Consider the following 144179-nt stretch of genomic DNA (forward strand, 5'->3'; position numbering starts at 1 on the left):
AGAGGGGTCCCCTGAGTTTAGGCTCTCAAAAATTCAACCATTTCATACCAAAATCTCAGTTCCTTGGGTTTTGTGATAGCTTTTTGTACTCTGATTCTTAATCACACAATCTGCAGTCCTTTATTTCCATCATTTTTCAAAAAGGAATAGTGTGATACAATATTTTCTGCAAACAAGTGGAAAAACGTATCAGAAATGTGCTGAAGAAGGACAGACAGCCTCTTTTCAGAAGATTTCATCTCAGAGGTGAAGTCTGTCTCCTTGCCCATGCTATCTTCATTGCCACATGCAGCAGTTACATATTTAGCCCCCATGACTGTCACTCTGGTGCCACTGCCTGAAATGGCAATTCCCTTTCAGTGAGCGATCACAGTCCTACACCCAGCAGCACTGGCACAGACAAGCCACACAGACAGCTGATCGCTGTGCTTGAGCAGTGTGTGTGATGAAAGAAACAAAACAAAATAACATGGGAAAGGGTGTCTGAAGTTTAGCTTTTCATTGTTCATTTATAAGAGTTTTGGAAATAAATCTGCTTGCGGATGTTGGGATTTGTGTGTACAAAAGCACCATCTGCAGCTGTCATGTGTGCGTCACAATAAAAGTTTTAAGAAACAGCTCAGCATTGGTCCATGAGGCCAGTGAGACTTGATGCTTGTCTTGCACACACACATCCACAGTGCTGGCAGCACTCTGCAGTGAACTGTTGGAGTAATGCTCCACTTCTTGTCTCACATCACTGAAACAACAATTTATCATATTTCCACAAATCTAGGCAATAACACTTTTTAAATAACATACTGTTTTATGTACAATTATTTCTAGTCAGATTTAAGCTACTCATTTCAAATGAACCTCAGTATATGATACTGCATTAAAGTAGGCTTTTAGCAGTTAGAAATCTGGGTTTGAGGGACCAGTTTTCAGTGCTCACACTTTCTTCCCTTCTTCTTCCTTTGATAAAAGTTAGAAAACTCATTCTTCTCTTACCAGGAACATATTTCGTTTGTATATTTAAATGGTACTGTCAAATTTGTTGGCTAGAGAACCATTAAACATTGAATAGTGTCCTAGGCATGTAACTAGAATTAATTTCTCTGATGGAGAAATGTCTTTGTAATTTTAAAGTATAGGAACAGCAGTTCCTTAATTAACATTAATATGGATTTCTATAAAATGGTATATTATTGCTTTAACTTTCAAAGTGTTGCATGCCTAATAGTCAAGGAAATAGATGGTCAGTAACAGAAAGAAAATCTGTTCTTTTCTTTTTTTCTTTTATAGGCATACAAGCAAGGGAGCCAATAGCTGTGTTGATAATGCAAAGAGTCTCTCTCCAAAACTGCAAAACAAAAGATAAGTCAGTGTTATAAGTGCTGTAATTTTGAAAAGGAAACAATAGAGAATGTTAGAAAAAATCAGCTCTCCTAAAATTCCTAAAAAATTTAAGCCTTCCAGGAATTCTACCCATCAATAAAAAGGGGGAAAGATAAGCAAACAGAACCAGCATCCTGAAGGACAGCCATTCCTTTGGCTTACATGAATTCTGTAACCTTTCACATGAAAGCCATTTGTTTGAATCTTTCCTTGCTCAATATTAATGATTTAAGTCTACAATCATCTGATATCTGTTTACAGGTTTTTATGTAATTAACAGCAGTTCATCTGATGGTAGAGTTCACAGCTGACAGGTATCCATCACCCAAAACCTCTATCTGGTTTTCCAGCTGGTGAGCAACATTTCAGAGACATGAGATAAAGTCCATTTATCTATTCAGCTTCATTTTTGCTTATTGTTTGAAAGAGAGGTGGCACGGGGAGGTGTTACTCCTCTGACTCTGGGGACATGTCACAGTGTCGCGCAGCCTGAATATCAAAGGTGCAGAGGAAACACCTATTTGTGCAGGCTCAGGCAACAGGTGTTATAGCTACTGAGCCAGCACTACACTGAAACACCTATTTTTTGTTCATTTCTCTGATGATTTGTTTTATAAACATTGCTTTAGGAAGAGAATGGCCCCTGACATGGCTCTCTTCTTTAATATATTTTTGAGTCATTAGTATATTTTTGCATATTCAGCATGCATTATGTCAAAAATGTCTTTTGCTGTTGTTGTTTGTGCAGGGCTTTTGAGGTGAGGTTTTTTGGTGGTTCAGAATTACCCTAAGAAAATAGACACTGGAATTTGCCTGCCTTGATAGTTTTGCTGCGTGAAGAACTCATGAAGCTCACAGTTAGATGGATTTCTGTATACTTTACTTTAGGAACAAAGTCATTCCTTCATAAAGCATTGGGTTGTTTTGGGTTTTTTTACCCACAGGGATCATGATCCTTTAAAGGCTCATATATTAAACCCCCTACATTTGAAAGTGGCTGTGCTTCTGCTCCTGTGGTCGTCACCTCAGTGTACATGTTGATGTTATCTTGCTTAGGTGACAGAAGTAACACCACAGAGAAGGGGAGGCTGAAAAATGGGTACCAGAAACTGGCAATTAGCCGCAGCAGTTCATTAATGTTTATGTAACTATCTCTGAACTGCCTTAGCCATTCGGTGTGTGGTTTTATTAGATTCACCCGCAGTACATACAGAGTAGAATAACTCCACCTCTTCAGCATATGAGTTTGTACCAATAACACAGGGGAATAACATTCAGAAAAAACAACAATTGCTGTGTAAATATGTGGGTCCATGTGATTTCAGTCTTTACCATTTTGGCAGCCTGCTTTTTCTGTCACCAAAAGCAAAAATGAACCTATCATTAAGAATGTCTCACATACCCGAAGAGATAAAAAGATTGACCACTTAGGATATTTTTTAGTTTAATGAACTATCTAGAAAGATGCTTTGTTACTGAAGAAAAGTTAGAACAGTAAAGACCACCTCTCCTTCAGAATCACTCTCAAGAACAACTTTTATTTCTCCTCATGTGTTTTATTACCTCTTGAATTGACCAAAGATTGAATTGACCCCAAATACCTTCACGTCTGAATAAAATGTGACAAGTCCTACAAAACTTATTCATTTCTTATATTTAAAGAACAAGTAATAGACAATGACAGACAATAGAAGTAACCTAAGCAGCACACATAATGACAAGGCATTTGCATTTTTAATGCAAACAGAAACAGAGAAATACTGAAGCAACCTTTTCACTATATCCCCAGGTTCCCATATTCAGCTTCAAAAGTCCTTGAGCCCTAACCAACTTCCAACAGCATGGCTGCAAGTGGAATCTCTGATTAAAATCTGACTTTACTCCTCAAGGGAAGTTACAGGATAAATTAAGGAAGCAGATGCAAAGTCTTACTGGTCTTGACAATGTCTTGAAACACCAGCATTTAAAAAGAGAAAACAAAATTTCCAGTACCTATGTGCAAACCTAATGAGGTGCGAGGAGGAGGAGGTGGCAGGGTGGAAAGGATACCTGCTGTGGGGAAACTTTTCACTTTTGGGGCAGGATGAGTCCAGAATCTCTGCTCTCTCTGTCTCTGCAAGAGCATGGGGTCTCTCTGAAAGGAGGCTGCTGCTCTGTTACCAGACACACGTGCCAGCAACACAAGTTCCTCGTGCCAGGCGTTACTGTGGCTGCATCTGGGAGAGCAGGACAGTTTTCTGTGCAAGGTGCACAGCCCTCCACAGGGCAGATCCAAGCTGACCAAGTACCTTACCAGCAGCACTTGTCACTCTTCTGAGTTGCACCAGCAGACAATAACATGGTTTCTCTACTTTGTTATTGCTTTCTCCCTGTTTCCTAAGGGAAGTCAAGTTTCCATAGGAAATTCAGCTATGGAAAGCTGATTCTGCCAGAGGTCTAACAGCAGACCCCCTCAGGCAGGAAGGCAGCCCAGTGGGGCCAGTGGGAAGAAGTAGATGGATAGAAAGCCAACCTGTTTTCCAAAACTATTTAAATCTAAATTCTCCTTTGCTGTGGCTTTGTAAAGGCCATATAAAATCACGGAACATTTAATCAAAAAGAGGGGTCACAATGAAGGGCGAAAAGTAATGCCAAAAAGTGAAAACAGATAGTCCTTTGTAAATGAAAATATAAGCCTGATCAAACTAATAATCACACCTTGTTAAAGGCTGTCAGAAAATAAATCCAATGAGTTTAAATGCCAGCAATAGCACTGAAGTCTCCATTATGCACATGCTTGTTTGAACAACAAAGACTCCTGCAGCAACAAAGTAAACTGCATTTCCTGGATCTGGCAATTTTTCATGCCACCAAACTAGTGATTCGCATCTGCATGGTTTCAGTCTTCATTACCTGCTTCAAGATATCCATGAGAGATGCAAAAACCTGCAATTCTTTCTCTCCATTCCTGACTTAACTGTTCCTATCATGTTTTGCTATATTTCTAGGGGTTTTTTTAGGGCCTGGACCGTGGCAGGTATTTTTAAAGAGGAAAGTGTCCTGTAGCTCTGTGGTAGAGCTCTGCAGTTACCTGAGTCCCAAAACAGCAAAGCCAATACGATAGGAACAAGTATTCTAGTGTTCCCTCTCTGACCTTTCTTGTTTTGACTTGAAAGGGAGGAAAGTTGGGATGCAACTGAGCAGGTTCCAGAATTGAGAGAGAATAGATAGCGGTTAGATGAGCACCAATAAATAGAGGACCCAGTACCCCCATCCTAAAATTAAAGAGTAATTGTAGAAGACATGATAAAAATGTTATGGTATTTTATGGCACAGTTTCCTATGGGATAGGGTTAATTATAGTTAATTTCAGAATCCCATTTAAGTCAAATATCAAATGTCTGAGGAAGAAGTGTTGAAAAATTATTTTTATAAAAATGTGATTACATGATGAAAGTGAGTGAGCATATGCAGCCTTATACATGAAAATCAAGGCAAACAGAGCTCATGCTAGACACAATATTCAGTTGGGGACCTTAAGGGAAAGAAATATTTCCACGCACGTTATTTTCTTGTCAGAATAGGCAACTTGCCTTTTCAATATTTCTGTTCATGTGTTGGTTTTAGGTTGGAGTGATGGGTTATGTTTGTCTTTGAATACTAGAAAACATATCTGCAATGTCCAGAGGTGAAAGTGCCTAAAGCATGAGAAACTGTGAGTAAGCAAAGTTGACTGTGGATAACAACTGAGATGCAGGTCTATATCAACAGGCAACAAAACACCACAGGAGAAGGAAGGCATAGGTATCCCAGTGTTAGAGACGTCTGCAAGCTACTCTAAGTTTGTGGTAAGAGCACAAAGGATAAAATAGAAATGTAAAATTAGTATAATTTAAGAAAATCTTATATGTGTCTTGACCTGCAACTGACACCAGCTTTAAGTTCTGCCAAAGAATCAGTTCTGACTCTTATGCTACCAAAATACTTTTTCCTCCAAACAATGGAATTATCTCCTCCCACACATACCAAAATTCTCTAGAAGTTCAATGTAACTCAGTACATGCAAGGATTTGGGCAACATTCATTTCATATTTTTAAGCTGAAGTAATAACAAGGGAAAGAGCTCTCTTGAGGAAAGATATTAAATGTTTCCACCAGAAAAAGGAAAGAAAAAACTTAAAGATAACAACAAAAAATAGTACAAAATGTGTCAAAAGTGTTAAAGGAAAAGTGTACCCTGCAAAATCCTCTGCTCAGTTTCTTGCCTGTGCTTGCTTGGGTACCTTACCCACGAGGGAGGATTACTCACTTTTTAAGTGTTTTAAATGCAAGCCTCCTTGGCTTGTGGGTTTCTACACTGGCTTTATGTACTAGTTTGAAAGAAAACCAGTGAGAGACTCGAAATCAGAACTACAATTTAATAGGAAAATTAAGATAAAGGCAATAATACAGAAAAACTGTCTTAAACTGACAGAGTCAGAATACAACCTGACACCCTGCCAGGCAGGGTGGTGGTAACAGTCTGATTGAGTGGTGGCTGCAGTCCTCCTGAAGTGATAAATGTGGTTCTGTTGAAGCGGTGATCATGTAGAAGGATCTGGTCTTCCTCTGAAGGTCCAGCAGTGGTCATGTAGCTCTTGTCCTCTGGGAATCCAGTCGATAGGGCTCCTTGTGGTGTTCCAAACCTCAGATTATATCCAGGTAGGAATGCTTGGTTCCTCCCCCTGGGTGGAGCATCCCACAATGGGACGGTGTAATTTTTTGAGTCATGCAGTGAGGCTTGATAGCCCATTAACAGAAAAATATCTTTCCGGAGGGAGTTATCAGGGATGTGTCATGGAAGAGATAAAGAATGCTGCCTCACCTGGTTTTAGCAGATGGTGATAGAATACATACTTTTGGCTACATCTTACATTGAAACCTATGACACTTTAGTCCTGTGCAGTTCTTATTTTAAACCCTGACTGAGATCACAGCTGTCACTGGGAGGTTTGTTCCCAAGGAACATTCCTGACTCAGGTCATTTGGCAGCCTGAATATACCAAGCACCAGAATGCCCTGGTGTTACCAAGTAGGAGATTGTAAAAGTGAAATGAAGCTTCTCAAAGTCAAGGTAATGCCTGTAATTTTTTTGCTCTACTGCTTATCTTGACATTAAGGCAGCATGTCTTTCTAGGAGGTGTGTCACAGCTCCATAGGAAACTTCCCACCAGTGACATACTAGTGATAAAGACCCTATGCGCAACATTAAGCAAAGGCACAGACTAGATGTCATCCAGTTTTCTTTCTGACTTCAGAACCAGTGAAAATAGGACTGCTGTAACAAGGAAGACCAAAACTGAACTTCTGAATGGATTTTATAGAATTTCATATAGATATATATAGAAGATATTCTGTATAATTACTAATATTCTCATAGTAACTGAAATTTTAATAATAAGGCATGTAATCATTTAAAAAAGTATGTGTTCTGCTGTGACTTTGATGCTTAATTTACCAATTTGATTTTTTCATGTCACATGCTTTCTAATGGCTTCATAGGAGTTCAAATCCATTTAGAATATGCTTTGGAACTTGAAAATAAAAAATCCTACTATAAATTAATTAAGAGAAAAGTAAATGTTCACCCAGAGCATTGTGTTAAGCATATAGATGAGTCATTAAAACAAAAAAGGAGAAAATAATTGAGTGGGGTTTTATTTTTTATTAATTGCTCACCCATGGATCTACATGTATCTACCAGGCATCAGAATTCATGGTGTTAATGTGATCATAAGTGGTGATTTAAAGCACAACAACTATTTTTATTCCCTACTCTGCATTCCAAGATGGGGATTTTCCATCACTAAGCCTCAGCTGAAGGAACCACCAGGTAACATTTCTCAGCCTTCAGAAATACCACCATTTCACACATTTGTTTGAAATAGGTAATGCTCGCTTCATCCTCTAACTCCTTTTCTACAAAGCACTACTCTTCTCAATATTTCTAATCTACTGCGTCAGAGTTTCATGCATCTGCAAGCCTCCACACAAGAGGAGGCACTCAAAATAAAACCCCTAATTCTGAGAATATTCTTTATCAGTCACTATGTTTTTCTGCTCAAAATAAAAGAACAAACCTTCCAGTTCAGACATCTGTATGTCAGCCTAAAAACAGTGAAAACTTTTTTTCCTCTCTCACCCACATTTAATGAATTTAAAACTGACTGTTCTGTTGGCAAGTGAGAGGAAGGGGGATGGGTGTTCCTCCAGCTGTTTGCAGCAATCTTGGCACAGAGAGAGGCTCATATCCAACTGTTGCAAACTGGAGCAGTCAGACTGAGGGCAGTGAAGTAATCCCACAGCAGGTCTAGCTCCCAATTGTCCCTGATTCTTTTCATCAATAATCTTCATTTTTTGTCCTCTGTTTTGGGGTTTCCCTTCAGGAAATAGGCAAGTTTGGAAAGAGCGAAAAAATTTCAATTTTAAAAGCAATAGCTGAATTCTTCTGTGCCTCCTTCAACTCCTTCCCTCATTCACAATCCCCTGCTCATATGTTTACAGCTTTTGCATATATTCCAGCTCTTTTCCAGTTTCATTCTTTGTCCTGTCATTTCCACGTATTTTAATTTCACTTCCCAGTTTCCTATTGTGATACGCATTTGAGAAGGTTAGGAGGCAAGCAAGTCTTAAAAAAAAATAGATCAATGACTGGCAGGATGTATTGATTTCTCTAGATTTACATTTCCCTCAGCATTCACAGGAGTCTAATTGATTTGTGGACCTTGTGAACTTTCTCCCTCCAAATAAATAATTGTGCATGCAGTCCAATTATATCAGGGCAATTAAGAATTACAATTTGAGTTAGGAATAATAACATAATTCAAGACAGAAAACAATCACCTTTTTCTGGTCTGTTTCTTTTCTAAAAGAGGTTAGAGCCAACACTTCCACCAAATTCAAGAGGAAGCCTTTTCTGCCTTTATTGTCAAGTAAACACAGCTAAAATACATAAACCAGACACATACAGTCAAAATACATGGGCTATGTTTAAGGCCAAATTTGGTAACTGATCACAATGAATTCACTGTTTCTAAATGAGGGCAGAGGTTGTCCCTACAGCCTCTTCCTTTTACTTGAAATTTCAGTAAGCGTTGCTGAGTTTATCAAGACCTACTTTCTTGTTTTGTGTACAGAGTACCTCATGCAGTGGACTACTGCTCCACATCTGAGACTTACAATAGGTCTGCAGCACAAAGACAAAACAAAACCAAAAAAAATCCACTTTGATTAAATCCTTTAATCTGGCATCTTTCTCCAGAGTATTGCTATTGTTTAGCCAAAGATTGTCATTTTGGGACAAAAGTAAGGCTGTCTTTCTAAATTCTTAATGTTGAAATATTTTAGAACACCTGCACACAGCTGGTGGCATAGTCCTGAAAATTAGAAGGTAGAAAAACAAAACAAACAAAAAAAAATCCAAAAAAAATACTGAGCTGGATTTCAGTTTAGTTGAAAAAACCTTCAGGCTTTGGAAGCATCCTCTGCAGAGAAGTGCAGAGAACCTAAAGCTTGAATATGTTTCCAAGCAAAAAGAAAGAGCCCAGTTGTTGGGGTCCCTCCCCTGCCATGGAGCCCTGGGAGAGGGGCCCTGAGGGCACAGACACGGGGTTTCCCTGCCCCTGCTCAGCCTCGTTCCCATTGGTTGGTTTGTGTTCCCTGCGCGGGCAGAAGGACCCTTGGTCCCGTGACTGGAACAGTTCCTCGGCAGAGCCCCGGCCATGCGGCTGGAGAAATAAACATCTCTGAAACAGCTAGCAAGAATCTGTCTGTCCATATATATTTCCTTTCCACGGGACTCCTGGTTTGATATATGCGTGTTGCAGGATCCCCACTGCAACACCCAGTTTGGGCTAGTATGCCATGAGCTGAGGGATGCCTAGGGTTGGGAACATAGTTCAGTCCCTCGGAAGAGACAGCCCAAGAGTGGCCACACAAGAGCCAACTGCACAGTCACACTCCAGCACACCTGACAAACAAGGCAGGGGAAGACAGCAATGGGATCAGACCCAGGTCTAGCTGTAGCTGTAACTACTGGAAACACTGTACTCCAAAGCAGACCTGCAGTAAATGATCAGCAGGGGACTGACTACACCCAGAATGATTAATATTTTAATGTGTAAGGTGCCCAAGGAATGTTCTCTAATTCTCCTAACCTCAGCCACTTCTTATGACTGATAATATCAGGGACACAAAGGGCAGGAAAGTAATTAAGGAATTGCTCCCATGAGGCCAAATCCACACACCTTTTCCCTCTTCATTTGTATGAAAATTGCGAAGGAGCTGCTGTTACTTCAAGGTAAAAGTTCTCCCAAGGCAACTCTGTCATTCTGTTGGTAGATCCCACATAACCACAGACTTGATTCTCTCTAGGGGAGATTTTGTGAGGTGCAAAGAGGAGTTACATGCCCAATTCCTATTATCTCTCAAAGACAATTACATGCTTAACTGCCCTCTGTGCCTTTTATAACCTTCCCTTTTAGAGTCAGATATTCCTGATTACATAGATTATCTACAAAAGGTTTCACAACAGCAGTACTTTGAGGTACTTCTTTAAAATGCTATCGGAAGATTTGACAGCATACACAAAATATAGAGTAATAATCATGTAGTCTATGGATTGTTTGTTTTAAGAAGCTGGCATTTACATGCTAAAATAGAATACATTTTTAAGGAACCATACCCTCAGTCTAAAATATATGCAATTGTGGTTTATTCTGTTGCTCCAGTGAATTAAAACATTCATTTTACAAAACACAGATGAGATATAATCTGAGGGGTTGATGACTTTTTACAACATCACAGAAGACTAAGGGGGAGACTGTGCTGTAAACTAGTTTGGAGGAAACTGAGTTTGCAGTAGAAAATTATGTCCACTATGAGGTAAAGGGTTACTGTCACTCTCAGCTCTGATCTTGCTTTATTTTTCCTAGTCTAGCTGGCTGTAAATCTTTGAAACTGCATAATGCCAATTAAGAAAAATAAAGAGCAAATTGAGATACCAGTATTCATACAGGAATGCTGTTGGCTGAGGCTCCAGATACTTTTTATGTCTCCAGTGACTTGCCTGTAACCGTTCCAGGAAGTTGGGGAAGAGCTTTGCATTGACATCGTGCTGCAAGTGCTGGGAAAGACTTGAAGCTAAGTTCAATGTCCTGGGTAACCTATCCTATGACTTCTACAGACATTCTCAATGTTAATGAATTTAGCAGAACTCCAACCAATCTCCCCACATACACTTTTCAGAGCAGTTTTACTGAAGGGAAAGTTAACAAATTGTTTACTTTTAGTGTTATTTTTCTCCTCATTTCTCTCTTTCCAAAGTCTTGGAATTTTATTTTGTATTTAGGTTTTCTTTTCCTCTCAGTGCTGCTATGAACTACTTGAAGGGAAAGAACTTAATATTACCTTGACTAAAAAAAAAAAAAAAGAAAAAGAAAAAAAACCACACAAAAAACCCCAAACAAACAAACAAAAAAAAAAAAAAAAACAAAAAAAATTTTAATTCCCACAGTAGTTTATTCTCACTACCAAAGTCAGAAGATTAAGGATGACCCTCCTCTTCCTAATTCATGGGCTTGAGACTTGTTTCTTTCTTTTTACAAATGAAAAACAATAAACAAAAACACAAAAATAAATAGCAATTCTGTAGAACAGCAAAGACAGTGGACCATTTAAGATTTGGTTCAGGATGATGGCCACTGTGGAAGGATAAGTCATCCTAAGTGTTATCTTCTGAGGAGGGGAGAAAGTATTCAATGTATGTTAGGTTCAGTGCTCAAATCCATCAGTAGAGGATTCAGTGGAATTACTCTTTTGAGTGGGGTTTTGTTTCCTTGGAATTCTTGCATTTACTTTCCATTGTCAGAGAGTGGTTGGGGTCTTCTGACCTAGACAGACTCAGAAGCTGGGTGACCCAGTCTCCACACAGTTATCAAAGACCTGGAAGCTCACTGTTCTTCTCTAGATGCCTGTCTCTGTCTATGAGAGGAACCTGATGACTAGTTTGAACCAAAAGCCTTATCTTTAGATTTCTAAAATTAGTTAAGAAAAAGGTCAGCTAAATAAATTCTAATAATTTTATGGCTCTTCATTTCCAAGTTAAATCTGGCAATGTGAAAGGTGTGTAAAAGCAGTAAAAAAATTGTGGGAAGCAGCAATCCCTTTTCTAATAAAGGCTGGGAACAAAAACAAGAAATGTAATGACCTCGAAGGTTCACAAGAAATGAACGTCCACGACACTTGTTTCTATATATGACAGTTTTTCAGACTTCTTATTCTTGACGTTCATCTTCCTCATAAATATGTTGTATAGGAAAACTGTTTTTATAACTTCTCACATTTGGCAAATTGAAACCCCAACATCTCATTTTGCTTTGCAGATATTTTACAGACAAGGGTAAGTAACATCATAGAAACAATGCTGACTGTGTGTACTTGTTGCTTTTAATAAAACTGTCAAGTACTAAAACCCTGCAAGTGCACAGGCATATTTATAGATTGTTTCTCTCCAAATGGATAGAAAGAATTATTTTTAAAGCCACATTCCCAAGTGTAAACCTCAGGGGAAAAAAATCAACTCATTATAAAAAATATTATAGAAAAATTAAGACAAGACTTAGACAAAGAAAAGGACAAACTATTAGGTAGATCCCAGAAAAATTATCCATTCAAAAATTTATTTAAAGTAAATCTTTAAAGTGTATTCTAAAAATAATATGATTCTAAGCAAGAAAAGCAAAAAATGAGCTACTAGAGACTATTTTGTTTCCTTTTGGTTGTGGTGTAGCTTCCTACTCTTGTATCAACATTATTCAATGTATCTATTATTAATATTTCAGACTGCAACTAACTCACTGGACTGCAAAAATACAGGTAAACTTTTTTTTTAAATATACAGGTAAATATAAAAACCCAGATATTGACAGGTTATGTCCAATATATTAAGTTCAAATACTTGGATCTAGCACACAAGTACTTAAAATCACTTTCAGAGGTACTGACTACAAAAATCTCAAGGAATTTAGCCAGGAAGACAATCCAGAGGTTAGATCTGCAAAAGTATTTAGCCCACCTAACCACAACATCCATTTTTGTGGAAATTGGATGCTTAAATACATTTAAGGATATGGCTATAAAACTGCAAGAGCAGATTAAGTACTCCAGTGCTTAAACTTGCAAAAATAGCTGGTCCTAATTAGTTAGTCAGATTTAGTATATAAGCCTGCAATAGTAGCAATACTTTTGGGCACTTATTAGTGGATGTGCAGAAGGCATCATGTTAAGCAATCATTACCTGAAGCTCAAAGTGCCAAAGAAAGGGCCTGTCAGTCCCACCCTTCTAATGTAATTTAGTCTATAGACTCAGATAAGATTTTAAGTTTTGTGTAACATCTTAGAGTGAGAAACCCAAGTGAAATTAGCTTCTTGCCTTCACATAGAGTTATTTTCTGCATTTATCAAATCTGAAGGCCACATCTACAGTACTATCCTTTTATACAGCTAGTAAACCAAAGCATCAGAACCTTAAGACATGGGTTTTTTGCTCTGTATCTTCTCCACAAATGCTAAGAGACAGGGTTTAAACCATATGCTTCACTGGGGTTCTTCAACAAGGACAATTAATTCCTCTAGGAGTCCTTCATTTTGATATTGCTTACAATGGGAAGCTTAAAATGCTCTCCTCCTCAAGGCTGAAAATTCTCATAGACTTTAAGGACACTTCAGCTTTAAGAGTAGAAATAATCTGGCTCAGTTTAGAAGTCAACACAATTAATCATTCTGGGTTCCCTTGACAGTCAATAGAGATCTATTCAGTGTAGACAGTGGAGTTCAGGTTGTGATTCATTTCATCCTGAAGTACACACTTAAAATAGGTCAGTGAAACCATGCCCTAATAAGGCCTGTTTCTCTTCATAGACTACAGATGGAGCCTAAGATGATGAACTCAACTGGAGATAGCTGAAGATAGAATTAATGCCTGTACTATACAGTACAACCCTTGTGGATGTAGTCTATCATACCCAGTATCCTCTTTTCCACAGAACAGGATGAGAAAATGAATTTTCAAATATAAATATTTTTAAACTGAGAGTCTTGCAGATTTACCTGTAAAATAAATCCCAGGACTTCAATATATCTATTTTAAGGCTATGGTAAAAATTAGTGTAAACAGAATCTAAAGAATCAAGGTCTTCAAAAAAAAAATTAAGTAAAAATTAGACATGAGATTTCAAAGGCAAAGGGATTTGACTGTCTAATGAAACTTAGTAAGCATATCCCTTGGGTTTCTTTGGAAGCCAAAATATTAGTAAAGGGAAAATGAGATCAAGAAAATGTTGCTATTTCTTACCATTTCTATATTGAAGAGGGAATGCAGAAAAAATAGCAAGTTCTCTTTTAGGAAATATGTTAATGTAGAGTCGTTATTCATTCATTCCATCATATTTTATGACTGGAGAAAGAAGAACATTCCAGTAGTCACATTCTATTCACTTTAGCTTTTTTCAGAGCATATGAATCCACATTTATGCAACCTCTGACCACTGATTCTGAAAAATAAAACTCACAGGAATCCTGTGAGCATAGATCTTTTTCAAAAGGACCATTTAAAACCTTAAAAATAATTGCTTGTGTTACACTCCAAATGCACAATATTAAGCTCTGTCCATTAAGACGTTTCTGAAGAGATTTTGAGAAGAAGACTTATAATGAATACCTTGACTATTAAAAAAACCAAAAACGTATGTATTTATCTTTACATTACCCCGTCTCTTTCAGCAGGAAACATTATAGATCTATGATTACCAGGTACTGAGGGGTTTTTTAACATGTAAAATAAAGAAGAGAGGGGATAAACTGTGGTGAGGAAAATGCAAACATTGTACAACTCACCAGACCTCCTGTCCCAGAGAGATTTATTTATTGGAAATTATGGCAAGAGGAAAAAGACTAAATAACTTTAAGTCCCTAGTTATTATGTCATATGTAGCCCCACAGTACAATATAGTCACAATCTGCTGTTTTGTAAACGGAGCTGTCAAACACTTGTTATTTTAAAGCTGCAGCTTTTCAAGGTTCTCTGACAGCCAGTGGTCTCAGCTCTCAGCCTGATTCATGGCTGGCTCTGAGACAGAGGAAGTTCGCGTCTGCTATAATCTAAACACTTTGCAAATGGAGCAGTGGAACAGTGGTGAAAGAAGAAAATAACCTAAACCCTATAACCCAGACAAGAATCCTGCAAAGCTTCTGGGGAGAAGAGAAAGGAAATAAGTACAACATCATAGTCTGCAAGTTCAGCAAATGTATTCACATGATTTTATTTCAAAAACTCTCAGAGTTTCAGGCAGGGGGAAGAAGTTGATTTTAAGCCACTTAGCTGAAAAGCAGTGAGAATTAGTCTCTGTCAAAAATATGGAAACAATGTCCCAGACGTGTACTTCTGCAACATCTGTATTTTCCATTTTAAGAGTAAATACAAAAAGGTTGGTTGTAGGAGGATTTATCCTTCTCCTCCTCTCCCTCTCACCCCTGAGAGTTGTGTCTCACCCTTAAATTCAGAGCAGTGAAGGATTATAAAGCATAAAGAGATGTGGATAATTTCCACTGCACTGAACTTGAGATCTACTGTTTCAGAGGTACCATGCAGACAGGAAAGGGAAGATGTATTCCTGGGCTGTGGTAAAACACCTCTATAATACTGAGATAATGAAATCAAGACATATCTACTGCTTATTCTTTCTTAAAGGAAACAAAAGTTCAAATCCAGGGGAAAATATTTTAAAAGCTCCCTAATGAATTAACCAAAAGCATATTTATTATATAATATTAGCCTAGAATTAATTTCCCATTTTGCCCTTATACACTTCTCCCACATTTGCAGTCTTCCTTGTTTCCAGTGCACATCTGCTTGTTACAAGTCTAAGCCTCATTCCCTGCTCCCCTCCTACAAATTTTCATAGAGCAACCCACATCAAAATGCTCTGCTAGAATATAAAAGAGGCCTTCCATCTGTCCCTTTACAGCCTGGTCCAACCAAGTGTAAAAGTTTCTTATTTTGATTATTTATATGGACATATAGGGAACCTCAGGATAGCATTCTACCTGCAAGGTTCTCTCAACTGTCAGGAAAAAATATGTTTCTGGATGAAAACTTGGTAATTCTGTCCTACTAGTCCTCATTGCAACGTAAATCAAATGCATTTTTGCAGTTCGTGTCTGGTGAGTTACAGCTCACTTTTTAGCATTCATTTTGTATACAGTAACACAATACAGCAGGAATTGTTGGAAAAGGGAAGAATTTGTGAGAAGAAGTATAATTGTATACATTCTGTGCAGAAAGACACCATGTTGAAGATTTTGGCAACTTACTTGAAATGTTTATAGTAGCCATAATACTTGCCTTTCAAAAAAATGATTTATGGACAGCTGGAATTTACACACATTGCTTGGAATCTGTGGAAGAATCTATAGGATGGTTCATGTCCTTCAGAAAGCTGGATGCCTAAGAGCAGAGCTATGGAAACTGTAGAAAGCACACTCACAGAGCATCTGCAAACTTGTGCCAGCATTCTTGCCTTTGTCATCAAGTAATGGAAAGGCTTTTTTAGTTAAACTGAAGTAATCAAATCTCCCAGCTTTCATTAAAAAATAGAACTGTCTGCTGCTGGTCTGAAGAAGTGCACCAAGGGAACCACCAAAGTTCATGGTGCAAGTGTTAAATTATTGCCTTCTAAGCTGCCTGCCTATACTACATGAAATGCCACCACATTCTAATAATTGTCCTTTTGTTTTAGGTGGAAATACCACATGTGTTGTGATTTGGAAGTTTTATGTGCAATTAGAGCCCTGAGAACTATAGCAACATAACCACATTCAGTTCACCTAACTGGACTGAGAGGAAACTGTAATTTCTGAAATGGTTTGTGTCCTTTTGTGTGTCTGTGTCTGTGCATGTGTGCGTAAATAATGAAACTTATTTATTCCCTCATCCTGTTTTAAAATATGAGAAGTTCCTTGCAGTTCAAATTGAAGATACAGCTGGATGTTCTAAATTATTCTCAAAACAATTGTTGGAATGCATGTAAATACAAACCTGCCCTTCTGAATTCCAGAATGCTTTAATTGTATTTTCTTTTTTATGTCTTATGCTGTTAACATGGATTTGTTATCAATTACCTGTCTTTACAGTGCACTGGATGACACTTCTCAAATTCTCAAACTGTCAGTGATTGAATCTCGGACCCAGACCGGCAGGGAATCTGAATCCTTTATTCAAAGGAGTGAGTTGGTTTTATACACCTTTCTAAGGCACAGTATTTCTTTATATGGTGTGACCTATCCCGTGTTGCCACCTCAGCAACACACTTTCTCAATGTCCTTCTATGGGGTGGTCACTCGCTGGTCACCCATCCGTCAGCTCCCGGCAGGCTCCTCTCTGCAGGGAACTGCTGTGGAGATGAGCCTCTGTGTGCCTCCATGTGCTCCTTTGTGCTGCCATGTGCCTCTGCAGGCAGCTTTTACAGCTCGCAACCCAATTCTCTCTTGTAATTCCGCATATCAAACTATACAAATCAGAGCCATTCTCATCACTGTAGAAAGAAATACTAACTTTTCTTTCAGAAGAGCAGAATTTATGACAAATTTGACAGTATTCATAAAATTACATTGTTGTAAGTGGGATTAACAAAGAAAAACAAATGGGGATGTTTTCACTACAAATAGTTTTGAAGGTTTTTATAAACTTATAGAGAAAAAAATGGAAAAAGCTGGAAAAAGCAATAAGATAATCTCAAATACTTATGAAACAATCAAGTTCTGCTTGGGCATTTTCATGGTGTGTTGTGAGGCCTTCTATAAAGGCTTTTTATGTAATACTGCACTGACACTTCTACATGGGCAGCGTCTCACTGGCTCTGCAAGGTCCCTCACCTTTTCAAGATGCTAGTTGGTGGTTTTGTGTCATATGTTCCTGAATAAGCAGGTTCACTATTCTCTCTGGCCCCACAAAATTAACACTGGCACAAGTGCCAATGAGGCAAAATCTAGAAAGACAGAGAAATGGCACTAACCCTGCTCTTCCCTGACTTTAGGATTTCTGTCCAAAAATTAAGCTAAGAATTGCAAATCCAACCAAGGCTATGTTCCCAAGTCCTGTTTCAGTACCTAAGCTTCCGTTAGAACACATAGTTGGGCACATGGATTTAAGAGCTCATCTACCCTTATGAGCCTGACTTCTCTTCAAGTAGAAGTGGAATTTTTGAGCTTTTCCTTTCCTTTTCTCCCCTCTTAGTGAATAGAAAATTGCCCAGGCTTGAGCAAAGTAGAGTTCAAAGGAGTTTTTAGTCCCACCTTCTATGCTAATAATATACCTTAAATCATCTGGCATCAAAAGATCACCAATGGCAGCATTCCCTCCTGCTAGAATTATTCCATTTTTCAGAATTCCAACCTTATTGAAGGGGGAGGGAGGAGGGGTGGTTGCTTCTGAGAAAAGCCTGAGACTCATGTCTTTAATAAGTGCACCTGATTCTGGGAGAATATCCCCTTTATTTCCCTTTGCAGATTTAACTATACAGTGAGATACCAATAGCAGCTGAAATACTGAGATTTAGAGAGTCCTCTCACAGCACAGATGAGATTATGTCATTGCAAAGCTATTGGAAAAACGTTGAGGTACCGCAGTCCTGTCTTACAAACAGGCTGCAGACATGGACAGTTCTGTGCATGCCTAGAATATCACTTTTGGAGAAATTTAATGACAGAAAATTAAACTCCGATGGGATCAGATAGAAACTAGGGAGGAATCCTGAAGATCAGGAAGACTCCAAAAAAGTTCTATCTGTGTGACTGAGACCTCTGAGATGTTTACAAATATCCAAGATTGATGTCTTTAACCAAAATTGTCTTACTAAGACAACATTTTCCCAATCCCTGCATTTGCTGAGGTGACTACACCTGTTATCTCCTGCCTTATCTTTCTCGAGGATTCTGCGGATCACAGAGATGCCCACTCTGTGGCAAGCCAGACATTTCTCTACACTCTTGTTAAGTATCATGTTGATACTTGTTTAAATTTATATTTCTAGTGCCATTTGAAGCACACATAAAGCTGGCAGAGCACAGGACTCTCTAAAACTGACAGTCCCAGGTGTGACAGATGAAGGAAAATCAGGTGTTCTACGACATTTCATGGTGTTGTGTTTCACCAATCCATCTGAACCCCGGATGGGAACAAATGCATTCATAGATGCCATAGAGGCATACACCTATGTTTTGGGTTCAATCAGTGGCAATGAATCCTCTACAATCTGTGGCAATGAGTCCTGCCCAAGACTAAGAGGCTCTCAAAGTAGGACATAACCCAGTGGGATCTGCCCAAGACTTCTTTCTTCATTTGCAGTATTCTGTGCTGCTTGTGATTCAGTAACTGCAGGTAGAAGAGAATAAAATCTCAAGACAAGATACTTGTTAGCTTATTCTTTTCCAAGAATTCAAGAACAAAGTGACAATGGTATTGGTTCTTAAGGTTTTATATCAAATAAATCATCTTTTTAGGTTTGAATGTTTTGGAACCAGCATTGACTATGATTTCACGTGTAGCCTGAAAATATGTGTAATTATCATGTGTATTCCATCAAGGTTTACTGGTGAAGATCTAACCTTGTAAACAACCCTTGTTTACACAAAAAGACAATTGGATCCTCTTTTGTTTCAGAGTTTACATGGTTAGAGGCTGAGATCATTATTTTTCAAATCTGATGATAGGAAGACACACCAAGTACCCTTGTGAAGTTTTTACAATGAATTCTGTAAATAAAGCCCACAACACAAATACCTAGTGTCTCCAAAGAAACAATTATCATGTACTGTGTTTGAATAATGACTCACAATATTTTATCATCATCTGTTTACATAATAAGTCATAATGACATTTCAAAATATGGTGTATGTATTTTTGTGATTGTCTTAATTGTGCAGAAGGGAATTGCCACAGCCTAGCATCATAAACTTTGTAAACCTTTCTTGGAGACTGCTTTTTTATCCCCATTCTCTTCTGCTCAAATAAAAGCATGAAGGAAACAGAGCACACAAGTAAAACTGCTTTAAAATAGTCCCATGTGTCTGGCTAAAACAAAAGACAGGAAATTCTTAATAGTATGGTTATAAACTGAAAAATGCCTATAAACATGGCTTCCTAATGTCCTGGGTTTATGTATCCATAATTATTTCACTATCAATATTTTCTTTGTTTATATATGTACAAATGGCCCTGGTAAAAGTGCCAAGACCACATTCTTAGTCTGAGATCTGGAGCACAAGTCCTGCTGCTGTTGGCTTCTACTTCAGCCTTAAAGATGGAACTGAATGAAGCCCCTAGATTTCAGCTTCTGAAAGTTTTATGTGACATGGCATTTCTAATCTTTAACCATCGTCCACTGTGGACACTAAGGTCTTGATTCAGCTTGTAAGAATTATGTGGTAAATCTCAATTAACTCCCAAAATGTCAGGAGGACAAAATGCACCACAGTTCCAGCAAAAGTGCTCAGCACTGTCCAAGGGCTTAGACAAGAGACCTTGCTGCTCACAGGAAGATCTAGAAAGGGGCCATGGGGCTCACAGACCCAAACAATGCAACATCTGCCTAGACTTCAGGCATTTTAGCCTGAAATCCAAACACAAGATTAAATATTTTTTACAGGAAACATGAGGCAGCTTAAGTATCTGAGGACACTAATGCAAAGAAAATGCAATAGAACTATCTAAATCTAACTCACAACACTGAAACTCAAATGATGTCACCATCCTATGAAGTTTAGGCACCCAGTGCCACAGCTGTAAGTTGTTCCATCCAGGTAGGACCCACAGATCATGAGGGCTATTCAGCTGTTCTTCAAAAGTTCAAACTTTCTTTAAAACTGACAAAAATGAGATGGTAACAACACTTCATAGGATAATTCCTAATTCTACTATTTAATGAAAAATAAAAGTTTTGTGGAGAAAGGACAGCTTGCTCTAAATAGTTTCTCTCTTCTCATCTATCTCCATGACTCTTAGTCACTTGCAGCTGGAGTGAACACCACCTGCCCAGCTATGTAGGTGAGGCCAGGATGCTGTGGGTAAGGCCTGCTTCCTCAGAAATGAGATGTTTAAATAAGACGTTTAAATTCTGAAACATTCACATTTTTATTGGAGCATATTCATACAATGACTTGGGTTGGAAGGGCCCTTCAAAGATCATCTACTCCAACCCACCTGGTTGCTCAAAGCCCCATCCAACCTGACTTGAAGCACTTTCAGTGATGAAGCATCCACAAAATCTAAATTCTCTGAACAACCTTTCCAAAGTCTCATCACATCTATTGTATGAAATTTCTTCCTGATATCTACTCTAAATATATCCTCTTCCACTTTAAAACTGTTGCACCTGTCTTGTCACTGTAGGCCCTGGTAAAAATTCTTTCTTCATCTTTTTTTTATGAGCCCCTTTTTATATTGAAAGGCAACAACAAGGTCTCCCCAGAGACTTCTGTTCCCCAGGCTACACAACCCCAACTCTCCCAGCCTATTTAATTATATGTGTTTTAGCACACTTCCCAGGTCTCAGCTACAAGAAAGCCACCTCACTTCTCTTCAGGATTCCAAGAGTGCTTAAATTAGATGGCATTACCTGTCTGGTTATTTTTTCTGAGAACAACCAAAACTAGACTATTGCATGACCTGAAAAGTTTCAAAGAAAGCAGAAGAGACAAGTCAGGCAACCAATGAATGCAACGATTTGAAGTAACAATTTCAATGTGGCAACTTAAAACTCACTGTGTTCTATTTTAGTTAAGTAATTTTATTGACCCTAACCAGTTGCAGGCTTGTGAAATGTAAAAGCATGCAGATAGTTTTCTCACCTCTGATGTTGCTTATGCATTGCTTATGAAGAAGTAAGCAATTACAATTAAATTCTCCACATAAATGCACCCAGCAACAGCTCAAAATCTGTTCCACTTCCAAAAAGGCATTCTTTCTTTTTTTTTTTTTAACATGGAACACTTCTGAATTCTTCAGGTTTTTTTTAGAAGGACTTTCTGACATGTATCCTTTGCTTTAAAGTTTATTTATGTATTTGTCATGCATTGCATTCTTAAGGCAAAAAGATCAAAAGGATAGATAGGTTCAGAGCACAAGCTGTAAGCTAGTTAGATTTCAAGATGATTGACAATATTTGAATCCTGTTCTGACAAACTATCCAAATGACTAAAGAAGAAGGATTCTTCAGCTGACTCTTTTAAACAAATTTCTCCCTCTCGACTAGGTATAACCAATGGCAAAGGGAGGGCTTTGGGCTCTGTACAGCTATGCAGCCACTGTTGCAGCTTACAAAGCAAAAGCACATACACCACCAAGGACAAAGCTTTTCTTTCCTCCTGTAAATCCAGGTGCGTGGTCCTACAGTTCCTACTCCCAGCTCAATTTCTATCTATCTGAGCTCTGTGGGGATCATTTTCTCAAGCCATGTAGTCTCCTGATATTTCATCCGACCAATTAATTTGGTCGGCAGAAGTACTACTCATGGCCGTATCAGTGGAGGCTATGCACCATGTTGGAACAAGTAATTTATGTTTCCTATATGATGGCAACTGTCTTGATATAGAACCTGCTTTTGCTTAAATATTAAAAGCTGTATAATGTGTCAAGTGTTGCAGCAGTTCATGAGTAAGCCATTTTTTCTGTGGTCAGCGTCTGCTGGCCAACTTGGATGCTTGAAGAGCATCCAACTTATCCATGAAAAGGAACTAGTTTGTCTTCTTGGGTCACTGAGTTGTCCACTTCCCCAGCCAAGATTTCCATGGTATATTTTATTTTCTTGTGGAAAAAGAAAAAAATTCACAAAAACTAGAATCCATTGTCAATTTGTACCAATTGTTGTATCATTCTGTTATGGTTGAAAAGCTTTTATAATTCAGTATGAAAACCAAAAGTGTTTTTAAATAATTTCTGTTAGACATTTTTGGCTTCACACCTCTTAGAAATTATAAATCTTACCTTTCAGCTTTAGTTCTCTTGCAGCACATAGGTTTTCCTGGCAACACTGAAGCAAAACACATCTAACTTCAATGTCAGAAAATATTTCCTATTGAAATTAACCCAAATATTAATTTCCTCTCTATTCTTAGTGTTTAAGTGCATCACTTATATGCAGATAGTTATCATGTTCCTTTTTATGCCTCAGTTAACTTACAGTATATATTTTTTGCTCCTTTAATCCTTCTTCATAAATCAATTTTTCTATACCCCTTAATCATGCATATTTATAATTTCTGAACTCTCTCCAGTATGAAAGCTTTTTGTTTATTCTTTTAGATCCCTTGCTTTAAAAAGTTCATAATTTTAAATTTATTTAGGATCACAAGGGAAATTCCAAATATTATATAAAATGTTTGATACAAATAAATAATAATACATAATACTAACATTTCCTATAGGTTTTAGCATATAGCAAACACACCCAAATAAATCTAATGGATATTAAAACTTATTCCCCCTTTTCTTTTGCAATTTGTGTTGGATTTTCATAGTAAAACACAGTGTAAATTTATTGCACTAAAAGTCATTATGTCATTTATTTTACCTAACTCTTTGATTCTTCAATTTTTTATCTCAATACTTAAAACCCAACTGGCCTATTTTAGGTTGCTTCCTCTGAATGAGATGAAGCACTGCATTGACTACAACGACTGTGAACAAAGTCGAAGACAATCAGAACCCAATCCAACATGAAGCTACTGTACCAGAGCTCTACATATATAGACTTTTGTATTCAGTCAAATGAATTCCACCCTCATGTCATCTTTGTATTACACTGTTTGAAAAAAATGTGCTTGAAAGCCAAAGGAAGTTCACTACTGTGTAGCAGAAAATTGTTCTTCCTGCAAATCAGGCTAGTCAAAGTATTGTGTTTATCGGGGGATCTCACAGGTTTTTGGTGTAAGATACAACCGAAGTCTAGACAATGCAGAGATGGGAAAGTTCTCAGTAATTAGATAGCAAGACCCCCAAGGCATTATGTCGTTCTCTCAAGCAAGAGAGTACTTGGGAAGTTGGCATCAGAGTCAAAATTTACACAGAGACACATACACACCATATAATTAGAAGATTAAGGTAAAATTATGACACTGCCTTTGGGAAAGTCTATCTCTTAATTGTCAGAACAACGATTAAACCTGCCACGTCAGATACTTTTGCTAAATTGAACATGTTGAGAGAATGAGAATTATAAATCAGAGTTTGTTTTCTTAACTCCTAAAGATGAGCCAGTAAATTGGTACATTTCTTGTCAAAAACATCATGATCAAAAAACTGCTCCTTTTAATCAATCCCTCCAAAAAACTTCATGTAGGTTCTCATTCTTCAGATAACCCATTGCTTCTTAGGGAAACATTTGCTTCCTAGGGAGCTTCTGTCAAAGAATTTTTTCCCAACCAATGAACATGAGAATTCTGATCATAAGTGAACTAATAAGCATATACAGGTGTCCTGTAATGAGTGAATGTCCATTTTCTGCAATTAGCCATCTCCTTCCAACCTTAGCAGTTTGGAACAGTTGCTTATGGAAGGGCAGGGAGACTGGAGAAGTCACCAAAGGGCCACAAGTCTCAAGCAGTAATGCTACCATTTGTGTGGAGCTCAGGGTCAATACAGCACTTGCTTGGAAGAACTTTTGAAATATCAGTGTGAGCATCCAAGGGAAGTGCAGCAACACAGTGAAAGATGCACACGTCATTCCTGTGAACAGCAGGGAGTAAGCTCAACAAGGAGTGGTAGGCCTTATTTCCTGATAAAATATCTTCCTATAGGGAAACTAAAAGGTTTTTTCCCTCAACAGTGTAAGACTATAATTTCTGCACCTGATAAAGAAATTGGTAATGCAACATTTTTCTGGTCATATCAGATATTTGTACACCTGATATGTAGATTTCCATTTTATTTCATTTGTTGGATTTAAAATGAGTCTATTATTCTAACAGTAGTGACAATAAACAATCAGACTCCATGTGTAAGAGATGCCCTTTTTCTTCTTTTTTTCCGCTATAGCCTGTGAAGCTGTTTATTTATATAATAAATAACAACATGATAGACCATTTAATTAAAATTAATTTCCAGTAACAAAATATATTTTTTGGTGTGTTTTAAAGAATTTCATAGATATAAATATACGTAATATTTTGATATATGGGCATGTGTTTCTTTTTCCATTTCTGTTTTAAGACTTAAAGTAAAACATGCACAAAAATGGAGAGACAAAGTAAAAACGGCAACTCTCAAATACTTATAAAACCCTGAAAGTTTTTCAAAACTCTCACGACAACATTCCAATACCTATAAAGTCTAGTAGAAAAAAATTTGTTAGAGAAACACAATTAATCTGCTAGAGAAATTTCTCTTTTTATTTTACAATTTTCCATCATAAAATCAGAATCTTCAAATTGTTCCCAATGAGTTAGCTTTGCAATATACATTCTCCCACAGTTTCAGAACTGAAAAATTTTTCATCATATCATTTTCAGGAGACCCCTCAGTTTCAAATACTGTAAAGACACTTTCCAGACTGCTTTCTTTCACTTGCAGTTTTGTCCTTCATTCTCGTGTCCCAGTGAGAGTTTTGCTCTGTGCCAGTGCTCGCGCCATCTTAAAGGACGCACCTGTAACGAAATTTGAAGTTTCCTTACTGCCAGCACACAAAACATACTACTCTGGGACACTGCACCCTGCAGTGAATCTGGGTTTGTATAGAGCCACTGAATAACTTGATTCCATCTGCTGCTCTTGAAACCAAAGACCCATTTTGATTCTAGTTATGGTTGGGACAAGGTGATAACAGCATCGGCTGTAGTTGGTAAATATTAGAATGCATAAACACAGCTTGGAAAAAAAATTTTTTCCCACCATCGCTGCAGTGGCAACACACAAGAACTCAAAAAACACAAGTATGACATTGAAGCAGAGGTTTAATAAAGTAAATAAACCAACCCTCTCTGTCAGGAATTTCTTTCATTTGATTTTTCAAGGACATATATAATAAACAAATCTTTTAAGGAGTTTTTAATTATCTTAAAGATTTATCATAAAAATTAAAGTAGGCATTGTGTTTGAACAGGGCACAGCTAGCAGTTTACAACTGGAGCTATGTTGTAGCATAGCACAACAATTTATTCTAGAGTATTAAATTAAGTCAAAATACATGAGCATGCATCAAGTACACTCAGAACTTCATTACACCTAATTCTAAGTGTTCAAAAATAGTAAATGTTTAATAGTGATACAGAAGGAAACAGACAAGTAATCAAAAAGGACCCTTAAAAGATTAAAAAACCCCACTAAAATTAATATATAAATCAGAGAGTTGAAAAATAGATAAGAGAAGCAAAATGAAGATTTTACAGAAGACTACAAAACTACAAAAAATGCTATTAAATATGTAAGAACAGAAGGTCACTGAAGAATACAGTAATGCCTAAAGAGGATAATTTTTTAAGGGATGAGGCAGAAAGTACTGAGAAATTTAAATAAATTCTTCACATAGCTTATCAGAAATAAAAATTATAGGCAGATGGCAGACCTGTACACACACAGGTATACCTTTCCAGAGGCAGAGAGAAGTAAAGACTGCAGCAAATACAAAATCCATCTGAAAAATTACCAGGTGACAATCTTAGCATGTATCAGAGGAACTAGTTTCTCAGAGCTAAGACATATCCACTTCAGAATTCACAGAAAGGGACAAAACTGGGACCACTTCACAAGAGTAATTTAAATCACTTCACTGTTCAAATAACTAATTCCTTATGCAAGACATTACTTTGAAATCAATGGGCTTGTTCACATAAGTGACAGCAGTGGGACCATGGAGAGGAGGAAGATTTAGGAGACTTAAAGAAAAAAGTTTGAAGCTGTTCAAGAATGGACCTGGTGCCACCCTTCTCACAGCTAACCATTAACAAAATAAGCACTGTATTCAAGTCAGAGAAATACTGTCTCTTTCAGGCATATTTTAGAGATATCCTTTTGAGACCTTTTTTTCAAGTCCAAACACAGAAATACATGCTTATGGGAACCATGTAATACAAAAGCTATAGAACATAAGTTAAGCAAACTGTGGATCAATGGCTATTGCAGTGAGAGGATCTACCAATGAAAACCAGAAGTTTTAACTCTGAACAGAAGTGATGAATTCTGATCGTCCAGATTCAAGTTTAAACTGCTAAAACTAACCACTATTGTACACTGAAGATAGGTATCTACCATATTTTTAGCTACATCCATGAAAGAGCTCAGTAACTTCAGAACAAAAAATTCAAAACACAGACACAGGTTTTCAGCCAAAAAAATGTCAGAGCCAGCAGTAATTTTAGTTGTCTTCACTAAATATTTTTGACCATGAGAGTATGTGCAAAATGGTTGCAGTAGTAGTCACAATAGCACAGGGGTATATAGGCTTTCTAGGGTGCACAACTTGCTGAGGAAGAATTTGCATGCCTTAAAGATTGTACTTTCTTCCAGCTGTAGTGGTTCCTGTAGCAATTTTCTCTCCAATCTTACTCTTTCCTAAAAATCTTTGTTTTAGAAGCAACAAGACAGCTCAGGACTTTTGCTTGGGGTCCTTGAGAACAAACCAAGACTTTCAGAAATGCGTCCATGCTCTGTCCATCTGCAGGAGCCCTGCTCTCTCCCAGCCTGCTCAGGAGACTCAACTCTGTCTTTGGGCTGAAGATAGACTGGGAGAGACACGTGGATGTTTGCTTTCTTCTTTTCCTCCTCTGGGGAGAGGACAGTCATATTGGCTGGGATGTACCTCCCTGAACCTTTGGAGAGATACTTTGGACAGCATTGTCTGGAAAATACCTGCATGCAGGGAGGTGGGAAACTGGACTGGGCTATTTGATTTCCCTTTTGTTCAAAGAAATAGGGCTTTCAAGAGGCGCTTCAAAGGGAGACAACTTCACCCTCAGTCTTTCCACAGAGAAATAACCCTAACTTCCAAACTTTTAACCAGACAACAATATCAAAAGCAGGCCAGAAACAAAGGGTGAGGCAGTGATTGCAAACAACTGCTAAGATATTAACTGTACACAAGGTCTGCCAGGCTACAGGTCAGCTTTAACTGGACACTTGTTAAATACTTGGTATTGATCAAAATAACTTGCAAACACAGTAGCTGCAAAGCGTATAGATACTTAAGCATTACTCTGTGTCTTCTTTCACTCATACAAAAATTATGTTTCCAGTCTTTGAATTAAACAGAAATAAATGCAAACTGTGTGTCTACAAACAGGCAAGCAGAGGAAGCATTGCTAAAGCAGTCAGTAGGATAATTAAAAGCCATTCCTCATTAAAAATAAAATAAAATAAAATAAAATAAAGAGCTCTGTCTCCAAAGCCAGCTGAAGATAGCAAAATACTAAAAGACCAAACAAAACTAGTGTTTCCCTTTCCAGCCTATTAGCAAGTTAGTTAATCTGTAAAAGATGACCATGTCTCTAAAAAATATAACAACAAGAACAAGACAAAGCTCTATCATGAGCCTGAGCTAAAAAAATTCAAGTGAGGCATGACCCAATGTTAAGTGCCTAAAACAAAACAAAACTAAAAGCTGAAGCTATCAAACAACTCATTTTGGTATTTCCAATCTACCTTCTTTCTGATAGAGTTTTTCAGGACAAATTAAAAGGGGTCTAAAATATCATACAGAAAATTAAGAGAAGACAGTTACCTCCTTTTACTCAGTATATTGCAGAAGCTACACACTTAGTTCACCAAACCCTCATGTACTGCAATAGGTCGATCCTTGAAGTTAGCTTCACCTCCCTCATCCAAATACTACCTTGTTTGCAGGAGTAAACTTCTCCATATCTTACCAGGTGCAACTGACTCATTTAATACAGATAACCAATGGATCAGAAAAAGAATATACATATAATAGCTTGAAAATTCACCTGACCAAGAGACTGCTTGGCTTTATTTGCTGGTACAGTTGGCATTTCTGTTTCTGTAAAAGGTTACAGCTTCCACAAGGGATTGAAAGGTATCCTCAGCACTCACAGTTTTAGTGAGGGTGAGAAGGAAATATTTGAGTATAGTTCTCCCAAACTGTACATGAACACCCCCATTACTGGACTATTAGCTCTTTCTCCTCCTCCAGTTGGAGAAATTTGCTTCACCCACCCCAAGATGGCTTTTCTTTCTTTTGAATACAGTAGTTTGTGTTAGAATTTCACTTACAGTTTGGGCTTGCTTTTTTAATTTTCAGAAAAAGTGAGAAAATATCTTTTGGGTTAATTTGTAAATAGTTTATGCAACTGTCAATGAACCAAAAAAAACCAGATACTTTATAGACAACTGACCTTTTCTGTATCAGGTCCCTTTCTTCACCTTAATTGTTATCCCTGTTCTATTGCAAGATTTTAGTGAAAACACTACTAAAATGAGTACATCCGTACAACTGTAGCTTTACATGGACTCTTCATCCTGTGCTGAAAGTTAAGGCTGAAACCGGGAGGTTGTTAATGGGCGCTTGTTAATGGGCATTTCTGGTGTTTCTATTACTTTAAAAGTTCTCTATCTGCCTAATTGTAGCTAATTATTACCATTTGAGGGACACAGCACAGAAGCCATGGTTTTCTTCCTCACTCAATGGTCACAGAGCATGTGGGATAGACCAAAGTCTAGAAGGATATCTGAAATTGTGACCCTTTTTCATTATCTGTTTCTATTCTAAGTTATATCAGTACAGAGTTTTATAAAATGGGAATGATTATTTAAAGTGAATTTATAGCTTTCATGGCAATTTACAACTAGATGTGACCAAGAAAGGATTAAGCCCATCATTTTGCTTAAGAGCTCAGATGGTTGGAGTAATTGGATGATAGCTCTAGGGCATCTTTTTAGTCTATAATTAGGTCATTTCTTTCTCATCCCCTCATGGTGTGTATAATTACAAATTAATTTGAAATCCCACTGTGAGTAAAGAAAATCAGTTTAATATAATGGAAGTGCAAAAGCCACAGGATATTATTTTTTAAAAGATTTTTAGTGTTTATGCTGAAATATTCTGGCCCAAAGTCATGTCCCTACGGACTGCAGGGCTCACATATGTGTCTGTCTTGAATTTTATGTGGACACAGATAAACTTTGTCTACAAAATAGATGACATTTCATAACCACACCAGTCATAAGAGTTCTGATGGGCAACAGTACTGCCAGAGGACTCCCAGGCAGCTCTAAATGAGGTGATCTAGTCAACCATTTTACTCTTGCCATTTGAAATGCATTTTTCTGCTTTTCCCCTGAAAGTGTTAAGTGTTGCCCAGCCCTAGCCAGCATACTTGCTCCTGTGTGCTGCAGGAGCTCACCTGTTTCATCTCCTGGCTGAGCAGTGCTGCTGGCAAGTTCCGCTTCCCTCCCTTTATCACCCCTCCGCGGTCGGATGCATTGGACCTCCTGCCTGCCTGAATGCCGGCACAGGTAAAAACACGCACTCCTGACAAATGGATAACCCCAACCAGAGACAATGTTTTGACTTGCTGAACTTCCTGTTTCACTCAAAGTGTTTTCATCTCTCCCCAGAAATCTTGAAAGGGGTTGGTGAGAGGGTCCCAGGTGTGATCTGAGCACCAGGAATGTCGACAGCGAGCCGGGGGCTGCGTGGGGTGTGCACTCAGAGGCAAGAGGAGAAAAAAAGACTGTCAGTGCAGAGAACAAGGGTATCAAGATTTGATCGCATTTGTAGGTGTCTTGTAAAAACTGTAGAACATCCCATGCCTTTAGCATGATAAGATTAGACTTCTTGCAGAAAAAGTTAAAAAATAAAGAAACAAAAGAAAAGAGAAGGAGGAGGGAAAAAAAGAAAAAAAGAAAGGGAACTGCTTAGATATAAGATCCAAAGTTCATTAGGAGTGTTCTTTATTGCATAGCTCCAAAGCCAAGATGTGCTGGGGCATGTGGAAAAATAAGGAGGTGTTAAAAAGGTACTGAGCTTCTTAGTTTTCAAAACCAGTTCAAAGTCCCAGTCTTGGATTATTCACACTGTGACCTTGAGGCTTATTTGGGATGCCATAAAAACATTTCTCAGGAAGGAAGGAAGAGATTATTAAAAAGGAAAGAACTCCTTTTCATTCTAATAATGTCTTTAGAGCAACAATCTTTTTCTTTTACATAAAACCTTTCATTTCACTATATCAACATGTTTGTTAGATTAAAAAAAAAAAAATAAAATCTCAGCAGCACAAGGAAAACCTGGGGCAACCAATTAGGAAGAAGAGCTAGAGAAAGAGATTTGAATGTACTTATACCTCACAGGAGAGATATGTAAGAATAAGGTAACCTAGTCTTCTCCTCCTAGAAATAAAATAGTCATGCTAATAGGATATATCCATCACAATGTTTCTCTAGTGTAATGTCACTCTGCAATTTTTGAAACCAGAAGTATTTTTAAATTTCCACATTAAACTGAACCAGCTAAACATTTATTTTTATATTTTCATTAGAAATTTTTAAATTCCAAGAAAAAAGAAATAAAATTCTACTTTTTTCAACTAAATCTCATTTCCTACTTGGAAAATTTTCCACCTCCTCCATGTAGCTTCTAGGGGAGAAGATACACATGAAGGTTATATGGAAAGCAAATAAATATGTAGATGAAAGAATTAGCTGCTCTAATTGTAATTTGGCTTGCTGCTATATTTACAACACTATATTAATTAAAAATAGATTTTGTGTCTGAAATACAAATAATATACCTGGGTGGGTAGTCTTCTACAGGGAAAAATCTACCATAGAGATGTATTACTTATAGGTATTTACTTACCCTGCTATGATTTTTTAAAGTAAATTATTTTGAATAGCTGGCAGCTATCAGTGAGAGTTCTTATATAAAAATAAATAGAAGAGCCAAACCAGAATAATTACTGGGTTGCTTAAATTCAATTTCTTAAGATTTTTTTAATCTCTCTAAACCACAATTTAAAAAAATGGGTGGTCTCAAATTAGCTACTATATAATAGAGCTTAAATTATGTGAGTGGTGAATTAACTCATTTCCCTCTAAGCCTTTACAACTCTTTGTTTGCTATGTAAATAATTCATGACATTTTATTTATAACAGATCAGTGGGAAATAGAAACCCATAATGTAATATTGTCCTTTTATTCTTATTATTCTCTATATCTTAATGCTAGCAACAACAAATACACCATTGACATATGCATTTAAAAGACAGAAAAACATTTATTCTTACTGTAAAGTTGCCCTACAATCATTCCCCTGTTCAGGAGTGTACTAATGTACTTAGAGCAAATAAATCCTGCTCACAGTTTGCCCACACTCCAGCCCTCAGGATGCTACCAGAGCAGCACAACACTCACCTCAAACCTCAAAACCACTGGAATAAAACCTTGGTTTGATGTGTTCCTGACCCTCAGGCAATGCTTACAACAGTTCATGAATGCAACTTGAGGTTTTATATGCATCTGGGAAGTCTGTGGTCTCTCAACCCTTAAAGTTTCCCAGGTGGTATTCTTCCCACTTCCTTCCACCTTTGCTTGGTTCAGATGCCTGGGGAAAATGGATGAAGATGGTAATTTAGAAATATAGCTCTGAAAAATGTTCTGATGTGGTAAGGAGAGAGAGGACATTTAAAAAAAAAAGCTGAATGGACAATGTCAGTTCCACTCACAGCAAATATGAAACTTGTCAAATTCTTTTTGTTCCACATTAATGGTTTTGTTTAGAAGGCACCTTAAAGATTATCCAGTTCCAAACCTCCTGCCGTAGGCAGAGACACATTAGAGTTTAAAAATATCATGAACATTTTCCTAATATATGGGATTGTGGTAGATATGTGTTTTCTTTTAGACACCTGATATAAGTGAAAGAAGGAGGTCTAAAAGGCCAAGCTAGAGATCCCCAATCTGCTTGATATGAATGGTTACCTTCAGTGTGTATCTGTCTGAACCAGGACTTTTTCAGTTCATGTCACTGCCTTAACCACCCACCCTGAATCCTAGGCAGTCATCCTTCCTTCAGTGGAATTTCCTTCTCAGAACTATTTTACTTTTGATATGTGTTATTTCCCCAGACACTCTCTCTCTGTGCTGTTCTGCAGCAAATTTTCTACAGTATTGCTAGGTGGAATCATTTCAGGAAGCAACTCAAAGATTTAAACCAGATTTTAAAAGAGTGAAACAGATTTTCCAGCTTAAAAGTCACAATAGTCACCTCTGTGATGATATGCTGAAGCCACAGTAAAAGTTTGATTCCTTCATCAGGAGTGGAACAGAATTTACTGGTCTTGCAAATCTTACCAAAGATGCTAGAAGTCATAACACTTTCCTAGGAGGTGTTAGTTTAAACAGTCTTGGCTGGCATCCCGCTACTAATCCAACCCTGCTTCACTGGGTAAAGGAGGAGGTTTTCCTCCAATTTGAGTTCTGATGGAGTTTCCCCCCTGCTTTTCCTTCCAGTGCTTTTACTTCCTTCCTTAAATATTTCTCACTGGGCTATGTGGTCAGTTCCTCTTAGAGTATTTTACATCCAGCTTTACCTTTCACTTCAGGAACATTACCCTTTTTCAGTAACATGCCATTTATTATTGCCATGGGCCCCTAAACCCATTATTCCATACTAGCAACACATAGGAAGATACCCGTCCCTTGTCTCATCTTCTTGCAGGTGGCAATATGGTACAATGTATGAGATACCTCACTGCACCTCACAGGAAGAGGGGTCTGCCTGTGCCTGAACTGTTCCTGAGGACACTGGGAGTGGATAACAAAGATTTGCAAGTGTGTGTGACTGCAGTGTAGTCTCAAGACCAATGCATATTTGGTAAGGCTAATGTCAGATTAAATAAATCTAATCTCAGATAAAGCTACTATTCTTGACACTGTACCATAAGATTAGAGTCCAATATTTGGTCTGATGTAAAATTTTAGGCATACTGCACTATGATGTGGTAGCCTATAATTATTTTTAAAAATCTAGTTTAAAATTGAAGCCCAGATCACCTCTGCCACTTCCTCCAAGCTTAGATCTATCAAAGCAGCTTTTCATAAGCACAAAAACGGTATGCTGGTGTTTGCCAACAGGAACACTTCCCTGCATTGTATGTAGAATATTCTATATAGACACAAGAGCTTCTCTGTTCTTTCTTTCATTGTATAAAGGATTATTAGACTACCTAGACATTCTTGCCTTTCAGCTGTAGTAATAGGGTTTTGACTTCCAGCAGGACTAACTTTAGTTTCCAGATCTTGTGGTTGCAAATGAACGTCAGCTGTGATCTTGGGATTATGCAAGGTATGGGATGCAGCTAAAACTTAATTAAAAGTTTTCATAAGCATTTTCTTAAGCTCCAAAGAGAAGAGAAAGGAAAAAAGAGCCTACATGAAAAAGCAGGCTGGATTGAGTTGACCACTACTTTTTAATGAAGTTCCACTTGTAGGTTTAAACTCAGAAGTGACCATCCTGTCTGACCCCAAGTATAACAAAGGCCATAGATTTTCACCCAGGAATTTCACCCTTCCACTTAGTAACTCAGAGTTGATTTGATCTTTTACAAAAACATGCAGCCTCTATTGAAAGTCATGAGGAGTTTATCCCTCCTCACCAGCAGACTTACAGGTAATATTGCATACTAACAGTTGTCGCACTTCTCAGGTTACTCAGTCACTGACAGGAAAATCCATTTAAGAAACAAATCTATCCTGAGCAAACAGGCCTTTAATCTCTTGCATTATCTCCATTGAAGGTGATTTTATTCAAGGAAGCTCAGGAAAAAAGGCTTTTATAATGGCACTGCCTGCATGTGAATGTGTTTAATGACTTTTTAACCCATTAGCCATCCATGGGATAACAATCTCAAATAAATGTGTTTCCCGGAAACAGGTAGCTAGACAAAAAAAGTCTACTAGTGGCATATTGGATTTTAGTATTAGACACTGGAAAATCTTTATAGGAAAAAGAGTCTGTAAATGTTCAAACTACAGAAAAGCTCCATGTGAAACTACAGTTTCATAGGCAACACAGAATTGCTCACCCACAAGATCTGTCAATGGGAGTATATGACCATTCCTCTGAAGGACCTTGGAAATGTGGACCACCATCACACAATTCTGAGGAACCCAACTCACCTTGGCTGAGTCCTTCTGTCACAGAGCTTTTAGTCAGATTTCCTTTGCTTTGCTTCCAGTTCTGTGAATGTCCTTTTTCTTTTATTTTTTTTCTATTTCTTTTATTTTTCCTCCAATTCACTAAGAAACACTTCCCAACACTTCCCAATTCAATAAACTGAAGAATAAGGTGAACAAAAGAAAAAAGTTCTGCATTTTTGCAGAAAAAATAATTAACACCCCTATGCTTGATTTAATTTCAACTCCTTTTTGTCTTTATGTCTCAACTGCTGGCCCACCACCAATCCCTTGTAGCATGCCTGTATCTCAGTGAAGGCTCATTCTCACTTCCCCTGTGAAGCAGGATACTGAACTAGTGCCAGAGAGGGACAACCCCTGCCTGACAGGACTGCAGATTACATGAAAAATTTAAACATGCATGTAAAAGGGAAGTAAAATGGTGTATTAAAAGCCACTTACAGGAGAACAGGAGCAAGGAGAGGAACTTCTAAGTCCACCCACATCTAATCCCCCTGTGACTTGCATGATTCTCAGTAGTACACTTGGTTTTTTTCTACAAGGGTTTATTTCAGCTAAACCAGACAACACTTGGCTCTAAATGGCATAGTTCATCCTGCAACAGCAGGAATCCTTTCGGAAAATGTGAGGCGAAATGCTCTAACATCAGTTGTGTGGAAATCAAACAGTAGGGGAAACTGTGCTGTCCATAAAGAAGAACTGTATACTGAACTATAGAGAATTATAAGCAGGAAAATAACAATCAAAAGGATCTGAGTAAATAAAAGTGATTCAGGAAAGACTCTTCCCCATTTATTCATTCCTAATGAAAAGAACCAAACCTACTAAGGATGGAGTCACTATCATGGATCTTCCCCTCCCCACTCCATGCCAAACCAATATCCGCAAATACAAAGGAAATTGAAAATAGTACTCTCTTCACGTGAGGTGATCCATTTTGTAGGCCTGTATCAAAGGTCTGAGATTTTAATGGGTAATCAGCCATCTGGAGACATTCCCTCGAGGTGCCTGCATATTTTGATTACAGAAGAATTCAACACTACAGCTCTGCTGCTCAGGATGAGCTTTTTGTGTCTAGTACCTTATATTATTAGACATATATTTTGTATTAATTTATACCTTGGGGAATTATGGCACATTAGTTTGCAACTTGCAGAAATCACCTGTCTCTTTAAATTGACATCAGGTGAAGCTCCTACAGCCACAGAGTAAAACCTTCCTCACATGTAAAAAGAGGCCTCTCCCAGGGACCAAATGGTGATGAAAATGGCCACTTAGAAGCCTTCCACACCTGCAATAGTGCCAGCTCTTGACATTCAGGTCTCATGATTAAAACTTTAAAAGAGATCATGAAAATAGACTTTATGCTTTATGCTATACATTTTCTTTCTCTTTTTCTCTCTTTCTCTTTCTATCTTTCTCACTCTTTTTCTTTCCTTCTTTCTCTCTCTCCCTTTCCTTCTTTCCTTTTTTCTTGCCTTCTTGCCTTCTTTCCACTTTTTTCTGTCACTGTGAGGCCTTGGAAATTTCACATCTTTTAAAAAAGGGAACACAGTGATTTTCACTCAATCACATTAGTATACGATGCTTTAAGAAAATCATCAAATATTGCAAGGCTCGCTAATAAAAACATTGTAGATGGCAACATGGTTGAATGAATCATTCTCCCTAGGATTTATGTATAGACCAAATATGCTGGCATGTGCAACTATTCTCTTCAAATAGAAGTGATGGAGCCAGAAGGAATGGTGGCAGCACAAAAGCTGTGACCTGTCCTGACTAAGCTCCTTTTTATATCTGGCTTTGTTGATATCTCTTTGTTTATTCTTCTGTGAGCATAGTCAGAGTATGTATGATCTTTTGCAAACAGTCTTCCATCTGTCTTACAAATCTTCACAGACAGACAGATAGTCAAACACAAACCAGCTGCAAAACAAGCAGGTACTGCAATATTATGCTCAAGATTGTAAGTCTGGCTGAGAAGAGGATAAGAACCTAGGCTCAGTGCCTGGTTTACATGTCTGTTTTTTCATCTTACTCACTTAAAAACCAAAAACAGCCTCATGTGTCCATCCATGAATAATCACAGATGTGTAGCCCAGCGTTACCTCTCACCACCCCGCCTACTTTCACAATCTCACAGCTGATTTGTTGACTTTTTTTTTTTGTGTACTTGTTCCTCCTGGCCTGTGAGCCTGCCCTCCTTTCTCCTCAGTAATGGAGTCCAGCTTTGTGTCTAGTCCCGACTCCACCATTCACTTGACAGAGTTAAAATTATCTATTTTAACACAAATCAGTCATAGTTCAAATGTTCTGGCACTAAGGAAGGTGTGTGTACTGCAGAAAAAACCTCACATACTGTTCGAGATCTCATTCACTCTGTGACTGGAATTGAAATAAGGGGTTAGAGCAGGGCTCCCATGAAATTCTAAATGCTATGTCCAACACTGAAGTTGTCACAGGTCCTAGATGCTTGTTGTACTTAAATCAGGAGGCATGCAGGCATTTACCATAAAAATTCCCCAAGGGCCTTGAATTCTGCGTCTCTATGTGCATACAACCTCCTGAGGTCTCTCAGCCAAAGACACCAAGGTCAAAGTCCCACCAAATCTCTAAATCCACAAATGAGGACCTCCTCTTCACAGGACCTAAAAGATACAGGAACATATTTTGAAAACAATTCCACAAATATCCATCCCTTTTTTTTTTAAACATGAGCAGAGTAGGACCTTATACCCACCTCTCTTATTCACTATTTTGAGGGTAAGAGCTTATGGAAAACCTGAGGATACTCAGCTCTACGTAACATCTTTTCTACATGCTCTCCTAACTTTTAAGCTATCCAGGTAGAGAAGAACACACTTAAAGCCCTCCCACCAAAGGTTTTCCATTTTCTGTAAAAGTATTAAAGAACTTCTAGTGAAAGAGGAAAATATAGAATAGGATGACCCTAAGCCTGTGGTTACAGTGCTCAGCTTGCAAAAGGGCATAAAAAGTCATGATTGTTGAGTTCTTAAGACCTTTTCCGAACTAAACTTCCATGGGATGAAATAGAAGGGACTGGACAGACTCATTTGCTCTCCGAAGTGAACTCTCTAACTGCCTGGAGAATGGGCGCTCCCTTTCCCAGTAGGCAACAGATCATTTACCATGATCTGACCTGTCACCCTGGGAAAATGGAGTCTCCATTTATTGACCCCCAGTGAGCTGAGATACGCAAAGAGGCTGAGCCTCCTGCTGTTTAACTACAGGACTAATGGCTGAATTGCTCTCCCTGCACCCTCTATGCTGTTATTAGAAAGAAAAAAGCATGATCCTGGTTGCACTTTCAAAGGAAAATTTACAGATGCTGACATGCAGAAGAAGCTTCCTTGCTGAGAATTGCTCATGAGTGACAACACTACTTCAGAGTTCTCAGCAAAAGTCCTAAAATTCAGGGAGAGGGAACACTGGTATGTAAAACACTTCACTCATTAGGGCTTCTTTGTGATTAAATTAAGAGTTTGTGCTCACAGCCCTGTTTTAGGTATAGAGTCCAAGTATTGCATATCCTCAGCAATATAACCAGGACGTTTTTGGAAGAGCCTAGATGCAGATGCTAGGTTATGCAATAGTCAGCATTTTGGTGTTCACCTCTCTGGTCAGAGGCTATAAACTAAACATTCAGAAGTGAAATGACTCTCAAAAACAAATGTTCAGCCCTTAAATTTCAGTCACCTTACTGAAATCTGAAAGGATACTTAAATATAAACCTGAAAAGGTGTATAAAGGCCTTATGTTCATGGATATTCTTGTAACATTTGTTTGACCCTGATAAATAAGGGTCCTTATTAATTTTGGAGAATTGGTCCAAAAATTTGATATCTTTATTTGGTAAAAGGAAAAATTAATTTTAAATCAAACAGGTATCCTTTTATTAGTGAAATACCTAGAAGTAGATTGTATCTGCATTTGCTAAATATTATAGGTAGATTCCTGATAAGAATTAAAAGTATCATGGAAGATATTGCATCTAAATACTAGGAAAATATCTTACTCATAACTGTAGTAGATAGTTAATCTGATAAATTGGGAAAAAATATAAGCCTTAACTATTTCAAATGAAATTTTTAATTAATTACTAAACATCTCATGACTGTTTTGTGTCACCACCTCTAGAAAATTCATTCCAAACTTATGAAAATACAAGTGAAGATTTAAAATTCTAGACCACTGAATTGTGGAAAATGTTAAGCATACTGGGTCCTGAAGACAGTTTTTTCCTACAAGAAAAGCAAAAGCAAGCCAGAGGTGAAAACAAGTTATGACAGGCTGTGCATGGACATTGCTAATGGTCTGTACCTTCGACTCGGCATTTTCTGAAATTAGTTTAGCCTTCATTTGCTAACTTTCTTTTGTTGTTTATTCAAGTGGTATATTCTTCCTCTCAGTTACTAAAATCTTCCAGAATTATCTAATACCTGACTTTTTAAAAATGTTTTCTGTGCAGCTGCTAACAGCTACATGGAAGCCCTATCCAAAAGGTGCCAGTGTCTCTACAGACACGCCTGCCAAGGGCTGCAGCCCTTGAAGCACACAGCCTGCTGCTGGTTTGAGAAAGCAGGAGCACTCAGGTGTAGCTGTTTTCCATTACTCCTGGGTAGGTACAGGCACAGTCCACGTCCCTCATCCTACAAGTCCATGTCCCATGTGGTCACGGGGCCCTGTAGGCTGAGCTGTGGTTACTGGTGGTGGGTGGTGCACATGGATGTGGGGTTCAAACTGCAGCTCAGTCACTCAGAGAGGTTACTGCAGCTTCACTGCTCTTTCCCAACACACTAAGGGAAGCCAAACCTCTCTGTGAAGTCACTTCCTAACCTGCCAAAATGATCTAGCTTAGCCTAACCACGTTTATAAGCAGTGGTGCTATTTACAGAACCAGCTCTTTAGAGAGCAAACATCTGGCAGAGCAGGAGGGACAGGAGAACTGGGTATGAGGATGGTGAAGCTCTGGAGATATGGAGACTTCAATGCCAAAAAGCAGCTGAGCTGTGATTGGAACAGCATGTTGGACTGCAGCTGGAGGGGTCTGCAAACACACCGCTAAAGAGCAGTACATCTCTATGGAAATATTTAAAACCACTCAGTTTCAAAATAGTCATAATGACCTGTCATTCCTCCTGGGGACTTCTGTGCAATTTAGCTGTGGTTACAGGGGACTGGCACTGACTAGGGATTGCTGGTGAGTGGTAATACCTGTTTGTTTGTGGTGGGTGGTGGTGGTGATTCAGCCTGATGTCGAGGATACGCCAAATAGCACTAATCCCACAAATACAGAAGGAGATCAACATTTGGAGAATAGGTTTAAAAAAGACAGAGTAACAGTTTTCTGCAGGGAGTGTGGTAAAAAGAAAATCTGAAGAATGGAGTATGAGAAAAGGTATTTCGGTGAAACCATTTGATTAATAGCAGAATATTCAGCTGACAGAGATGTATGAGAGATGGGAGCAAACATGGCAGACTGAGGAAGAAAGTAAAGGGAAGCAGGTAACAAAAATCCCATGGAAAGACTGCTGATCAGAGAGGCTACTGTCTCCAGTTCCACCCTACAATGGCTCTCAGCACCACAGACTTCTCGCTGAAATGACTGATTACACTGTTATGACCATACTAACCTATCTCAGTCAAAATGAATAAAATCAGCCCAAATAAAAGATTTTTTTTTTCACTCATTGTGACTGAAATGAGAATAGAAATCTCCAGGGAAACCTTATAGCAGCCTTCCAGTACCTAAAGGGAGACCACAAGAAAGCCAGAGGAGAGTTTTTTACAAAGGCATGTAGTGATAATATAAGGGGGGATGGATTTTAACTTAAAAAGGGTAGATTTAGTTTAGATATAAGAAAGAAATTTTTCAGTCTGAGGGTGTGAGACACTGGAAGATGTTGCCCAGAGAACCTGTGGATGCCCCATCCCTGGAAAAGTTCAAGGCCAGTGGATGGGGCTTTGAGCAACCTGGTCTAGCAGAAGGTGTCCTGGCCCATGGCAGGAGGGTTGGAACTAAATGATTTTTAAGGTCCCTTCCAACCAAAACCATTCTATGATTCCATGATTCTCTTTCATAACTGTTCACAAAAGGCTAATTTATTGCAGAAATAATAAGATAAGGAGGAAACTAATGTTATTATTTGATATAAATGCAACCACACAATGGTGTGTGTCTAAGAACAGCTGCCATCATTCAGCAGATATCCAGCTATGGCTACTTAGAGAGGTGTGGCTGCACAGTGTTGCTCAGAAGCACAGCCAGGTGGCTACACCAGACTGGCCAAAGACACAGCTTTTCATGGCATTGTTTAAAGCAGAAGCACATGAGCTTGAAATATAAACATAAGTAGCTGGTATGGGCATAGAGCATCAAAGTCTTAGCTACCTTCTTTCTAAAACAAGTACTTAATAGATTTAAGGGGGAATTTCTGCCTCTGCAAATTATGAAACACAGTCGTCCATCTACTTTTTCACACATCATCCATATTGTGGTTGAGGTCTACCTAAGTTCTTACATCTAAATACATTTCAGCTCTTTGGGGAACACAGAGAATTTATATAAACAAGCAAACACTCAGTTTCTGTCCAATGTGTTATTTTCACTGACATTATAAAGCAATGAAAGAACAGCAGTGAGAAACTGCAAACATAAGAACTATTAAGTCAGCAGAAATCACTGCAGGGAGGGACTATGACTACTGCCTATAAACACATCAGAGGGTAAAACTGCAGGAAGGGAGGCCAATACCAGGTCTTTCCAAGTGCTGACAGACCCCAACTGGTGGGTTGTGCTGGGATGTGACCCTGCCTGTGGCAAATGAGATCCGTCCTTCACCCTAGCACTAGTATACTTCCAGCATGCACTGTGCACTGTGCACCAAACTGAGCACTAGGGAGGCCAAAGGGTGCTTGCTGCAGTGTAGGATGTGTGGACCGGACTCATTGGTGAAAGGTGACGCTCCTCACTGAGAAGTATTATCAGACAAAAGGTAACAAAATGCAGCCTGTACACTAAAGAATGTAAAACTAGGTCCTTAGGTTCATTGAGTCTAACTATATAGATGTTGAAGGGATAATAAAACTTCAGCTAATAAATGCTAGTAACCTCTAAACGTGACAATAGCTTCAATTTAATGATTTGGAGCTATATCCATAACAGAGTCCTAAATATTTTAGATGACTGGTCTCTGTGGTGGCCAGTGAACCTACTTTACAAGGAACAGATAGGTCTCAGTAAGACAATAACCATTTTATGTTAGGGTGACCAAAAAGGCTTCTCCCGGGAAGCATTGTTCTCTTATGGTAATCTACCCCAGCTTGGCTTCCCTGGTTGGCTGTTAGCCTCTACCCCCTCATCACTCCCCCAGACCTTCCCCATTGGTCCCCATTCCCCAGTCCCACCTTTTCCCCGCCCCCAGATAAAACCTCTGAGCTCAGCATTGTTCTGGCCTTTGCCTCTGTAACCTTCGACAGTGCAGAAGCAATAAATGCCCCTGTTGGAATACGCGCAAAGACCCTTCCCATCTCTTTGTCTTAATACTGAAGCTAGCCATGTGTTTGTGCATGCACACAGGTGAGCCACAGAGCCAAACAGAGACAGTAACAGGTCTCCATCATGGAACTTGATTTAGGTGCCAAAATTCCTTAAAGGGAGGGCTAGAACCTCAAAATGGGACCCAAAACAGAGAGCTTAGTGAGGAGCAGCCTGGAGCTGCACAGCCCACCACCCCTTTCTAAATTAGTATTTTTTTCTTTGAAGGAACACCATGAGTTTTTCAGAATTGTAGAGGAAACAAAAAAGGCTCAAAGTCTACTGATTGCCATCTTCGTGTAAGAGGTGGGGTTGACGTCCTTTACAGCAATGGATTAGAGCACACACACACACACACCAGAAGAATACCAGAAACTCAAGGCAGTGGAAGTAGATGGAAACGTTTTTCTTAAACAATGGGATTTTCTATTTTTTTAATAATAGTGCATGCAAGAAGACACTAAATATCTGACTGCTAAATGATTGGTTCTGGTAGAGACAAACTAGTGAGAAAGTGCAATTCAGGCAGTCAGAGGTGAATGACATGGCTCTGCAATATATTACATGGCTCTCATCACTTCATGTGATATATGTGTGAATAATTAAAAACTTGAAGCTGCAGTGTTTAGGTTAGAAATGAGGAATTTGATTCCTGATACATAATATCTAAAAGCAGATACTTATCAGTCACACTAAATACTACTGGTGTTGAATCTATGTAAAACAAAAAAAAAAAAAAAAAAACCAAACCAAAAATTACGACATGTAGTTCCCAAAACTGAAAGGCAAGCAGGTTCAAGTCAGCCCTTGTATTTCCTCTCTTCACAATTGTAGTTGAGAACAGTTAACTCAGTCAAGAATCTTCTTTTTTTTTTTTTGATCCTTTTTATTTTGACAGGGGCTTTCACTGCCCCCACTGAAGGAAAGGAAACTTAGAGAACTTTACAGGCATTTCTATTGACTCTGTGAATAATCTTGACTCTATGGATTATCCTCAAGCAGCTGTGGAGAACACAAAAGATTTCCCCAAACATAAGAAAAAGAATACTGATGCAGCCTGGGGCAGGTTTTTTTTTTTCCTCAGCTCTCAAGTGATTTTTAAGAGCCAGCCGGTCTGGAAAACGATGAATTTGTTTGTAGGAAAGGTAAACACTGCCAAAATCAACAAGTTCCTTCCTTAGGGGCCTGTAGAGCAAATTGGTTCACAGATTAAGACAGTTCAGTTAAGTCATGCTGGGCTTGACATGAACCCTTCAGGCTCCTTCACTTTTACCCCAGAAAATACAAAGAGAAGTGATAAGACTCTTATGAAGAAATTATACATAGTAGGGTCTGAGAAATTAAATAAATTAAAATTGATCTCCTCTGTAAATTTTCTGGCACAGGATTTGAGGGGCTTAACTGAGAGGGCTGGTAGGTTTACCAGCAGTCTCCTTTGCACAATTTTGAGTCAAATAGGCTCTGTCTTGACTCTCTAGATTGGTGTTGGTGAAGGATTTAACAGTGATATTAGACCTGTGTAAAATGATCTCATATGTTGTCACCTGCCAAAAGAAATGGCAGTGGGTGAAGTCTAACCCTATTCACAAGCCATTTTTCCAACTCAAGCCAGGAAATGTGCTAAACAAGCAGAGCCACCATGTATTACAGAGGTGGATTTCATCTTCATGAATGCACAGGATGTGTGTGAAAGACAAAATGAGATGGGAAAAGCAACATTTTATAATCTGCTTTGCACTTTCCCAACACTTTTTATTTCAAAAGCATTAAAGAATTAAGACAAACTATTTTTAATCCTGATAAGACACAACACCATTCATCTTTCTTATTTCAAAAATCAAGAAAGAGAGCGAAATAGAAACTCAATTCTCATGCCAATTCTGGTGCCATAAATCATAAGAAAATTTTATCAGAAACAGTGTAATAGGAAGGTAAGGCAAATTTTTCAGATTATTCTACTAAGGAAAGGTGCCTAAAACTTTAGCAAGCAGTTCTGAATACTTTGGCTGGCTGTAGCTGACATGGCCAGGTCATGCATAGTTCAGTTGGACTTTATTGGCATGACAACATCTTCACACACAGCTACAGGAAATCAGCAATGCAGCTGGGAGGGAACACAGGTCTCCTGACTAGAAATTCTGTGTATTAATGACAATACTCTGCTTCCTAGTCCCTTACATCCTCACAGCATTTTTCAACCATTAACTAATGCATCAGTGAGGTTTGTTTAAGATGGAGATGCAACAACCAAGCTCAAAATGAGGAGCATGTAGCGCCACTATTTCAGTGGGAAAAGGTTAACTCACTCTAATTAAATCCCACAGAGCCTCTCTGTTCAGAAACCACCACATTTTAAAACCGATGAGAGTTAACATCTTGTTAACAGGGAGGTTAGTTGCTATAAGTCTGCTGTATAAAGATTTTTAAAGCCTATTTCTGCTGGAAAACATTGTAGGGGAATATCATATTCAAAAGTCATTGTCAAAAAGGCTAAAGAACTTATAATCACTGCAGTTACACTCTCATTCTGACCTAAACTAACACAGCTCTGCAGACTTTTCCTGCACAGCCATAAGCAAGACCCTCAGTGTTGTGTAGCACAATCAGAGGGAGCACACACATGCATCAGGTCACACGACAGACACCTCTGTCTCGGGACAGAGCTTCTGCACTTGCTGTCACCAAGAGGGAAATATCAAACCTGCTCACGGGGATGGTGATGTCCTTTGCTATTCAGAACTCTTCTGGACCCACTCTCTGTCCTACTCCAGGACTTCAGGCACGTATGCTGAGCACCATTAGGGATAAATCTCACTGGAATTCCTCAGCTCCATGAGACACAGGTACCACAGCACCAGCACAGCCTGAGCCTTGTTTGGAAGTGGTGCCAAGTGGAGAGCTGGCATATAGCACTGATCTCTGCCTTTTCCTGAACACAGACCTCTTCTTATTGGTCCTATCATCATATGACCTCTCCTGACTATGTTTTCTATTTATTACTGCCACAGAGAAAAACGTTTTCACATCCTTTGTATATATGCAGACACTAAAACTTTGCCTACTCTTAGAAAGATGTTTGATTTATATTAATGAAGTGCTATTTTGGAAGTGAGTGACTGACTAAGAAATTTTAATCAGTTAAATAGAGACCCAAGGAAATATACACCTCATTTATGACTCATAGTCAAGAAAGAGGAAGAACTTATGCCAGCTAGAAGAAAGTAGCAAACAAACAGCGTATGTGTTGATAGAAATTCACAGATACAATCCACAGCTTTACTCATTGAAGCACAAATTTACAATGTCGCTCCTGTTTATATGAGAGAAGGGCTTATTTCCAACACAGTCCTAGGTTAATAACTTCAGTTAGTTTGTAACAACTAAAAAGTAGCAACAGGCATCATCACTATTATTACAGCCACAGGGTGGTAACAGAATTCAATGAATTGTAGAGAAAAATACTTAAAATGTCAAAACATAAGCTTAACTGAAAAAAAGGCTTAAGTGTAAGTCCAATCCAGAGAATGGAAAAGTACTGGATAAAACACTGGAAAATGTACTGCAGGGAACAATCCCACTTTGGCAGTGGGATAGACTAAATGACCTAATACAACTTTTCCATCTCTAATTTATATGATTCTATGATTCAACAAAAACAAACTGTGAAATTAAAAACTGAAGCAAGTCTATAACCTGACTACCACATTTTATAAATGTATATATACACACTTCTATAGGTCTTTAAAATAGTGACTGTCTTGGCACCAGTACTACAGGAGATATATGCAGACTGTCAGATTTCCTCTTCAAACATTCATCTGGCTGCCAGGCTGAACAGATGCCAGCAGCCTCAGAGATAGACCTAAGAATAACCCTTAAGACACTCTGGAAAGAAATAATCACTAAAACTGAAAAAGTCAATTATGGTGACTGCTACGAGCTAAAATTCTGTTTCCATTGTGACAATCAAGACAAAGAACAAAAAACAGAAAACAAAAAAAAAAGAAAACCAAAAAAAAAGAAAACCAAACCAAACAAAAAGAAACAGGAACAGAAGGAAAGTTGGGTCCTCAATGTCATCAGCTATGTTGGAGAATTTTTACTCTTAGGCACCTACTCTTCTTTAAAATATTGTGCTTCTCCTCTGTCGGGACACTTACAAATAAAGTTGAACAACTGAATTTACAATTAATGAGTAGACTGATCAGAAGATATAGCATTAAATTCCTTTCCTTACTGGATACATGCACATCATAAAAAACTTCATAAAATATGTAATACATCCGGGCCCCTTCATACCTTTTTTTTCTTATAATTACCTTCTTTTAAAGGAAATCGCTACTTTTAAATGACTGCAAAGAGTGAGATATAAATGTAGGTTCTCTTAGCTTAGTTTAAAAGTATTCCAAATGAGAATATATACTAACAAAGACTGTCCTGTTTTCTGAGAAGGAAATACTGACTTTCAAATGTGCTTCCCCATGCAGATAATCCTGTGACCACAGAGGTTCCTGCAGTTGTAAATAATTTGAGACCACCTGGACATGTCTAATGTAGACAGCCTGGGGAAATAAGTCATTCAAAAGAAAAACGAAGTCCTCTTATTTGAGTCCCTGGGTACAGATCTGTAGCTCTAAGGCTAATCAATTAGCTCCCAGAAGAAGAATGGGTGGCTCTGTTCTGCAGTACCAGCTTCAGTGCCTTTCTAAACAGTGGAAGAGCCCTGTCATCCTGTTTTAAATAAGGAACAAGCTTCACCACTAAGGAGGACAAGTATATGATTTAAACAAATAGTTTATTAAAGGAGCAATTGTAAAAGAAAAGATTCATCCCTTTTTTTTAAAGGAGTATTTTGTACCATCTGAGAAAAATAGCTACTCTGAATTGCTTTTCCACAACAGTGAGCTTCCAATTATTAAAGAATTTTTTTCCCTCAAAGGAAAAAAGAACACTAGAAGTGTTGAAAAAAGCAAATGCTGGACAGACCATAATCAAGATGATTACCACTGGAGTTGAATCAAACAAATCTGCTTGGGAAGGTGACACAGCAGTTTCCTGATGGTAAAATAGAAATAGGAGATGCATAAAACCACAGGCTCCTTCAGCTGCTTTTAAACCCTTTTAAAATTGCTTTATTCATTACTATCCCACTTTTCACATCTGCTTCAGCCCTTATTCTACAGCAGATGTCAACACAGCCATCAAATCCTTAAAGAATCTCACATCTCATGACTTAAGGATATTTTAAACAAACTCTGAGGTATTTAGGAACCAATACTACTGATTTGCAGTGAGCTTTGGGCTCCTGTGACAAGATTCACAAGGGAATTTTATTCAGAGGCTCAGAGTACCTTCTGCACTGTCCCAGCTCTCAGTAGCACAGGAAGCACAGAAGCACTGGCTGGACAAGACCTGCAGAAACCCCAAGAAGGAGCTGGATGCTAAAGATGGAAATGCTGTGCCTTGTCCCCTCATTAGGATTAGTTTAGTTTGTCTCTCTTCAGCTGCTGCATTTGTTTGGCTACTATATTTGGCTGCAGAGATGTCAAAACTGTAAGTTAGACCCAGCTTTAAAAGTTCAAGCTTGACTTTCTCAGATCTAACATAGCTGCTTGGCTTGTGCAATTCCTTTGTACAATTCATGGAACAGTGCATAACATGAACACCCCACCCAGTAAATCAGCAGACACATAGAAGAGAAATTATCCACCAAGCTGAGCCAGAGGATATTTTGTGAGTTTAACTTCAACTCACAACCTGAGCAAAGCTCCTGGCTCCACTTGTGTTTCACAGCCATGAACTCTGCAGAACCAGGAGCCTTCCACAGAAAAATGGAGGGAAAGAAGGGAAAGGTAGAAGCCAAAAAACTCCCTTATAGTGTTATGATTGGGACATTTATTTCAAAGATCCACATTCATATTCCTCTTTGGGTAATTGAATCTGAGCCCAAGCTTCTCTATGCATTTGCTTTTGGGTGTCTGGGGACAATGTTTCTCAATTCCTCAGATCTTTCCCTTTCCATTAATTAAGTAGGCTGCTCTTTAGGGTGGAGAGAGGAAAGCAAGAAATTAAATAAAGGAAAAGGCTGAAGGAAAAAACACCCCCTAACTTGCCAAATAGAACATTTTCCTGAGAAGTAGGACACCTGGAGCTGAAACGAAGTTGGATGAACCCTGTTTTCCAGGGCTACATTTTCAAGCCAGGCCATTCTCCTGTAGCTGAGAGATGCTAGAGAATATGTAAGAAATTTGAGTCTGGACTAAGTACATCTACCCAGCAGGAAAAACAAGATACATTTAAGGATGTGCTACGTGGACCAAAGTACTACTACTGCAATTATTTTTAATAGATCTGTACACCAAACAGAAGGAAAACCAGAGGGCATTTTGATAATGATGCACAGGCAGCTAGGATGGTACTTAGTCTTTGGATTTAGAAGAAACAGGCTGGTGATGTGGATCTGGAGTTTAATCACAAGGGTTTAACAGGGCCTCTTTGGAAAATGAGCCTACGAGTATCCACATTGCTTTTGAAGTGGGACATGGGTGCTTCTGAAGGTGCCTTCATTGTGCAGTGAAGTGTTGTGCAGAGACACCTGAGGAGTGCTACAAGTGCTATAGCTGTGCTGAGTAGGTCCAAGGGTCTTTGGTTATGAGACCACTGCACTTCATGGATGTCCCAACTCGGGCCAACATGGCTCAAATTCTGTTTTCCATTTATGATAATTAGCTACTACTTTTTATGCTCATATCTATATTCTTGCCCCAAGGAATCTCTTAATTATGCTTAACATTAGTACAGTGTGTACACCCCCATTGAAAATATTAATGACAGTCCTTCATTAGTCTTTCATACCCATCTTCCCTATAAATTGGGTCATATGGTGCAGTACACATAGTCTGAGTAACTAGAGTAGGAAATTTGACAGAAAATGTAATTCGCTTGCAAATAAAATAAGGTGTTTCAATATCTTATTTCAAACAATGTATATTTTCATTATTTTTTTATTTGAATAGTTAAAAACATAGTAATATTAAACACCAATGCTGAACTGATTTCTTTGCCCTCAGAAAACTGTAAAACTTTGAGAATTTGGCTCCACTTAGAACAATGACAGATTTTTGAAAGCTTGAAATATATTATGGAACGGAATGTCAGCTTTCCTCATACTTACAGATATGTGCAATTTAGGCCCCTAGCTGCAGTGAACTATCTGGTTTTATGGGGTCTGTCCAGATAGTCTGGATTCTTTGGTCTGAATCTGCAAATGTTTTTTCCCATGCTTAACTTTCCTACTGTGTGTGGTCCCACAGAAATCAATACAGCTCCTCACAGTAGTTAAACTAAACATGAGCGTGATTTTTTGAGTGTGTCTCATGGCCTGAGACTGCATATTCCCATGGAAAAGCAAGTGTTATCTGGGCAGAGGGAAGGTCTTCTCTGAATTACCTTACACAACTATTATTCCCTGTAAAAAAATGCAAATAAAATTATGTCACATTTTCAAGCTGAAACTATCTGGAGGCTATCCTTATAAATGATCCTTATACAATGCCAAGAATCATAAGTTAAAAACTTTAGAATAGGCAATGAGTGTTTCAAATCATTCCCTTATTTTCTCAAGTTGCCTGGGTAAGGGTATTTTACATGGCTCTTAATTTATTATCTTTCATAATAAGGAATGTTTTGCAGGAATATAGCATTATGGAATATTGCTGAGCATATTATTAAATATAATCACAGTAAATGGGTTTTCTTTTCATGATTGTATGGTCCTTTCCATCTTCGTCCAAGATATTTGGATAACTGGCAGTTTCATTCTTCGTACATTACAAGCTCTATTTATGTTGTTAAAAGACCTTAACAAAATGGGTGCTCTGGTAGGTTAGCACTGCTTTTCCTTAGTGGAGGGCAACAAGTGCTGAGTCAGAGGGACCATGCAGAAATTCCAATGGACCAGGCCATTATATTCATCTCAAATGAGACAAAAAGTCTACATTTTAAATAATTCTTAGTATCAAGAATACTGTTCCTTTTTATTAGTGTTTGGGTTTCACATAGCACCAATTTTAAAACAGTCATTCTTTTTATTTTACGCCTGGGGAGGAAAAAAATCACACAGAATCACATAAAATCAAGTTTAGTATGAAGCAATGGCTGATCCCAAACCTTGCATTATACAGAGGCAAATTGTGTAGCGAAATAACAGCTGCCAGCTGTGATTTTGAGCCAGAACAACAGCTTTTCTCAGCAGTGTGCTAGGAGACATCTCCAGAGTGTGTGGGATGGTTTACAGTGCTCAAGGGGAATGGGCTCTGTCACTTCTGTGAGGTGCAGAGCACAGTGAGGGAAGGCGGAAGCAGAAAGACGGGGACAAAAATAAGTACCTGTGCCCTGACTTGCCTCAATGTAATCCAGAGAATGTTAATCATCTGCATTGCAGACATTTTTAGGATTTTTGCCTTCCTCCCACTGCTAGGCTGGAGCAGCAGCTTATGCAAGTGTATCTTAGGTCTGAAAGGAGAGAGGAGGAAGAGCAGGGGCAGCCATACAGGCCAGTTACTAACAAAAGTGCTTCCAAAAGTCCCCATGAAATATTATCTCTCACAGGCAGCTGTTCAATACCTCATGATGTGTGTTAGGCACTGCTTTCCTGCCAGCCTACTGGACTGCACAGCACATTCACCCCAGCTTACTTCTCTTTATTAGATTGTGAATCCAAAAGCATTATTCTTGTTGCTGCAGAGAAAGCTTCCCTCCCCAGTGACTCAGTGCTGCTCTCGTAACCCTCATGTACCCCCAGCACCATCCAGGCCAGGTTCATCTCGATAGATCAAGCAGTTGAGTGCCTAGGAAAGCACTCTGATCCACTACATGCAAGTACAACAAAGGTTTGTCTTATGCACATACGTGTGCCAAACAAAGAGTAGGTCACTTCTGCAGGTGGCAAAGTTAAATTAGTTAAATTTGTCTCCATTTTGCTTGGAAATTTTTTTTGTCTGCCTGCATGGAAATTTTCTGTTTGGTGACATTGTAACTTCCAGGGATTTAAAGCCAAATGAAAAGTAAATAATCCTGGATGTCCCTGCTCAATGAGAGCAAGTCCCTTGTACCCCACCACAGCCCCAGCCTGACTGTGAGCTGGTTCAAGAACAAAACATGCTGAAGAGTGCAAGCCCAGAAGGATCCAAGAGGCATCAATGTTTGTTAATCTGGTGGGGTTTTAACAAAATAATGAAAAAGAAACAAATCTTCTGTGTGAGCAAGATGAAAATACAAATAATTCCATGAGGAATAATTCAGAGGAAGTTTGCGGTGATTTTCTCCTGTTTAGATTAGCTGGCAGAAATAAAAATATATTTAGTCACAGTCTTAAATCCAGGCCAGGACTAAGGGCCTGTTCCACAAGGCTCAATCTGCCATATAACTGGAGTTTAGAGCAAGGCTTCAACAGATCGCAGAGAATATTTTACTGCTCACCCCTTAGTTCTGCAAACTCTCCTGTAAGTAGCCTCTTCTTTTACTGATATAAATGCAGATTGTTTTCCCTCAGAGAACTGAAAATAGAAGGCAATAATTCCTTGGTGAGTCAAGCTGAAACTTTCTGAATTATTAAACAGTCATTTAGCCAAGGTCCAAGACCACATATGAGTCTAGCAGAAGCTCACAGGTAACACAGAGGAAGGGCTTAGTATTGGAGATCTGTGACCTCCTCTAATTTTTATCTGTATGGTGAAAAAAAAGTTACACTTACTGGTAATGGGAAAAATTAGTGTCCTGGAAAACATGGGCAGCAACAGCTTCTCTTGCTTGGGCTGCAGCCTGTTCACCACCTTGGGGGGCCAGAGAGGAGTCCCTATTTCTGCCAGAGCCATGAAGAACAGGGGAAAAGCATACCAGTCTCACCACACAAGCCAAAGCATTAACAAAAAGATTACTATACTGAATGTCAGGAAGATCAAATTTGGGTCAGGATAGCTTGGTGTCCTGTTTGCTTGCTCCTTACTCAGAAATAATTTCCTCTTTATGTGAGTTATTTGTTCAAATGAGGTTTGTGAGAGCCCTTATCTGACTCAGCCTCCAGGCAACAATGTTTGCCTCGCTGGGTCAAACCATGCAGCAGCTGATAGCAATGGGAATATTCCTTAGGATTTCAAATGGGGACAAAGCCTGAGTTAACATACACTATAGTACATATTTCTTTAAACTCCCCACAAATGAAAAAAACCTGTCCATTAATAAAAATTAAAATCAACCAGATTTATAAATGTTGCAACAGCTATTTTCTTCATGAAATTATCTTTTTTTTCTCCTGAAGAGAAGTCTACCCATGCAGCTAATTTCATCTATCCTTTTAAGCTAAAAGTCACTGTATTTCCCCATTAAGTTGAGGACAAATATTGCACTAACTCCTAAGAAAACTATGTCAAGAACTTGATGATTTCATATATTAAGCAGATTGAGTCATGTTTCCAAAGAGTTTCTGGTCAGTTTTCAAGCCCTTTTAGGCTTGTATTTTCCTACCAGTTCACCGTTTTCCTGACTGAATTTTGAGCCACTTGCAGAAAGACAGAAAGAATTCTGTATTTTCCCTGATACATGAGATATAAATATACTTTCATTTGTAAATGAATGTCATATTGTCCAACTTTTCCATCATCCTCAGAGTCTCCTAGATTCATTTGTTTATAAATGTCTTTCTCTTTTTTGCTTTACTTTCTCCATTTCATTGCTTTTTGGTTCTCCGTTGGCGTTCAGATAGTGTCTTACCTAATTTTGTGAGACTATAGAATAAGCATCATATGAACTTTTGATTTCACACTGTTCTCTTCCTCCATCTTTGCAATCCATATTTTGCTATTTCATGATTTAAAAGTGCCTTGCTTTTACAGTAGTCATGAAAGATGGAATCCTTCCCTGTGAGAGACTGTAACGCTGGACTGCTGACAGCACAGCAGCAGAAAGGAAATGTACAAAGTGTAACCTAAACAAGAATTCTTTTCTGGCAGAGCTTTGCATTTCTGCCAATGCAAAGGCAGCAGCACCAGCCCAGTTCCCCTGGTCCAACCAACCTGCTGTGCCTGGTTTGGTGCAGTGCAATCCATATCTAAACATATCTATAGATACAGTTCCTTAGCAGCTGTTTCTTTACCCAGAGATATAAATAGTGACCTCCTATTAGAACCTAAGTCCCTAAAGTATTTATATAGAACAGATACCATAGAAATCTGTCTTTATGTTTGGGTTTGTTGGGGATTTTTTCACTCAATGATTAGTTATCACTCCAGGAAGGCATCAATTTTTTTAGCATCAGAATTTAATTCTTTATTCACCCTATGTTCCTCAATAAAGATGTTCACTTGGAGAGCTAGTTTTATCCAGCTAATACCCAACTGCTGCTGAGTTAATCAAACAGAAGCAGCAAGGAGGCAAAAACAGAGAACAGACCTGCCATTTACACACTTTGCAGCCAGTGATGGGCAGGCACCCAACCTTGCTGGAGATAAACAGCTCAAAAATTAGATCCTTATCCAGAATATCTCACTCTGCCTGTAAAAAAAAAAAAACCAAAAAAAAACAAAAACCCCAAACCAAAACAAACAAATAAAACAAAACAAACAAATAAAAAAACCCCATAAATTAAAAGGACTGCAAAAACTTCAGAAATGAGATTTTAAAGCAGCATTTTGCAAATCTATTAGAAAAAGAAAAGAAAGCAAACACAAAACAAACCTATCAATCCCCAACGAGGGATGCAGTGATGCAAGACACATTTTCATAAGATTCTGCTTTGCCTCTCCTCACCTTCCAGTCATTTCTACCCAACTCCCAAGAGATTTTGTTAGAGGTAAAACAAGGGAAAATGAATTTTCCATAGAAATGGAATTTCTTAGGGAAGTGATTACTCACTGACCCAAAACACGTCACAGAAGGACCTTTCTGTCCATGACATTCAGTTTGACCATGAGCACACTTACGTAAGACTTGAGGCTTCCTGAAGCTCTGCTGAGACTTGCAGGTTACAGTGTTCAAAAAGCCCAATTCAAACTCAAGACAGAGCTTTTGCATTCCTTGGCCATCTTATTGGTCATCTTCCTCAACTTATAGCACTCTTTAGAGGAGAAATTAAAAGGGCAACACTTCATTCAACAATTGCTACAATCAGTTGCTGCTTAAAGAGTTAACATCAAATGATGTTGCTGTTATGATGCTGTTGAAAGTGCCTTCTTCACAAGAATCCTGTTTGTAACTGTCTTCCAAATAAGCCTGGAGTAAGATATCCAAACACTGAGGTTTCCCCTGAAGCACAGACTAACTTTTAGTCATCTCTGGGTAAAACTAATTCACAGTCTAGTGCAAAATCCATCTGGTCTAATTAGGTGACAGAGTCTGACTCTCCCTTTTTCTCACCCTTTTCTATTCATTCCTGTACAAGATGGAACAGAAAACTTAATTCTAGATGTTGGAGACCAGCAAATTGAAGAGCTGTTAAAGAAATCAAGCAGGCCTCTTAAAGCAACTGATTTTCCTTCCATCACACAAAAGCCTGCAATGGAGACCCATTAAATGAATGCTTGAGGAAGCCAGTCTGTAGTGCATCCAGCACAATGGCTAAAAGAACACTGTTAAATTTATCTATCCAACCCAAAATATATTTCCTATAATGTGATAGAGTGCTTAAACAAGCATCTCTCACTCAGGGGAACTGCTAAAGTATTTTGGTGCAATGTGGATATGTATTTAACAGATTTATACTAAAGATGGAATAACCCTTTAGAGGTTTGCCATACTTTCAGCTTCAAAATCAGGATATAAGACTACTGACTACTAATAGGCACTTTATTGATGCCTTTTCCAGTGCAGAAGAAAAACTGTGTAGTACACTGGTATTGACTTTCACATTTCCTGACTATTCTTTGTACATGTTCCTTCTTGTTTTGAGGGGACTTCTGACTTCGTTGTATTTCTTATGCAAAGCCAGTAAAGCTGTCACTAAAGGCACTTTGGGTGCTGAAAAGGTTATTTGAAAAAGAAACTAAAGTTCTATTCAAAAAAATTCATTTTTCCTCTTTTTTGCTCTCTGAAAAATTGTTTAGGATTAAAACATGATTCTAGTGTCACTGGAACCTCTGGAACATTATTGATTTAAACAAATTTTATAAAATTTTTAAATTACAAGTTCCCTAACCATCAGTCAGTAATCAATATCTTTGTTAAAATTCCATTCTCTACAAATTATGTGCATATTTTCTCTGAAGAAAATTCTTGGAAATAGAGGTTCCCTGAACAGGAGCTATCTCAGACTTTCAGGAGGACAAAATTCAGATCCTTTCCCGGAAAACCCCCACTGCAGTCATTCATAAAGCAAACTACTCAAAGAATATAATGTCAAGTCAGCTGATCTCTACTGTCAAACAAATGAAAAAGAAAAGCAGCATCTTAATTAGGAAGGTTCCAAATCATATATAAATTCATAAATCAATGGCAATCACTCAGAAGCTGATAGGGAACCAGACACTTAATCAGTGAATTAAAGTAACATGCTTCATTCAGCTGCCACTCTTAAACAATTTCTGTCACATATTTTGCCCCAACGTTGAGGTATAAAGTATATTTCATGATGTAGTTTGGAAATCCCAAGGGTATGGATAACTGTAGCATTCTTAGAAATTGCAGATGCATTTCATATTCGCATTAATAATTCTTTCTCCAAAGCTTAGCACAACGAAAAGATCCAGCAGTCTTCAAAATGTCCATTTCACCCACAAAAATCTTCATATTCTGAAAAAATTAAAAACCTGATTTAGAACAGAATTAAAATTTTCTCATGAAGAAATTTCCTGGAAAAAAGAAATAAGGAATTAATGTGTTTCTGTTTCCTGGTTAATAAATGTTTTCCACAGCAAATGAAAATGGCAAAGCCTGTTCATATGGGAAACCAGAGAATTTTGACAGGTTTTTTTTCTCTGAAAAATTATTGATTTTGAAATAGCAGAATTCTCTTTCAGACAGTCACTTCCACAGAAAATCTCTGCTCAGCCCATTAAGCACAAGAAGTTATCCAGATTCTCCAAAAAGTTGACATATATCACACGAAAAGGCGCCATGCAGTATTTGGTCTACATCATTGTAACACAAAATGTGTTACTATCCCCTTGCAGTGGCTAGCAGTACCTTCTTGTCTTAGAGGGGAAATACAATGGAAAAGAGAATTCCCGGTATAACAACTTCAGAAACTACTGATACGAGGCAACATTTCCTAGATGTACTGACGTAAAATATAGCAGAAGGGTCAAACTTCCAATTTCAGCAATGTCAGGACTTCTTCCCCTCATAAAATGCTGACATTTCAGCAAAAATACGTATGATTTCATAGTGTGTTTGCATTTCACTCGAAAAATAAAATGGGTAGGATGAGTGTTTCCAGACAAGTTCTCTTAAGGAGTGAAAATGGTTGGCAGAAGTTCAGTTCTAAGACCGTTGCTTGTTGCTTTGGGACGCACATCTACCACTACAGAAGCAGACATTCTCCAGATCTGGTCTGAGAGAGCAGTAAAAGCTCATCACAGTGAAAACAATCTGACTTTGCTCCTAAAGAGAGAAAGCAGAGATTCACCAAGCTATATACCACCTGGAATGGCTTTGCAGGTCAAACTTCAAATGTATTCTATGAGAGAAGAGTTTATTTTCTTTTTGCTTCCAAGAAGCTCCTTATTAAAACAAGTCAGTTTGTGGGATTTATGGCACCTGTACCCATTGACAGAGTCTACACAAGGCTACCTGTGTGTTGTCAGGCCCTTAGATATGCTGCTAGGTGAAGGTACGAAGGAGACATCACCTGTGCAAGAGATTTCTTCACCCGATGACAGCATTTCATTTTTCCCTATCTGGAGACAAAATTAATACACCAAGGATCTTAGGAAACAACTCTGTGAGATAAGATATAAGGGAGCTTTTGCCAGCTTAAGCCAGTACAAGGTCCAGTGAGATTTTCCAGCTGGAATTTGCTTTTTCTGCCTCTTACATGTGCACTCACAGCCAACGTGTGAATTTGTCATCAGGCTCTAACAAATTGCTGTTTGTTTTGCAGACTGCCTATGTCATCCCCAGCAGGAGAGAGCAGAGTGCAGAGCGAGACGTCTTACAGCTGGTGCAGCAGCCCCCACTGACAGACACAAGCCAACTGCTGGGATTTAGCGTGTCCCTGCTCCCCACACAGGCTGATCCTGCAGCACAAACTTGCAGCCGGGTCTCTTCCCGCTGTTTTGCCATACCTGTGCTCTCTAACCCCAGCTTCAGGAGAGATTCCCCTTTTATGGCCACAATTGCTCAGCTCTAGCAGAGAGTCAGGCAGCAGACCCAGAAGTAACCCAAGGCTGCCAAAACTCTCTCAGGTAAAATCATCCTGCATGTGACAAAACTGTGTTCTGTCCCCACACACACGTAATCAATGCCAATTATTCATTTCTTTATAAGGCAGTATTAAGAGATTCTGTTACACATGTTGCAAGGACATCATCATTCTTTCAATTTCTCAGTCTACAATGGGAGTAATCTCCATAGAGCAGCAAATGATGATAGATGAGTAACCTAAACCAGGAGACTTCTATGTTGTTTCAAGAATATCAGTGGAAGGGCTTTCCCTAGCTTCCAGAGCATAGTTGTTGAGGTTTTGGTGGGTTTTTTGGGTTGTTGGTTTTGTTGGGTTTTTTTTCAAAAAATTCATATGTATTTGTCACTTTACACATTTCAAGAGCACCACCACAAAGAACTCTTTTTGTCCTCTCATGTTTGACACTCATGTGGCAGTAGTCAGCAGTTCTCTCCTCTCCTCTCCTCTCGCTCAGTATACATATTTACAACAATCCTACCCATTTTTTTAGCTGAAGAAAAACTTTATCATGGAGGAGTAGAGCTAAAAAAACTCATAAATAAGCTATTCCTCTCTGCTTTTTTAAATCTCTCTGCTTCTATTTAACTTTGGTGAGCTGTGATGATGTCCCCAACCAGTGCGTAACAGCCAGACCTCAATGTCTCATATGGTCTAAACATCACCAGATTGTATCTGATGCACCAGGAATGAAGAAAGTGGTGCTTTACCATCTCTTTCCCCATCAGAACTGCAGACAAAGCACTTACATGACAAGGCCATTTGAGGAAACACTCTGAAGGCATCCTCCTGAAAAAAAAAAATTTAAAAAAAAAAAATACATATATATGGAGTTTTTTTCTATTGCTGAGTTCAATGGGGAAAGAAAAAAAACAATTAAAAATTCTACTTCCTGGTGCTCCCTATAAGCTGAAATTAGAGGATGACCCACAAGCACAAACATAGCAAATATATTTTTACCAACTCTATCAATTAAAAAGTGGAAAAAGAAATCATTTTCTGCTGCAAAATAAAATGTCCCATACATTGCCTTTGACATTAACCTTTTACCAAACACAATTATGTGGCAGATTGTTGCAGTGACTTCTGTAGTGATCACAAAAGAAGAGTTAGATCTGTATAATGTAAAATGAAATTGAAATCTTGCATAGATCCCTGAGAACAGCCCTCTTTCTCTCAAGGCACCTCTCTGCCTTCTTTCTCCAGCCCTCAGGGCAGAGAGGAAGCTTCACCTCAGGTTTGTGTTGCCAGGCAATGAAGCTGTACCACCGAGATAGGAATTCTGAATCTCAGCTCTCTAACTTCCTGCAAAATGTATTCTGAGAAAATTCTTCATGGCAGTCTTTGTCCTGAAATCTTTGTCTTGAAATCTTACCTGAGCATCCAAAATTACGTTCAAGAAAGTACAAGGTACATAAGTACCTTTCTTCTGGCTGTCCTCAGGCACCTGTGACTCCCTTGAGCTGCTGCTGGAGACCTGAGCAGCAACTGGACCCAGCTGGGTAAATGCCCTGTGTAGGAGCAGCCTGCTTTGCATGATCAAAGGGGGGACAAAACATGATGGATATCCTGTCCACTTCTCAGTGAATTCACACTGTAGCCATCAGTTTTACTCTCCAGGGGAGATCCCACTCTAGAGGAAGGGAGAAAGAAGGCATCAGGCTGCCAGACAAACATCTCATATTTCTCTTGAGAAGAAACTAACTCCTGAAATTCAAAGAGATGTAACCAAGTATGTCACTTGCCTTTAATGTGGCTGTTTTTCTCTCTTAATCTTCATCTTTTGGGGTTTTTTATCATTGCACGCAGTCGGAACTTATCTCAGGACATGATCAATTCCAAGTCTCTGGGCTTTGTGGGATAAGGAGCAGAGAGGCAGAATTTGGGTCACTGGCTAAGTTGGCTAAGTCTTCCCACTGAAAGCCAGAAGGCTTTGCCTAGACATAGGACTGAAGGTGAGGGGGAATAAAAGGTACATCTGAATTTATACTATGTGGGTTAAGATGAAAGTTTGCATATGGACCAGCTGCCCTGGCAGCCAGCAGCATGAATCCCTTTGTATGCAGGGGAGAGAGGAGGGCTTCAAATTAACTTCCTTTAAAGCCAGAGCAACCTTTACCTTGGTCAGGATAGCAAGGATCTGGATGATCTTGCTCTACCCATTAGATTTTTTTCCATCTTGCATTTTACAGATGGTCCAAATGAAGGAGAAAGATTTCTGCTGTTAAGGCTCCTTCCTGAGTTATACAAAATAAATCATGACTTTATGCAAGAAAATAAAGTTATCTCTTGACAGGAAAAAAGAGACAGGGAGTGTCAGAGATTCTGCAGCCTATGGACTTACAACTCTTGAAATAAAATAAAAATCCAAACAGCACATTTTGTCTTGGGTCATTTAAAATCAGTGCCATTTTTGTTCTCAGCTGAGTACTCTGCCCTGAATTCAGAGCTGTCATGGCTCTTTGTTCTTAAATCTCTGTGAAGCATTGCAAAGATGGAAGCTGTTCTACTTCTCCACCCTCACTGCCTTCAGGTTTGTTCTCCTTCCCCCTCTGTTACTTCTCTTTGGTTTTTTTTTAATCCACTCATGTTTGCTCTCCCCTTCAGCTGCCAGCTCCTCCCCAGTCACTTTCAGCCCTGTCCACTGGTCTCTGTTCCCCTCAGCTCTTCATATTTATATCAGTTTTCTTTCCCCTTTCCTGTCTTATGCTTCATGCATCTCACCTGTGCTTTCTTGGTCCACAACAGCAGTTTTACCTGCTGCATTTGAGCTTTAGCTAACACTGAATTGCATTTCACATTGAGAGTAGCACAATGTTATATCTCACAGGATCCAGGATCTCTGCTATATATACAGCTTGAACTGTCCAGGCACACTGTTCTTCTAGTGTACTGCACATGGAAAATAAGCTGAAAAGGCATAATTTTAACCTATTCATTGAATTCAGATGTTCTGAATTCATTCACACTTACTACTACATGAACCAGACTGGACCCTAAAAGAAAGTACTGCTGGTTGTGTATTTTGCAGGGAAACTGATTTTCCAAAGAATGGTCATTCATCAGAATTTTTCTGTATCTACACTGAATATTGAAAATATTGAAAAGAGGGAATTTCTGAGATGAAAAAGAGAAAAATCTTCATAGATTGTTGGTTAAGACAATTGTCCTGTAATTTCCCTCATCCAGACTCAGCTCCTGTCTGGCTCCTTCAAATGAGTCATTTGCATCCTCATACCATATCAGGAGGAGCTTGAACCTATTCAGACAAGCTTTTAGTTGTTGGTTTGCTGTCCCTGCTTGAGTGCTGTGCTGGTTTTGGCTGGGCTAAACTTAATTTCCTTCACAGTGGCTAGTATGAGGCTATGCTTTAGATGTGTTGTGGAGTTTGGAAGGTGTGTTGTGAAGTCAAGTTCAGCAGTGTCCAGCAAATATTGTCCTTTCCTATTCTCATAATAAAAATCTGCATACAACATTCTAGGCATTAGCTGGGGCAGGCTATGATCATTTTTTAACGACTTACATTTGACCAATATTTTCATTTTGCCAATCCTGCTTCTCCTTATTCAGCAATAAAATACACTCAGCATCTTCATTTAGCAGGAATACATTCTGGAAAATTCTTGTGAAATTTTACAAAACAATTGTCAAAAAATGCCATATCTTCCCTTTATTTTTTTCAAAAAAAATCACAGGGAAATGATGACATTTCCTTTGCCACTGCCCTTGATTCATGCACTATGGTTCAAATTTTGCACTACTAGACATAAATGCTATTGTGCTAACTTCATTGTGTAGTAGCAAAGATTTTGGCCAAATATGTAAGAAATTCTTATAGTTCTGCTCAAACTTACTTCTGCTGCTAGAGAAAAGACAGGCGCCAGACTCTTTCTGGGGGTGCTCAGTGACAGGACAAGGAGCAATGTCTACAAAGTAAAACACAAGAAGTTTCACCTCAGCATGAGGCAGCACTTCTTTACATTGAGGGTGGGAGAGCACTGGAACAGGCTGCTCAGGTAGGTCATGGGTTCTGCCTCTCTGGAAACATTCAAAACCCACCTGGACGCATTCCTGTGTAACCTGCTCAAGGTGACCCTGCACTGCCAGATGGGTTGGACTGGATGATCTCCAGAGGTCCCTTCCAAACCTACCAATTCCATGATTCTGTGAAATATATTTTTCCTGAAAATGTACATGTATTATGCTATGCAAAAATAGCCTTGCTCGTTATTCAGTACAGAAGCAGTTAAACCAGGACAAAAATGTACTCTCTGAAACTGAGAAGTATTTTTGGAGACACTGCTTTGGAAAAGCGAAAGCTTGCTTGGTTTTTTTTTAAACTAAAACCAGTATTGTACTGACTGGATTAGGTTTTCAGTGCATTTTCCAACCTGTTGGACCCCTTCCACAAATATAAAAAGACACCACAGATTGAAGTGAAGAGAAAGAGAATGTTACTTTTGTGCAGAAATTCCTCCCCAGGGGTTTATAGAGAAGGTCTGTACACATTTTTGTGTAAAGATACAGAACAAATTTACTACAACAGAGAGGAGCAGTAAAAGCAAATTTATTATCATTTTTATCATTCCTGACAGTATTTCCAGCAGACAGCCCAGGTCCATGAACTCCTCAGAGTTTCCACACCCGAGAAAATTTGGGAACTGAAATACACTGCTCCTGTCAAAGTGGTCTAAAAGAATGGGCCACCTCTTCTAGTACACACTGTGTTCCTGCACACAAAGTCATAGAAAGAGAGGATCTGGCAGAGGAATGCTTTTTCCAGAAGCAAAATAAATTTCTTTTCCTGACGAGTTTAACTGAAAAACTAGATAGTTTAACATGGTGTGTTGTTTTGTCGGGTTTGGGGTTTTTAAATTGCTAGTTGCCCCTTTTTTTCAGATTGAAGATTCTTTTCCTAGCTGAACTCTGGATCATTTTTATTCAGTGCCACTGACATAACAGCTCAATGTGTGAGGACAGGGGATGGGAGATAACAGCAGTTTCACAAAAAACAGAATCCTCTGAGTCAAATATTGTTCCAGAAGCAACAAGCCCAGTGATTCACACTGTTGCAACACAGTATTCCTGCAGTATCTCCTTCACCCTTGAAATAAGCCTGTCACCCACTCTCTAAGAACTGAAGAAATATTCTGTATGTGGAATGAGAAAAACTCGGACAAAAAATAACATTTTTCCATTGCAATTATTGCTACTCATCTGATCTGCACGCATTTCTGATATATTCCTGGTGGCCCTAATGGAAAGCCTGTATAGCTGAGTACAGCAGCTCATACCACAGTGTTGTTATGCAGTGCAGGACTAAGGGAGTTCAATAGAATATTAAATACATCCCTAGTAGAAAAAAGTATCTTTCTGCAAACAGAACTGTTTCTGTAATATATCAGAAGACTGAGTTTCCTTTTCCATTGACTGATCTTACTGACCAAATTCTCCCCTTTGTTTGGAATATAACATTTGGCTGCTCTCTAACATTAAGCAACACTGTTCCATTTCAGCTTCAGTGCTTCATACCTCCACAGTGCCTAGGGAATGATGTAATAGGTTTATTCTAATGACTTTCCAGTCACAGGCAATGAGCAATGTCACCTGGTACTGTGGTCACCTCACACAGCTACCCTAGAGGAGATACAAAGGGGTCCAAGAGGTTCAGTTCCTACAACTTTTCCAAATTACACGGAAAAAAAAAAAAAGAGCCCACTTTCTGTCATTTATGGTTACATCATATTTCAACACCCCACACTTGGTGCTCAGATCCCAGATTCCATCCACAGCTGAAAACTGACTTGGCAGGAAGCTTTTTTAAAGGTGAGTTATAAAACAAGTGGGTCTAGAAGGAAGAGTATGCACATAACTAAATATAACTAACTACACTTATAACTAAAATCTGACAATTCCAGGACTTACCCAAAACTCCTAAGCAGTTACTTTCAGCTGGCTCCAATAATTTTTGAATATGTCTGCTTATAAAACTTATTAAGGAAAGTTTCATTACTGCATCCTCCAGCTCTCCTGCAAAGAGGAAACATACTGAAGTGAATTGCTTTTGACTTCCATAATATTACATCTGTGTTTTCAGGTTCCCCCGAATTCTGAAATATGTTTCTAGAATCTCCTAAATCATCAAGAATTAGGCAAAATCTTCTTTTTCAAAAACAAACTCTACTAGTGTTCACTCAATAACACAAGTAAATACACTTAGCAACATGACTGAAATTTCTCTACTGTGCAAACAGAAAGAGATATTGTGGTCCAGAAAAATTTATAAAAATATATCAGGGATGCCTGCATTTTACAGTATTTTTATTCCAGCTACCAAACCACTAAGATCACAGGTATCTTCTGGATTCACGGCAGTCATCAGCTCCAGAAAGCATTTGACTTTTCTCACAGTGCTGCAAATCCCTTTCCCTGAGGATGAAAGGGAATACAGGTGCAGTGCAGCACCCCTCTGCAGTGTGAAACTCAATTGTAACAAATTGGACCCCTCCACTCATTTTCCTGCACCTGATAAGCATCCTGCATGAAATTCTGGGGCAGTTGAGCGCTCCCCATACATGAGGCAACACTTGAAAAATTTGATGCACGTTTTGTTTCTCCTTTAGAAGATAACCTTTGTTAATAATTACCGTGTCTGTGAAGGAGAAAACAAAATCAAATAAGCAACAATATCTAAATCAAGTATCAAGAAAGTACATGATTAAATTGATGAGTTTCTTTTGTACTTGTCACCATGGTTGCATGCCAATGTATGCACTGGATAAGCACATAATTAATACACGTATTTCATGAGAGCATTTTTAAGGTCTTAAGAAAAGTTTAAAAACTGGACCAAATTCAAGAGAGAAAACTGACAAATTAAAAGGATTTTTACAGGTAATTCATGCATGGAAGAAAAGAAATCCCCCCTATGACTTGATGAAAACATTCAAGGAGAATCCTCATTCTTCTAACTAATTGCTATTTTTGTCAGAAATGTAAGCAATTGTCATGGCACATCATAAATTACTGATAACATATCACCAGTGAACATTTGTAAGTGAAATAAATGCAGAAAGTATTTATACTGCTTCCAGACCAATTAACACTCTGCCACCCTTTACCACCCAAGTTTGCTGGTATTCGAGTTATTGAAAATTTGAAGCTGCTTCTCTTTAAATAATCCTAGCTGTTGTGGGGTATTATTATCCCAGATGAACTGCAGAATTCCAAATCCAAGTCAGTTATGAAATTTTCCCCAGCTCCCTCAAAAGGGGCCCTTGACTTCTCAAGTACTCCAGTAGCCAGCGCCCACAGTTGCTCTGTGGAAAAAGATGTGACTCATGCCCAATTCATTCATTTAAAATTCTCTCCAGCTCAATAACTTCTGGCAGTCATTTCAGCCATTTCTGGGTGTCAGAAGCACAGGCTGTTTTATCTGGATGTTCTCTCTGGCTTGTTAAGTGGAGGAGCTGGATTATCATTACATTCCCATCAATCAGGTGCTGCTCACCAAATATTACAGATGAGCCAAGAAAGAACACTGTAAAGCAATACACTGTCTTTACTGCTGCAATGGCTGACCATTCAGTCATTACAAAATAATTCATTGGAAATTAAGGAATTTTAAGGCACAACTTCAGTAATTGCCTATAGCACAAAATTTCTGATCTGTTCTAACCTAGGGTGACTCAAATCAGTCCTTGAACTTGTACCCCAAGAACTGCCCCTTCTCTAGCAAACTCAGACAACCCATTGACTGACATTACCTGAGACTGCTTTTGGAAAAGGTAAGTCTGTGTCTTGCACCAACCACACTGCTTCTTGCAGCTGCCTTAAGGTACACATGGCTTTTCCTGAGAAAGACCAGGCAATGAACAGCTCCTTCATTAGCAGCTGCTAGATCTGATCAGTTCCCACTAAAATGATATTCCTATTCTGTTCCCAATACATGTGGAACCAATTCAAAACCAATCTACAATCCTATCATCTACTGCAGCAAAATGCTGTAATTCACCACTGTCTTCTAGATAGAGAAAAATAGTAAGATAGCATTATCCAAATGGCAAGCCTCTAAATTTTCACAGCATCTAGGCTGCATGACATGCATGGTGTGTCCTAAAGTGCCTTCTCAGATCCACAGGCTGGGAATGTTTTGACACTAGTTTGTGTTTAATAATAAAAACATTACTAAGGCTGGGGAAAAAAATACACAAAATGCAATTCTATTGTTCTTTCTGTTTTCCAATGCCTCTGCTCATCAGTCTACCAAAAAATTTTGATTTCCCAGGCAAATGTCAAGCTGAAGACAATCTCCCATATTCAAATGCAAGATAGCCTTTTAGGCTTTTCTGCAACACCTGCATACTTCTACATTAAAAATTATGCTATTGGATACATCAGAAAGAACACTGAGGTGTTCTGTCCCCTTCAAATACTTTTTTGCAAAAATTGCTATGTACTCCAAGTACTTAGGATGCTCACAAAGCCCTGCCCAACTGGCAGAACACACATCTGACCTGCAGCCACACTTACCAGAGCCATCTATCTGAACACGATTTTGACAATTTGTCAGATACAGTTTTTTTAGAACTATTTATGTAAGGCAATATTTGGAAATGGCTATTTAAAGTGAGTTCAAGTGAGAGCAGAACTTGCAAAAAAATGAGCAAAACTTTTTCAAGATTTCCATTCTGCTCCCTCAGTACTTTTTGGCTTTGATTCATGATAGCTACCTTTAGCCATCTAGAAATTTAATGCTTCACCTAAGATAAGTATCTTTTCTCATTTTGGTCAACAAAATATATAGTTACTCTACCTTAGGCCTACAATTCAATTTCAGATTTTTTATTCTTCCTGAGACAATAAAACCAGAGGGTATTTCCAGTGAATCGTAAGGCACCTATGATTCAAAATTCCAATAAAATTAGACATGAGCTAGAACTCACCTCTATTCTTTGGTAAAGGGAATCAGGTATTTAAAGGTCAGTGATTCCTTTAAAGTATTCCCTTTTTGTTTACCAGAGCATTCACTTTATATTATTAAAAATTGTGTTGTTCAAAGACACAATTTTTTTTAAAATAAAATGCATTCTCTTAAAAGGTACTGTTAAAAGATACCCAGGAATGTCCTTCCAGACTGACCTGGCTCTGGGTAATATTCAGCAACACTGTGTAGTAACACCACCATCCAAGTCATGCAGCTGAGTGCAATTTTATCCATTTAAACCAAAACAAGGCTTCTTAGCCAGGCAAGAGTCACTGGAGAGCCCCTCAGAGCATTTGCATGGCAACAACAACATTGTACTTCAGGATGTTCTTCAGGTAGGAGCAATGTGCAATCAATAAGTCACATGGAACAGTTTTTACCATTAAGCACTGGCTTTCCCTTTGATTGTTTCTTACAGATACATGCTGTTGATTGGTCTGGTACCACTCAGATTACTCTGTGCAGTTTTCCTTGGTATTAGACAGGCATTAATACTGCTTATAATGAGTGCATTGCTAATTAGGAAATTCTAGTCTGTGGGCTGATTTCAATTTCTATTGATTTTGATTTTAATTTTCCTCCTATTATGAGAAAATTAGGTAGGCAGCTCGTGCATGGGTGTGTTACGAAAGTCAGGGAAGAAAAATCAGTAGTGAGTGTTTATTGTTCTATCTGCACTTTCTCAAGGATGAACTCGAATGGATTGTTTGGAGGAAGGTTAATGAATTTAGACCAGGGTTTACAACAGCTGCCAGCATGGGGGGAGAGCTTGGGAGGGAGCAATGTGCCTGAGGTGAGGAGAGGCTCTTAGAGTAGCAGGAAAGCACATGCTGAGAATTCTGCTTTTTTTGACAGGTCAAGTAAAGTGCAATTTATGAGATCAATAAACAGACCTGCCATTATTATGGATTAACCAGACTTTCCTTCATCCAGAGGCTTCTGCATTACTGGACAAAGTGTATATTATTCTGAGACTTTCTGAAACAGACAGTTTTAGTTGGAATATGCAGGGAAAGGGGGAAAAAAGGGAGACAGAATCATCACAAATTCAGTTTTTCTTACCCACTGTTAGATCAAAATATTCCTATACATAAGTGTCAATACGAAAGTTCATGTTTTTTCCAATACTAAACTCATTAATCACACAAAACTCCTAATGTGACCAATCCACAGAAAAAAAAATTAAAAATTGAAGATTTGGTTTCTTTATCCTTATAGAAATTTTCCTTACAAACTCTCCCTTAAGCTGTCTCCCATCTAAAACTTGCATGTGTCAGCCTGTTCAGCTCCTCACTAAAATAACAAAACAGGTAAAGGCCTCATGCTACTTCATTTTTTATGTGCCCTCCTGCAGGTGTCCTATTCTCTCTTTGGGACCAGTTAACATGACCTGTCAGAGATGAAATCACGTTTCTTGGCAAGTTTAGGATGTGGTAGTACTGAAATAATGGGTCTGGAGCAATAGCAGACTTGAGCAGCCAAATGATGAACACATAGTAAATTCCATGATTACATGTGAGAGCATGAAGTTAAAGTTCACGGGAGGAGAGAGGTTATCTTCATTAAGAAGGAGCATATAGGGACATTGAAACCACTTACCCCTGAAATTATGGACTTGCAAGAACAGCTTGTCTTTAGCTCTGTATTTGGGAAACACTAAGAATTACACAGCTTTAGCCCTCATTGAGGTTTCTTAAAGCTAATATCTAATAATAAAGAGTCTTATTCCTTCATTTTTTTTAAAACCTATTGCCATATGAAAAAATAATGCTTGAAGCCAAGCAAAACAATTTAGATTTGGAGAATAGATATTATCAGCACAAAAAGAATAAAAAAAAAAAAAAAAATGACAGCACTTGCATCAGACCAGAAAGTAAACTCATTTCTTATAAGTCTGTTGCTAGGTAGGACGAAACATGAACCTCATTACAGCGTTTCATTTAAAATGGGACAATGTGATATATTTTCTTGTGAAGATTCTGGTTGAAGTAAAAAAACCGTTGAAAAAAACCCCAAATTCCGTGTGTGATTCACTGTCTGTGGTGTTACATGATTTGCAAAACCTGGTTTGCAGATGCAGTGGTGGCATTAAGTCACTTCACGTTCCTGCAGTCCAAGTTATGATTTGTGTGACACCACTTGGCATATACCATAATGCATTCAGAACAAATGTATACTTATACAGATATTCAAATTACCTTTTCTTTCAGCACACAACCTATTGTGGTAATGCAGAGCTCAGCAGGGCAATAAAAGCCACCTGAGGACTATTCTGAGAATTTGTCTGTCCAGAGTCCCAGATCGCTATACCTGCTACAAGTGTCCCAGTGAGCTAATCACTGTAAGCCAGATCCTCTATCATGCACAGTTTATAAACTTTAACGAAGAGAAAAAAAAGAAAAAAACAGAAAAAAAAAGTGAGATGTATTCTATCCCATAAAATATTTTTTAAGAAAATTTATTAGGAACAGTGCAATAAGAAAAAAATATATCACCAGTGCAAGTAGCACTGGTCTCATAAGTCATGAGATGCAGTTTTAAAAACTTGGTTTTAAATATATTTCTTATAAATTCCACATCCCATGTCTCTCAAGAATAAGCTCAAGTGTAGCTGCAACAAGGTGCACTGTCATCTTATGAAGGTGAAAGGAATGTGAGAAGTTGTAGTCTTTAAAAAAAATCACATAGGCAACATAATACCTTACTTGTACATTATATATTTTTCTGGGATTTTTGCGGGTTATTTTCCCTGCCTTTTCTAATAAGTTACTTTTAAATTTGAATCACTTGCAAATGACATTGTTTCGAGTGTGGAAACACAATCTCAAATATTGAGTGTTTTCCCAAGTGGTAAATAGTGTTGCTCTTAGTTACTCGTGCACGTGTGTTACAAGTTTCTGTCTGAGGCCAAGGGCTGCTGACCTCTTCACAGTGTAAAGCCAAAATTCTTCAATGAATTGTAACACAATTTGAAGGGCAGATGAATGTGAAGAGACAGCTGGTGGTGCAAAAAGAATTGGACTATCTTTCATCTAAATATGCAGCACTGCCTGTCCAGTAGACCCTTGTATTGCCTATTTAAGTTGTTACTCCAAACCACCTTCTAAAAGTCATTTCAGTGTCTTTACTTTCAAGAGCTTGTGAACTTTGGAACTGTGAAAGAATGAGAGGAGGAACCCATGGAATCTCAAGGCCTGCAGGAATCCTGTCAGAACTAAAATGTGCTGGAGAAAGGTAGTCTTGCAGCACTTTCCCGCTGATGAACAAGAAACAGCCAGTGCCCACAGGCTGCTCCAGTACTAAAATGTAGACCTGAGGTATCAAGGAACAAAGTCCACTGGTGGAACAGTCCCTAGTACCAAAAGATCCTCCCCCGGTTAGGGTGAACAGAAAAGGCTTCTCCCAGGATGCTTTGTTCTGTTCTTTTACTCTACCTCAAATCTGCTTCCCTGGTTGGCTCGTGGCCCCTGCATGCCTTTATTAGCTTATATGGCCCATGCCCTAGAAGGTTCTCCCCTCCCTCTTCCCCCCATTGGCCCTTGCCCTTTGCCACTCCTCCAGAGTTTTCCCATTGGTCCCCCTACCTAGTCCCGGCTTTGTACCGCCCTCATGCCCTCAGATCATTGGTCCCTGATGTTTGCCCTGCTCCTGTACTTAAACCTGGACCCTCCATTGTCTTCTGTCTTTGTCTCTGGATCCTTTTACAGTGTGCGTGCAATAAACCTCTGTCTGTGGAACTCTACAGAGACCCTTCCTGCCTCTTTGCTGTTGACCCATATTACTGAAGCTGTCCGTGTGTTTGTGCATAAACACGTGTGTGTGTGTGTGTGTGTGTGTGCTGGTCCTGCCGAGCGGCTTTGCTGAGGAGACGCTTTTGGAAGGTCGCTGCATCGCACTCCGGCACTGCAAAGCCAACCGCGGAAAGCAACACTAGAGCAGCCCTCATGAGAAGGGTCTGGTTGCTGTGCAGTTAGATACCAAAAAAGATCTGACAGTTAGAATGCTACAGACTCATTCCTCTCTTTCCCACAACTGCTTTACTCAACATTTTCAAAATTAAATGTATCATCTTCAGCATTTGAAATGGTTTTCCATTTCAGAATTAAACTGTATTTTTAAAGGGGTTTAATAAGCATGGAGGAATAATGTAATTGTTTCCTTTAATCCAATATACTTCTTTCTGGTTTAATGTTATTTCATTTTATTGAGAAGAATTGCAAAGATTTTTTTATCCGAACAAAAAATCTTAGTTACTAATTAATATAAATAAATGTGGAACTGGAATTAATTAATTGCAAGTAAACAAAGATCTTGCTAAGTTATAGAATAAAGTAAAAATAAATAATTCCCAAAGTTTGTTACAAAATTCATACTTGAAACTACAGCTGCAGATAAAATTTCATAAATTTAGATAGATAAATGACAGCCTTTATTGATCTACTTTTATGTACTCCTAGAAGCTAGTATAAATACAGTTTCCCATCTCAGGGCGCTGGTTTTCCATGATTATTGTACTCTACAACTTTGGATATTATATAGTATATTGGAGATTATATATATATATATATTAGTCTACTTCTAATATACATCCTACCATGCATAGTCTAAGATGTGTGAGATTAAAAATAAAGGTGGAGTTCCTTACCAGCAGAGAAGAGTGTTCCTTCAGGCTTCACCTTTTTTAGGCACCTGAAAGTCCATAAGTTGGTTTGAAGCTACTGACTAGGACCCCTCAATACTAACACAAGCATCTTTGGAGTGAGATTCATCCATCTGAAATTAGGGACCCAAAGCAGGTCATCTGAATTACCTTCCATTCATTATAGAGGAGCCTAAATAATATATTGTGAACTTTTGGAAAGCAAAATTAAGATTAAATTAATTGTGTCTCTTACTACGTAATGTTTGTCTTTGGCAACAGGAAAAAAAGCATAAGATTTAAGAAACAAAATCCTTTCATTTTCTACAGATGTTTAGATTTCCTGGGCTAAAATGTGTTGCCAAAAATTACAGAAGTATTTATCTTTTTTATGTACATAGTCCTTGTCAATGACCGGGTATCTAGTCTGCATGCATACATTAACATATTCCCTTTATTATTGTAATTGATTCTTAATTGTAAAGTTTTTTTCCTACAGCTCTAAGGATTCAAAAAGTACCTCTATCTTGTCAGAAACATAAAACACTTTTTCTGTTCTTACAAATTTTCAGTGGCTGGATTTTTGTGCTGCACCTTCTTACAGGAAACAAATACACAAACATAGTCTTCTAGTAATCCACCTTAAAACATAAACCTTTCCATGGTGCTTCCTTTGAGAGGCTGAGTCTTCATAGTCCTTCTTAGATCAGCCATTCTGTTCAAGCTCCACATTACCTCCCTGTCTTTCTCAACTTAAAAAACCTGCTCTGCTCATTGAATTATTAAGACTTCCATTCAGATCTGTCCTCTATACTTACAACATTACTGTATAATTGGAAAATGATTTAGCAACAGGCTGTGAGTAGAAAAATCAATAGACCTTGATAATGAGATCTGTCCTACATGTTCCTAATCAATTATTTAAAAAAAAGAAAGTATATTACAGGAGGTGCTTCACATGTTACTAATCTTGCAGGCCAATGTTCTGTATTTTTATTTTACTAATAAGGTCTTGTGAGGAAGGGTGAACTCTGTTTAAACTATCATTCATCTTCATTTCATATCCTGCCAAGTCCCTAAGCAAGGCCAGAAGGGCACAAAGCTTTTGTGAAATAATAAACTATTCCTCACTCAGAATGTTGATGGTATTATCTCCACTGATAGAGCATCTGTTTTCTACCTCATTAATCACAAACATTAAAATGCTATAAACCCTGTTCTTGAATCTTAAAGAAAAACTGTTTAGCTTATTTTGGCCTTATCTTTTTGACAAGCTCTGCTCTGCCTACTGTAATGGCAGAATTGTTTTCCCTTCATGTCCTAATAATTTAGTGTAGCTATGTATAATTCAGTAATCTATACAAAGTAATTTTTTGTTCTTCTTTTGATCAGATTATTTCACTTTTAGAGAAAAAAAATCCACTGAAATGCAGATAAGACAGCTTCTCTGTGATAGTAATTTTCTTTTTATTTTTGCTTTGTTAAGTCTTTTAATACCCAAGCAGAACACCTGGGGTACCAACATGCCATTTAGACCTTGACCTGTGCTGAGTGCATTATAGCAGCACTGCCTCACAAGACTAAGAGTAGAACGAAATTCTGAAAGCTCAACCTGAAATTCATGTTTGGCTCCCCTTTATTCTGGTGTCACCTCTAACAAAGTAAAAGTTTTATTATTGATTTCTGCAACCCACAAGATAATTCATCTTCCTCCCTCAAAATAATAGACAGGAGTTTACAAGACTGTAGTCAGGAATGCAGGTGATTACCATAATGAATATAAAGAGAAGAGGTTTTTTTAACAATTCAGCATTTTTTTCTCTCAAATTCTCTGTATTAAAACATTTTTAGTCACATTTCAACTGTACAAGCCTTCAGGTCTAATAAGTCAGACCTGAGAAAGAAGTAACAGAGAGCATGGCAGATTTCTGAGTAGATGGTAATATTTATTCAGATGCACAATATGATTTACAAAGTTCTTAATATGCCGAATTTGAAGCTCTTACTCTTCATCAGCACAATGGCACATATTTTTAAATCTTCCTTAGAAGGCCACTGGTAGGGATTTTTAAATGCACTGAAATGTCCATTAATCTAAGTTATAAACCAATGTCTAGAAGTATTTGATTATTTAACTGGAAACTATAACTACTGTAAGAGTCATGTTGTCAGTGATCACCTCATACTTCCATGAACCCTGTGTCTTTTATAAGGGAAGGAAAATAATTTACGAAAAAGGTGAACAGCTGGAGAATGAAACTATGCCTTTTTTTGTCTTTTCTTAAACCATGTTTCTTCACATTTGTTCTGATGTGAATGATTTGGATATAAACGCACACCAACAAAAGCATAAAAGGTACAGAATTATGTGCAATTAATGGTAGCCATAGGAAATGCCATGAAAGAGGGTGCAGGGTCAGCCTTGAAAATGAGAGTCTTAAGATTGTAACTATTCAAACAATTGCAAAATCACATTATTAAGGATGCATGTTTTGTGGTGGTTTAATGGCAATTGCTTTGTAATTGTGTTCTGTATATTCCTAATTATCCATGACTTGGATTTGGATGAGCCTTTTAAATTTTTTCCACAAGAGGAGGTCTAGAAACTAGCTTTGGTAACAATATCTGCAATTCAGTATCTGCCACAGAGGTTTATAAAACCTGCCAAGTACTGAGCAAAAAAAACCCCAAATGAGTTGGCAATCTCACCTAAAAAAAAGCTGTTCTCCCAGTGACAAAAGCTGATACCTCAAAAAAAGAAACATTTTGTTCAGGACTATCATTTTTACAATCATTCTCACATACTCTAACTTTTAGAGCTAACTCTTACTTCGTTTGAATCAAGTCTGATCTTGTTGTTTTGACTCAAGTCAACAGCTGACCTCATTATCTTTATGATCGTCAGTGCACATACCACAGCTTGTGAAGTTCACAGCAGTGTCCTTGTCAATAACTACAGCTGATTAAAATCTTAGAGGTCATCTTCCTTGTACTCTTATCTTTCCTTTTGATTAAGTAATTAGGAATTTTATGTAGCCAGTGGTTGAACTAGCCAGTGCTAAGTTCCTAAAGCAATTAGAGAGGTCCAGGAGAGGCTAAGTATTTTTTTTTGATACATACAATTATGTTTCTGAAAATCAATCCAACCTTGGGAGTTGGGTAGGAGGGACAATTCAGGCACAGTTAAATATGTATTTATTTACCATCTGATGTATTAGACACAAGCACAGTAATATATATGGCACACTGCATCAAATATTAATTCAAAATAAACCTCATACATCCCAGTGATAAGCAAGAATTATTTCTGTAGTGCAGACGTAAGCAGGGCCCAATGTGCCATCAATGGTAAACAGAATTCTGTCCCAGATCAGACTTGTGCCCAGTGCTGAGCTTCACAGGAATCATTTATGCTGAGATCAATTGCTGCAGTACAGCCTCTCACATGTAGAGTTGCTGAGCCCATGCATGAGCAGCCCTAGGAGGCTTTCCTTCAGGACTGGCAGCATTCCCAACACATCTCAGCAGGGAGTACACAGGTGCCAGCGCGCAGCAAAAGGTGAACAGTCTAAACCCAGGCGAGCTACCACAGGAGCTAAGACACACAGTAGGGTCATAATACACAGCCAAATTAACTATCTCACAGTGAAGGAAAAAGGCTCCTTTTTCTGCCTGTGTGGAAAGCAAACAGTAAGGTATTGCTTTACCTCAATTCAGTCCACTCATGGTGTTGGACCACACAAGTTCCTGGATCATGTCATAAATTATCAAAACTGAGCAAACAGTTGACTTCAACCTCAGAATCTTTAAGAAAAGAACCAGATGTCTTATCTTTGGTCTTTCTTTCTGTTTATGTCTCTATTGTTAAAGTTTGGCATTTTAACCTCACAGTGACATCTCTGCTTTGAGGAGGGCCACAGTAACACACCTGTCCACAAGCTGGGAAATCCTGCTCTGGTTGATGATTACCACTCTATTTTTGCTCTCTCATCCCATTTGAGTTACACCCAAAGAGAATTAGCACATGGACAACTGCAGGAATCTTGAATACATTTTGATTTACTACACACATGCTAATCTGGCTCAGGAGCCCACAGCTGAGATAACACTTTTAAAATTGCTGAGTGCTCTAACCTTGGCCTGTGATACAGAGATGATGGAAATAACTTCTGCTGATAAGCTAAACTGTTGAGGACAAGAATAGGTTGCTACATAGAGAAATCAGTTTTCAATTAATTATAAAGCTGACAGAAAGATTAGTAGAGTTGATGCAAATATTTGACCTGGCCATTTAGAAAGCCCCAAGGTATCTCTCAAACCAATAGCCGAATATCACAAAATCAAATCTGCACAGCGCAACAGATTTGATTTTGGAACTATTCCCAACCTTGACTTCCATAAAAAATAGGTGTAGTTACTAGCACATGTTTACACAGAGTTTTATAGTTTAGGATTGCAAAGTAGTAATGATTTAGCCTTTCCAATAGCCCAGAATAGTGAGCAGTCTTTAGGCATGTGAGTACAGAGACATTGAGAGGATTGCCCCAAACCCTTTGCAAGGTATAGGAAACAAAAATTGTAAAAAAGTCTCATTTATGATACTCAAGCATGGAACTTTAATATTAATTTATCATTTTCCTCAACTAAATGCAAATACACACTCCTTTCTACTCCTTTAGATTTTTGTTGGTCAGCATTTGAAAATATCTCTAAAAGCCCTGTTTTTGACAGTGGGCTGCGGGAACATCAAGGCAGAACTGTGTCTAACCCTGCTGTAGAGCTCTAGGGCCATGTCAGCCCAGCATTACACTGGAGCAAACCTCCCCCATCTCACACAGCTTCAATGAAGCTGTTGTTTGCAGACAGACATGCTGCCAGCAGCTCACACTGGAGGACCTAAACACTTTTCAGACACACTGGAGTGCTCAAGATGATCTGCAAATTCTCCCAGCACTGCCTGAGGAGCAGGGACAGCTCTGTGCAAACCTGACCATGGGGGTTTTAACTCAGTGCTGCCTTGTGTTCCTGAGCTGCCTGAGCAGTTCTGTGGTACCTCTGCTTTGGATGGCCACGGGAGATAGTGCTGACCACAGCAAGAGTGCTTCCCAGATCGTCCTTTAAATCATCATACAGAGTTTTCTCCTTTAATTAATGCTTCCTACACCTGAAACCTTTTCTTCTCCCATTAGTTAAACCAAGATTCCATTAATAAACTGAGGCCCAGAACCAGAAACCTTGGACTCATAATGTCTGTTATATTCTTCATTAAGTACTGCTGAACCTGTCTATAAATGTAGGCTCATGGAAAGAGAAATTCCTGCCACACTACATATTTCAAGTTTTCTGCAAAGCTATCATAATCTCACAGAATATTCCACATTGCAACAAATATTTCTGGATTATAGGAGTTTCTGGAACAAGAAAGAACATGTAGGTCTTGTGAAAGTTTCTCAATGTTTTGTTCAACTTACAAAGAAATGTGTCCTCTTACTGAAATCTCTGTCCCATAGCTGGACAAACAGTGCTTGAACTCCAAACACTGCAACAGCTGAAATCCCACAGTATTTTTGTCACCACTAGCCCCACAAACCAAAACCAAAGCAAAAACGAGTCTGCTCCTGGCTGAACTGGTTGGAGTTATGCTAAGTTAGTCTCAATACAGAACTGACAATCAGTAGTTCCCAAATGCTGATAATAACAGCAATAAAAAGAGTGACAGTAATAATAATTATTATAATAATAATGATGATATAGCTACCTAAAGCTGTATTTAAAATCACTTAAACAGAATAAAACTGATAAAACCAGATTCAGCATGTCACAGTCTGATGCATCCGCCCAGGAAATTCAGAAACACTTAGCTCACCACAAAGCAAAGAGAAAACAATGAAAACACTTGCAACAGTTTCTTGTTAATGAGATATTTATGGGCCAGTGCTTAAAGTGGAAAAAAAAGAAGCCAGAAGTGCTGATTAGTGTTCTTTTCAAAGTTAAAATGTTGGGTTTCAGTGTTTCCAAATTAATTACTACATTGAAAATTTTAGTGAAAGGTATAATCCAATCATGGTCACAGAAATGGGACATTAAAATAAACCCTCCAAGCTGAAGGAAAGCCGCAGACAATGTAAATCAGCAAAGTTACACTGATATCAATGGAATTATACCAAATTGCACCCACTGGCTTTTGGTAAAAAGAGCAACAAGATGCAAAGGTATAAATAGAGATGCCTAAAAGCTAAAGGAAGACATTTAAAAATACTGAATAGAATACATAAAACCTGAATGTCTGACTCCTACCTCAAGCCCATGCAGTCAGTGAGGACAGCTCAGCTGCCTGTATGTAGGATCCTGCCTTGTGGTGAGACCAACCAACCCCAAACCTCCAGGTATGCTTCAGATTAAAATTCCATTGTCTGTTACAGAAGTTTATAAACCCATTTTACAGGTGAAGACACACACACAAGTGCCTAAATTTAGGTAACTGAATCTGCTGAAGGTCATTCCTTCCTGAACACCAAAGGTAGTGGAGAAAAACAGGCACTACTCCACAGCATCTGTCTGACTTCCATTAGAACATAAAGCAGCATTAAAGTGAACCATTTTTCAAACAGCAGTTAAAAAAATCAACACTTTCTTTTTAATTCTGAATGGAGCCAAATTTGTAATTCTCAAGTGCTTCCCCAGAATGAACCTACCATCTCAAAAGTTCAGTGCATTTGTTTTCAACCTGCACTCATTAAAGTAATATGCTTAAATGTTTCATACCTTATTTGATTGGTTTTCTTTTGTCTTCAATTTCCTTTTCATAAGGGGACATATACCTCCAGAAGCATTAAAAATGGCTTTCATTCCTGTGCACACATGCCTTTCAAACTTGCCCAGTATTTGTAAAAAAGAAGGAGCATATTTTCATGAGTAATGGGCTGCTACTCTGAGGGGGTAGTCACTGAGGACTGAAGTGCACTAACACTATAGCTCACAAAAATATGTTTCCATTTAGTTGTGACTGAATATCCCATTTGCCTGTTCTTTTTTGCCTGAAATATCAAATTCTTTACTGCATCTGAGTGTTTTGGATCATGGTTAAAATTAAAAATAAAGGGTATCCACATCTAGCTTTTCTTGTGTGCCTTTCTCTGAATTCTGTTCACTTGCCTCATCCCCCTTTCTCATTTTTCCCCAAACCATATCCCACCAAGTGAAGCCTCATTTTTTTTTCAAACACTGCTTGAAGAAATATGTTTCACAGAGAAGGTCCAGGAGCCAAGTGTAGGTGTTTTCCCCATTTATGCAAACAATGGCATAAAGAAAAAACTTCCTTGTTTTCCAGTGCCTGTTTATCCCACACTGCTCTAGTGCAATGAGGTGAAGGTCCCCATTCCCTTGAGCTTACATCACCACTTGAATGACACAAAACTGTAACTAATTTTTCAGCACTGCAGATGACTGGTGTCTTAGGGTTGCTTTAATTTCTCTATCACTGTCACAGAAGCTCACCCTGGCCCTCGCAGTTGTGGCACTGGTTCCTGGGTTGACGACATTAATCCTACTGGATCCCTTTTGCCTGGTTTCCTCTGAACCAATGCTCCTTCATGCACAGGTCCTCACCCCTCCCAGAGCCTGGGGGAAAGAGCTTGTTTGGGTGCTCTGGTGGCTGCCCCAGAGGCTCCTGGAGCTGCCAGATCACCAGTGTGGCAAGGCTTCTCCATCACACCTCCATCCTGCCCTGTGTCCACCCACTGCACTGTCTGAGGAGCCCAAAGGTGCTGCAGAGCCAGACACAAGTGGGATGAGGGAGATTTCTGCATTAAGGTCACCCCTAATGGAGTCTGGGGTAGACTGCTGTCTACTCTTTTTTCACAATTCCTTTGCATCAAATAACATGTAAAGGTGTAAAGACCTTACATAACAAGTAAAGAGACCACAAATTAAGACTACAGGTGTCTTATCTAAACAAAAGAGAGAAAATTAATTCCTTTCTTCTTTTTCATCTCCTTTGAATAGCTGCTATTTCTTGTACCATGCAAATGTTTTCCTCCTGTCACCACTTCACCCCGGTAGTTTGCATCCCTCCTGACAAGCAGAGGCTTACTACCAGCTCTCTCCAAAATGCTAAGGTGAGCTGAATTGACTCTCCTTTTGTTGTGTTAACAACACAGGAATAGAAAATTGTAAGACTTTCTTGGAAATATACTTGTATTTCCTGCTTTCAGTCTTGGCTGCAATCCAGAAAAACAGAGACATATGAGAAAATGGGAAAGATGTCGTTTAGGGAGAAGGAAGGATTACTTTTCTGTATCTTAAAAAAATAATATATTCTCATATTTTACTTTCTTTCCAAAATTTATAGGGTTATTTACAGGAGTTATTTTTTTCTTTCTCTCAGGGCATGACACACACCAGGAGCAATGAGATTTGAACACCATGCTACTTAGAAGCCTCAGTCCCAAACCAGCATCCATTTTCACCAGGTAATGCAGAAACATTTTCGACATGCCTCACCCCTAGAGCTAAAGACCAGCAAGGAGTAATGCAGCCAGGTCATTTTCAACTGCTATTTTAGCGACTCCATAGACTAGCACAATAAAACTCTTTGAAAGTAATTGCCAGATGTTGATAATTTTAATGGTTGTAAAGGAGACCTACAGTGACAAACCCATTGCCTGTCTGTGCTGCAAAGATGAACATCCATGTGCAGAGCCATTCCCTGTCTCATGGCACAGACTACGCACTACAACAGGTGGCATTAAGTCATGAAAATTAATGGATAGCCAGGGTGATTCAACTACAACATTTCTGCTTTGATTTACCCCAAGCAAATTAAGTGGTGACCCATTATCTTTGGTAGGAGCTTTTTTTTAGTTTGACCATCCGGTAATCTGTGTAAAAGATGGACAACTACATTATTTATCAGCCCTTAATGTCAGAGTTGCAGAGAATGCAAAGAGAGCAGAGCAGAAGACAAAATAGACAATCTAAATATCCTCTTGTACCGGAGACACTTGTGCCAATGATCAGAGAAACTTCTTGGCATCATGTAAAACCAAGGAGACAAAAACAAATTAGGCTCTGTTCAAGATTCATCTAAAGATAAACATGCTGGAAAAAGAAGTCCTGGCAAACAATCTGTAAATTATAATAATTTTATTTACTATTTTTGTCCAATGGTCTGTGTCATCACTTAAAGCTTCTTCTTTTCCTACTAATTTTATTGTTTTCTTACTAATGGAACTTTAATCATATTTTTAAGTCACTTTTTTTTCCTTTCAGAGACCAGCCTTAAAAAAACTATTTCACCTTCGCCTCAGGAGAATGTGCTAATTCATTCATTTAATATCTTGTAGCAGCAGCACCTTTTCTTTCATTTTTGTAATTTCTTCATTTCTCATTAGCCACTTCTGTGTTTCTGCATATTTCCAATGGTACTCACACATTCTTCTGCTATATAAATCCTTCTTTAAAATCCCTTACTCTATAATTTTTATATAAAAAAGATAGTAGAGCCCACTGGATATTTAATTTTCCTGTGAGAGTCTTCTCTTTTTGGTAAACTGATGTTGACTAAGGGCAAGAGGAATCATTAGGTGCTTAAACTTAGTCCCAAATAACACGTTATGGAATTCACTGTGGGACTTATACTGGAGAAGGTTTTTTTACTGCATAATAGATCTTGTTATCCCCCCAGAAATTCAGTGTTCTTTATTACAGTAGGAAGAACAAGCTGCACAGAAATTAACAGGAACAATCAAAGAGCCAACCCAACAAATATAGAGAGAAAATACTTTTTCATCTAAAATTTATATGAGGACCTTACCTTGTCAAAGGACTGTACTGTTTGAAAAGCACAGGTCTCAAAGGGAGTAGAGCAGTTAATGACAGAGGTAACTCAAAACATATGATCATTTCTGAAATGTTTATAAATATTATTAGATTTGAAGCCTAGAAAAACTGTTGTGATTATCTAATCTGACACTGTGCATATCAGGGGAGCAGATCTTAATATAATTTCTGCAGTGACTCCACAGTGTCTGAATAAAAACATTTATTAAAAAGACACATTTTCATAAATTAAAAATATTCCTAATGATATATAATCTGTCAGAATTTACACAATATTAGCCCTTTGTTTACTTACTCTCACTGTTAATATTTGCAGTCCATTTCTCATTTATACATCAATCTTTTAATTTTAGGGAAGTTTCTTACATTTAGTTTTCTTTGCATCACTGTGATCAGATCGTGCCATTTTTATGAGTGAATTTCACCTCCCTCATGAAGATACCGGTTGATGCAATAAAATCATTTCTCCCCCTTCTTTTGCACAGTAGGTCTCATAGACATTATGAGATGGAGTATCATCATTGTAGTTTTTCCAATTGCATCATTCCTGTAATCTCCTTTATGCAGCATAGATGCCCTAATGGGACTCAGCGTTATGGCAGGGATGTTACTTATTGCATTTGCAGAATGCCATTCCCTGTTCCTGCACAGCTTTCTCTAGTTTTATCCAGAGATTTTTATTTTTATTATAGGGTCATGATAAAATCATATTCAGCCAGGTCTTTAGACAGGTCTTGAAGACATTTCTTACCTTCCAGAGCATTGCCTGACACACTGTAAACTTGACCTGTGGTTTTCCTTTCCAGATGTGTGATGTTTTATTTGGCCGTATCAAAAGCAATATTTTCAGTGTTTTTAGCCAAAAAATTCACACTGATCTGTGCTATTTATTTGTCCTATTAATAATTTCTCTACTAGTCTTTGTGATATATATGTATTACCAGCATTTATTTTATACTTTCTTTTATATTACTGACTGAAGTATTAAATAATATTTAGCCTAGAAATTCATCACAGCATGATGAATTCCCATACATAACACTTGGAGATCTATCAGTAAACCAGTTTTTTATTTAATTTAGAACACTATATTATGATAATCATTCTTTTCTACTTGACAGTTTCCATACTTCTGTGTATTGTCTACATCATTTTTTCCTTCTTTTGTGGCTGCACAAACCTATAAATAACTTCTGTTTGAAAGCCATGAGTCTAAAAATAGAGTGGAATGGAGCTGAATACTCTAGGACACAATACACACTGTTATTTTGCTAAACAGGTGGAGAGGGGGAACATATATCTAACAGATATTTGAGTGTTTTCACAAAACTTCCTTATTTAAAAGAAAAAGCTCTAAGGACTTGTGAAATATCCAGACATCCAATCTACTTTAAGGTAAAATTACAGTTTGTGTCTAGTAACCACTACTTTTACAGTGTTTTCATCGTTATTTTACAGAAGGTACCTGTGAAGGAGGGGAGATCCAGCCTAATTCCGAGGTAGATTTCTCTCTTGAGCCAGGATATCTAGACTAAAAGGGTTGTCCAGGCTCCCTATGCAAGGAGAGATGTGCATCTTCAGACCATTTTAGATAACTTAATTCAGATAACTTTAGAAAGGGATTATGTTCTGAAGGCAACTATGTCTCTCTGTAGAAGCCTACATTATTAGTTCATGTTAAACAATTGCTTGTAAAAGTTGAGATGAATACAGATGTAGGCACTTAAACTTTGACAGATGACAATTCCTGCTAGAGCCTTACAAGGCACACCTCCTCCTTCCACTGCTACATAGAGAAATTCCATAGGTGCCCACAGTCTTCAACAAGAGCTTCACTAAACATATGCACAAGTGAGATACCTGCATTAGACATATTATTTTTATCAAGTATTGTTGCAATTTCAAATTCAACATGTCCTATTTTTCAATACAATCTTACAAATTGCATCATTTTTTGCAATCACTTATTTTCCAGGTTAACCTTACACCAGTTTTGCCAAAGAGCAGTGACTTCTCTTTCATTACCAATCAATACCATCATGTTTGACTGATTTCTGAAGGATTTTGTAAGTTCTTCAGTGCTGCAAGATTTGCAAGTAAAAGAAATTCAGTCTCCTCATTCTGACTTCTTTGGCACTCAAGGGTGCCAGTTCTGTTGATTTCAGAAAAATATTTAACTTCCACTGTTTAAGTTTATGGTCCTCCCTATCTGCTAGCTCAATAGAAAGTATTTCCTTAATACTTTATCATAGGAATACATCATCCTGCTTTTCTTCAGGAACAGATCAAAAAAAAATATTTGTTGAACACTTCCTTTTCTATGTTGTGATTACTACCCTTAATCTCATGTCATACTGATACAGTTGTTGAACTGTTGTTTGTTCCTGACACACTAAAGAAATTCTTTTCTTAAATTCCCTGATTGGTTTTCTGCTTCTTCAGTGATGCTTATTAACATTTATTAATATCAGCTTAAACTTGTCCTAAAAAGTAGAATACTATGATCTGTGTGATCCCAGTATCTTAATGCACTTTTTCTTTGCTTTTGGCCATGTGTGCAACATTTCAGAGCATTGCCTTTCTATTCACAGTACTGAATCAGAAGTTTGTAAAATTCCTACTGTTTCTCTTAAAGTAGATTTTGCTGTTAAAACAAGCAGGTAGCACAGTCAGTCAGCAGTTCTGCATCAGTTTGCTCCTTTCAGTTTACCCCAGCTGCTCACATGTCAATCAAAACTACTTGTTATGAATAGATTTGATGCCTGCAAAGATTAACAAATTGAGACCCCATGACACAATCCTGAGACACAAGTGGAAGGATACAACATACGGAAGCCAGGTTCTGGTTCAGCTCTGCCTACTCTGTCCAGATGTTTTCAGGGCCCCAGATACGTCAAACTCCCCTCAGTGTATCACGCTGTCAAATAGAAAAATCAAAACACCATGAGAAAGGCTATTCCCCTATGCCTGTAACCTTGCTGAAACCAGATAAAGCCAAGAATTCACAGGTTTACAGCCAATTTTCTAATTAAAATATGAAAGATTCTGACATTCTTTGGATTCTGTAGGACTGCGGAAGAGTCTGATTTCCATATTCCAAAGGCAAAAGAAATGTGCATGTATTCTTATAAGACTAACTTATAAACTACTTCTAACCCCCACCTAAAAAGTTGCTTGTCCTGCTAACACCCTTACTCCCATATAAAAAACATGTGACTTTTTGGAAACTTTCATAGGGAATCAAAGTGAGAGCAAGGAATACCAGTTTGACCTCTGTTGCCCTGTTGTATGTCTCAGACCTTCCAAGTGACCAACAGAGCAGTTACAGGATTTTTATATCAGGTTGCCTATTCCACCTCGTATATGCCTGCTCTGCATATATGTCTGCTGACAGGGTCTTTAATTACATGATTTCATAACTTATTTTCCATTCAGTGGGTGAATCAGCAGTATAAATGAGGCAATATTTTCTTTTTCCTCTCAGCATTCACGGTGCAGTTTTAAGCCCCGTTTACTGGGAATCATCCAAACCTTACCCAGAAGATGGAGTCACTTATTATCTTATGAGTGTTTCTGTGGGCATGCCTGTGCTGTACAATGAAGGGTGGCATTAAGACTCTGGAGAGTGCTGCCTGAGCCAGCTCTTGAACCAGAAGCTGTGTTGCCACATCAGCAGGGTGCAGCAAGTGAACTAATAACCTTCCTTGGAGCCAGAGCTCACTAGTATGGGTGCAGTACTGTACCAGCACAGCTGTTCTACTTTTGATACCTGCATGGTTATGGACATTTTGACAATCTCATGGCTAGCTGGAGACATGCTGTAAACATGCCCAGTGGTACTCATCACCACAACATCAAGATTTAAACCTGTACAGTGGCAAAGTACTTTCAAGGGTGTATCAAGCCACTTCACTATTCTTTAACTTCAGTTTTAGAAACACTGGGTAATTCTTTGCATTTCCTTTTCCCACGAAGGACCCTAAGAGCACTTCTTTTCAGAAAACTGATATTAATTTAGAAAGTCTAACTCACACTATTCTGAAGACTAAAGAGCAAGTTCAAAGCATTTTCAGAATAGATCAAGAAAATTTTCAAGACATTATGCTTTCACTAAAACAAATATCTTTTTTTTTTTTCTGTAAGTGAGATTAGTTAAGCTTTCAAAAAATTTAGTGATATTATTTTCTTTCTTAAAGAAGTTGAGGTTCTGAGGACTGTAGTGATTGGTGCTAGCTTCACATATCACTATAACTTCTAAGGAACCCATATAGGCAAATATATGCCGACATCAGTCATTAGAGAGAATGTCTGTATTTTGGAATTTATATTTATATGTCATATAAAGTGTAAATGATAGACTGTGCCCATTCCACTACCAAAACACATTCAAGCTTTTCTATAAGAGATACAAATTAGTCATGAGCCAGCAGGTTTGAGAAACACAAAGAAGTAAATTACAAAGCAATGTGCAGGGATTTAGCTGCATGACTCCCATTAACATCAATGGGATTTAAGTGTGTGACTCCCTGTGCACCACTTTGCAAATTTACCCTAAATTGACTAGCGTGGTAATTCCTAGACAGCATGCAGTGGGGAAGTGACTGCTTCTGTAAACACAAGGGACTGTTGATTCTCAAACGTCTCCATGCTGTACTCAACAAAGAACAAGCATTCAAAGAAACATTTTATTCCCTACATCACAGGAGGACAGGAAATAAAGACACAAGCTCAGAACTCCATAGGGGACTCCAGTTCCAGAAATGTCATTTAGGGAAAACAAAACTCTCTTAATGATCCCTGATACTGTCAGATTCCTAACCTTCTGAGCCGAAAAAATACAATCCTTTAGTACCACATAGGTACTGAAGCACCAAAAGAGAGCAATTCCCTAGTTCCTGTACTCAAATGGCCTGAGAAAACATAGAATCACAGACTCATAAAATGATTTGGATTGGAAGTGACATTAAGGATCATATAGTTCATTCCAGTATTCTCTTCGACACTGTTCCTCTTGAAAATTTGATCACAAAGAGTTTTATTTGTTTTCTACTAAAAAAGGTTTATTCATTTGCTTCCCTCTACTCTCATAAATCTTCTCTCATTCTTACATTATTAGGTAGCTAAAGGTTTCATCATTAGGGACTTAAATCTAGCTCACCTTTTATTATCTTTACATACGAGCTGGAACAGTTGTACTCCTGGCTGAATAAAAGAGTACAGGCCTCGTTTGCATTGTGTATTTCCCAAAGCAGAGCACACGATTTCAATAAAGGCAAGAAACACAGTATGTGGGACAGCATAATATTAGTATGCAGGTGGTTTGTGATTTGAGGGGGATGGAGATAGTCAATGGAAAATGTTGAAGACATTTTAGAAGTCATGTTAGCAATAAAAATTATGTACTTTTCTTCTAACTGAGCCATTATTTTTAGCTTTTCAGAGCTACCTGAAGTATAAAACCAAACTGCTGCTCCTCGATAGATATCAATCTGACAAAAGTCAATTTGGAGATAGTACTGCTTCCCGAAAAGACAGTATAATGTTGTAAACTTGCTGTATAAATACAACAGCAAAGGAAAGTAAAGAGGAGCAAAGCAAAGCTCTTCTGATTGTATTATTCTTTCTGGCAAGTTATTGTTATGTTGCTGTTTATATTATGCCAGTTTCCAAGAGCCTCAGTACGAATCTGGCCCATCTTGTGGGTGAAAAATTAAGACAGGTGAAGCCTAAAACCCCAAAAGAAGGGCTAGAATATTGTGACAAAACATACAGATGTAAAAAGCCACAGACACTGAGACAGATACAAGTACATCTAAGCATGCATCATTACTAGCCTGCTGCACTCCACTGTACAATAAACTAATTTTTTCCTCAGAGAACCCAAATTTTCCCTTATACTAGATGTACTAGTTCTTCAATATTCTCAGAGTTAAAATATGGAATTCAGGTCTACTGGAATGAGTGAAAAGAGTTGTTAAAGGACAGACCTACATGGCTTCGGCTTCCTTCCATACTCTTCATTCAGTCTTTTTTTTGAGCCTGGGGGAAGATCAGCAGGTATCTATTTCTACCCTGTATTATCTAAGCATTCTCATTTTCATCTTCCCATTTGAGGAGTAAGTAATACTTCTGTATCACTTAGCTCCTCTATTAGCACTGAATCTCCTGAGCCCCTTTAAAGTGGATTCTCAGATTAAAATCAGCTATCCTCACAGTCTCTTCATTCAAAATGCACTGAAAAGCACTGAGAGGTAACCGTATGTTGGATAATTATCCTGATATCTCAGCACAGTGAAAGGATACACACATCCCTTTCATGTCTGTGTCATTCTAAGGGGTTAGCAGTTCAGATCTGCTCGCTCTGATTCAGAAACTAAAAGCAAACCTATCCCTGACTTGCTGTTTTTCAAACATACTAAAAAAATCAGTGTATTTTAGTACAGCATCTGTGAGAACAAAACATGCAGAAACAAAAATAATTCACCCCCACTCAAAGTATTACCCCTGTTGAAAGAATACTCATTTTTATCCAAGAATATTCCTTTCCCATCGAAAATATTCAAGCTGTTACTGGATTGACCAGTAAAATCCTCTGTAGTCACTTCTACTGATGAGCTAGTAGGGATGTGTGCATATGTGCATACTCAGCCACCTCACTGTCACTTGCAGTTCTGAAATTTGTGGTGTTAGAATGAATGTTGTGGATATTAAGACACTCTCAAGGTTTTCTATTTCAGCAAGCCTCGCCACTGCCCTTCATCTGGCTGACAGTCTATAGCCAAATTCATCATCTTTTTACTTAGAGCCTTATTCCTGGATTCATGGAGATACAGAAGATATTCTGCTGTATTTCCTTATTTTTTATGTCTTCATGCAAAGAACAATTAGCAGGAAAAACCTGAAAAACTGGAAAATGCGATTCCATAAGGTTGAAAAGCAAAAATATAAAAATCACCTACCTAGTTGAAAGTAGTTTTTGAAGCGCAGTAGTTAGTTGCTATACCTAAACAATTAGCTTTTTTTACTGAAAGAGTGATTCTTCAGCCACCCTGGGATGTCTTGAGAACTTTGACTTCTGACCGCTTGGGGCTACAGAATGTGTTGAAAATCCTATGAAAGTGACATCAATCAGAACATCTTGTGTTCTGCAACTGTCTGTAATCAAGAGGACTCTTGAATTTCAGCTGTACTCAGCTGTGTAAGTGATGAACAAAGTCTGTACCCCTCTCTCCTTCCATGTTAAGAAATACTCCCAGCTAAACCTGGTCCCAGAAGAATGTCACACACAAAAATCAGTCTACCATCAGACTGATGTTTTGTTTCGTGTGGTGGAGAACTCATGCTGGTTGCCCTGGAGTGGGGGACAGTTAATGAATACTTTCTCTCTACCTGATCAGCAGCAGGTATGAGAGAAACAGGCTCCCTGCCAGTTTCTTCTTCTTTATTTCCTCCCTCCTTCCCCATTTTCTCATCATTGTCTATTGTCACAAGGAATTGAGTAGTTTCCAAAAAACAACCTCAGCAGTGTCCAGCAGGAACTGAACTGAAGCATGGGCAAGAGCCTGAGCTCCCAAGGACACACTGATTTGCAGCCCCGCTGCTGCAGGGAATGCTGGGGACCTCACCTGGATCAGCAGCAGACTGCCCAGCCACTTGGCACCTGGCTTGAAATGTGATGGTACAACAGCCTCCTTTTGACTCATAGAAACATAAACTGAATATGTAGTTAACTCTTCTGTGGGCTGGCACTAGCGATACACTGAGACACATTCTGAAACATCAGTCTTCCTAGATCCCCAGACCAAAGGCCTATATCTCAGTCAAAGCCATTGGCACCTAGAAACTACATACACTTTCTAAATATAATTTGGAAAGCAGGACTGAATGTCTGCATCCAGCCAGAAAACATGTATAGCCTTACATAAACCCATTCTTGAACTCTTTATCTCCTGAGTTTGCTGAATTCTTCACATTATATATCTGGTTTCAAAAGTTTCAGTCAGTTATAAAACTATGAAACTATTTTATTTTTCTCTAGTAAGACTAACATGAAGTATTGTACACCATGTGTGGCAATTGTTTTGCGACATAGAGACTTGTTGAATAGAAATTCAAGTAAAATATTTTAAATTCACCAATGGTTAAATTTCAGATAAGAACAAGAATTAAGAAACAAGTGTCACTATTGTCAATAGATTCAAATCTTCCACCATGGTTCTACATATCCTTTTGTTATAGCTATGCTGATCCCTCAGCAAGGACTTAGAAAACCTCTTTCTTTTCCATTCCTGGAGGCTTTCAGTAGCATAATGAAAACTCCAAAACAAGGACTTCTGTATCTACTTTGTAAAAACTTATTTGGCAAGCATCTTTCAGTAGCAGGAAATAACTGTTAACTGATCGCAGATAATCAAAATGTCTAGTGTTCTGGTCACCGAAATTACTACGGTATTCATCAAGTAGGAGAAAAAGAACTCATTTGTGTTAGTAACTGTGCCAAAAAAGGTTGATACTGTAAAGTCTGATGGAGCACACACTGTATATATAGCTTTTATTTTCCTGGAAAAGCTACAATCAGATAAAATATATTCATTGGCTTTAAAGCTCACAGAAAGCTATCCAAGACAGTCATTGTAAATCTATCATTCAGTGATGTCTGCTGTATTTTACTGACTCTTTGATTTTCATTTCTATATACAGCTTCAGGTGGAGACATTTTGGCTGGCGTTACTGTGATAACACTAATAGGCTTCTTGCACCATTTTTGACTGCCTAACAAAATAATTTATTACCTTCAGGAAGTTACAACACAGAGAACAAACTTGCAGGTTACAATACATTAAAGCTTTGTACAGGCGTTTTGATTTCTCAGAATCATGGGCTGAGTATCCAAAGCAGGAAAAAAAAGACAACAACCTAGCTGCTTGAAACAAGAGAACTTTTATTATTAGAGTGAGGTTTAAATTTCCAGCACTGATATCACACATCTCTTTGCATGTATTTCGATTCAAAAAAATAAGAGAGGGCATGGTAGGAAGATAAACCAGAAAGGAACTTGTCCAACTGACACCCAGGGTAATAAAATGATAAATAATAATGCTGTGTGCATGTTGACAGATACTTGTAATATTCAGTGCCCTGTATGCTACCTTCAGCATAAAAATGGGTCAAAAGCTATGAGGCACAGTGTGTTGGTATCCAAGTGTTTATGTGCTGTGCTATTGATGGAACTTTTGAGCTGCCTCCACTGCTTGGAGACAAGCTTTGACAGATGCAAACCACAACTGTACACAGAAGTGCTGCTGTTGACCTGGGAATTTTTTCTAACACAGACTCTGCAAGCTTCAAAAAAACAAGGTTCATTTATGGGGAAAGCAAGCTGTTCACCATACTGGGGCTGGCAAAGTTTCCTTCCATCAACTACCTCAGTACTCTACAAGTCATAAACCAGTCTCTAGAAACACAAACTTCCTTGCCAGGGCTACATCTCCAATCTTTGTAACAGAGAACTGAGAACGGCCATGTTTTGCAGTTGCTAATTTATGACTCTCCTGGGTATGTTGTAGCAATTCTTCCATTTCACATTTGCCTAATGTGGCACTCCTGACTTAAGAAAACGCTCAGTTCTACTCCCTGTAGGAGTTATGCCTGGGAAAAGAGGCCTGAGTAGGTCCCAGCAGGAAAAAAGTGCCCCGTAATAAGGTAAATCCCACTGTAGATAGAAAGGCTACATTCCTTCCACACTAAATCAGCTGAAAACTACTGTAGTATGCATTGCACTTGAGGGGGTTTCATGTTTGAACTTGAAAAGTGGCCTGAAAGTGGTCAGAAATATGTTTTGAGACATCAACTTTATGAAGTAACAGAATTATATGAAATTATGGCTGGAACTGTACAGCAGATAAGAATGCCCTTGAACTTGGCTAACTTCTGAAATAGTTACTCATTCAAAAAAAAAAAACCTTATAAGGTTTTTACTGCTCCTGAACTGTTATAAAACGTATAGCTTGAAAAGTCTTCAGTTAGGGGAAAACTTGAATTAGACATTGGGCTTTTGCATTTCAAGAATTTATATCTTCTAGTGGTGCTTCTGGTCTCCCATATGAATAAATCCTCAGCATATTTATATCTAAGAGAGAAGATAATCATAAAACTGTCAAATTCTAAGTTCATTTTTAGTCAACACTTTTCAAAGCACATTTTTACTAGGACACATTTTTTTTTAAAAAATTCAAAATAAATCCAAGGAAAATTAATTGTATTTTAATTACTTAGTTCTTCCTTTTCAAGACAGCTATAGTGTATAAAAGTTATGGATTTATTTTCTAATTATAAGATTGAAGACAGGAATTTTTTCAATTCTGCAGAAATATTGAAAAGTTTAAGCAAACAGAATTTCAGTGAAATATTCACTATTTATTTTTACCCTTATATCTCAACAGGTTACAAGCAGACAACAAATAAAAACTCTGCCAAAAAAAAGCCACAAAGTCACATTTTAAATCTAAGAGTGTCCTTTGCAGGACATAGTCTCCCCCCATAGTCTCTAACATCAGCAGTTGGCACAGGCTGTAACACTATGCAGTGGCTTATTTTACACAATTTTAAATGAAAATGCAGGACTCACAGACTCCCTAACTCTGAGTGATTGCTTATGGGCTCAGGTTAAAGCTGTCTGGTTCTATAATAACAACAAAAAGCTTACAAAGGGCTAGAAAATTATTTATCACAGGTTTTGCTACCATTAATTCCATCTCAGGATATGAATAAAACAGTAATATTGAGGCAAAACAAAATTGGGTAAGATCCATCTTACAGAAGAAAAAGTCCTGGAGGAACTAAGACAAATCAACATTTAAGCTAAAGTTTAAATTTTGTTGCCATCTAAATCAAGTTATCTGAGCAGAAGATACCAGAACATTGATATAAAGTAGAAGCAAGTTTAGAACAAGCTTACAGTATATTCCAGTATTAGTCTTTTACACACTTAGAGATTAAATAAGGAAAACCCTAAAGTACCCCTTCAAAAATAACATATGGAGGAGGGCCTATAAAGCCCCTGATTTCCACACATACAGTCAGAGTTGGTTGCAGTGTTACAAGTGTAAGAGAAATGTTAGGTTTGGATTTTACTGGGTTATGAGTCTTTTTCCCAAATACTAAGAGTAGGTGACTGCAGAACTGGCTAGCAGGTGAGAGTTGTGGGTTTTTTACACATATTCACTCAGTTTGTATCTTTATTCCCCTGCTTTTCCAGTATATTTACCAAGAAACCTTCTGCAGCAGCCTTTTGATTCTTATAAATCCTGAGAAATGTGACAGATGCTCATTCAAGCTTTCTCCAAGACTTTATTTTCATCTCTTTTCCTTGTCTTCCTTAATTTAAAATACATATTTATCATGAAAAAAAGTTAAAGAAGGTTAATCACAACTCATACAACAGGTTTGAACTTCATGGCAAATGCTTTTTACCACAGCATCAAAGGCACTTGTTACAGGTTAAGGAAGTAATTTATGTCTCTGTTGGATCCTTACAGTAGATATCCCTCGAAGAACTGGCAGGCAGATGACCAGAAGTCCAACTGTTTATGACAGATCCTAACTATTCCAGGAAAGAAGACAAAACAAGAAATCTCTTCCTTCACAAACTGCTCCCAGAAAAAAAAAAAAAAAAAAAAAAAAAAAAAAAAAAAAAAGCGCTATTGTCTTCAGACAGGAAAAAAGATTTGGTTTAAGATAGTCAAAATGCTGCCTATTACCCTCACAAGGAGTAGTGACTGTTCAAAACCACCTACATGTCTACAGTCACTATCTACATAGTATCAAATTATGCAACATTAATTTTTTACAAGTTCTTTTCTCAGGGAACCAAGGAGTGTGACTCAGTAAATTGCTATTCAATTAAATCAGTCAAAATCACAATCACTGTGTTAACTGAGAGCTGGCTAGGATCTTCTCTAAATTTTGTCTTTCCTTGCAATTTCCACAGTCACCCTTTTCATTCTTGTAAAAAAGCTGATAAGAATGAAGCCTCACCTAAATTCATATTTTTGCATGCTTATCTTTTCTAAGGAACGGGTTTAAAGCAAACTTTCCACATCATCAAGGTTTCAATCCGGCCAATCTTTCTGAGGATGGACATTGCAACAGGAGGGTAGAGGCTGAGCTGGCTGCAAGGCCACCCTGCCTGGCTGGGGAGGAGCAGAAATGCTGAGCAAACATATGACCTGCAGTGATGAACAGGAATACATGATTTAAAGACAAGCTCAGACAGTCAAGTACGCGGACACTTGGGATTGCAGGATTTGTTCAGCTGGGGTCAGAATCCTGTTTTTGTTCAAAAGTACCCAAATGTCAATCCACTGAGAACAGACTAATAAATAGCACCAGAAAATTGTGTCTGTGAGAAGACAAAAGTGTAGAATTTCTTGTAGGCATGGAGACAAGTTATTTACTAAAACAGAAGTATTATGATTACTTGTCAAAACATACAAATCTTTCCTTTCCTGTGGGGTCTAACACCTTTCCAACCATGCAGAAAGAGCCATTTTCAATAATGCTTCCAGGAACTGCTGGAGATCCACACTATCACGTATCGATTCACTTGTCCTCTGGCATTACAAAGCATCAGTTGCCTGAGCACTTTTTATCCCAAACCAGCAGTATTACTGTGGCTCCTTGTAATTCTCTTCTATCCATTACAAGGAGCTGAAGACAGTAAGTATCCAAACAGCAAGACTGTAAAGGGAATATTTATTTAGTGATTCTAATGTGAAAGTCTTGAACACATGACAGACTTGTATCACTTGCTCTGTCATGACTGACCCTATGGGCATTCTTAAAACAGAAAAACTAATGAAGTTTACATTAGGTCCCAGCGTGTTACACTCAACGAAATCATCTGACATATGCTGAAACTTTTGACTGTGCAGACTGTTTAGGCAGCAGCATCCTCACCTGAAATATTAGTTGGTATAAACCTTAAAACCTTGGGTCTGGATCATGTTCTGAAGCTGTTCTCTTACAGTATTTAACGCTGTATGCACTTTAGGTTTTGTACTGACACGTTTAATGATGGCAATCGGATTTCTTATTCCCCAAAATTCATTAAGCCAAAGCATGGAGCAATATGCTGTAGGTAGCAAAGTGCAGCAGAATCTCACTCACTTTAGTAGATAAGTGACCAAATAACATCACTGTAAGTCTGCTCCAAAGCCATCTTAAAAGAGACGAATTTGCTGTGGTACGGCAGGTGATTGTTTTTACACTGATGAACATGAGCCACTGCTATTTCTGTGTTACTGTATCTCATGAGAAGCTGCAGAAAACACATCCAACCGTGCTGTTAGCTGATATTCATCAAGCAGCAGTCTGACCTTTTGTGCTTTCTTGGTCTCCCGGGGAGCATCCTGTCCCCCCACGCAAAGAAACACAGGAACCCAAAGGATGCAAATAACAAAACATCCTTATTGACCACAGAAGAGCAGACATCACCTGACACAGTGATCACTTCAGTTTGATCAGAGCTTCATGCACCACTTATAGATGCCTAAAGACAGTGTGTCTCTGACCCTCACACCTCTCCACAGTTACTCAGCTGCTCACAGTTCTAGCCTGCAATGGTCAAGAGGACAACATGTGTTTGCCCACTTTCCCTGGCTTCAGCATTTGCCTTTATTGATTACGATCAGCTGTAAGGCCTGTGAATTCTGGGTGCTCCAGGGGTTTTCTTGACAGCTAACTAAGCCTGAGGCAAATACAGACTCATGCAGCTCCAAACAATCCTACCTGGGTTTCTTCCTCCTCCCCCTTCCCCATCCACTGCATTTAACAGTAATTGTTTATGATAAGGAGATTGTAATTAGGAACATGCACTAGCATAAGTGTCCAGTATTTCATATGCCAAGCATGTGCCACCAGCACAGTCAAAATACGTCCAAAGATTCCTTTAAATTTTTATTATTTTCTTACAGTAGATGAGGAATCCCTCCCCCACTATGCACACATACATTTATGCAGCTAACTCCACTTTCCTGTGACAGCTGATTCAAATACAGACCAAGTTACTAACGCTGCACAAACAAAGTTGTTGGTTCTTTCCCAGTAAGTAGGAGACAAATGTCACAGAAACCAGTGCAGTGAACTTTTAAAATGGCAGCCAAGCAGAGAAATTTAGGGCTAAACATATGGACAATCAGCTAGCCAATGCCTCATTCCCAGTCCAGTGTTCATCCGAGAGTGAGAGGCAGTATGCTGATCTTTGCAATTTCGTGCTGCACAGGTTTCTAAAGGATTTCAGAATATATATAATGTAAGACTATTAGGAGAAGGTAAGTAGATGACAGAGTTGCCTTGCAAGCACACACAACTCCACACAAAGACAACACTCCTGTGAGAAGGGGAGTTACAGCTTTGTAGAAGGTGGCAGTGGGAATGGTAATTTGAGTCTTATGTTAACACTCTTTCTTTAAAAGTTGCTTATTCATTCAAGCTATCAACATAGCTATCAACTCATTTCTGTTTGGGTAGAGGTAATAGCTGCACTCTCCCATGCCTTCAAGTTTCAACCAAATTAGAATACAAGTTAGGATTCTTCGCCCCTGGCTGACAGTCTTACAAAGCTGTCAAGACGACAGAAGGCTTTCTCCAGGTAAGTAAGATCTGCATTGCCATGGCACAGTTCTTGATAAATCCTTTTATCTGATGCTGCCATCAGTGAGACCCACCAAGGAAGAAATACATGCCATGCCCACAATAATGCATACTCTGCTAATTGAGTTTCCCTGCAAAACAAGAAGTTCTAGGGGGGGAAAAAAAAAAAAAAAACCACAAAAAAAAACAACTTTATCCAACTGACAGAATTAATTCTTCAGTCTTTTGGATTTCACTGCAACTATAAAGAACAAAATCACTCCACTTATATATTTTATAGGATTTAGAGAAGAAAAAGTCCTTTTTGTGAACTATGGACACTTGTATAAGCATTTTTTGCAGTTTAGATTTATCTGAAAGAAGGCTATTCCCTTGATTAAATAGAGATGCAATCGTCATTTGGAAGATGGATTTCATAGCAAATTATCAGGCAGTTAAGACCTTGAAGTTTTATCATTCTACCTAACTGAATAGAGCTCAGTAAAAGAACCTCAAAGGCAGACTATGCATTTCCGAGCCTTTATCCATCAACCTGCTCCATGTCATAGAGAGCAGCATAATCAAGAGTATAGAAATTCAAAGAAGCCCTTTAAGATCAAGAGGTTTGTTATATTTCAAGTCCACAGCATATAGAGAAAGAGCCCAGTAAGGTTTCTGGGCAGTAGTGCACAGTCTCATGGTGATGTCTGAAATAGCTGGTGAGCACACTTCTATACATTATCATCTTCCCAGCTCTATAACAGCTCTACCAATTCAGCTCTTACAGCTCTTGTTTCATGTGCAGTCAATACAGGTTTACCTTCATGAGGGAAAAAAAAAAAAGTCAGTCTTAACTGTTATGAGAAGTAATAGCTGAAGCATTATAAACAGCATTATATAATAGAAGCAACCCTAATATTTAGGTTGCTCTTCAATTATGAAAGATTATGACCTTTTCCTGAGATACCTTTGCAGTAGAAGCCTTTGCTGCAGACCTTGGAAATTCAGCAGAGAAAGCCCTTGAACTAGAAAAAGTGATTTCATCTTGTCTTATGAAATTCCATTCAATTTTAGCTGCAATCTCAACTGTTAAAAAAATTTAAAAGTCGTTTTTCCTTTCTTTCCCTTGCACTCCCCAGAATATAAGAACAGCTGCACTAAGTCAGACTAAAGGTTCATCTAGCTCAGTTCCCGGCCTTTCTGACAGTGGCCAGCAGCAGATGTTTAGGGACAACATGTAAAATATAGGGCAGGCACACCATGATATTCCCTGCTAAACCTCCCAGCTTCTGACAGTCAGCAGTTTAGGGACTTCTTGAGTCTAACTAAAAGACCACCATACTGCCTATATAATTAAATGGTATATTCCCCACGTACATTACTTTGCATCTATCAACACGAATTTTGTCTGCCTAGCCATTTACTATTACCAGATAATCCTGCACATCTTTAGACTCTGTCTATTTTTTTTTGACTCTGAAAAATTTTCTATCATTGTCAGTCCTTGTCAAGTCATACTTCATCCCTTCCCCACTCTATATAGTAATACCTAAAGTGGCACAAGTTCTGGAACAAGTTTCTGAAACATTCAAACACTAATCCCATGCCATTCTAAAAAAATTACCATTTACACTTCTTCTTAACTTTCTTCATAATTTTCATCCCAAGATAGCTTTATTTCATTTAAAAGCTTTGGTAAGGACTGCTGAAAAAGTTAGGATTTTTTAATCTTTGTACACAATGTCAACCAGGGCAACCCTATCCACATGATCCTTTACTGCTTCAAAGAACACAAATGGATTTATGGGGAGATATATGGAGATATATAATTTTTCAAAAGCTGTGAATTCCTTCACACTGAATTGGTGTGTGTACTCATTCTCAGTTTTATTATTGTTTACATCAGATTTCCTAGTACAAAAACCAAACAATTACTCAAAACTCTCTGGAATTAATTTTAGACATTGGTGCCATATTTCATTCTTTATGTGATTTCCTTTTGAAGTTGTGGGTAAACAGCTATGACAGTTTGCTACCACCCTTTCCTACCACTCTTTTCACTCTGGAACAGTGTTCCATAATGAAACATCTCCTGTTAATACATGATTTTCAGCTATTTTCTCCAAGTCATCCTGCATAAAAGATCTCCCTTGCATGTGATCAGTCTCCTGTGCTCCTCTAACCCACAGGGAGCAGGGTCCTGGGCTGCCCACATGCCTCAACCTGAGGATTTCTCAAAGCAGAATAAAGCAGTGACTAAGCTGTGCCCTGTGAACTTCTATGATCTATCTCACTTCCAAAGTTACCGCTGGGGACCAATTTAGGAACACTAAGCTCTGAAGGTTATTAAAAAGCTGTTTAATGTCATTCTGAAATACACACTCTGTGATTTTAAAGTCAATTGCAAATTAAACACAACTTTTTCAAATTCTGTCTAATTAGGGGATCAAAAACCAGGGGTGTCAGTTCTCTAAGCTGCAAATAATGTTCCTAAACTAGCAGCTGCTATTTATACCCTTTTCACAATGCAAAATGGCTCCAGCCATTTGATTCAAGAAATACCTGCACAACTGTTTTGTGTTTGAAAGTAGCTGGAGGGTGAAAGCGTCCTTGGTTTGAGCATGGCTGACCTGTTTAATTCTGTTGCCTGAACCAGTCTGTAAAATACTATCAATTCATGCTTTTTCACTGATACAGCCTCTGGACACTCATAATAAGGCATATGCCAAACAAAAGGACTTCCTTTGGCATTTCTTGCAGGGGACACAAGACTTGAGTGTAAGAAATAAAGGGGATATTTTATTCAGACTACTGAGCAGAGGCACTTCTCCTTGGCTCTTTCATTTCTAGACCAAAAAACACAGACTACTCTGTAACTAGTGAGCTGATGCTTACTTTTCACTTTAATGTGTTAGCTTTTCAAAACTGAATTAATGCACATGGATGACTATCGCAGTTTCGGAGACAGACAAGCACAAGACTCACTGGGTTCATGCACAACAGCCCCTTTTTATTGAGTCTTCTTCCCCTTACACAGATCTGAAGGTCCGCGCGGTCGATCCCTATGGGCTGAGCCAGTGGCCACCCGGCCAACCAGCCAAGAGCTGCTTGCGTCCCCATGGGCCTGAGCCTGCTCTCCAACAGCCCACACTGGTTGGATTACACAACCCACCGGTCAGGGTACTTATGTAATTTCAGTTATGTCCTCGTTATTTCAGTTATAAAAGAGGGAGTTATAAAATGGGATTAATTATTGTGAGGCCTTCAGGCCAGCTGCTGACCACCACAATAGATGACCCCTCAATAAGCATAGAAAAATAAATTATTATTTAGAATCTCATGTCAATGGAACCCATTAAAATTCTTACTCTATGATTTCATATTTTCAGCTTACTATATACCCTCATGTTGAAAAGCGTGCATGTAGGCAGAAATTGTCTAGGCAAAGCTGGTTGTTTCAAAAAGTCAACAGACATATGAAGCAGCTGAAACTCTTGATTTAAGGAGCATATTATTATTTTTGGCAACTAAAAAACAAATTAAGCTTTTAGGCAGAAATAGGGGCAGCTGTGACAGGCTTTAACTTAAGAAGAGAAACACCCATATGGGCTACATCTCACATATACAACACAATGTATTACCCTGAGAAATTACCCTGAGAAATGTATTACCCTGAAAAATAAGTAACTATTGAATCTATGAAGTCTGAAAGTTCAAAATAGGAATCAGGCACCTATTTACTAAACTGTCAACAAGGTGGATAACGCAGTGCTTCAGCACCTTCAATCTGCAAGCGCACTGAAAACTACATCAGTCCTTGCAACATCAAGCTCTGAGTATACACAGTTTGCAGCTAAGTCCTGGGTTTTGCTCAGCTAACACGTCTAACCCAGATCCTCAGTCTTTGATCACACCTATCAGATCCAGACTTTGTACAGTAAACACAGAGGTAGTTATGAATTTTTATTCAACACCAGTGTTATTAGGGCATTCAGCAGAAAACTGTAACGTCAATCTGGTCCTTGTTTTAAATCAGATAAAACTTCAAAAACCTCTGTCGCCTTACAGGTGGAGGATGGTGGCAGTGCTTAGACATGGATGGGCAAGAGAAGAGGGTCTTTCATATTGAGAAGGAGTCCTTAAATTCACCAGAGGGATGGGGATAGATAAAATTACAATCTGGCAAGGACATCACAAAAATCTCCACAGATTCTGAAAGACTTTTGGTAGCTAATTAGCACATTGTGAAAAATTACTATTATTGTTAGCTATGAGATATTATTTTGGTGTTTCAGTTCACTACTTTACGTGGCTATGAAAAAAAATTCTAAATTACCTAATTCTACATCTATGATTTCTGAAATAGACATATAGCACAAACTATTTTTCCAATCTCAGCTGTGTGCAAAAAAATTTAGAGGGATGGGAGAGCAAATACTGCATCATTTCTGAATCTGGTTTGAGTGAGGAACAAAAATAAGCTTTTGCACCTAAAATCTAAACCTTTTTTTTCTCAAAAGATTAATTAGTTAAATACAATTACTTAGGTTAGTTGCTGTGACTCCCAAACTTTTATCAGCATTATAAATGTCCCTGAATGTACAGTATAAAAATAACAGTCAGAAATATTCTTACTCCAAACGATGATCTGCTCTGAAATTGTTATGTTTATATATTATAAGCTGCAACTGTCAAAACACTGGGTTGCTGGAATTTTTGACAGAAATTTTGCAGACATTTGTGCTACTATTCACTGTGGTTAACTATTTGAGAAACAGATGCAGCAACAAAAAATCAGAGAGCAGCCCATGAGCAGTTACCCCGGCAATATATCCTGCTCACTTGAGAAACATTCCATGGACTTCACGTACCAAACACATGCCCAACCCTCCACTTGTGTGCCGAGCCCCTCTGTGGAACAGCAGCCTGCGGATCGGCCGCACTGACGCTGCACGAGGCCGGACGCTCATGGCAAACGCCCAGGGAAGCTTTGCACTGCCACCCACCTCCTTGTCCCAAGATCCTGGGTTCCATCCCTGCTGACACAGCTCCCACTCCCTCCCAGCCCCACCAGCACTGACCACACTGTAGCAGGCAGAAGCCAGCTGACATATAGATGCTCTGCCCATGTGTCTGCCGTCAGCATTTTCTAAGGGCTACCTTAGGCAACTCGCAGCTTCTTTAAGTCCCACACTGGGTCTCACATTCCCCCTTGGACAGGCATGGGTATGTACATGGGGGATGCAGGAGCTAATTAGAAGCTGGAATTCACACAGCACAGCAACAGACACATTACAGGATTTCCCAAGCGTACAGATGTAGCTTAGTGTCAAAATTTTAGAGTAATTTCATCAGGCTTTAGATGTCACTTCTCTTTGATATTAAATATCGAATAATTTGATTATCTAGTAGCTCAAACAGGTGGCACTGCACAACTGCACAGTTCTTCAAAATAGCTTTAGAGCACAAAGTTTAAAACAGATTCCACTCAACTCCACTTACCTTTCAGTGAAATGCAGCAAATTCAGAGGAGCTACAACGTGTTAATGTGTACTTGATACACTGACCTTCCTTTAAACTTAGCCATTTAAAAATAAATACTCAAGAATTACTTACATTGCATTTTTTTTAGATCACTGAAGAGAAAAAAACTAAATATTCATACATTCAATCTCCATTTTCCATGGAATACTACCAATCTTCATTTTCATTGCTTCTTTAATGTCGACAAGGAGAAATTAATGCATTAATTCCTTAATTTTTGTATGAAAAATCTAACTTTGATTTTTAAGATATGGCAGTTTCGTAATTAATTTTATTGAAGGACTTTCTTCCCTTAAAACAAACTTCAGGTAAGGTTATACATAAATACATATTTTGCCTTGGTTTGAAATCCTTATGCCACTAAATTTTTTTTAGCACTTTCAAAGTAATTAACAGAGTCAAAAAGTCTCTCATAACATCACATTTCAGCCATGCTGAAACCTTCTGCTTTAATCTCCACTCTAGGGCACTGAAATGGCACTTAGCTTACCTAAGTGAAATAAATTAGAGCCGGAAAGATTCGATCCATTATGTACTTCATTCTGTAGTCTTACCCACTTTCATGAAACTTCATGCCAGTAGTGCACCTCTCCCGAGATAAACGTAACTACACTCTATAAAACTGCATAAATGTTAAAGTCAGGCAGAAAAACCTGGCTTTTTGCCAGTTTCAAAAGGCACAGAAATATATTATTCTCATCCACTCCAGGTTTACAAATTTTGCTGTGAGCAAAACATATTTTTGCTGCATCCTTCCCTAAGTAATTTTCCCAGGGTAGAATATGCTTCTTCCTTGAAGAACTTTGCTTTGCAAAAAGAAACTGCTAGAACTTTTTTTCTTATTAAGAGCAGTTTTCTGGAGTACATTACAATGAAACATCTCTCCTAACCACCTAATTATGCCAGCATCTATAGAAATCAGAGACAGGTAGTGGTAAAGTAACAGTTCTAAATTCTTCCCTAAAGGTTTCTTTTCTCTGCACTTCCCCAGCCTCCTGGAGCTCATGCTAGCCAAGCTGCTCACAGACATTCACCTGAGGATGCCAGAAGATTCTTCATTTTGGACTACAAGTGAGTGAAAAAATCATCCTCCTTTTTGGTGAGATTAAAAATTCTCAAAGCAACTTTCTCAAGGGAAATCTATTTATTAGCATTGCACAGTCCAAGCCATTATGTTATTCTTTTGCAACACTGAATCAAGCTGGGTCTGGGCAAAAAAGGAATGAAAACCCTTCTATCTCTCACCTGCTAATTCACTGCAACAGGGGCACCTCCTGGAGCAGGCCAGTTGTATACCAGTCCTTATACAGCACAAGGACCAGGTGCTTTTCCCATTCCTAAGTGAATGGCATAAGCCCCTCCTTCATGGTACTGAGGGACATCTGTAGCGTTTGAGGCATGGACCCAGACTGGCAGGGAATCTGAATCATTTATTCAAAGAAATGAGCTGGTTTTATACACTTTTCCAAGGCACAGCATTTCCTTACATGGTAATTCTCACTATGTGACTTATCTTGTGTTGCCACATCAGCAACACACCTTTCAAATGTCTTTCTATGGGGTGGTCACTCACTGGTCACCCAACCGTCAGCTCCCGGCAGGCTCCTCTCTGTAGGGGACTGCCGTGTGACAACTTCTCCCCTCAGGGTCTGGTGGAGATGAACCTCTGTGTGCCTCCATGTGCTCCTTTGTGCCGCCATGTGCCTCTGCAGGCAGGTCCTACAGCCCATCCCATCAACTCCATCCCATCTCTTCCCACAGACATCTACACTGCAGGTCGCGTAGTTATCTTTCTAGTTAATATAGTCCCAGTAGTGCAGGTACAGAGCACAACATGGGGAACAAAAGGCTGTGAAAGAGAAACATGAAGAAATAAAGTAAATATTCAGTAATTAGCCCAGAGTTCTTTTAGCTGCTATAGCCAAAGTGCTACTGAGCCTTAGGCTAAGTTGTTTAAAGCTGCTAAGGAATGTCTTATAGTCCATGTCCTTAGCATTCGTCAAAAGCTCTTTTTCCTTTCTGTTCCACCCTGACTGGATGCTGATCCAACAAGACACTGCTGATTCATTTGTTGGATGAAGCTGGCAAAACCGTGTATGTCCAGTGGCTTGATTCATCTTCCAAGGCTCTTTCATTCCACGCCAACAATGAAGTTTTTTTATTCCCTGACTGACATGCTGTAAGGCTTGCTTTCTTTGCTTTTTTTGTTTAGATTATACAATTTAGATGCAATCAGGTCTCATGCTTATGATTTAAATTGCTCACCAATATGTCATATTTTGCTAAGCATAATGCATTTTACAGATGCAGAAAGAGCAGAGAGTGAAAGGGGTCACATTCCTCTGTTATAACTGCTATGGAGGCTGTACTTGGTAAATCGGTGGCTTAAGCTGTTATAATAAATAAGATGCTTTCTTTATGCAGTCTTTGTACACTTTGTAGACTCAAAAACCTAACACTTGAGAGGTAAATAAAGTGCTAAAACAGTTCTCAGCAGAGCCAAGATGATAAGTTTGCAGCATTAAAAAAAAAATTAAATCAAAAATTAAAGATTTGGAAAATACCTTTTACTTTTCCCTTAACCTAGTTTCTTAGTTACTTTTTCCCAAGTGGTCACTGAAAAACAGCACATGTCAAAGCATTTCATCAAATGAATAAACATAAGGAAAGTATAGGTAAAAGAAGAGTTGAGGGTCAGATCTCCAAAGGTAACATTGACTCTTGGTTGTCACAAAAACTGTCAGTGCTAGTATAGGAGGGTGGAACTGCTAGAAGAGAGGTGAAAGCTGACCTATGTTTTCTGTTTAGGCACTGGTCTTACAGCCTCTAGAGTGTGTGTTTGGGTTACTTTAGTGTCCCCTTTGTGATTTTTGAACCATTTAAGGGTAACTTTATTTATTTCTACCTCCAACACATTATTGCGAAGGCTTGACCTAAGGCCGACGCAGCTAAATATGTCTGTGCACTCACAAACACGATGCCTCCTTATCTTAAGTTTGACCTGAGGGCACCAGAACAGCAGGCATGCATCTATACAGCTAGACTGGCAAGGTAATGAGGTAGAGACCAGAACCAGCTTACACACTGAAGAGGCAGAGTGGGATATTTAACCTGTGTTCATTGGTGGGTCACACAAACCCCACTGACTTTGGCCTAACTCTGCCCTTACCTAGGAGGCCCCACACAAAGCATGCAGTAGCACCAGAGCTAAAGTTTAAAACTTGTGGTTGACAAAGACTTTTTTTCTTTTATATGATGAAAAACCAGACATGTCTTACACGCAAAGTGAATGCCAAAATTAAATCCTTTAAGACACTGTGCTGCTGAATATTTCAGTCAAATATGCTTGGGCAATCTAGATACACATTCTATACGTTCTCTATGAACTTTCCCCCGCTGAAAAAACGTCATGCCTTCCAGCTATTTCAGAAATGAAAATATCCCACACGGGTTGTATTAAAACATGTGAAAGTATATAAAATATATACACAGTCAAATGCAAAGTCTAGAGTCAAATGTAGCATTGAGGTTGCTCAATCAACCACACAGGTCAGGAAATTCCAAAAGTTAATGGTCCATGGTCTGCACTTATATAATTCCACTGAAACTATTTTGCATTCCCAAAACTCACTGACATAGAAACATATGAAAAATTTCCATTTATTTTAATTTATTAATGTTTGTGTTACTTAATTCATGGTGGAGAGTAGTAGAAGATTCTCTCTGGACACATTAACATCATGATAAAACTGAGCTAATTTCAATCTGGGTGTATAATCTTTGAATGAGAAACCTGAAGTCAAGACTAAGTGGTCCAAAGACCAATTTAGTACTTAACAGCTCAGGAGTTAAATTAATTTCCTATCTCTCTTACAGATTCCCAAGTGACCTTTGGTAAATCACCTAAATCTCCATGCAATATTAATTTGTTCCCACATTAGTATATTTAATATGGAATAAGTTAATTTCAGCTTGATCTACTTTATCTTCTTCTGCAAGAACAATGAAATAAGCCATTTTGAAGCTGGCATCAGCCATATTTTTTATTCATTTGAACATTTATTTTGAAATCGTATCAAAAGGAGCATATATTTCCCACACTGTCATAACATAAGTAGCCCTTATAATGCTTTATGAAAATTCAAAACAGACTCACTAGTCATGGAAAACATCAACATGAAAGGACTTTTAGAGAGGCAAGACTGACTTAAATAGGATTAGAACTGAAGCTTGAACATATGAAGGAAATTTGGACAATTATCCCATTGACTTTCCCATTGTCAGAATGTCACCCAGCACTTGTGTCATGTTAGCTGTCACTGCTACATTGGTCATTCTTCTGGGAAAAAATTCACATAAGATTCCTGAAAATATTGAAAATTTGCATAGTTCCATTGATTTCTTTTCAGAAAATAAGATATGAGAAAAACCTTTCTCTTGCAATTTAGTTCCTACCATTTGGTCCTGTTACTCAAAAGTTGAGTGAGAAATGCTTAATGGTTTAAACTTTTCTTTAAATTTAAAATATATTTTAAAGTAATAATATGTATAATATGCTTTTATGTATTTGGAAAATACCTTTTACTTTTCCCTTAACCTAGTTTCTTAGTGAAAAAAAAAGAATATCAACTCTATTTAAACAAGTATTTGTCTGAATTACTAAAAAATACTCCTCACAAATTCTTAGTGTTTGCTTAGAGAAATTAAGCTGAAACACACTGGCAGCACTAAAACACTATAGGCACTGTTGATTTATATCACAAATTTCCCTTGCATTTTTATTATTATCTTGATGTGTCTAGTTGAGTAAACATTTCATATACCTTCAAATATTTCTTTACCTCTTTTAGAAGGTAAAATATACATGTGGACTTCTCATATTAGACTCTCACTTTTCTAAAATGCAGAATATACTTGCTGTATTTAAAGATCTCATGATACCTTTCACATGTACTTACAGCTTCATTAAGTTGTATGGAAATATTATGAAATGGATGTATTTGCTACTGAGGGTGGTTTCACAGGTGTTTAAAAATATGCCATCTGACTCTCCTCTAAAATAAGGCAAAACTTTGATACTGTAATAACGTTATATACTGAGATAGCCAAAATATACATTGACATTCCTCTTTGGGAAGTATATAAGATATAGATACTCAGTTTTCCTTTTCTATTTCAATTTGAGTGCAAACACAGAGTTAAAAATTATGTAAAAGAGATGGGAAAAAAAACACTGATATTTCTCAGCCCTGAAGTCTGAAGTTTTAGAGATGTCAGATTTCACATTCGGTTTGTGCTCAAAGATATTTTGTTTTTAGAATTTTCAACATATGGCTAAATAAATGTGGAAAGCATTTGCAAAACTTTCATGTACAAAATATCTGGTTAACCTCTATTTTGCATGAAAATAACTGGTGAAAACTCTGTCCCCCAATGTATAAACAAAATAGGACTGATTTCCCTGCAAATTTCATGTATGCTCTGAAATTCAGAAAAAAAATCAAGAATGAAGACTGATGCTCTGCAGATCCAAGTGCCCCAAGAAAATGCTACAAATCCAAAGAATGCTCCTGCATGCTACCTTTTATGCAGTAATATCTAATTTAGGAGACAAATTTGGAAAAGCACATGTAGCCAGGAAGCTCCCTAACAACAATACAGGAGGATGGGAAAGAGCACACATATTATAAGTGAGGCCAGTATTCAATTGTGCTCAAAATTAAAAACTGTACTCAAGAAAATAAATATATACCACTAACTAAATAAACTATCCCACTCAGAACTACTGCTGCTGACAGGAGTTCGCTGTTGCTGCTTCTGCAAAGAGTGGCAGCTAGGATGGAACAATATCTCGTGGTTCCCAAGCCCACAGCTGTCCACAAGTTCTCCCTCCATGACTTGCTGTGGGGTGACAAAAGATTAGACTGCAAAGTCACCCACACTGTTGGGAATAAGGACCAGAAGTTCAGGTTTCTTCTTTCCAAGAAAGTGATGGCCTGAGTGACTGAGAGAGGTTAGTAGTCATTGCACACAAATCTCAGTGCAATGCAGGGATGTAGGGTCCCTGGAAATTCCTTAAAACAGAGGGATATAATTGTTTATGTTACATGTAAATCACAAATGACAAAGTTCCAAATTGCCTGGAGACTAGAAAAGTGACAAGTGCCAGTCCATTCCTGACAGATTCAGCTATATCAGTGCTAGACAAAATGTTTCAGCTTCCCAGATTTTTTCAGCTAAAACTACAGTCAAAACAGAAATGAAAATGCATTGTTACATAGATGACAAGTTATTTAGACCCCAAAAATTGACTTCCTTTGAATTAAAAATGATTTCTGAGAAATAAAAAGTCCTAACACTTGTTCAACACTTTTAATTTAAAAAAATAACAGCATTCAAAAATTATGACATTCTTTTAGTCTGGTTTTTCATTTGATAATTTTTGTGTTTTCTTAATTATGCAATACATGGCAGACTCCTGGATTTTCCCAAGAGGTTATAATGTACCATCTCTTAGAAACAAACATTTTAATTGGGTACATAATTCTGGCTTGTACAAGGTGTCTAATCAGCTCCTAAAGCAGATGAATGCAGGTTTTTATACAACAAATTTGAGTAAAAATACGAATGTTTTAGTGGAGGGTATTTATAAAGGCTGTCTTTGGCCTCAGGGCTTAACTTCCTTATGCAATATCTCTTGCTGTGAAATACCCTCTGCTGGACCCTCTTTTGCTACCAAGCACAGGGACAGTTTCAGACCAAAAAAAGGCTAAATCAGCCATTGTGAACACCCTACTTCTAAGCATGCAGGATTCTTTTCATTAAGATATTAAAATGCAGGTACATTATAAATTGTCGTATGCTCACAGACTGGTATCTTCATGCTGTCTCCAAACCCTTCTGCAGCTTGTGTTTCTTTCAGAAAGACCTGTCCCCACAAAGTCATATGTGTATCAATACATTCTAGCTGGATCCAAACCCCAGCAACACAGAGCTTTCTTGAGGCCTACATGATTTGCAAATACTACAAAATTAAATTTAACTATAGAAAATGTAATGCACAGTGTACAAATCCAGGGAATGCTCCAAGAGATCACTCCCAGGTGTAGAAGGTGGACAGACTCAGACCAGCTTCTTGTGATAGTGGTAAAAATGTTCCAGCATTCACATTTTGCACACGTTCCAGCATTCACATTATGCAAGTGCTCCATACTGAGAGTTATGTTCTCTGAAGCATGAATATAAAATAAAGAAGCTTTCAGTGGAAAATATGTATGCTTTAATCAGTATTTTTCATTTAAATGTTCTTGCATGCTAATCAGAGCCATCATTTAGAACACAAATTCATGCTTCTCTTGGATCTCACTTCATTAACGCTGCGCAGAAAGGGCTACGGATTCCAGAAGAAGCATTAGTCCAGAAATTGCTCCACATGGGAGCAATTCTGTTTGGCTTCCAGAGAAATTAAGGGAGTCTTATAACTATGGGCATATCAAAATTTGTGGGTGATAAAGTCTGAAAGAAAGATCAATATTTAGGTTAGCAGATAACTTCCCAGACTTATCCAGCCAGCAATCCAGCCAGCCAGCCCCACCAGAAAGCAGCTTCACATCAAATGAAGAGCAATTGATTTTACAAACACAAAGGGAATGAATTTAGTCTAAGAGTCATCCAAAGCAATACACAAATGCATTCTTGCGAGACAACGGGAACATCTGTAGGGACATAAACCACAACACACTCTGCCAGAAGTCTGACAACTCAGAATAGGAAGAAGAGACATATGCAAGAGTCTAGACCCCATTTATGAACTTCTAAAACATGAAAGCTAACAAATTCTTTTGTAACATCACAATTCCCTTAATTTTTGTCACGTAAGCCAATATTATCTGCAGCAAAATTGGTAAAATCATCTTATCTCGTTCAACATCTGCTGGATTTTACATGATAAAGGGTCATCTCAGTCCACATATTTTTCAAATAACTAGATAAGTAACACTCCATTTTCTCTAGCACATCAGTAGAGCCTAGAAGAGGGAAAACATATTTTTTAGACCTTTTAGAAAATTCATGTGAGTAGACATATATCATGCTGTCTTCTAATTTCTCTGACTAGGATTAAGAAAAAAGAAGATTCCCCAGAAATGCCCAGAGATACAAGACATAGTCTGGCAGCCTTACTCATAGGCCACCCATGGAGTAAAGGACTACTTAATACAAGTACAGCTTGTAGGTTCCAGATTTAAAAAGCTAATTGTTGCAGTGCAGGTGGCAGTGGCCACTGCAGCAGAGCATTCAGAGGACTGGTGGGCACGCCTCCAGAACACAGACGTCTGATTCTCACCCCTTGGTTACAGCGAGTTCCCATGTTCCTAGTGGTTCTTGGTTTACATGTTTTAAGTTTATTGGTTCAGGAGTTGTCCACCCAGTTTTATGTATAAATTCATGTTTATGTGCTTCCCCTAGTTGCTTACGTATTAGTTCTGGTAAGTTCTCCCTTCTTTGACGTCCCATTGGTCTACTCATGAAATTCCCTCCATTAAGTTATCCCTATTGGATATTCCTCTGCTGTCTCCTCCTCCTCAGTCGATCCCCATTGGTTGTTTCCCTTTGTTCCACCTCCATATAAAATGCTGTCCTCTCCCCTTTTTCCTGGTCTTTGTCCCTGGATCTTCCAATGGCCATAATCCAGCTGGAACCTACACAAAGACCCCTCTCTCATCCTTTGCCTCTGCCGATGCTTTTACACCACCTTTGTTTGGGGCTCGCTACTTGCAAAGGAGCCAGCTTTCCCTGCAAGCTGCAGCTGACAACTGCTAATGAAAAACTGGGTCCTTTTATTTGCATCTTGTGAAATGTAAAAACAGTAAATAGTAGGGGAAAAAATATTTCAAGAACATTTTTGTTTGTTTGTTTCACATTATTAATTAACACCAGATGTTAATACTCTATTTTTTGTTTTTTAAGACTGTGGAGTCCTAGGCTCGTATGAGCTATGACTTCTGGATAAGCTTGATTAACTTGATTTATTTGTATTGTGTTCATTTTTGCTGTCATATTGAAATCCAGTTTTCAAGGGGATGCCAAGTCCTTGATGAAAACAGTCTTTTATTATATCCTAACCAATGGATTAGAATTAGATTGGGCTCATATGGGAATAATCAATCACAGTTTACATTTAAGCTATTCAGCACATTTAATATGCACTCACACATACAGTGTATAAAAAGATATATACTATTAAAAGCATTGTTTTGACACAATTGAAGAAAATACAGATTCAAAGTATTCTAGGTCATTTGGACACATCTTTCTTCCATTAATTTTAATGGAAGAGATGGACCAGGTTCATGCTTGGCTTGCAAGGATACAATTTCACAGAAGTCAGTTGGACAATACGGATTTACTTTTGCTAAGAATAAGGGTGTAGATCTCCCAAAAGAGAAACAGTTTATGAAACAAAATGATACGATGCCAGAAAAATTCAAAAGTGCTCTCATTTGAGAAAGCCATATTGATTAAAACCCCTGAGCTTTATCTTTTCTTTCAAATATTTCATTCTTACTGATGTTAATGTGTATGAACACAAAATATTTAAGTCCCTTTAAACATTAAAAAAGTTTCATAAATAAGGGCTCCTAGATAAGCAATTTACTGGTTAACTTCTTAAAAGATGTCTAAGAATACTGACGTCCTCAGAAAATACTACTGGACTTCCTCAGAATTATGTTCATTTGGTAGCATTTTGTTTCAGCAAAATATCCAAGCAAATATGGTTCAGTTATATCAAATCATGCCAACACTGTAAGAATGCTAAATGATTTTTTATATACTTTCTATTTAACAAATTATAAAATACTCTATACCATAAAAGAAAGACACAAAATCAAGACAAAAAAAAAACCAAATTTGGTTAACTAAAATATATTTTTAATGCATTTTTCCATGAGCATGAATGTACTGCAGCATAAGGTATTTCTTAAGATATTTAGTTCTTAACATGATTAGTTGGAACCGATTTCAAAGTATTTCACTATTAGGTTTAGATTGGCTAACTATCTAAATAATGCATTTTACTGTACTACATAAACCTAATACAAAAGTATTAATTCATGTAAGAATTTATGAGATGATGCAAGCAATCAACAATTCTATGTTCTATTTATTCTCTGTAAATTTTTGTCTTCAGAGAAGATGATTTTAATTACAAGCAAACATTGTGAATTCAATCTAAATGGTAACATAAACACTTTTTTTCACCTTTCTTCTTTTTTTTAATCCTTATATAATATTCTTTTTAAAAAATGTCTGTTAAAAATATCAAAAAAAACAACAACAAAAACATCATACTTCCTTGCCAGGAGAGTTTCTCAAATTACATGACTCTTCAAGCCTGAATTACTGGGATACAAGGCAATAAAATTTTTATAACTCCTTCTTCACCATATCAGAAACATTATGAGAAGATTTCTGAGTAAAGGAGAAAAGTACTTACTGTCTGTCAGATCTGGGTTGTGGGAGATGCTAAATTAATCCTTCCATGATGTCATGTAGACACAGTTCAATAAGAAGAACCACAAATACCCATATATTAAAAGTTCAGTACAACTTACAACCAGGAAAAAACTATTTCTCTGGAAAACCAACCATCAGTTACTCATTACCACTCTGTGCTCTCTGATTCTTGTCTTTGTCTTTCAGATTCCCACCCAATCAGGAGTATTTCAAGTCCAATATTGGTTTTAGTTTCACTGAGGGACAATAGTCTTTCCAGTGGAAGTTATTTTGAGCACCACTGGGTGTAGCTTTGCCAGACCTTTATACAGCTCAGTTTTCTGCTTTCACACTTGTGAACAGGCTTTTGGATTAACACATAAAGCATCCTTCCCTGGTCATGTTGTAGTTTTAACTCCATGATACTAATGTACACATATGTTAATATATTAAGGACATGCTATACCTGGTTTTTAACCTGCTGCAAGATTAAATTACTATTCTGGAATACCTTGAATATTTTTTCCTGCATGTGAAGATTAACTCAGAAAAATACACCAGAGGTGTCTTCCTACAATGACATTATGGTGGTTCATTTTGAGTGCTAATGGCAGGATGGTGCTGCTGTTTTTAAAAAAATTTACATGGCAATACAGAATTATAGAACAAATAATTTCAAAAATAACCTTAAAAGGCCATCTGGTCTCATTCCTGCTGAAAATAGGGCCCACTGTAAATGCCTACTACAGAACTGAGTCCTATTGAACAGCTTGCTATTGCTATTTACCTAGAGACAAATCTTACAAAATTAAACAGGCCCTGGACATTGATGATCTGTTAGACAATTCACCTGTTTGGAAAGGATTCTTGTGAGCATGATGGGTTCAGTATCAGTAAAAGGATTTAAGAATAGCTGAAGTGGTTGCCACCATCCCCCACATTTCAGTCATAATAAGTGGTCACTTGTATGTATTTGATGTTTTGTGGACTGTTAAAATCTATAGACATCTTGTGCTGATGCGTTACAGGCTTCAAAAATGTCTCATGTGTGGAACTGTTAGTTTGTTGGGTTTTTTTAACAAATTTTGTTGTTGTGCTTCCAGCAACAGTGGAAGGATAATCTTTCTGGAATATTCAGTTTGATTATATTGAGTAAAGGCTGATTTTTTTACCAAAGTGTGAATATAAAGCTGTGTGTCGCCTAATCTGGAGACAAGAAGTATTATTTAATTGGTTTGTGCTGATAGCTTGCTATTTTTTATATTTAAATAAAACATCACAGCACAGTTGTGACTTTTCATCTCTTAAGTGGAAAATATCACATGCTTTAACAAACAGACTTTTTTTACTTAAAAATCTATGCAAGTAAGAATTTGCAGACAATACAGTAAGATATTCTGCCTCCTAATAACAAGATTAAAAGCTTTATGTTTTTTAAAATAAGAGGGACAAAGTAAAAACCAATACAAAACCAAACCAAAAATGCAGGGTGCCTCAAAAAGAGTTGTTCAGTTTACAGCTGCAATCCTTTTATTTTCCCTTTCCCTCCTGCACCAGAGCTGTATGTTCTGGTGGTATGCAGTGATTGCCTTCTGTGATGTCCTGAGCAATGTATTTCTCTCTTTCAGAGGACCTTTATTTTCCTCTGCATTTTAAAGAAGGCACGTCTGGAGAAAAGGGCATTGAGAGGTGATGAATTTGGTATGGAAAAGACATCATAGAGCAAAGTTGCAATATTCGGATACCACTAGAACACTCATTAATGTCATCTCATTATAACTGCTAAAGATGTTCCTCATGCACCTGGCCTTGCAACCATTTCCTGGACTATTTGCTTTTAACACCTTGCTCCTTTCTGTGTGTACCTCCAGCACTCCCACTTTTTATCTCATCAGGCATGAACTCCTCACCTTTTCGTTCAACAGACCACTCCTGCTTGCTCACAAGGACTAGCAAAATGTTGCCAACATCTTAAATTCACACACATTTTCATATTTCAAGTCCCTGACAGTCCCTAGGCAGCCAGTGGCCTGAGATTGCAGCCACACATGCAGCTTTCCATTGTCTTGCAGTTTGTTTATGCTTCCTCTGGTTGCAGTGGACCTACCAGTTGTGTCTGTCTCGTCCTTGAAAGTTGTGAGTTGTATAATGAAGGATTTGCTTCCTTCCTAGTCTTTTCAGTGCGTGTAGTTCAGCTTGGTCAGTGAACACTGCTAGTGCAATAGTAACATACACTCACAGGGTAACAGAAAAATATTTGCTCACAAGAAGCTAACAAAATACTTTTTCCTACCCTCTTTGATAAAAATAATGAAAAGTTTTAAGACAATAAGACTCAGTTTGAATAGTTTCTAACAACTTAAAAATTTATTGGGCTGTCTTTTAATTGCTAACTTGCCCTGAATCAAAAATTACCACTTGTTATCAACACTTTTATAAAGCCAGCCATTCACTAATTTATAGGGTTGTCTAGCTTCTAATGGATTTATGTATAGAAATGCTCAAAAAATGAAAAATATTTGCAGAAATATTGTCTACAAAGCCTTCAGTAAAATATTACATCTTCTATGGGAAAGTGTAGTATACTCTGGTACTCAGTGATTTATTGCTTCCCATTTAAATGACACTTGCTGAATTCTGAATTGACATAAAACATTTCTTTTCTAGTCCTTAAATACATGCACATTCACACACAAAAACACATTGAACAAGACAGATGTATTAACATTTGTTAGCAGGTCAAACTAAAACTTTTTCAAGGACACAGTGTTCTCTTTGACCTGCTAACACTTAAGCAAGCTGCAACAGCCCTCTATAATTCAGATTGTAATATGCTTTACTTAACCTTTGTTAACTAACACATGAAGGAACAGCTTTTCCTTTTAGTAAGGACAAAGCATGGTATTTCAAAAGGGCTTATGTGAGTTGAGAGTATGGCTCTGTACACAGTTAAATCCTACATTTGACTGCTGAACCCATTCTTTCCCCTTCCCACCCAAATCCACATGGAAACAACAGAACAGAAAGAAAAAAAAAAAAAAGTGGAATTAAAAATACTTTCAATTCTTTTCCATACCAAAACCAAGAGGAAAATACATCATTTTCTATTTGTATATGATGTTCCCTTGCAGACAGCATGAAACACCTAAAGGCACTTGTCAGGAAAGACCAAGGAAATGAAGGATTATGTTCATTAATATGCTTCTAGATAAGCTTCACTGATTTATCCACTAACTTAGTCACTAGGGCACATCCTATAATCTCCAAACTACGGTTCTTGCCTTTACTTCTGGGATTTGAGATCTGGTTTTTTGACAGTCCTCAGCAGAGCATGCCCTCACGAGAGTGCTGTAGACTACTCCAGACTACTTCTCTGAGTAGTTGGAGACCCAGGTAAAAATCCTCATCACTGCTGGAGTTACTGAAGTTCTGAGTTACTGGAAGGTAACTCCTCTCCTGGTTCTTTTTCAGGGATCATTTAAGCACACTACAAACTTTTTAGCATCTTCTGTTTCAGGGACTGTAGGAGCTCTACCTCACAAGAGCAACGTTTTCTGTTTGGAGGAAAACACTTCATTCAGACACAGTCTTTGCCTAACCCAGATCTCCCATTTGGATGCAGTAGCCCAGTCACCATGTTTTTAACTTCTTCTAAGCCTTTTGAGCCTCCTAAGACTTCTCACTGTGTTCTGTTATTACACTTGACCTTTGTATAGGAAACACAAGAGTAAGGGAATGAAAGGGTCCTGCCAGGAACAGGCTGTCCTTAACAAAAGTATCAGTAAAAACAAGGCTACCTTCACCCTCCCAACATAGCTCCTCTATTTTCAAGAGTTTTTTTCTCACTGGCTGAAGAAGTGAGTGTCAGGTGTGAAAAATTACATGAATCTGTGAAAAGGATTTATGAAGTGACTGATATTCTATATACAAAAGATCTAAATACTTTCTGCATCGTTGAAAAAGCTGTGTTTACAAAATCTCTATGTCTAACAGAAACAGCACAATTTATAAATAGATCTTAATTTTCAAATAAGCTCAACCACAAGCAGAGAGGTCTCACTTTTTTTCTTCCACTTACCTGGTTTTCCTATGATCTCAGACAGTCATGTTCTCCTGATGCCATGATGATTTTTTGCCTTTTCTTTTATACCCCTTTTATATACCTTTTATAACTTTTGTATTCTCAGTGGTTTTTTGCCTACATTCTTAGACTTATTTGTCTAGCTAAGAGACTAAACATCTTAGAAGCTTTGTAGTTAGGGATCAGAATGCCCCAGACACCAAGGTCCTCTCCAGAATACATTTTATAAACTAAGATAGAACCATCCAGGGGAAGGCTCCTTGGGGAGGGGGGCTCACTCGAGCCTCTCATTGGGGAATCTTTGATAGATATGCTAATTAGTAAAACCTATAATGTTATACCAGATCTTTTGAGGGTGTGCATTGCAGTGTGCATTGAGGTGCACTCCACCTGGATGTGGTGCACCTTGGGATCCTTAAAATAAATACCAAGGTAAAATCCCTTTTTCCCATCTGACCATGTTTGATTCTTGATTTTAAGACCAGGAAAAGGCATCACTCCAGGTCCACTGCTGCTTTGAGGAAACAGCTCAGTTTGTATAAAGTATGTGGCTGGCTTTTTCAAAACCATTTGAGTTTAGACAACCTGGCACCCTATTTTATCCTTCTGTCCAGGATCTCAGTGTACAGCACCAAACAAAAGAAGAAGTTCCCTGAAAAACTCATGCTAGATATTCTGTCTCAGCAAACAGGCTGACTCCCTGCAGGTGGAAAGTATTGTCTTGGTTAGTCTAGCAAATTTTGGGGAGCATCAGAGATAAAAAGCCATTATCACTGAGCCCTGGTGCCCCTTGTCTGTAGGGTGGTCTGGAGAATGTTCTTCCACCCCCTCACTGCAGTCACCCACTATATAGAGTGAAAATGTGATTCTCAATTCAATTCCACAGTTTATCAATTTTCCAACGCCCTCCCTTCTGACACATGGTGGTAAATGTTTCCCCTCTTATGCTGTATCCAAATGCCTATGTATAGAAAAATTAAGCCTCTATAGGGTATAATTTTGAAAGGTAAAATGAAGGCTGGAGGGTTCAAATTATCTCACTTGAATGATCTAATGTCAGTAATCTACTCGAAGAAATTTGTAAGAAACAAAATCCCAAATTTCTTTTCAATTTCGAACCTAGTTAATTGCAGAATTGTCAGTCCTGAATAGCTCATGGCACTGGGTAAGAGGAATATTGAAGATACAGCTGTCTTGGATCGTATCCTGGATCTTCAGACCTAGTCTTGGACCATTTTGGGACCTCATACAAGTTTTCTGACTGCAACAATGATTTTAGAGACAACCTAGACTTAGCTAAAAGCAATCCAGCCTTGCAGGCAAATTTAATTTTCCGCTGTCAGTAAACTGGATTCTGCTAGGAAGGACCTCAGAGAAGCAGTGATATTTCTGTTGGAAGCCTCTGAACCAAAACAATGGGATTTTAGGAGGTAGATAGGAATGAGTGTCTAGGAGAACATTCTGCAGTGTATAGGGTCTCAGGAAGCTGCAGCCATGGCCTTTCTCTTTTCCCACTTCTCATTGCTTCCCTATCATTTTCTTTCTATATGCAGTCAAACCACTGAAAAGATAATAAAAAATAATTCCAATGTGGATGAGAATTGTGAAATAATATGAAAAACCACCATCTTCTGTTTATTTTCTTTTCCACCATTAATCCCCAGGAGAGGTACAGAACAATCTGACTTTGTGATGCAACCTGTCACTGGCTTGAAAGCAGGCAAAGCAAAGAAGGAGGGGGAGTAAGAATTGCAAAAAATTAAAAGAATTCTCAAGACATTCCCTTGGAGGCCCTGGAAGATGTTAATATAAGGTCTCCTAGTGTCTAGGAGCAGTTCTGGAGGCAGATCAGCAAAAATAAAATAATTTTGAATAATAAAAGCTGAGAGAGCTCTGTAACTCAGCATGTCCCCATTTTTAAAAGCACTAGTATGAAAGGACCACTAAGGAAAGGCCTTCAGTTTTCTTATTTAAATAAATTAGTCACAAAAGTCATCAATACCGAAGGGATACCTGTTATATTGCCCAAAAGCAACATTTTTTCTAAAGTGAGTACAGCCATTGGGGAATACAAGTTATTGTTCTATGTGTGAAAATTCAGGTTCATGGAGGGCTTCAAGCACTCTCCAACACAGCTATTGTTTCCTTCCTCAGTGTGTTCAGAACAATGGTGAGTGCATGCAAGGAGAAGGTTTTGATATCTGAAATACAGCCTGTGCTCACAGAGTAAACAGTTTCCTTAGTGTCTACTATCTTTCCTTCCCAATTCCCTGGGCTTACTAAGGAAATAATTGAAAAAAACTAAGCTAAACAAGGAAGACTGCCAGAAGAAGACAGACCATATAAAAATACAACTGTGCAATAGTCTTTACAGGTAAAGGCTGAAATCACTGACAGATCTCTGATATTCAGACAGAATTTCCTCCCTTGGCTTTCAGCCCTTCTTCAATACATATGATGACTTACCAAATAGTATTAAATGAATTGCTCAATTTCTTGGTTAGAGTTCCTTATATGTGACAGAGGGAGAGTACCAGTACCTATTATTGTCTGTTTCTATGTGTTCCTGGTGTTCTATGTTTCAATATGTAAATATTCAGTCATCACTGTACAAAATAGTTTACATTCTAAATTTATGTAAGGTTTTGGGTTTTTTTACTTTGTCAGGAATTACTATGCATGAAGAAAAATAAAATTCAGGAAAAAAATCTTGTAGGCAAATATATCGTAACATTTGTCTCAATAAAAGCCAACAACAACAACTTGCTCTTTTGTTGCTGTGTTGCTTTTGTTGTTTTGTTGCTGTGTAGCTATTTGCTATTCCCAATTTTAAGTACCAATTGAAATTCTATTGTGAAGTTATGAAATATTGCATTAATGTTTTCAGCCCAAAGAAAAGTACATGCTTAAAGAGATACTGTGTACATTAATGCTCATAAGTCTGATTAGTTTGTCTGGCTGTTTAGTTCACAGCTCTTTGGTGTCACTCTATCATGTTAGTAAGTATTCAGCACCTGAAACTTTTTTAAAGGGGTATGTTATCCCTAATTGCCTCTATGCCACCTTCTCCATGGCTAATAATGCTGTAATCACTGTAATCTAGGTAGCACTCTAGTGAGCAACTTACATCACAAGTGTATCTCACAGTCTGTATCTGCACATTCAAATACCCTTAATATCAGCTCAGTCTCCACAATACTTTTGAAATTAAGCACAAAGGAAGTAGGAAAGTTTATTTCTAATATTCCCACCTTTCACCTTTTCAAATGCATGAATAAGCATTTCTGCTTTTAAGGTGTGCACTGTGAACCATGGCTTTAATTCCTCAGCAAATCTACCCCAGGATAGACAGGCTGAGCTCCAGCACTCCAATACTATTAAGTCCAATCCAACTGCTTCAGTCCCGGCTTTCCTGTTTCTCCTCTCTGTGCAGGGAAGGGGCCAAAGTGGTGGGGTGTACATTTCCAAAACAGCTTCACCTGTCACAGGTTTGGCACCAACAGCGACAGCTCCATTCTGAACCTAAAACTTTCCAGTAGGAGTTGAAAGAGCACATGTCAATAACACTTCCCCATGAGAAGATAAACAATGTTTTCCTATCAGACTATTGCACAATTTTGATTACACTGTGTCAGTGTTAATCAACTGCTTCGCTCTGTGATATTGCTTAGGAAAAAAAAAAAGAAGGAATACCATTTTCTCCTCAAATCTGTCATCAAGAGCACCAACTACCATCTTAAAAACTTTTGTTCAAAACCCAAGTTTTGCCAATCTTAAAGGCTGTCATCTCTGAGGTACATTGGGCTAATTAGTAATTTAGCAGGAGTAGAGGGAAAGAAGTTCACTTCAGGCACTTTGGTAGACAGACAAAGAACAAAGTTCCTTTATCTGTATTAATACTTTAAAAAATAGAATTAATGTCCTGCAGCAAAAACAGTACCTGGAATGATTTTATGGAGTCAGTGCTTAATTTGAAAACATTAACACACTAAAAATATTTAATGAAGCTAATTAGAAACCAAATTGCTTTCCTTTCAATGGAAGGAAAACAATACTAATAAATAAGTGATCTTAACATATGTATTATAACAAAGTTAGACTCACCAGGATCCCAGGGAAAGGCTAAAGGATGGCACTGTCTGCCTCCCACCTATGAAATGGCGATTCACACTGGAGTGTATCGTGGCCAAGTCCGTGTCCATCCCCACACCAACTGCAGGAAGCCACAGGATTTGCCTCAAACTCTATTTCACTATTCTGTTTTCCTTGTTGCAGTCTTACTGATGGGACTTCTGCTTATTTTCCTAGGGAAATTGGATGATTCCACCATCAGAATATTTTGTTTTCAAATGCACAACACAGGTCCATCCAATTTCCAAAGCCAGGGTGGACAGTCCTTTGTGTGACCAAACAGAATCAATTATTTCAGGTATATTGAAGAGAAAAGAAAAATATCCTCTTCTTATATATACACCCACCTCCCAAGTCAGACCATGTCTGATAGCCCTGACTTGTGACAATCTGTGCCCTCTGAGTCAAAGTTGTATCAAGTTAAGCATCAGTCCCACAGCCCATAATTGTAAAACAGACTCTGCTGTTTCTCAGCAGGCTCCTTGACCCCCTAGTTTAAATGCCTTGCCTCCAATAGCCCAGCTGCATTGGAAGCAGGGTATTTTCTATAGCAATAATTGTGCACAATTTTTGGAAAAATATTTATACACACAAGAATAAATTAAATATCAAAAATCAGTATCCAGCTAGTCATAATTGCCTATAATGTGTGACACCTACATGTATAAAGTCAAAGGAATAAACACAAAAAGGTTTTTAAAAGTGATTTAAAAGAAGGGAAAAGTATCCCAAGAGTGATTAAGTGTACACTATCAACCTTTATTTTTTTTGTTTAACCTTTCAAACAAGCAGTTTGTATGATGAGACCTTTCAAACCTTCTACAAAATCCTAGTGAATTAGGAAATTATGCAGTGAACTGATATAAACTATCTGGGTTTGGGGACTCTTAAGTCAGTTGGTTTAAAATCATTTCCTTGAACCACAGTGCAAGATGTTTTTTAATAGAATGAGGTAATAAGTATTGATTCTGTGGTGACAATGAATGAGTTGGTATTACAGGTGCACCTTTGCATGACTTAATCTTTCCTTCTTTTAGCTATCAAAACCAAATATAGAACCACTGCACAATTCCCCTAATCATAAACTACAGTTCACTTGCTATTTTTAAGGGGCTTTTGCTCAGTTTGGTGTCATAACCCTGTTGTTATCTCTTGTAGGACCAAAAATGTCAATGGTAAATTGTTTATGAATGCTGTGAAAGGATTTCATTGCTTTTTTAATATATTTATATGAGATTAATCTCATTTCTGTGGGAAGCAAACTATTGTGTATTGGTGTCCTTGGTAGTACAGATGGCAGAAAATAAGTAGTCGGAATGGTATTTTTACTCCTCAGGGACTTTTTTACCACATAGTCAGAGCATAAAGCATTCTAGCCCTAATTGCTTGAAGTATAATTAGACAAAGCAAAATACGGAATGAAGGAAAGAAAAATTATGTTTTCAGTGTCAAACCTTTCCACACTTGCTGGAGCTGGGCATTCCTCTGACTCACAGACCCTTGTGACACCTGTAAGCCAGCTGTAAGGGATAATGACTGCATAAAAAGGAAGAACCATAAAAAGAGAGTTTTTGCAAAAGTATCTAAATCCCTAAATGTGTTTTGTAAAACTTTTGTGTCAAGTGACTTGTCTAAATTGACACCGACACTTTTCAGAAGGGGGGGTCCACCAAGTCCCAGAAAAGTGGGTTAATTACATCAACATTCTTCCTTAGCAGGAGCTATAAGGTAATAGAATAATTACATAATAACAGTGCTTAAAAGCTCATCATTTAGACCATGCAAAGTGAACTGAAGAGTTGTAAACTGACAGTTGGAAAGGTGACCTGAATGGAAAGCAGATATTTTTTTCAATCACTTATTCTCTGAGCTGCAAAATTTGAATTCTAAACTACAGTTAAATGTAACCACTGGCAATTGTTATTTTTTCAATACCTTAAAAAAGGATGAATAAATGAATTTTCTGCTGTCTGAGGATACTAGTACTAGAATGGGATGGTATAATTTAAAAACACTCTGAAACAAACAAAGTCTCATCTTACTTCAGTTTCTTAATTTTACTTGTAAATTTTCACCAATATGCCATAAGTAACTCCTTGCAGCATACTTTAATCATTTGCCAGTCACAGTCAAATAAGTGAGATTTCTAGGTAGGCCATTTGCCTTGGATTTGAATCCTAATGACAAAATTATTTGGATATAGCACAAGTAAGTCTGTCCAGTTATGATGGCCATTTAATGAGCTTCAGCAAGGCAGAAGGGAGTTGGCTCTACCTGTCTAACCAGGGTTTTAATATGCCATAAAGCTAACATAATAAATAATTTAAGTGTTGAAACATTACAAAGCCAAGACTTTCCCAGTGACTCAGTAATGTGGATTGTTACACATGGAGACAGCCATTAGAAATCCAACCGAAAACAAAGGGTAAAAAAGTAGATCACAATATTTGACTGCTAAATATTACAAATGTGCTGTCTCTCCTCATAGGAGCATGTTATGGTTTGAGATAGTTGTAACTTCCACTTGACAGGAATTTTTGTGGCTCTGCCTATAGGTCTTCTCTCAGGTGTCATGTTGCTAGAAGGCACAGTCCTGAGGAAGAGTGAGTGGATGAATGAAGGAAGACAGGGAGCATCTCACAGAGTTGCATCAGATATCATACACTGCCCTATTTTAAACAGAAAACCCAAATGGTTTCTATCAGATACTAAATTAACCCAGCAGGGATTTCTGACTGTTCCCAGACAGAAAACTACTTTATTCATAAGAATAATTGGATATTCAAGAGATCGTCATGTTTTGTGCCATGAGTCGTAAATGTTGGCTCATCCGTAAAGGATTATCATGGGGTCTGCTCCTCTTTACCAAGGCAATTATGCAGTTGCTTAAGTTCAGCAATGCCCTGAAACCTAGCTTTAGGACAGAGTCAAGGTCCTAAACCAACAGGAGTTGGCCTTTTCAGTGACAAGCAGGAATGAAGTTGGCAGCATTGCCCTAGGAGCCTCCTCTGTCACTTATTACATGGACCAGCTAAAAGGAAATGGAAATGATGCTGGAAGTGGAGAAATGCATGGAGGTGAGGGGGATAAGAGGACCATCCAGCTTTAGGAAGGAAATGTGAAAATTACCCTTAGTTACGGTCCTCCAGGAAAAAAAGGAGGATATGATTTTTACATCTGCTAAATTTTCCAAGTCCTCTCTTCTTTTTGGTGACAAAAATACATAATTCAAAGACAAAACACTTTTCCACCACCATAAAAAGTTCACAAGTTAGGAGGTAATTGCATTAGCATGCTGAGAAAAGAGAAGAGAATGCAAGAAATCCTGATTGGCGTTTCTCTGTTTAAAAGGAATTATTTTCCAATACCTGAGCATGCCCAGAGGAGCTAGTCTCTGAGCAGCTGTGAAACAGAACCTTTTTACTTCAGGGTTAGTGCAGGGAGCTCATTAGCACAGCCTCAACCCTCAGCTAAACAGCCTTGTTTGCATATTGAAGCAATAGAATGTGAAGGTGTTAAAAAGGAAGAATTGCAGCCGCTACTCCTGACTGACATGTCTATCTGGGCTCTTGTGTTTACAAGAGAATAACGAAGCTGCCCCAAAGCCCCTACTGGGCCTGATTATTATGCAGAGGCTTCTTAGATTATGTATAATTGATATCCATTTTCCCTCCAGCTAACCAATGGCAGCTCTCAGGAGTAATGCTCACTCTCCTGCATCTTACCAAGCAAGCAAACACTGGAAATTGCTATCTTTTACTAGGCTTAATAATTTTTAAAGACCAAAAATTGACATTTACATTTTTCAGAAGCACAGATTACTGCACTCTTGGTAGGATTTTCCTGCTAATAGCAATCAAACAGGGGAGATACTGTATTTAAGGGTGATGATGATGATCTGGAGCTATGTTTGTGTATCATTTTTATATATTTATGTAGACACACATTCAATGGACTGTGTATATAACGTGTGTGAATGCCCCGGTTTTTCCATACAATAACAATATGGCAACAAAAAGCAAGGGCAAGTTCTGAAAGCTACTTTTCTGCTGGTTATTGTGAAAGATTTGCAAGGTGAGTTATGCAGTCAAGGACATTCCTTCAATTACATTCACTGGTCCCCTTTCTGTACTTACAATAGTTATCTTCATCCTTACAATTTAGGCCAAATGTTCAATTCCTAAAACTGACACAGGCATGAAATTGAGTAGTGCAGTGCTCATTTTTTATTGCTCAGATAGTTCTCTCCTCTTTTAAGAGAAAATCCCATTGAAGTTCTTCCTCAAAAATGAGATATTACATTTAGCCTTTCAATTACAAAGAATTTATGAGATATGAGAAAGGGGACATTTTTATTTCATTGGCCAATGTTTTGGGTTTGGGTTTGGGGGTTTTTTTCTACTTCAGAGCTTTTGAAAAGATGTTTATATGGGAGGATTGGGTGCAATAATTTTTAAAGTTTTTCCAGTGAAGAGTTGATCTTGAAAATGAAATGCTAATAGCTTGAGATAAACACACAAAGTCTGTATAACCCTCTCAGCGTGCTGTACTTCCATCCTGACCTTCAGCCTTTTTGCTGTTTTGGTCCTGGATATCTCTTCAGCACAAGCTGTCAGTTGCATGGAGAATTTTTTATCCATACAAATAGTTTCCAGAATAAGGATGTGTCCAGTCCAATCATTTTCATGTCACCTTTCTCTCTAGAGGTGAAGACCTAGCTCACTAATCCTTTCTGCTACCTAACCTTGGCAGAATTTTAATTTTAATCTGCTCTCTGAGGAGATGCACAAGAAAATGCAAGGAATATTAATACATGGGCTGAACTGGGTTGAATGTGCAAAGGTGAACTTTCTTTCAGTCACTTGGATATATTCTTTCAATCACCTATTCAAAAGTATAACCATTATTAGTGCACTAAACTCCCTCTCTGCACGGAGCAAGGCAAATCAGCAGAAAGGAAGATCGTGAATTAATTTAACCAGTTATACCTTCATATTTCCTACCAAAAATCTACATACTTCTTCCATCCACTGAATACCTGATAAAAAACTAGATAATAATAAGCAAGGAGCATACAACCTTTACATAGCTGATTTTTGTTCCAGTAACTTTTCAGAAACCAGAGAGTAGTCACGAAAAACTGAACAGCTTGCAGCTGCCCTTACCTTAGCATACCTGCCTTTATGTTACAGAAACATAAATAGACAGAAACCAACTGTAGCAAAAAAAAAATCTGCCTAAAGAAAAGTCAGGAACAGTCCCAACAGGCAATCATTCATATAATGATCTCCTGACCTGTATTTAACAAAAACTGCACACTAGTTCTAAGAAAGAGTGAAGTCAAATAGTCATTTCAGAGTTGCACCTTTGGCCAGTGGACCACAGGACTGCAGTCTGCACTATCACACAAGGATTTCAGACCACATAATTACATTCCAAGTAGTGTTAGTCCTGCATTGACCATGTAAATCTGGTAAGAGATAGAATAGCTCTTTTTTATAATGTAAGCTTCTTCTTTTTACATAAGCCTCTGCAAAGTAGCTGCTGCAGTTCTATAGAGAGCTTCCTGGTCACATAGGTCTGTCTCTCCACCTCCTTTCAGGTGCTAACTTTCATTAAAAGAAGCTTTAATTAAATATTAATTTATTACTTATTTATTACACAGTGCTTTTCCATGCCAAGAACTGCTGAGCTTGCCATACAGACACTATTTGATCTCTGGGAGGAAAGGAAGAAGGCTATGTGTCCATGGATGGGAGGGGGCATGATCTGTATTGAGATGCAGCCCACATTATGAAAGACTTAGGTCACATCCAGCATTTATGATAAATCTCAGGAGTGGCTCTATTATAAGGCATGTCTGTGTTGTTCGCACCCTCACTATGATTTTGAGACGCTCCTCAAAGGTGTTTGTGGTGTTCTGCCATCACCTCTCCTTGGAAAAAAAGTTAGCAGAAAGACAGTCTCACCTTTTCTTTTGCCTTTTCTTTAAAAACACTGAAGCATAAGTGTTCTTGGACTTCCACCAGTGTCCAAAAGAGGATACAATACCTTCCTTTTCTTCAGAAATATGGAACCACCTCGCTGCTCTAGGTTTGGGGTCATCTTCTGCAGGACTCTCTCATGAAGAGGGAGTACATTTGGCCTGATTTGCTAAGTACTTGTAGAAGCTATCAAGAGATAGGGGCTGGCTTTTATAACACAAAATTTGAACTGTTACGGTGATGTGACTCTTTTCCTTCTATCTTTGGCTCTATAAGTCTAAAATAAGGACATAAAGCCACCCTTCCGAAGAGTAGACCCTGTTTCTCAGTATTCATTACCTGAGAAGTGACATAATAAAAAATGAATGTTTTTCTTTTATAATGGAGAATCCTTTCCAAAGTCCATTTACCATCATCACAGGGAGAATATTTCTGCTTACTGTCTGAAAGAGATCATAATCAGTAAATATGCCAGGTGATGTACAGACTAGAGTTTTGGTCCAATTCTCTGTATGATCACTCAACATCAACTAAGAAATATTCAATGTTTGGTACATGAAAGCCTTTAAGTATTAACTTACATATTAAGACTTAAAAGGTTGACTGAGAACCTCGTAAGAAGTTTTTCTCTTTCTTTACATTTGATTTTAGATTACACCAGGTTTTTCTCAGCCCATGCTGGTAAATCCCCAGATCCAGGGGAAACCAAGGCACACAGCCGTACATGAAAATCTACATTTTAAAGCAGGTCTGCAACACATCTTTTCTATTTATTCCCTGACTATAATTTTGTTTGGTAGTAACAGGGGTCTTTCGAGTCACAGCTTCTGTGGCACACAAATTAAGCCATAGCATGAAAATTACTGCAGGACATGATTACAGTAAAGAATAATTGAAGGCCCAGGAATCTGGGATCCAGAATAAATTTTAGCTTGCCATTCAGTGGTCTCCATTCATTACTATTCAGTGGAAGTGCCATACACACAAACAATAAAAAGTTTACTCTTGGTACTAGAATGCTCACCTGCAAGAAGGCAAAACAGTCTAAACTGGAAAAAAAATAACTGCTGGGATGAATATTTAATGGCTTCTTCAAGAGGTTAGCACAGGGAGGGAGAAGAACAAAGTTTTCCCTTCAAAGACTGCTCTTGTATAAGGTCAGTGAAATTTGTTTTACAACTCTACTGAAATAAAACATAAATTCCCTCTTAGTTAAATTGGTCCTTTCTTTGTTGCTGCTCTCAGACACACTGTGAAACACGTGAAATTTTCTGTATCCTAAAGAAACAGAATAATTTTTTGTAAATTCAGAAATAGTTATAATCTCTTTAGTAGCCAAAACTCTTATTGTTCCATATTGTTTCCTACTTCAACAAAGGAATTTAACACAATCCATTTGCACAAGTCAGTGTCCAGGAGCCACCTCAGCTTTTCATTTCCTCTGTACTTTGCTGAGCTATAGCTATTGTATGATGATCTGAATATTACTGATCTTAGTGCCTTGCAAAGTTTTATTGCCTCAAAATTGACATAATTTTGTGTACAGGAATCGCAAAGACAGTATGACAAGGTAAAGCAATGCTCTTTGAAGAGACATTGAAAGTACCACTATGTAAGACTCACCTCTCCCAACTCACTGAGCTAAAATTTCAAGTCTTAAGAATCTGTTTATGTCCATAAAAACATAGGTCCCAAAGTTTTCAAGATGCTATAAAGAACAGTCACTTATTTATTTTCAAGACTGTTAGTTTTTCTGTCTTTCATGTTTATCACTGGATTTCTCTTAATTTCCTGTCAGACCAGCTACATGGATAGAATACCACAGAGACAAAAGAAAACTTCCACAGTCAAGTGCTGCTTGCTTGGGCTGCTTTGTTCCTCAGAAGTCCTTTTTCAGGCAGCACCTCATTGCTGCAACAAATTAATCACCAAAGCCCTAGTCTGGTAATGAAGTGCTATGGATTTGCAAAAGCTCAAAAGGCATTACATCTATTACCTGAAAGAAAAATGAGGTGAGTGCTCAGCATGGGAAAATCAGCACAGCAGCACTGTCAGTCCAGCCTTCCTCTGGAGCAGTTATTAGTGAAGTTAGCTAAATCTCAAAACGCTGGGGTTCATTCTTGGCCTGCCCCAAAGAGTCATCTCTGCAGTTGCACTTGAAATCTAGAACTGCATGGATCTTGGGTTGCCCTTTACCACAGGCTTGGTGAAACAAACTGTTCTCAAATACTGGCATCAGCCTGATCTCTCACAGAGGCTTAGATTCAAATACAGGTTACTCATTACTCTATTTTCATCCTCCCCCTCTCCAAGCCTGTCATAACTTTTATCATGTTCTAAAGGAACAATTATGATGTTTATGTTATCATTCAGGTGGCTAAATTAATTATGTGCTATTTTATCTCAACAGTTTTTTGCATTTTGCCACTCTAAAATAAGACAACACTTTTGGGAGATAGGATGGACAGATGTCTTTGGCCTTAAGCTAAAACGAGAGGATGGGGAAAGCACATAAATGCATAAATATGGCATTTCCTGAGTCCAACTGAAACGTCCTGCAGAAACATTCAGCATATGTCTCCTCTGACTCTTGAGACTCAATCCAAGACTGTTACAGCAGTCAGTCTCTTAATGCTCTGCTGAGAGACTTGCTCTGCTCAAGCTCCACAGCTCTCTGGAGAGGAAGAGTCAGCGACTCCTCTGCAAAGTGGTGTTGGTCCAAGCTCTTACTCGTGAAGATGGATCAAGTGCAGGAAATCATCCACCACCTAACAGACCAGCTCACCTCTTGCAGGGCGGATACTTTGAGACTGAGACAGAGCTTGACTGCTTGCAGAGTAGGCCCTGACGCAGGAGCACAGTCATGGCAATTTTGTTCTGAATCCACCATAGTTACTGTATTTTTCTTTCAATTACAATTACTGCAGCTGAAAGCAGAATCAATGCCAAGTAGATTGTATTACTAACACAGCAGTTGGGAGCTCAGTAGCAAAAATGCATTCCCTAACCTTTTATTGGAAATTTATCTCCCAGCAATAAAGAAGAGAGAAAATGAAGAGTATATGGTGAGGTTTCATATTAAAACATCAGCAAGTATGTCACGTGCTGAACACATAGTGCATAAACACAGCAATCCCTGCCTCTCAGCATTTTCTAAATCAAGACATTCTCCTATCTCTCCAGGCATTATATTTTACTTACTTTCAGGACAGTAGAATTGCCTAGAGTTCATGGCCTTTTTCAGGATCATAATACGAGCCATTAAGCAAAACCATATCCATCCAAGATTTTGTATTTAAAAATAATTTCTAACAATATCAGAATCATGTCTCTGCATTATCCCAGGGTATCATTTAACAAATTTTAGCAGAATGATCAAAGAATATGTTTCATTTGGTTTCCCTTACACTTCAGATACCTGTAAATATACATACAAAGCAAGCATAGAACATAAATATTTTTGTAATGGAGAATGGTGTGGGAATTCATCTCATCCACTTAAAAACACAGACTCTGAAACTTAAGATAGTTCAAAAGAAAGCACATGTCATCCTATCATAGGTGTCTAGGCAAGAGTAATGAAGCTCAATCTAGATGTCTAACATTAAAATACCAGAAATTAGAGAAGATGAAGACCCACTGCTGTGTGGCAGACCAAGACAAAGGATTTGGGACAGTGTGGAAGGGCTAGGACCACCTGTATGAACTAACTTTTGTTACAAACTTCAGAAGATATATAATACTGCCTGTTATTCTTGGAGAATTAGGTTCCCTGACCATGGGTAACAAAACAAATTTGTAAGAGAAGAATATATTGTCCTTCACTTAGTGAAGTAATTTATATGATAGATCATGTACAGCACTCCAGTGTGCCAATTCCTTCTCCTGTGACAAATAAGCTACAGTATGAAATTTAGAAATTAATATTTATCTACATCTAAGGCACAGTGCAAAGGACAGTTTGTAGGTGTGCAGGGCAGCAGCAGACTTTCAGTAATAGACTGATCCCATACCCCAAACATGAGAACTTTTCTTAACTAAAATTACTTCTTCATATCACACCTTCATCCAAGCCTCACCACACTGACCTTATCAGTGTCTCTCATTTAGGATTTATTCTTGTGTGTTACATCAGAAATCTATAGATTTCTGATACTTAGAAGGCTGAGCTGGACTTCCTCCAAGAATTTTGGATGCTGGTATTGAGACAAATAGTCATAATAATTAACAGGTAGGACAGCCACTTAAAACAAAACAACACAGCTGCCCATTTTTACATTGATTGTCAGAAAATTTTACATATTTTTAAAACATAAGTTTCACCAGAAGAGGAAATGGAACGGGGGATGTGAGGACATGAAGAGCTCAGACTCTCTTCCAGGAATGAAGAATCTGGGCTTGGCCAACAATCTGCTAGTTGGGGAACACTCTACACCATGAGAACAAGCAGTCTAAATAAAGAAATTAGTATAGATAGTAAGGTATCCCCTGAATTCAAGGTAACAAAGCACCTTTATGTAGGCAACAATCCTCTTAACCATCAGTCATCAGTTCATTCATAGTTGCCATAGCAGAAAGCAACTAAGTATTTCAAAGACTGTCATTTCAGAATTGCTGCCAGAAATTGGAGATGAAGGCTTATCAGCATGGAAAACACAAATCTGGCACACACGTCATATAAACTAACAGTAGCAAGACAAGTGAGAGGCTGAAGTTCAAATGCCCTTTTTCTGTTCCATTCCACCCTGCTTTGATATTGTAATTTCTAAGTTTGAATCACTGGAACACAGTAGCTGGTCTCTTGCATCTAGCAAAATGCAGCTTGGCCTGTGGTTACGCTTTCCAGGCATTACAATACAAATGTGTAAACAGTAAACATAATCATTCATTGAGGGGATATTCTTTCTATTAATCTCTTACTAAAAATATTTTCTATATCTGCTAGCTAGGGACTTCATTAGAAATACAAAATATATGAGAAAGACTAAAAAGTAATACTAATAAACAAACACTTTCATTTACTTTACTTAGTAAAAAGGACATTCAGCAACCAGCTCCAACAGGAGGCTTCAATTGACAAAATCTGTGCTTGCAACACAAAAAAGTAGAAACATCATTGCCATGTTAAAAGTCAGTTGTGGTAGTGAAATAAGAATGGTCTACAGAGAGAAGCATGGCAAATTGTGTAGGGGAAAATGATGTTCTGCCATGAGACAAATGAGTTTTCCTGCAACAAACTTCTCTTCAGAATGCAGTGTTATTTTTTGTGGTTACATATCATGTTGGATTATCACCTTCTCTTCCTCTTAGTTACGTCTGCAGGGCATAAATATTTATTCCATTGACCATTCCAGCTCCCTAGAATAAATGCCATCTACTATGTAAAAAATTTTGTTTAAAGACTAGGCTTTTCTTCTACCAGCCCAAAGTCTTTTTATAGCTCTATTACAGTAGATATGTCTTTTTTCTGTACTGCTGTTACCTAACTAAACCCTTCCCAAAATTGTGCCATGCACTCTAAAACCACAGTGGGAAGCATTTTTACATTAAAAGCTTTGTTACCTAAATAAAGAAAACAAGAGGAGAATGAAAAAGAGGGCATGTTACAGCTGGGGAACTGAGACACTGATTTGCTCAAAAGTATTTTCCAAAGACATACAATAAATCAGTGGCAGAAGGTCTGATTCCTTATTCCCTATTCAGTCTCAAACTTTCCTTTTTTTATTATTTCCTCTTCTACATGATATTACTTACCCATACACAGGAGCAAGATAACTATCACAACTATTATGCTATGCTATTATATAGCACTAAGGATGAATAAAAATGCAGGCTGTGGAGTATATCAGTTTTATACTGTGCTTTCGTATGTCACAGATCTCCACCCATAACTGTTCTGCATCACTGTTTCCATAGAAACAAGATAACATGAGAGGCTTTGGTGTATGGTACTGTCTCTGAAAGAGTCCAACCTCAAGATGAGAATACTGGACTTTGTAAATGAATTCTGATTTGTGTCTTTCATGCAAAATATATCCCTGAGTGATGTACCAAATTGAATAGTAAAGTTATTTAATTTGTTGATAGCAAAAATTATAGATAGAAAAGAAAACAGGTTTTTATGTGTGACAAGGAGCTGAAAATGCTTTTCCTTTTAGATAGCAGGAGCTACAAGGCAACAGATTATCATAGCAAATTAAAAATGTTTATAGTAAATTGACAGGAAGGAATTTCATTATGGTAGTGGCCTATAGGGACCAGCAAAAGACTAGAGAATTTTTAATATAAACTAGTCCCCCAAAATACAGTTGATGGCTGAGGAAAAGGTGTGATGTGAGATCACTCCATAGTACAGATAAAATGGTAGCAACCCAGATGTCTGCATATCCCAGCGGCTGAGATCTGGGAGATGATAGACAAGAGAAGTAAAAGCCCAACAAGAGGACAGCAAGCTTCAGTGGAGCTGAGAAATAGCAGCAGGTACAATGGAAAAGGAGCTGATTTGTGTAATGTGGTCCAAAAACTGCTGGGAATATGTACATGGAGACTGTAGGACAGAAGAGAGGCAATGGACAAAAATCACATAAAAATTGTAGACAAATAATACACATCCTGGAACCATTTTTGACACTCCTAAAAATTTGACCTGAGGTGCAGCAATACCAACAAACCTCTTCCCATTGCTGAGCTCCAAAGCCCACTAAATAAGCTCACTTCCTGATCTCATTTTTGGAACATTTTTCAGGATACCTGTTGTTTCATAGAATAGTTTGAAGTGCAAAATACGCATAATGGGTTGTAAAACATAGGGAATTTTCTGACTGGCTCCCTGTGTGGCAGGAATGTGATTGAAATACTGTAATATGATGCATTCTTATAATTCAATTACTTTTTTCATATATTCTGGCTGTTTATATTTTTTGTCTACCTTTTGATGTCTAAAAGTTAAATTAATTCAAAAAGTCTATGGAGTTGGAAGAGCCTCCCTCTGACTTGTTGAGATGTGCATGGCTGGGCTTGTATTCTCCTACCATATGTATCTCTTTTAATAGTTCTGACTTCAAGGCGCTGACAGCATTTCTTCATTTGATCAGTAGCCTGAGCAGTTGCTACGTGCTCTAGTGTGTACAATGGAAGAGGCCCAGCAGTGCTACCTCTTTCGAAAAAAGCACTAAGAAAAAGTCACTTCTTTCCCCAGCAGTCCTGCATGGCAGCTCTTCATCTCTGCTGAATGTTCCTAAATGCAGACGGCAGCTCCACGCGACCACGCAGGAGCAGCAGCAGCCCAGTGCTGGGGAGGTCAGCAGCCACAGGAGAGCACAAAGCAGGGGCTTGCATCAGTCAGCACGCAGCCAGTCCAGAAGAAATTAAATTGCCTCCACTAAAGCACTGGCCAACCCTCACTGCAAGGAAAGTCTTCTGTTAAATGGTCTTTTCTTCTCTCAAAACTTTGCTTTACATCATTTGGGAGAGGAACATAGGGGAACCTTTGTAAAATCATGAGAGCTGGGGATAGACTTGTGTGAAAGTATGAAAGCGTAGCTGTATGGTCTACTGTGCAATAGTTTTCCACATAAAATAATCTGTTCTCCGATTCCTGTTCCATTCAGCCTGGTGGGGAATCAAGTGGCTCTAATGAGACAAGAATGAGCAAAAGGCAGACACATAGACTGTGAACTGAGTTTCAGCAATAATGTTTCTCAGGGGCTGGCTATGCTCCTGAGTTTTAACCACTCACTTATTGAAGAACGGTAACTGAAGATGAGTATAAACATGTATCTGTATCTGAACAAAAGTGAGATTTGCACCAAGGCACCCAGTGATCTCACTCCTCTCCCAGTGAACCAGTCCTCTGACCTGCCCCATGAAAGCTTTTCTTCTTCCTCCCTCACTGACAGCTCTGAGCATCCTTTTCATCCAGAGGTCTCTGCCACTTCAGATCACCTGCTCTACAGCTGACTTTTGCTCTAGCCCTGCTCAGGTTTCTAGGGAGTTCAGAAATGACCTTATGTTTTACAGAATTCATTCAAGCTTTAAAACACAGTCAGAAATTTCAGAACCTATTGTATACAGTACCTGTCCATAATATGGCACACCACAAAACTTCCTGCCCTACCTGCAGATTATACAGCTGATATGTATTTAACCTTCATCACATATAAAAGCAAGATACAACCAGAACTTTGCCTCATAGTAGGGACATGAGAACTATGAAAATCTTGTAAATGATTATGGAACAAAGCTTTCAGTAGAAAAGTTGACGTTATAGCAATGCTGATAAATTGGCTATCAAGGTGTTAGTATTTGCTATGGAACTCCTCACCCTTTGCCTTGGAATGGAACTTGCTAGAAGATAACAACAGGGGTCCAGTCTCTAACCTTAAGCTTGACTTATTCCCACAACGACAAATTATAATGATATTATTTAAATGGAGATTACTCAGGTTTGCTGGGTGAGATAAGTAAAGCAAAAGCTTTGGAAGCTATTTCACTCCTTCACAGGGAGAGTTTGAAGGGGATGCTTTTGTAGTGTGTTTTGTTTTACTGAGGGGGTTTTTTTGACAGTCTTGATTTCCAAGCCATCAAGTTTCGGTGACTTCCTTCATTACATTAAACGTACCTCGCTTGGTCTCCAGACAATTATTCTGTTCATCACTTCTTAATACTAGTTTTGAATCTCCTCCTTGTTGCAGATCATACCCTGCACTACTGCCCCAACTCCCTGCTTCCTTATTACCTGTGTTTCATCCCTTTCTGTTAAGGAAGAGTGTAATATTTATTCTCTAACCTCCCTGAAACTGCACATTGTTGTGTTGAGAGGTGAGAACTTCCCATTCACTAAGGGCTCTGGAAGTAACCCTCTAACAAAATTGGAATAATTTCTCATTAAGATTATGCCAGTCTTCAGGTTACAGAAGAAGCCACATGCTTATTTTCCTGCAAGTCTACTGGAAATTAGTACTATCTTAAGAGTGGGTTCATTGAAAAAGGAAGAGTAGGGAAACTTGTATTGATTTTCTGGGAAGTTTTGCCTGTTATATTTCATAAGCTGCTGTAGTTCTCCTGGTAATGTCTGGGATCTTCCTAACTCATTCTATACCATACAGAAAGGTGTCATAGGCTTGAAGCTGTTAATATCATAATATCATATTAAACTAAAAATTGAGAAGTATAAAGACATATAAAATAAAGACTATAAAGACTCATCCTATATTCCTGGTCCTCTTGGGTGTCTGTGTGTGTGTCTGTGTGTGCACACATATATATGCTTAAAAAACTCAAAATCCACTCATATATTTGGTCTCCATAACACTTTGTGTCAAAAACGTCCATGTATTTATTTGCCAGCTTCTTGCTACATGATGATTTTCAGCTCTTGTATTGTAAAAAATGGTAGAAAATTATTCCCCCTCCTCGTCTCTGTGATTTTCTATCCCTCTCTCACATTCCTACTGTCTTGAATTGAATGTCTCTGCTCTGAAATAAATGGTCTTAATCCATTTAGTATATGTTCACATAGAGATCTGCTTCATATTTATTGCCATACTTCTTGCTCTTTTGCCTAAATATTCTTGCTGGTTTATATGGTTTTTTCAGAGGGAATATCAAAACTGTTGGCAGTGTTTAATATGTGACTTCATCCCTGATTTACAAAAAAAAACCCGTATCTCTGTGTTCTGATCTTCTGGTGTCTGCTTCCTCTCTGACAGCATGAAATCATCACAAAACCAGCACTCTGAAGAGGATCTGCTTGGAGCTAGCTGGTAGGAAATGCTCAGAGCAAGGAGATGCAACCACTAAATCCCAACCTTCTCTGAGATTTCACAAGCTCCATATCAGGAGTAAAAAAATACTTTTCATGAGGATCACTCCATGGCATCATATATAAAATACTGTATTGTATACAGAGTACTCACTGGATAAATTGGACTCACTCTGGTCAAATTTATCCCTTTCTGCTGTCGATGATTCCAAGCCATCCTTCTCGGCTCCATAGGAGCACCCACAAGGGTGAACCTACAGGTGCATCTCCTCCCAAGTGACACCTGGACTGGTGTGAAAAGCAGACAACCCTCCTCAGTGGGTTCTGGAGGGTATTTTGTAAGTTTTTTGTAAGCTTTAAAGGAAGAGCTAGAGAGTGCCTAGAGGATTAACAGGGCACTCTTGAAAGGGAACAAACCGGGAGTTAAATTCACAGAATTCAGGAACTAAACTGAGGTTTTCTGCATGCTGGTCAAAAACTCCAACTTGTGAGCTGCTATACAAAGGGAAAAGAGTGTTTATACTTTCCAGCTTTTTTAAAAGAATAAAAAATAACATCAGAAGTTATTCTTTACTCTTAAAATTCTCCATGTAAAAGATTACTTTTTGTAAATTTGTATGAATAAAAATAGACAATTTTACACTATGCAGTGACACTGTTTCAAGAACAGAAAAGCAAGACATTCTTTCCTATTTTTCCTACCATACATAGTCTTCAGAATTGAAATTTCTAACCCAATATAGCAGCACAAAAGTAGGGAAATTTTGTCCAACAAATTGTAGAATCTAGCAGCAGGGAAAGACAGGACATTTTTTTTGGCCTTTCTTTTCCCCTTGCTTTGTTGATAAATTTTTCCTCTAGATATTGGAAATGAACAGAGCAAAAGGAAAGGTGGGCTTGAATTCAGAACTGAAGCTTTGATCTTAAAAAGGTTAAAAGTCAGAGCACAGGGAGTACACATATCACTAGGTCAGGGGAAGTGATGTCACACTCATAATGAGCAACAACAATGCTTCTGAAAAAAACAACTTCAAAAAATGCCTCCTAGATATTACATCAAGGGATATGTTTGCATGTTAACTGCCTCCAAGCAATCTTTTATATTAAACTACTTTATGTGCAAGACTTCCAGATCGTTTACAGGGCAAGTGCTTAGGAAAGTAGGGGCTTTCCAAGCGCCTGAAAAGATTGTCTGACTGATTGTCTGTCTACAGGTTTTCTTTTAAAGCTATTTTAAGTATATGATCCCATCCCAGCTATTTAACTCAGGAACCTGCCAATCACACACTGCCTAATTGAACTCTCGGATACTGTAGGATTGCAAGCCACAAAGCATATGAACAAAAATGTGAAAAAAGGGTTTTCTGCTGTTATTTCATTCTTCAAACCCAATTTGATAAGGTCAAATTTCAGATTGCACGACTCCATTGAGACTCAGGGACTAAACTGGGACAATCAGAAAAAAAAATAAAAAGCTAATTTTTTTCTTCCATTTTTGAAAAGCAAGAGGAGGTCTTTAATACTAGTTACTTGCTGGGGCTGATAGCAAGGTCTAGGGTGGGGAAAGGACAATGAAAACTGAAAAAGTGAGACATGAGTCAGTTTTTGTACTGCTGAGCTAATAAATGATGACTGAATGATTGTATGACATCCCCTTCAGAGACACTTGTAATTCTGCTTTCTCTTGTTTGGTTTTTTTTTCTTCAAAGAGAAAATATGAGAAGACAAACAGAATTAGGGTCTAAATAAGGGAAAATACTTCTGGAATACATTCTACAAAAGGCTAGAAATAAACTGTAGTTCCCAACAGTTGGACTGTGGTTCTGACCCAAAGCTCCCCCCCGAGGTTAAGTGAAAACTTCCTTGATTTCAACATGTCAGAACCTAAACCTCACTGTTTTACAGAAATGAGAGCGGCAGTACCTATCTTGGCTTACTTTAAACAAATTTAAACTACTTATTTAATCAGCAAACAAATATTATCATTGTGTCCATGTTTATTGATTGGCTGCATAAATGTGTGTGACCTCAACTGGAATAAACAGGTACAGCTCCTGTGGAGCAGTGAGGGTTAATGTCAGCAGAGAGATCTGAACAATAAAGGAGACAGGACTTTACACAGTCATGGCCATCCATGCTCTTAAATGGTGTGAAATATGACTGAGTGAGCTCATAATATCACCTGAAGAGCTGTTACTGTAAGGAAGAAAAAGCATCTGACCACATATGCTCATGTAGCAGGTGGTTTGCAATTAGGATCACCCCCAAATGTTGTCAGCAGTACATCTTTGATATTTAAGGGGTGAGTGTTAATTCTATTGACCTTATTTGCAGAACTTCTTCCGTCCTGTGAGCATTAGTGACTGTCAGGCTGCACACTTTACATAGCTGTCTACTGGATGTTTGACTTTTAGTGATTTTTTTTTTTTTAACCTGAGGCACTTCAGTCACGTAACTTCAGCAATCAATTTTGGCCCAAAGCAGCACAGGCCTCAGTCACAGAGAAGCAAGTGTTTGCATGCAAGCTTGCTATTAAAGCACCAGGGAGAAGAGTGAGTACACAAAAGCTTAAGAAATAGGAATCTGAGTTGAATCATCACACAGTCAGCTAAATTACTGGCCCTGTAATTAGCCTTTTTGGAGGTCTCTTAATTGTTAATCCCTTTGCTGGTTATAATTGCTTTATTGAATCTAAATTAATCCAATTTTTAAGGAATAATCATGCAATTCTAATGACTACATAAAATTAAAAATATGGAAACTACTTTGAGAACTAATTTCGATTAGGCTCTGTCGAAAAAAGTAGTCTTTGAAATGGTATTTTTTGCATAGTTTTTGGGGGGTAACATTTAGTTGCAAGGATGAGAGGGGTTAATATTTCATTTACACAGTGTATGCAAAGCAGTTGTGTTTAAAAATTCACTAGATTGGGAGCATCCACTGCATATGGAGAGCAAGTCAGTGCCAAATCAGAACTGGATCCATGCCAAGGGAAGAGAGCCAGGGGTTAGACATCTATAAAGTGTTGGATGGGATGAAAACAAAGGTAAAACACTTCAGTTCATTACACATCTAGGCTATTTCCTAGCCACTCATGTAAATCAAGTTTTCCAGTCCAAAACCACCGTATCTGAAGATGGACGTTTGCATATTTTTCAGTACACAGAAATTTTATTGGGTCCCATAAGGACTGACTTAACCTGAACATATAGCACTGAAATACCCAAGGTCTTATCTGACCCAGTCTGGGATAGAAAAAAAATATATCATCCAGGTGTCTTGGACTTCCAACACTACCAGGAATTACCTCATTATCCCACAGCACTAGCCTCATCAGATAAAGAGTATGGGGGGAAGGACATGGAAACATGAGAAGGAGAACAGATAAAAGGAAACTAGGGAGAAGAAAAACATGTTGAGTCTTAATTGAGCTTGGAGAGGAAGCAGGAGGAGAAAAACATAGTTGGCTGATTTATGATTTAGTGATCTATGTTTGCAGTAGATTGAAAAATGCTCTTGTTCCTAATATATATTTTATTTCTTGTTTATCAAGTGTGAAGTCAAGGATGAACAAGTTAAGTTATGGGCAAAGTATGACTCTTCTTTAGAGCCAATCTCATGAGAAATTACATTGTAAAGCCCAGTGAGCGTGCTAACATTTTCCAAGCAGTTACACATCATTCTATCTTGAGCCTCGGCTCAAGGAATACATTGGTTTAGTGTGTTACAATAAACATTTAAGTGTATTAAACTTTATATAATCCTCTATATGTATAATGTGCAATCTTGATGCCCAATGCTTCTCCAAGAAATCATCACTGACTGAGCACAAGAAAAGAAATTGAGGCTAAACTTGGAAAGAGAAACAGGAAAGGAGGAGCAGAGCCAGACACACAAACTAATGGAAATACAACCCTTTGTCTCTTTCTCCATTCACCTATAAAAGTAAGGAAAGATGGCCAGGTTTGGAGAGGTAGCAAGAGAGACCAACACAATGAACAGAGAGATCACTGGTAACATGTCTCCAAGGTTTCATAAATAATTATAACTGTTTAAACAGACTTTCCACTTTGATTCCTATATTTCACTGGCTTTAAGAGAATTTCTATCGATTCTATGCTTACACGCACATTTAAAATTCCATATTCAGATGTACAGATATGTATCATCTTTTTTACAAAATACTTTGTGGAGAGTTGAGGCTTCAGCAGGCTTCTGCATTATATATGAGTATTTAGAATATCATCACAATTAGCCCTGATAAAAATGAAATGAGGGTTTGAAACTAGCCCAAAATACCTGTGTTCAGATGCCCTTGGGAAAGCAAGTGTGTAATAAAATGTTACTTTGAAATGCAGCTCTCTATCTCTCACATACAGCTGAATACATCCATTTCAGCAATGAAGCTTGACAGCTGCTCAGAAGAATTCTGTCTCCAAATGCTGTTCTCTTCACTTGGTTATGAGGCCATCTAACTCTGCATTTATGGAACCTTTAAACATATTTCAACTTGTGCATAGAGGAGGATTTTACAACACACAGCTATCAAATGATCCATTGTTGTAACACACTTTTTTTTCCCCATGATCACAAAATTCATAATTCTATAGACAAAAAAAATCTGTGTCATCTGCATGTATGTCTCAAAGTCCACATATGTATTTAATGCTATTAACATGTTGAGGCCAATTTTTTTAGTCCTTCATGTTTTATATAGAAGTGAAAGAAAACCAAAAACAACCTATGGAATCAGTAAGTTGCCTATAGACACCTCCAGGTACTCAGAAATATTTTTCTCTATTGTTTTAGTATTACTTTACAGAGAACCAAAAGTAAATACATTAAAAGATAAACCATCAGCAGGCTTCTTATTTCTCATTACACGATATCAGCCCTCATGTCTCATTTACTTTTTAAACTGCAAGCACTTCTTGCCTTCTTCCCTTTTGCTTTAGTTGAGATCCTCCTACACTAGGTATAGCAGCTGTACAACCCCTATTATCTCTGTCTAAAGGAAATGTACACTGTGTTCTAGGACGTTGGTCTGGCCTGATCATGCATTCCTCGATGATCCAATATCCAGGAAAGACACATAAAAAGATGCATGATCAAATTAACTATGGACATAGCACAATTACTAAAGGCCAGTATAAAAGGATGGCAGAAACTTACAGGAGAAATATTCCTATGGGGTCAGGAGCATGTCTGTGAAAGAATTTGAAAGGGAAAAAAACATAATAAGAAGACACTTTTAAGTGCTTTATTAAGAAGAGAAAAAATTAAAATAATAGTTAACAACAAAATACAGTTAATTACTGGCAAATAGGCTAAAGTGTTGACTCAGGACCAGGGGAGCAAAGTTATACCTTTTATTAAACTGACTAATTTAGTAGTAAAAAAACAAAAAAGTCTTCAGGAACACAAACCCCATTACAGAGGCAGATGCTTGTCTATTTTCCAGCTACATCAATTGGTTTAATGGGAGAGATTGCTTTTTCTCCACTACCTTTCCTTGCTTATACTCTTAGGCTATCATACTTACAGCATTATTACTTTATCTTGAAAGTGTTCAATGATCTTTTGGCTTTAGCCTTTGCTTAAAAGATCAGTTTTAATGTCATAGCCAACCCCATTAAAATCATAAATAGAAGAGTGAAAATCAGGCAAAAAAAAAAAAAAAATAAGGGTAGAATCTACGTAGATAATGTAGTTGTTTTCAGGTTGGCTAGGTCTGGTGTAATTCAGTTCTGAGAACACTGAAAACATTTTATTAGCCATTAACAATTGTATTTAACAACTTGAGGGACAAGAATTCCAGAAGACTAGAAAGGGCAAACACTTACTTTTAAAATGTCAAAAAGGAGAAGAGCTTAACTTCAATTACCAGAAAAATATCAGAACAAATAATGAAAAGGTCTATTTGTAAGAATTTTGAATATAAACATGGTGTAAGAGACAAAAGAATTTCTAATAAATAAATCGTGTAAGAGCAAATTTCTTTCTGTCTACAGTAGATAACAAGATTTATGGAAAGAAGAGAAAAAACACTGTCATGCATCTGGATTTTGGCTTTTGACATCTCACAGGACACTTGCATAGACAAGCAGATTTGAGGTAGGCAGTTATTTGGGAAATCCTATTCACAGAATTAGTTACCAATAGTTATTAGTGATTCATTTTTAAATGAGGAAGATGCATCAGGTCAGGTTCTGCAAGAATCTGCATGACATGTTCACTGTTGAACTGGTAGGTGATTAAGATGCTTTTTGCATTTGAAAATTACACTAAGCTAAAAAGACTTCAAACCCATCAGAGTGCAGAATGTATATTTTAAATGATCTTGGTGCACAGCAGAAATCTGAATCCAGCTAAGCAATTAAGTGAATTCACATGTTCCTGTACAAGTAAAATTACCTGCACAAATATAAAAGGGAGAATGACTAATCAGACAAACACAGTGCAAAAAAGAATCTGGCAATTAGAATGGATCACAAACGAACAATAAAACTGTACAACTGGCTAAGAAGCAATCATGCTGGGTTAGATAAAATTAGTACATTTTATGTTAAACACACAAAACGTTCCTTTCTTTCTACTCAGAGCTGGTAATTCTTTACCTGGATCCCTGTGACCACTGCAGGTTATCACATGTCAATACAATACATCAACCAGCTGGAGAAAGTCCCAAAATCCAAAATAAGTATGAACTTTAAAAAAAGTTTTCTAGCATAAGTCTGCAAGAACTGAGCTTGCAAAGCTGAATCCAGGAGGGGAAAGACTAGGAGGAGGCTTGACAGCAGTTCTCCAATTTTCAGAGACATTTTTTGTGAAAGCAGGCAATTAATTGTTTTCCATAATCTCTGAAAAATAGAAAAGATTGCAATAACGGAGAATTAGGTTAGAGGTGAGAGAAATAATACAGTGTGAAAGGCCAAATAAGCAATGAGTAATAGACCTACAGGGAGTTTTCCTAATTGCTGGAAATTTTAAGGAGGAATAAACCAAACAACAGTGAGGACTGGTTTTCAGTATTAATCCTCTTTCGGAGCATACTTTTGATTTAGTGGATCTCATAAATATTGCACAAAAAGTATTATTATCAAACAGTATGCAACTTTCTACCCTTGCTCTATTGTATACACTGTGGTACTAAATATCTATCTCTATTAAGAACATTATACTCGAAGCTGAATACGAAAAGTGAAAGTAAAATGAATGCCTTAAACAAGGAATCAATCTCTTCAACTAGTCAGTGTGCTAATGACTACAGCAGAGGAATGGAAACTGGACATATACAGGTTTCTCACAGATTTTTCACAGCAGACCACTGCTTTCTGTCCAAATATTTAATTGATCCAAAAAATTAGTTGTATTATTAATTATATCTGCAGAAAGTGAATGCCTTTGTGAGTAGTCCATATTGCACTGGCTTCTAAGGTTACTGCATGCTCAACAGTTTTCTGTTTCTTCATAATGAAAAGTATATAAAATAAAATCAATTTCTCTATCCTGTAGGTCTGCCATGTCCATTATTTCAGAAATATCAATTCTCATCACTCTTTCCAGAACACTCTTGAACTTCTCACTGGGTCATTAGTTATGTAATACTGTGGATGGTATTTAAATCATACAAGCATGATTATCAACTAACCTATAGGTTTGATACATGTATCAGCATACCATTCAGAGGTAAATCCTTTAAGCAGTCTGGATGACACTCCTCTAAATCTCTCAGACAGATGAAATAGTGAAAATTACACCTTGGGCCATTAAGAGGAAAGGAGGTCCCCATCCTCTCTGACATAACTAGATTCAAATAGTCTCTACTTTGTTGTAGCCTCTATGCCTTTGTCATTTCTTACCTTAATATTTCTGAGAGAAATGGCATATGAATGTTTAATTAAGCCTGTGATGTCTTCCGTTTCCAGCTCTCTATAGTGCTTTAATAGCACACGTGCACTGTTAAACAGACCTTCCACCTCCATCTGGGTGGAAAAGTATGACTGAGGCCAAGATAAATTCTGCACACAAAGCTGGGGAGGACCAAGTCCAAGAACAGTGAGAAGGCAATGTGCTGAGCTTACCCTCACTACATCTGAAAGTCCTTCTCTTTCATAAAGCACATTTCTTAGTCTTAAAAAATAACAGGGAATAGCAAAGAACAGCTGCTGCTAAAAGCAATGTTTTACCTGTCCCTGTTGCTGTGCACTCATAAAACTCACAAGTCTTTCACACAACTTTACTCAAAATTGTAATTATATTCTAGAAAAAGTGTTCACAAGATCACACTTCCCATTATGGATCCTTGTACTTAGAACAAATCTATGTATGTACATATTTTCTAATAAAAGTGAGTTACTAGGGACTCCTCATAAAATATAGCACTAAGAGAAAAGATTATTTCAGAAAGTTTCTTTACTTCATCAGCAGGAATTCTCAAAAATCAATGTCATCAAAAATAATGTTTGAGAGAGGTTTTAAAGTTATTTTTAAAAACAAATACACAGGACAGGAAAGAGAAAGCTTATGGTGAGCTATACAAAACCAA

This window comes from Corvus cornix, chromosome 2 (genome assembly GCF_000738735.6).
Source record: "Corvus cornix cornix isolate S_Up_H32 chromosome 2, ASM73873v5, whole genome shotgun sequence".
Classification (NCBI taxonomy): domain Eukaryota; kingdom Metazoa; phylum Chordata; class Aves; order Passeriformes; family Corvidae; genus Corvus; species Corvus cornix.